This window comes from Pollicipes pollicipes, unplaced genomic scaffold, assembly GCF_011947565.3.
Source record: "Pollicipes pollicipes isolate AB1234 unplaced genomic scaffold, Ppol_2.1 Scaffold_4219;HRSCAF=4965_pilon_pilon_pilon, whole genome shotgun sequence".
NCBI lineage: Eukaryota > Metazoa > Arthropoda > Thecostraca > Pollicipedomorpha > Pollicipedidae > Pollicipes > Pollicipes pollicipes.
In genome coordinates, this window is record NW_023596448.1 from 22,196,560 (window position 1) to 22,339,933 (window position 143,374).

A 143,374-nucleotide genomic window follows, 5' to 3' on the forward strand; every position below is an offset into this window, starting at 1 on the left:
GGGCACTGAACAGGACACTGCACCGTACAATGCGATGGACAGTGACCTGTGTACTAACAGAGACTGACCTGACCACTGACCTGGGCATTGAAACGACCAATGTCATGGACAATGACCTGTACACTAACCGGAAGACCGATCTGGGCACTGACGTGGAGATTGCGCTCTACAATGACATGAACAGCGACCTGTATACTCAACAGGAGACTGCGTTCGACACCGATCTGGACCCTGACCTGGGCACTGAAATGGTCAATGACGTGGGGGGGGGGGGGGGGTGGGCTGTGTACTAACCGGGAGACGGTCCTGGGCGCTGACCTGAAAACTGAACAGAACAATGACATTGACAGCGACCTGCACACTAACTAGGACACTGGCCTGGACACTGACCTGAGCACTGAGCCCCACAATGGCATGGACAGTGGCATGTGCCCTGATTAGGACACTTAGGCCCTGGTGTTGACATTGACTTGGACGCTGAACCACACCCTTACCGGAAGCTCACCTGAACATTTGCAATAACACCGGCCTTAATACTGATCTTGACATGAGCTCCGGCTTGCACGCTGACCCGAGTGACAAACTGAATGGTCACCTGGAAAGTGACCTGAGCACCGACGTGAGCACCGACCTGAACACCGATCTGAATATCGACCCTAAGCACCGCCCTGAGCACCGGCCCTAAGCGCCGACCTGAACGCCGAGCTGAGCACCGGCCCTGAACACTGACCTGAGCACCGGCCTGAGCACCGGCCCTGAACACTGACCTGAGCACCGGCCTGAGCGCCGGCCCTGAGCACCGACCTGAACACCGGGCTGAGCACCGACCTGAACACCGGGCTGAACATCGACCTGAACACCGATCTGAACACCGACCTGAGCACCGGCCCTGAGCAGCGCCTTGGACGCGCTCTCCGCCGCTGCGCTGAGCGCTGGCGCCGCTCCGCGCAGTGCTAGGCAGAGCTCGGTCCTGCCGTCCGCCCCCACGCACGCCCTCCCTCCCGCCAGTGGGCGGCGCTATTGCTCCAATGACTCCGAGAGCGAGGGAGTTAACTGTGGCAGCGGGGGCCGCTGCGTGGTGTAGGCCGCGTGCCGCTGGTGCAGGCCCGTCTCTCCTCACTGTGCAGACCCGAGCGTGACATCACGGGTGGAGGGCCGCAGCCGCGCACCGGGCCAGATGGATGCTGACGCGTGGGATTGCCGGGGAAATCGGGATGCGAAAGATGGCTGGATGTCGTGGCTTAGGGGGCGGAAGAAGTTTTGATTTTGCTCGGGTCTTGTTCCTGCCCACTAATTTTACGTGTTCTCGCATTGGACAAAAGAACAAGCTGCTTTCATGGCTGTCAGTGAAACGCTCCAAATATTGGTACATGAAACAGTGAATATGTTTGTTTCATGAAAACGTCTGCATTAGCCTTTCTCCCGAACAGCAACAAGCACGCTGGATGATTGCAGGAAGAAGAATGGCAAAGTCGTGGGAGGGCGGTACAAACCAGTTTTCACATACACTGTGATTGGTTTCAAATCAGATTTATCCTAAAAGCTTTTAATTTTGCTTTTCCTAGAACGGACAGAACATGCTAATTTCAGATGCAGCCTTTAACCACCGGGTAAGTCCTGAATAAGTGAATATGATCACTTTGTCAAATGCCAGTTCCCATATTGGACCCTCATCAGGACCGCACCAAAGCCAAAACTTTGCAAAATTGTTGCATTACAAGACATGACAGCCGCTGCAAAAATGACCAATGAGTTATGAGAACAGCCCCAACTTCAAACGTAGTTGGCTCCCAAATAGCTCATCATTCGGCCCGCTTCCTTGAAGCACATCTGAATACCATGAAACATAAACGAATAGATTATTTTGACAATCCGTTTTAATTTTAAAGGTGGCTGAACGGCGTGTGCTAAGCCTGGGTACCAGGCGGGATATTCGTCACTGGTGAGGGAGTTTGATGTACTGTGACAAGGTTGCGTGACCATGAATGTTGTCTGTCTGTCGCTATGCATCAGGGGGACAGATAAGGTACTGGTCAGCGAATTTCCTGCATTATGTGATGTATATACATGTATATATATATATATATATATATATATATACATGTACATATGCATACACATATGTACCATATGTACATATATCCCTCTTTGTGTAAACACGTGCCTACATAACATGGAAACATGGTCACATTTCGCAACATCGCGAGTTGATATGGCATATATCGTTTACGGCAAGTAAGTTCATGGTCATGATTCGCAAAACTAAGTATGTGCTCGGTGAGCAACGAGCACAACCAATCTGCGCATAAATAGGTCAACTTAAAAAAACAAGGTCACGCGACCAAAAATCTGCAGCTTATTAGTTCTCAATGAAATACGCTTAAAGGAATATATAAACGTGTATATATATATATATATGTATATATATATATACATATATATATATATATATATATATATATGTATATATATATATATATACAAATACACACATATAACATACATACATATATACATATATGCATATAATATAATGCATGAATGATCCCAGACTAGTTAGAAGCAATACAATGTTTACGGCCAGACAGCAGTCGCTACTGGCTTTAACACGCGCTCGGTTGGGGAGCCAAATTGACCCCTTCCCGAAGGTTTTTTTCAGGATACTTTCCGAACGGTGCGGCGGAGGCGCGCCAAATTTTGCGTAGCTGTACAAAATTAAATAGCACATTGTTTGGTATCTAAAATTTACATGTACCTTGTAAGGTCGCTGATTTATGACAGATCAAAATTAGACCATGGTTTCAGCGAAGTCAGTTTCTAGGGAATCGTTCAATCTGATGCAACAACGGAGTGTTAGACGAAGCCATACATCTCTGAGACGCTTTCTTAGGCAATACAAATATTGAATGAGTAGGTGACATTGACTTAAGGTCAGGTATGAAGGTCAGACCGAGGTCAAAACCAACCTCTTTTATCTCTTTATAGGTTGTCGTGTGGGATAGTTTCTGATGCTCATTTCGAATTTATTGATAGCAGGAACCGCATTTTACATCTTTCATGCATTTCCTAGAGGTCGGAATAGGTCATTTACCTGAAATGACCCAAGACAATAGATATATTTTTTGGAAACATGCTGCCTGGCGTAATTTTTGTCGCTTATTGCAATGCAAAACTCAGAGTGGTCTTGTATGATTTTGGTCACAATTACCTTCAAAAGTTCGAACAAGGTCACTGACCTTCAATGAGCATGTGATCTTTTGCTTAAGGATATCATCTAGGTTCTGAGGGCACTTTAGAGACCAAAATGAGATTTTCCCTTGTTTGGCCTCATTTGACCCGAAGATCATGACTTAATAATCTCAAACTTTGGTCTAAGTGAGTTTACGTACAGAGCAACACATCCTGTAAATTTGGTATCTCTAGCTTTCTTAGTTTTCGAAATCTCAGGGGCATCAAATTGACCCCCCACCCGAGCGAAGGGTTTCTAGCCGGCCACCCGAGCGCGTGTTAACATTGGCTTTTTTCCATATAAGGGCGTTACAGCAGTTATCTTAAGCTTAGGATCTGAAAATCGGTACATATTCGCCTAAAGAAGCTGCCATTGAATATCACGGGGTCTGGATATCCTCTGCATATGATAAATTAACCTTTTTCATACGGAGTCTAAAGGATCTTTCGTCACATAATATTCTATTTTTCAAGCCGTCCTGTTTGCGCGCAGAAATTTGCGTTTCATTTGCGTTACTTTGGACTATTGCTATTTCTAGCGATGTCTGTTAAATACCCTTCATTTTATCACACCTTTGTACCCTTGTGTCCTGATGATGATGCACAAATGCATCGAAGCGTTGACGAATTACATAAATGATAGCGACTGCTGCCTTGGCCATCACGCTTTTACTGCTTATATATATATATATATATATATATATATATATATATATATATATATATATATATAAAGAATATGTTTATATATGCAGATGCAGATATATCTCACTCTTCATCCTTATGCGACTTGTTTACGTGTATGGGTGCATGCTGCTGATAACTGGAGCCGCTAGCTCCCAGCATTTCCCAATTTTATTCGCCGTGGCACCAAGCACGCCTCATCACGCACTGTGTAATTTTTGTCTTGTTATTGTGACCTCGTGCGGCAAAAAATGAGACCTTCCTGGTAGTCTTTAAAAAAGATGAAATATCAGTCTCGTCTGATCTGATCGCAAAACGAGCCTGTTCTGCTCTCTTTATGGCCTAATGTGACCCCCCCACATATATATATATATATATATATGTATATATATATATATATACATATATATATATATATGTATATATATATATATGTATATATATATATATATATGTATATATATATATATATATATATATCAATGCGCATTATATTTGTTATGGTCTCACTTCTACGCGTTCTATGGACCTCAACGGGTGGTAGTCTCAGGGTTGTGCCTAGAAGAATTTAAGCCGTCTTCAAATGAACATTGTTCTAGATGCAGGCTACTTTTATGAAATACCATTCGCATTAGGACTACGCTACACGCAAGCAGACAAGATGTGTGTGGTTTTAATAACGCTTAACATATCACTGAACTCTGCTGGAGCTTGAGTGAAATGTCAACGATAACAGATGATGCATTACCAGCAGATATCACAGGATTTGATTAGCAGAAGATATTTACCCCGAGAAACCCGCGGCATGGGAGTGAGGGGGCTTGCGGTTCAACATCCCAGACTGTTTAATTTAATGACGTATACTGCTATATTTGGCAACAAGCAGTAACGCCCCCCCCCCTCCCGAACAAGAATTCGTGCCCTCGGGAATGGCATGAGCTGTAACCCCCCATTTTCTGCCGATGAGGCTGGTCGGCCGCGCCGGGCGCCGTCTGCAATGTTCGGACTGGGCGAAGAGCGACGGCTTCGTTCGACGACCCTGGAACATTGAACGCACCAGCCGTTCCAAAGAGGACACTCAGTCTGAGCAGCCGGTGCTGAGTTACTGCCGGATCCATAAGTCACAGCGCCGGAGCTGCCGCTCATAGCTGACAATCCATAGCTCATAGCTCACTTCCTGTCAGTGAGGTGGCAGCGGAGCAGGACGCGCCTGAAGTCGGTGGTAGTGGCAAGTAACTAGGCATCTGTTGGTCACAGTTCGCAATCTGCAACGTTATCCATCCCTGCATTTTCATCGACCTTAGATAATGCATGCGTAGTCATAAAAGTTTCGAGGGATGAATATTGCGGACTTAAATTGCCACGTACTTCTGCCCCGCCATTTGTTACAACGGGAGCAGATTGCTTATCAAGAAAATGACCCACTCGTCTCATAGGATTGCTGTGCCAAACAATTCATGCGCGTGCATCAGCAGCACTGTCCGAACAGACATACCGTGGCATGACAATGACCAAACTGTTAGAACAACGGACCGGCACCTGCTATTTCAGGGATCGTCTATGTGAGCTAATGCGGAAACCCCCGGTCACGTTCGCCGAATGCCTCCGAGCCGGCGCCCGGCCGGGCAGAGTTCGGTGTTGTCTTCAACGACCGAAACGGGACTCTGCCTGCCGGATGGGCCGATCTCGGGCGCCTGAGCACTCAGGCGGGGCCTTCGCGGCTCACTTGCATTGGAGATACAAATAGTTACGGTCGACGTGCCTAAATGCGGGCGCAGATCGCGCTACTCGCATTGATCTGCTATGCACATTTTCTGAGATGACGGTAATCAATGCTGGAAATGCGACCAGCCGTAAGAAGTCTGATCGAATCTCGTGCAGTGGCACAGTCTCTATATAATTTATTCTAAACGGCAGGCCTGGACGGCGACACATGCAACATTTGACCATTCTTTGCCCATCACAAGCAGTCAGTGTTCTCGGCATGTTACACGGGTGAGATCGATGCACTGCTGCATAGTTAACCGCGGACCGGCATGCGCCATGAGCAGTCGCTCCCAGTGTCTGGGAGGGCTCCTTCGGAAACGTCCAATATTTGATGAGCTAATTTGCCCGGCTGGCTGTCGAAAATATGTACCTGGGAGCCCAGCGCCATGGGATGACACTGCTGTAGGGGATGCGATTGCCGGAGCCTCACTGCTGTTGCCTTTGAAGGGAGCCCGGGCAGTGGAGGCATTCTGCTATGGAAATTGAGCCAGGATCTTTCCACCATGAGGCCAACGCTTTAAATCGTCTGGTCAGAATGTTCAGGAAAGGCAAACGTCTCTTCCCATGCAGTTAGATTGTACGCGCAGTGCAAAGAAGATTGGACCAACAGCCTAGCCACATCGCTGACTTATAACCCAGGATATTTAGCATGAGAATAACGTTGCGTTGCGCTAAACGTGAGCAGGAACTGTTTTCACCTATTCAGCATGCGAACAATATCTTCCAAAGACACAATAGATGAACAATAGCGAGCAACTGACCTGACAACCCTGCCGGCTTCGGCAGAGGTCAGCAGAGCCCGCGGAAGTCAGCAAAGGTCAGCGGAGGTCAGGTCATGACGCCTGCGGGAATCTGGACCTCCCAACGGAGGCACGTCCGCCGCCGGATTGGGTCGGCTGTCCTCGCTGGAAGGGCTAGGGAGACGAGACGAGCGGCGGGGGTCACCGGCCGGGCCTCCTGCCACCACTGAGCCTCGGGCGACCCCGCGGACTTGACCTCCCCGCGTCTTCCGGTCACTCACACACTCCGCCCCGCCGGCGACCCATCCCCACCCGACCCCGCTCCTCCCTCGCGACGCACCTCTGCCGCACGGCACCGGCGACCCTGGTCAGCTGACGACGGCGCCAGACACACCCCTTCCCTCAGAGCGCTCACGGCCGGCCGGCGAGCCCACACCCCGACCCGGTAGCGGTGGCACGTGCGGCCCGCTGTCGGCCCGCGGCCTGACTGCCCCGGCTGGTGCCAGGTGCACGGGGCGTCGGCGGCGTCGCCGGACCGACGTCGGCCGGCGCACCGCTGTCCCCGTCCAAGTGCGTCGCAGTTGTTTGGTGCGCCTCGCGGTCATTTGTTCGGCTGTGCTAAGCCTCTGTTGAGTGGGCATTCCGACTGGGGTCAGTGCATGCAGTGTTAACGATGCATACGATGGCCGTGTGTCGTTTCAACACTACCGTACATCAGATACAGCTCATAATGGCTTGTACGCACGCTTTGCAAAGTCAACGATGTTATGTTGGCTCCCATTTCCAGCAGAAAACAATAATTAGCGTGAATAAGCTAGTGCTATCACATACAGCCACGTCAAGACAACGATGTGTGAATAGAAGCATGCAGTGTCGAACAAAAAGAGGGACCATGACGCGAGACGCATCATGCTGAACCACGAGCTTCACAACTACAGGCAAGCGCTGACAATATGTTGCTGAATGGGATGGTTTTCGGTCCATTTGAGAGGCTGCACCCTCTGTACCCGACAGCTTTCAACTCGACCGTCCCTGTCAAACCCGGCAGTCCCAGCCCATGTCACAACCCGATCGACTACACCCTCGCCAACCTACCTGCGATGTAACCACACACTGCTGCGCACACTGACTTCGATTTTGCGATCGTTGCATTTTGAAAAAGTTATCGTGAAAACAGCACGCACGCACCTCCTCATTACGTCATTGATTTCTGCCAATGACAAATGACCATTGTTTGCTGGCGAGCTATGGCGTGCGTGGCTTGAGGCTTTGGCCAGTAAACTACTAGGCGATGGAGCGATTACAATCGGTACCTATTCATCAACATCTTGGTAATAAGTCCCTTAAAAAACGTGGTGTTCTTACGTGCTCACGCACAGGGCGAATACAAGCCTCCTTTCTGCATACAAATGTGTGGCATGCGATACTGTCACATGCGTTCATAATGTAACGGAACGGTATTCCAGCGGCACGCGAACAAGATCACTTACGCTGAGAGTACGTACGCACGCTGGGACTTTTCCGAGCCATTGAACATCACCACGCATGCAAATGTATCCATCGACCCTTCTTCCGCGCTGAAGCGGCCCCACAGACAACGACCTCGCTGATGCCCGGTTGAACTCGGCTGCTGTTGCTTGGACGATAACCTTACCGCGACCGAGAACACGACTGACCTCTTCGGGAGCAAGGCCCAAATCTGGGGTGCCGGGAACGGAGAGTATTGAGCTGGTCAGCGGGCGGACTATCCGCTTTAATAAGATAAACGGCCCGACGTCTGGGCACAGGGGGCGGGGGCGGGGCGGGGGCGGGGAGGGGGGGGGGGGAGGCTCAGGAAGGAAGGGCTGTTTGTGGTATTAGTGCTAGGCGCTGGGTGGTGAAAGGGTCGATTGCTATTCGGAGTCTTTCCCCGCGGGATTTTTCTTCGTCACTGTTCAGGAAAACGCGAGTGGCGTAGTATCAGCAACCACCCTGGTATGCCGGAACCAAACTCTATTATTTTCACCGCATTCAGTTATAAGCTGTTAAGAGCGTTTGCAGGGAATATTATGCATGTAGATAGGGCAGTACTAATAGCACTGTTCCTGGTGGAATAGCCAGGAGAATGGGCCAATAGGTGCATTCATATTTGGGCTGCATGCCCTGGTCAACACCAATATCAGAAGTAAATTCAAAATGCCTATCCTATCGATTTTTGTTGTTGTTGTTTGAAAACAGCAAGCCACAGTTTTTACAGGTTACCAGCATTTAGGGCAACCTGTACAAGGAACAATTGATAGCCACTAATACGATACAGGGCATATTGAACAAAGGATTGAAATGCGCGAAAAATACGTGTACACGCAAGTGCGTTCAAGTAAAAAGGCATTACGCATCACACATCAATCATACATGGAAACAATTGGAATGAAACAGGCAACATTAAACATTAAGTACACTCGTGCTTGGGAATGATATGTCTGAGGGGATGTCTAGCATTCAGGGTGAGTGACTTCTTTTATATGTGAGCTCCCAACGTTTTTGGCTCGAGCAAATCAGCTTTAAAAAAAACGAACAGGAAACGCATGTACTTTTTATAGTATGTGAATTTGCGCACACTCCTAATAAGCCATAGGGACAGAGCTTCGATGATCACTGAAGCTTTGAGTTTGAGTTCGGCTGCTTCCCCCGGACCTAAAATCCTCCCCTCCCATCTTTAGGATAGTTTTCACGTCTAGGCCCCTGCGTCGCAGCCGGTGTCCTTGGATACCGTATGCCGATACACCTGTCGGAAATACATGACGCTCGTCATGAACCAGACCGCCGGCCGAAGAATTCATATCTAAATATGGTGACAGTCATGCATGAATGCATGGAAGTCCACGTTTCGCTGGAACGGCGATATTAAGGCGAACGGTACATGCACAGGCCCTCGCAGTGGTAATCGGAAGTCCTCTAATGGGCATGGCACGCAAGCCCGCCGCCACACGATCTGGCACTGACAGCTGATACACGAAGTATTTCACACAATGTGTGCTTAGCGGTCAGAAAACCCCTTCCTCGCCGGCTTCTGGTTGGCTGTCCTTGGAATATCCACCTTGCGTGACAGCTGAGAGGCTCATGAGGGCGCGGCGTGCCGATGATGCAAAGTGCTCCAGAAACTGGGAGAGGCAGTATTCTGCGCGGCTGGGCCAGCTCCAGACATGCGCGACAGGGATGCCGCGTCCTGTCGGCGCCCGGTGGTGTTTGGTCTTCGCAGTGCTGGCCTGCCTCGCAGGCTGCGGTGGCGACCGCTACACGGCCGGCACCCTGCGAAGGTACCTCCAGGAGGTGGTCAACGACGCGCTGGAGTTTCACTGCGGGCATCTGAAGCAGCAGAAGGGTGGACCCAGTGCCTCTCAGTGCAACTGCCCTGAGGGTTTCAAGTGGTGCGCCGGAAACTGTTATAAATGGCAGAATGCGAGCATAACGCACGACCAAGCTGAGGCCAGCTGTGTACAGATCAACTCACACCTGGCGGTGCCACGCAGTCGTGAAGAGAACCTGTGCGTTGCCGTTATGGCCAGGAGACAGAACATCTGGCTGGGTGTCGACGATCGGGGTAACGAAGGTTCATTTGTCGATTGGGAAGGTCGTCCACTGTCGGGAGATCCCTTCACCGCATGGGCCGGTGGCCAGCCCGACAACGCTTTGGATGGAGAAGATTGTGTGGAGATGTGGGGATCGAAATCGAGTGAACATGTCATATACGCCAAGTGGAACGACAGAAAATGCACCGTCAACAATCCTTCAGTGTGCCAACTGGCGTAGGCAAAACATCCAATGCGACCGACTAAAGTCTGAAAAGGTTTGTGCTGTGTTTATTTCCGTGTTCGCTTCCTGGACCGGTCGACTTGACCTATTTACGTACTGTCAGTGAAATACAAGCGGATGTAAAATGGTACGATCTGATCTTCTGTTATGCAACCGAGATTGTCGAAAGAGGAGTTGAGCGTGTGTGGAAACCAAGCAGTTCTTATAAAAACTGCTCAGAATTCGATGAGGGATTACAGGTGAAATGTGTCAAGAAACGGAAAACTTTCTTGTCATTCTCCCAGAATGATTGAGTCGAAATGTTTCTGGGCTCACTACTCGTTTCCCGCACTCGGAGGACCCCGAGTCTGTAATCTCAGCATGGGTATGCAGTCCACGGTGTCGACCGTACACCTCTGACCGCGTCACGTGCCTCTCTAATGAGGCAGCGGAAGATTTTACCGGAAGCTTTTTGTAGCTTATTGTCATTCTTCCAAGCTATGCGTGTGTAAAGTTTATGTTTCTTCATCTTGCATTTGCGATGCAGTGCGAGCCACGATACTTTTTCAGCTACGGCCGCCCAGATCCTTCCCCTGCGCGGTCCGAACCGTCCCAACCTCGCTGCCCGGTCACGTGACCCATCGCCGCCGGCCACGGGCGGACGCCTGCTGACCTAGGGTCACGCGACGGCCGAACGCGGCAGGCCCGTGCGCGCCACATGCTCCTCCAGCCTTACACTCTTTCCTCCGTTACGTTGAAGAACAAGAACGTGGACGTTACATGATATGGACGTTACTCCGTACAAGAATATGGACGTTACGGTCCCGACAATAACCAGTGACTACATAGGTTATTAATCCCGCCGTTAAGCGCGACGTCGCGCCGCACCGACACCGCACATCAACACCGCACATCAACACCGGTGTCGGCACCAACGGTGCCGACACCGCGCATCAACACCGCACGCCGACACCGCGCACCAACACCACTCGCCGGCCGCTGAGAGTCCCAGACTCTGCCGTCAATCCCGCCAACGTAGGGATACCGCCTTCCTTGCGCCAGTCCCTGGGGGACACAAATTAAGCTGCCGTTGCACGCTAGCAAACAAAGATTAGCACGAGAAATAAGCGAAAACAAAATGATGATGTCAGCCTCAGACATTGCCTACAAAACCAACCCATTAGCACCGATCTGCCCACCAAGTCAGAGTCCAAAGATAACGGATGGGTTTTGATCCCCGTCGAACAAGGGTCACAGATAGCAAAGAGCTGTCAGCACCAACGATCCATGCCAATCCCTAGTCGATTTTACCGCAGTAACTCCACGGCAAGCTTTCACAGCAGCGAAGACGGCCATATAACCAGACGTGCAATTGCCAAAACAAACCAGCGCCACTTCTCATAACCAACGTTAATATTAGAGGCATCGATGTCAACAGTACCATCCACCTTAAAACAGATCACAAACAATACAAACCTGACGAAGGCACACAAACTGACAAGCAGAACCTCGCGATCCGAATTAGGTCCCGGTCAACATGACTCAATATCCACAGCGATCAGGCGGGCGCCTGGCGCGCTGTGACACGCACAGCGTCGGAACTGGAGGTTCCGCGCTCGCGGCATCCCCAGCCTGGTCAGCAGAAGAGACAGGTGTCTGCTCGGAGGTCGACTCGGGGTCATAGAAACGGTTGGTGGAACCCACGGCCCTCATCCCATTCGCACCCAGCGGTAAGAAGGCACTCACTGCGGATTTGTCTGAGCGTTTGACAGACTCCTGGTTATGCAGCTCGGGCGCTTTTGGACCGGCGACAGGTTCACGCTGACTCAACTCAGGCGTCACGGCAGCCCGAGGGGCGGGACGGGGTTTAACGCTGTTGTGGTGTACTAACAGCATTTTTCCATTGTTCTCCAGCCGGACCCTGTGGTTGAGCAAGCTTGCTTTGGCCACAACAATAGCGGGCTTCCCTGGCAAGCAGTCTGACTGGATGTGCAATCTGTGTGCAATCTGTTGCAATCAGTGCAATCTGTTGTCCCGGAGAGAGCATCCCGGGAACGTTGCTGTTCGCCTGCTTCCTGACTGATGTTTCCGACCAAATGTAGAGTGAGTGTCTTATGTACGCTGATGATGTGAAATTTATCACCTAATCGACAACGTAGCGAATTGCCTTATACTTCAAGCGGATTTGGATCGCCTCTGTGAATCGTTTAAAAACTGGGGACTAAAATCGAACCCAGCTAAGTGCAATACCATCTCATTCGCCCTCCGCACATCACCCGTTCGCTACCCATACGCACTAGACGGTCACCGTTTGGAAAGCTGCCAGCAGATTCGCGATCTTGGCGTCTTTCTGGACACCAAGCTCACCTTTGCCACTTACGTAGATTCAGCTGTATCAAAAGCAAACAAGATGTTGGGCCTTCTCATGCGAAGTGTGCAAATGCCATCGTGCCCTCGTCAAGTGCGGTTCAATCACAAGACTTTGCTTTGTGCCTTCAACGCTCATGCGAGATCATTGATAGAGCACGGCAGCGTTGTTTGGAGCGGTGCTACAGTTTCCCATCTCGCCCGGTTCGAAAGACTACAAAAACGCTTTCTCATGTTGTTGATTTCGAGTAGCCAGTCCCGATGTCCTCCACTGGATTATGAGCATCTTCTCGCTTTCTTCAAAACAATACTTATCAAGGCACACTTGACATCTTATTTCTATACAACGTATATCATCACAGGCTTGACTGTGCTCACCTGACATCACTGTTCAGTCTGGCTGCACCCGTCCGGCGTGTTCGGCATACTGGCCTTTTCCACAAGCCATTTGCAAGGGTTAACACTGCTGAAAATGGATTTGTCGGGCGACTACCCGCTGTCTGCGATCAATTTTTGCAGCATTCTCCCACAAATGACTTTTTTCATCCAATAAGTTCATTTTGATCTGATTTGTTTAGGTTTGCCGGCACACGTGGAGCATTCTCTTGATGACTTGATGTGCGACTGTGTATAATGCGTAGGTTTGTGTGTGTGTGTGTGTGTGTGTGTGTGTGTGTGTGTGTGTGTGTGTGTGTGTGTGTGTGTGTGTGTGTGTGTGTGTGTGTGTGTGTGTGTGTGTGTGTGTGTGTGTGTTTGGCTAGATTTTTTGTTGGTGCGTGTGTCGTATATTTATTGTTATTAAAACTTGACCACTCCGGTAATTGGGCTTTTGCCTGTGGAATGCTTATGCCCTAAATAAACAAATAAACAAGTGAAATGTTTTGCGCAAACCCGCAACCAGGCGGCCAACACACGTCGCTATTAATTCAGACTTGGGGCGCGAGGTGCATCGAGCTTGATGCCAATCGGCAGACGATACCCACGTCCGAACGTGAGGAAGAAGGGGCTGTAGCCTAGTGATTTGTGCACCTGCGAACGATATCTCATCATCAACAGTGCCAAGTGCTCATCCCACTCGTCATGGCTACCGTCCAGGTATTTGGAGATAATATTCAATATGGTTCTCATCATGCGCTCACATTTTCCATCACCCTGAGGATGACCACTAGGGGCGTTGGTCTCGTTTATTACCATCAATCTGCACACCTCTGACATCGCCTGATCTCGAAAGTTGGCAGCACGGTCAGAATGCAGGTACTTGGGACAGCCAAAGCGGGAAAACAGGCCATCAACGAGCACAGCGGCAACTGTAGTTGTAGAAGTGTTCGGCAGAGCAAAAACGTCGCAATAGCAAGTGAAGTGGTCACTGCACACCAACAGATGCTTGTTGCCCCGAGCTATTGTGGGAAAACTCTTAGAAAGTCGGTGGAGACCATCTCCCGCGGCTCGGACGATCGCAGCTCTCCCACCGAAGCACGAGGCTGCGGGACGGCTGTGTTACGAGAGCTGCAACGTTCACAGCTCTGGTAATAGCCAACGACGTCAGCCGTCACAGTCGGCCACCAAAACCGCAGCTGGGCCAGGGAAAACAGCTTATCGCGGATGAAGTGGCCGCCGGTCGAGCTGGCACGAAGTGACATCAGAACACCGGGCACAAGGCTGGAGGGCGCCACTACCTGCGACCGCTCATTATCATGTGAACGCCTTTTGAAGGCCCGGTACAAGACACCCTTTACAGGACGAAGGCACTGTCGCAGCAATGGACGGGCGCCCTCTGAAGCCCGATGACGCAACGGCCAATGACCTGCGGAGAGATGGCGAGTTGTAACGGCAATGGTCATGTCCCTCCCCTGCTCCTGTTGAATATAACTCAGGGTGCCACAATTGGTGCTAGTGGCGCGGTCACAGCCGACAGCCGGGGCTGCTTCCGTCTGACAACCAGCATCAACAGTCTCTCGCGGTCCCCTGCTCAGAGCGTCAGTCACCACGCTCTCCGAACCAGGATGATACACCATGTTGAAATTGAAGCTACCAAGCACGTCTGACCAGCGAGCCAGCATTCCGGAAGGATTCTTGAGATTCATCAACTACTGCAAACTGCTATGGACCGTTCTAAGCTTCAACTTTCTCCCTTGTAAGTAATGTGAAAAATATTGTATAAACACAACGCAAACCAACAACTCTCTTTAGTGAAAGAATAGTTTTTTTCTGAGTCTTCAAAAAACGTTGACTACCAAATGCAATGATGCGGTCTTCTCCATCCTGCTCCTGCAGTAAAACTGCTCCTATCCGCTCGTCACTTGCGGCACAGTCGAGGGTGAACGTACCAGCCCCTGGACCGAAATGAGGCAGGGCAGCTACTGGAGCTCCTGAAAAAGCCGTTTTCAACCAGTCAAAAACAGCTTGAGCTTGGTCAGACCACTGGAACTTACTATCAGAACTGGCAGGATCAAACAGAGGGGCAGCAGTTTCAGATAAAATCTGAATGTACATCGACCCAGAGTGGCGTTCAATGAGGCCGAAGACGGGCCCGGGGCTTCCCAAACCGACGACTTAGAACCTGATTGGAGGGCGTAAGGGAGACATTGCAGGTGGGTGTCCATGCTGGCTAGAGGCCAACAACACCGAACAATTGGCTCTGTGTCGGTCTGAACTCTAAGATCTCATTTCCAAGCAAGGGCAGGGCCGGGGCCCACGATTTACACTGGTCTGGGTTGCTGAAACAATGATTGGGCCCCTGTGTCGGTCATGGGTCCACGGTGCCTAACATGGGTCCATGTGTCGGCAAATGGTTCCGAGTCCGTCACGAGCTTTATTTGAGGAGGCCCGAAGAATGGCAGGAGGGCCCCTCGGGAACAAAGATCAAGGGTCCGATTGGAAGGCTGAAGAGGCCGAAGAGCCTAAAGGACTCGCCGTAGGTCATGATAAGGACACTCCGCCCGTTGGGCCTTGGCCGCACAGACCAGTCAGAGGGTTTGTGCATCGATTGGGGATTCGTAGGACAGTTCGGGCCTCTTTTTCGGCCGAACACCATCAACACTGAACAGTCGGCTCCAAGTCGTTCCGAGGTCTACTGGTCCATTTTACAAACACGAGCAAGGCCAGGACCACCATTTGCACTCATCGGGGTCCCTGAAATAATGAGGGTGTCTGTTAGGGACCCGCAATGTCAAACAGGGGTTCTTTGCCGACAATGGACCCTAGTTCGGCCAGGGGAACACTTGCTGAACAAGGATACTGACGGGACCCCTACCCTACCTAATACCAGAGGACCTTTTGCGTTAGTGGAGGCAACAACACAGTGTGTCTTCAGCTTCCACTTGGTCTCATTTTGTGCCAGTGCAGCAGGTCTAGATGTCCTTAAAGTTTCACTCAGAGTCACATGTCAGCACTCTGCCAGCTTTTTGCCACGTCTGCCACGAATTGGAGGTACTTTGCTAGCTTAGTTCAAGGCTGCTTATACTAACGTTTGAGCACTTTGCCTCAATCTGTGCCAGCTCAGTTCTAAAATAAAAAGTGTGGCCGGATGAGCCCGCAAAGAAAGGGGGGGGGGGAGTGCTTGTATACGCATCCAGAGAATGTGCCGGGTATTTAACGAATAACAAATATGGCGGGTGGAAAAAGTTGCGCACTGTTCGGTTGCCTAGCAGCCAGGCAACCCGTTCCGAGCGTTTCTCACTGTCGGAGCTTTCGTCATCCTCAGGCCCGAATTCATCATCGGGACGCGAGCAAGCCCGTCGGACTTTCGGCAGATGAAGTCGCATGCCCAGCACCGAACTAACCGTCTGAACTGGTATCGGGGTCATCCTCCCACTGCTCCAGGTGTGCCAGCTACTGTGGAATACTCGGGAGCTGCAGCACGTCCAGACCGATGGCTTCTCCAGCCAGCAGCAACTCAACCATTCAGCTTAGCAACTCAGCCAGCATCGACTGACCGAGGGTCGATGAGACATTGAATGTCGCCAATACTGTCGCACCACACGCTATCAGCCGGAAGATCTATGCATTCGCCCAGTATGTCATGAACACCCCCTGCCTTCAAACAGCACGCTGTCAAGGTGGATGCGTGGCTTCCAAGTCCCAGCTCGATGCTGGCATCATCCATGCGGTACTCCCGGTGCTGAAGTCGGCGGTGGAGATCATGGACCAACTGGATTGCATCTGATCATGCTTTTAAGTTGCGAGATGATATACACAGTCGGCAGTCGTATAACTAATGCCTGATGTCAGGCGAGGAATATCGCTTTCAATTCATCCGCTGCACTCTGCATGAAAAACCAAAAGCTTATGAAGGTGGACTGCGATGCACTCTTAGACTGCATTTGGTTTTAATATGAAGCAAGTCTTGTCCAGTGGGCAAAGTTGGAGCAGACCAGCGGTATCCTTTGCATCATGAAACTAGCCGCCGTCGGGACCCAGCTCTGTTGAATGACTAGGGCCCAGTGTGCATGGACTTGGTTGTTCCCACCAGCCCAGGTCCGGGTCGGCAGCTTGGGGCGCCTTATGAGCCCCATTCGCTGCTATACCCGACCGCTCCCCAAAGATACCTAAGCCAGGGAGATGGGAGATACACCTGCACTTGCTCCGGTACACCGTCATAGGCTACACCAACGCGACCACATTGTCTCATCGGGTGTTTGCCAAACCGGGGCCCAATCCAAATGTCAACTGGCGGCCGGAGGTCCATTGATTGGCCTGGGGTAAGTTCCCCAGAAGGCGGAAGTCGTGATGCTTAGAATAAACTGGTGACCGGGGGGTGCAGTTTTGAGTCCATCTGGTGCTTTCGAAGTCATAAATAGGCCCCTACGTCAAGCCCTCGTGAGGCGTGAAACGCGACGAATTGTTTCCGAATATCGTGTTTCCTGAGTCCTATATTACCGCCTCGGTTCTTGAATTACCTTGAAAATTAAGCTTCAGTGCAAAGTTTTTTCATTCGTTGATAGTTGCTTTGACCTTGCATATCACTCCACCCATGAAGCGTGCTGTAACACGTGATATCTCTCATGCCCCTCACCACGCGTGAGGCCGACACAGCGTTCAGCGTGTGTCCCCGTTTACGTCGCATGGAGTCTTTTCTGGGAAGTTTGTTATCAGGACGGTTCCACCTGATGTATATCGCCTTGCCCGGAATGTTAGTGACCTGTAAAAACTTTGGCTTGCTGTTTCAAATTAAAACAGCTGACAGCTTAAGTAGGGTCAGCAGGCAATTTTGAATTTAGTACTGATATTCGGTCCGATAAAGGTATGTAGCCGAAACATCTGTGCGTCTATCTTCCCATTCGCGTGGGTATTCTGCGAGGAATGTGGCTATTAGTACTGTGCTCTCTCCACACATTCATTGATGAAAATTTAGAAACTGCCATTTTGCATAGAAAAGCTCCGGCAAATGAATGTTTCCCCCTTTAGTTGACAAACACATCCACTCCCTCGCCTCCCTGGCACTGATCGCTCGCAAACCAAGTAGTCATCCACATCAAGGGGCTTATTAAACTTATTCAGAAATGTGTTGTTAGCGTAATAAAAACATATCGTGGTGTCTGATAATTTCGCTTGACTGCACTCGGAAGCCCCAATTGTTGTTCTTACTGGCTGCATAAGACGCATATTTTAGAATTCAGCTATTTCAGTTGTGACTCGTTTCGTTTCCAGTAGGTATGCTTATAACGTGCTGCATTATATGACTTTACGAAATAACTCTTTGTGAAATCTACTCGATCTTGGTTTTATCGCCTCCGCTTTAGTTTGAGACTCTTGCCACCAAATTTATGCAAATTTCGCATTGCCCATTCAGTCGATGACACGCTTACAGACACACACGCATTCGCAAAGCGCAGTGAGTCACATAAATGATGTTACTTATTATGCGAGATGATCATGGCCATGGGCAGCAACACATATTTTCGGTTGTGAATGACAGTGATAGCGTGAACTGTGGATGACCTGGGTCAAAACCCTACCCCGGAACTGCCCAGGTTAATGGGCCCAAACTTTTTGCGTTCATAACTCCCCTAGGTGTGTAATATTAATCTCCTCGCTCATTATTTCATCCGGATATTTATTTTTGCAGGCAGTGTGAAGAGACTGTTGTTTATATTCTGCTGTTGCAGTTTAAAACTCACCCGGGGGTTATTTTGACCTGCGTAGGTTTTATAAAATAAATTCCGAGCGGCGCATGATAGCCGCGCCAGACTTGGCATAGCTGTACAAAATACCATAGCAAATATTTCCATATCATGCATTGCGTGTACCTTGCTGGGTCGTTCATCTGTAGCAGGTCAAAGTCAGGCCGGTGGCTGCCGACTAAGGCAATCAGTACACAAAACAAATGAACTTAGGGTAACAACAAAGTCCATTGACGTAGGGTGCGTATATAAAGGTCCGGCCAAGGTCTAGGCCAACATGCGTTTGCATTCTAGAGCTTTCTGTAAGAGATTGCTCATTTAAAATTTATTGATAGCAGGGACCGAAACAGACATTTGCCGTTGACAACATAGAGACAAGAGTGGGTCCTTGACCTAGATAGAATCACCCATATCAACATTTCGTTTTTAGGAACATGTCGCCCTACGTAATTCTTGACGTTTACCCAAATGTAAAATCAAATTAATCTCGGAGGATTTTGATCACCATGGTCTTCTAAAGGTCAAACAAGTTCGATGACCTTAGATGAGCCTCGGTAAACCTGTTCTTAACAACAGGTATCTGGGTTCCAGGCGGCTGCATGAAGAACACTTTGGACACTCATCTTTAGTTTGGCCTTGTTTGACTTCATCGTCCCGAAGGTATCAATATCCCTATGTACCTTAAATTTGTACAAAGTGAGTTCACATACAGGCCAATCCTTTCCGTGAATTTGGTGTCTCTAGCCCTCTTGATGTTTGAGACCTCTGGGGTCAAACTGGCCACCCAGCCGAGCCCGTCGCATTCAATCGGCAAACCCGTCGCATGTTAACTTTACAGTCTCAGCCTTGTCAGGTACCGAAGAATTTTTGATTATCCGACTCGATTACAGCTCGTATCATTTTCGCGGCCTGCTGACTGAATAGATCCATGCGTAATCAGCCCCCAAATTTGCCCCGTGGTTGGAAATTTTAGGCATTCTGGTGTGAACATCTTTAAACTACCGTGGAGCCTTCAGAGAGGTGCACAAGGAGACGGATCTGTTGTTTTGTTGGCACCATAAGGTCTTATAATTATTGTAATGCTGGTAAACAACACAAAAACGACAAACAATGAATACATGAAATAAAATTGATGAAGCATGCTTACAACTAAACCACCAACATAGCAGTCGTTTCAGGACGAGAGAAGATCGCAATCCTTTGCTATCGCGTATCACGAATCTACTTTGGACCATAGCACGCAACGTTACTAGGGCCCATGAGAGAAGATGGAGGAACACTCTGTCGGCAAACAAAAAACAAGGATAGGTGGACCGTGGAGATGTTGGTAAATTCTCGTCATTGTGTGCGTCTCAGGCTAGAGTTGGGTGCTACAGCGGCGACACCAAGAGCCGCCAAAGAAATCATTGTTTGCACAAAAGCATGCGGAGTTTCTCGACTCAGTGCATTGCAGCCTTCCATTACAAAAGGGGAAATTTGTGGTGGGCTAGGATTCGCCTGGGTTAAGTGATTAAGCTCTTGGTAGTGCACTGCGCCTATATTTCTTGGACCGCTTAATGGCCCCGCACGACCGCACGGCCAAGCAGTGTCTAATCTGCCCGCTTGAGAGGATTCACGTGTAACATGCCCGGTTTATCGTGTTTACCGGCGTTGTACATCTAGTACATCCAGCGTTCTGTGCGAATCTGAGTGCTTTGATTCGCTGCATAAGAACGCGAGTACGACATCAGGCAATTTCGGGTCTCTGAGGTTGTGGGGGAGACGTTTTCCACGTCTCTATGGTTACGCCGCCCCCCCCCCCCTAATAAAGTGCAATTCCTACAAAAACTGACGGATTCTGAAACGAAGATAGCAAAAACTGATGAAGAAAAAAAAGGTTCTGAACACAGCAGCAACACAGTTTTTTCCTAACAACTTACGGAACTAGAATGAAACGTTTGCAACACCCTAACCACACTATTGCCACGCATACCAGTACGTCGTATTGACCCAAACAATCATGCTCGCACAGCATGGCTGAGCGACTCATGTCCACGCCACACCACTAGCCTGTGACCACGCACGCCGTGAACCCCCTCTTCAATGCAGAGATGTTCAAGGTTTCCGACGTATGGACAGATATCCACACTTTGCTGACTTCCATGGCCTCTGGACTACACAGCGCTCAATTAAAGCATGCTTGCCCTTGCCATGTCACCCCAAATCCCAGTCACGGGCAGAGACGGTACTGTCGTTTCTTCTCTCGGTGTGGACCCCCGGCGTTGACGGGCCCGAAACCGTCCCTGACACCGGTGGCGCCACGGTCACTGTGGGTTCGTCAGGCAGGGGCGTAACGTTAGCCGGGGTCGCCTGGCCCCGGTACAGACGTCCCTCCCGTCGTGCCGCTCAGGTGGCCGCCGACCTGTCTTCAGCTACACCTGACCTCTGACCTCGCTGACCTGCTGACCTCGCTGACCTCCTGACCTCTCCCAGAGGAGCCCCACGCTTTCAGTGGGATGGCCGTACTATCCACCAGGCTGGGGAGTTCATCGATCATGGCCATGGCAAACAATGGGAGCTTCCCACACTTTTCTAACGCTCCTTGGAGCCATGTCAGGCGATTTTTGCGTAAACTTTATCTTCAGGCGTCGGTAAACAAAGGAAACCGATGCTATCGTAGACGCTTATATACCGCCTGAAGCGCAGGCGTTAACCACAATCGTCTCTGACATCAAACTTCTGGAAAGCAAAGATTAGACGAACTCGACTACTCGCCTATATTTATATATGAACGAATACAGGCTGATACTAAAACTAGGAGTAGACATCTAAACATATTCTGATAAGGATCATACGATGAGGTTTTAAGGCATGCAACAAATATGTGTCCTCCAGCCCCAACGCGCTATCCTGTCTGAGCCCGTGTACCCCATCACTAACGGATCTTGAGATAGTAAATAATGTTTTGCGAATTACAAATATTCTTAATTCTACCTGTGAATATCATTCTACCAATTGCAAAAAAGCAAGGAAGCTTTAAACTACACACACGCGCTTGCCCCAAGTCTTTGAACCGTGATACCTGCACAATCATGCGAAATGTAGTAAAACACGAAAGCACGACGCGTTTTACCAATGCAGGGTTTGTTAGTAACGTGAAGCAGCAGGTGCCACGCTGCAATGGACCAATTCAACTCCATGGCTTCGAAAATAATGCTGAAAATTGCCTCACTTGCCGATGAAACGTTTAACTTTTGTGGTGAAAGCGACAGTGCTACTCCCTTGATATCGGTTTTGTTTGGCTTGCTCGACATTGTAGGCATTTGGTGCATGCTTACATCTGATAAGTTATTCGATCCCACGAGCATTTTCTCCACTGGAACGTGATAAACTTAGAAACCTGATTTTGAGCATTTTTGTGTCATCGCACAAATGTAAAGATTGCAATATCACAAATGGTAAGCAGAGTATTATACCAGCCTTAGAATTTGCGAACGTGCAGTACATGGCAGCAGCCTTTACCTGTGGTAAAAGGTGAAGTGAAGACGCTGCAGCCCCTGTAATTTGTTCACGTCAGTGTCGGCACAGGGGGAAGAGGGGGAGGGGGTGTTTGAGATGGGGGTAGTTGCTCCTGCTGACGGCAGGCGGGCCAGGAGTTTGCTTTTCGCCTCCAAATTTTGGGACGCTCTTTTCACTAAATGAGGGTTTTATAGGCACACATATGGTAAGGCTAGTTTTCCGGAATCCATTACGATTTAAGTGTGGTGTTCTGCTAAATCGATGCTTCAGCTTTTCCCATGCGACGGCAGTGCCGACTCGTTGCAATTTGCCTGCCCCTAAATTCACGTTGAAGAATATACCGCACGCAACGCAAGTCAACCAATTCTACACTTCCCTCGTCGTACAAGGTGCCCCAAGCACTCAGCCTTGATACACAGCCTTGGCATGTCAACTGACACACAAACCGTTAAGTCTAACTTATTCTTCTCATAATCTGTTATGCTTTCTTCCACAAAAACGCTCACTTCATCCCTTACTTATTCTTCCCTTAATCTGACGCAAAACTTGCGTGAAAACACCCAAGTAAGCTGTCAAAAGTGTTTTTGCTTTACCCGAGTTGTTCTTTTTGCCCTTTTCGGTTTCTTTTTCGCCTTAACCTCAAATCCAGTTTATTCCTGTCCTCCCTCGCAACAAAGCAACGTGCGTCGAACTTGAAAGGCACCTGACAGCCTGAAAAGCGCATCTTCACATGTATTACTAGAAGTCAGATCACCTAGGCCCACATAACTGGGCTGGGCTTACTAATCGGCCTAGTAAGATCTTTTATGTATGAAGAGCCTCGGAATTTATTTGTCTTTAGTAGGCTTTTTTGCTGGCTCTGACCTTCTGGAAACCTCTTTATTGCCTCGGAAGGCGCCATCATGAATTAGGAATCCCCTGTCTTGGATTAGGATGAACCCCCTGTAAAAAGAGGCTGTTCTGGACCAGGATGCCCTGTTTGGGGATGATGTGTTTTTCCGGATAAGAGTCCACCTTTGCCAATCGGGAGGTTTCCGTTCTGGATGACGAGGACCTCTCATTTACATCAGGAAGGCCCTATTATAGAACAGAAGATCCTGTTTCGGATAGGGAGGCCCTTTGATGGGCTGAGAATCTCCTGTATTGATTGCAAGTAGCCCCGTGACCGGCATTTGTTTTTGAATCGTCGACAGTTATTCCCATGTGTATTCCTGCATGTAATGAACATAATTGATTAGGGAATGGCGTAGCCCTTGGTGACCTTCTCCTCCTCTCCCCTCTTGAGTACGACACTATCTAGGAAACCCCCTGTGGGGGAGGGGCCCCAGTTTGTCCGGGGGTCCCTTGGAAAAGTCTGCCCTCACAATAAAAATTCCGTGGCGTCCCTACTGGTTCATGGTGCTGTAAGACGGTTCATGATGGCTCACTCGACGTTGCTGTCTATCGTGAAATTGCACAGCGGCTTGCGGTGGATCTGAGTGTATAATAGATTATTAGGGATAGATTTATGTGCGGGTTGTGACGTCACCGTAGCTCAGTTAGCGTAGCGCCGGACATGCAAAAATTGTGAGCGGAGGGTCGGGTGCGAATCCCAGAAACTGCACGCGTGTGACTCGTCACTGTCAACCATTTGGGAAATTGGCGAACTTTACGCTGGCACTGCGTGGACGTATGATGGCGTTGTATACGCGTGCAAATTTGTTTGGGAAAATTGCCAGCTAAACTTGACATGTCTTACGGGGCGGCTGGATCATGGTTAGTGCGGCAGCCTGTGCTTAATAATTAATTTGACAAGATGAAGAACTAGGTCTGTCGGACATGCAGGTTGTTCGGTGATAGATAAGATAGGATACATGTCTGAAGGTTAGTGACAAAACTAGTCACAAGAAAGACTGCACTTTTAAGATGTCATGGTTCCTCGGGCAGGAAGCATGTCCGACGGGTCCGGCTCGCAAGGAGACCAGGCATATTTCAATGCACCAGGGCCGCGTATGCAGTTCCAACACCATATGGTCGTAGATCTTATTGGTTATTGTGGTTTTGGCACAGGGCTCTTTGTGCTTTGTTCATACATATGCATTTTTGGACTAGCCTGCCTTTGTTCTGCACTGATGTGTTTTATTCAGATCTAATGCAGTGATTTTGGAGTTCGAGAGTCTCCAACTTAACCCAGTCCATTGCAGACCCCGCACTTTGCAGTCTGCGCCGTTTGCACAGCACTTTCGGGAGTGCCGCCGTGTCCTAGCTTAACAATCCAGTCCAGCCAATAGCCTGTTTATCTCTGTTGGTGGGCTTTTCAAGACTTGGTCCGAAACTATTTGGTCAAATGCATGTATGGGATCAGAGTCCACGCTAAGCAGTGCTCGTGCGAGGCCCAACTCCGCTATCTGATCGAGAACTTCCAGGTCAACGGCAGTATTTCGTTGGCGAAGTGAGTGTTACGTGAGGCGATGCCCACACGGCCTGTCCTAGCCTAATGCCCCCCAACACCAGCCGTTGCACCAGGGTCCTGTCCAGCCTACCCCGCCCGATGGCGTCACCCACCAAACCTACCCCACCCGATGGCGTCAACCACCAACCTATCCCACCCGATGGCGTCACCACCAAACCTACCCCACCCGATGGCGTCACCACCAACCTACCCCACCCGATGCGTCACCACCAGCCTACCCCACCCAATGGCGTCACCACAACCTACCCCGCCCGATGGCGTTACCACCAACCTACCCCACCCGATGGCATTACCACCAACCTACCCCACCCGATGGCGTCACCACCAACCTACCCCACCCGATGGCGTCACCACCAACCTACCCCACCCGATGACGTCAACCACCAACCTACCCCACCCGATGGCGTCACCACCAACCTACCCCACCCGATGGCGTCACCACCACCTACCCCACCCGATGGCGTCACCACCAACCTACCCCACCCGATGGCGCCACCTGACTGCTAGCGCGGCCAGTGCCGCTGGTGGCGATCCAACCCAGTCAGGAGCAGATAGCAAGCCCGCAAAGCGACCTGAATTCACATCGCAGCGGCAGGGACAAGCGCTCTAAGCATCGGAACTACCGGAACAGGCAAAATATGGCCTAACTGAGCTACCGGGACAGGTGGTCTTGACCATCCATGGCGACCAGTTAAAATAAATTTACAAAGTCATGTTAAGTCCCTTCAAGCGCGACTTAGTCGGGTGCCAGGACGCGTCACAAATCCCTGATAAATCCAAGATTTCCAAAAATCCTGGCAGTTATCTTGAGCCGCGGCTTAAGACGGCGTTGTATGAAAAGAAACCGGCAACTGTCACGCTCTCCGGACAGCAGATACCAAGTCAGAAGTCACGTGCTGTCACCAAAGTATTGTCTTACTAACGTGACGCAGTCCCTTATCTTTAAACATTCCTGTGACTGTCAATCAAATCATGTCATGCGCTATGCATTAGTTAGCGTGCTAGCAGCTTACCCGAGCAAAAATAAGGCACAGCTTCAAAGTCCAGAGAGCCTGTAAAATGCATACACTCATGTATTTACACGTGCACAAGTGTGATATGTTCAGCAGTTGACGAAGGCGCGCTGGAGAGTTTGCTAGCAGTTTTACATTTAAATTAATCCGCTTAAATGTTGTTTGCGCTCGTTTTCATTCCGGCTAAGCCGAGTGCGGGTCACGATGACTTGTTATCCTCTCGGCGCAGGCAACCAAAGTATGTTCGCATTTTTAATGAGCTATCACTGCGTTGCAGCGTTTTTTGTAAGACTAGTCTCCAAGGGCGTGGGGTAATACGCCATCCGTAGCTCTTCATTCGCCGCCCATACTACCACCCAGGCGCCTCTCGCGGCTGGCACGAGCGGTGACAGTGGACGCGAGAGCTGTCATTTGTCATCCTGCCAACGCCGTCAAGACAATGACTTGTTAACGTCAGTCTCGTTTGGGAATATTGAAAAATAGTATGATTCATGCATTGGGATTACGCCTCCATGAAAGTTCAACAGGAGCGCGTTCACTGACGCTCGTTCGCGCGCACGCTCGCCAACCATACGGCTTGGATACTGACCGGCTGTGAGTATGGCCAGACTCGGTAATTTCAACAGGGAAGTAGATGTGGTGATCGAATCTTCAATAATCTAATCTTTACTTGCTGTAATTTTGTAAGTGCGCTTGCGAGCAATATTGCAAATATCTTGGACATTATTGTTAGCCTTTTTCCTTACCGAATAACCATAAAGGAAAAAGGTACATGCATCAATATTTCGGCTACATGTCTTTGCCAAAAATATTATGAGCGGTAAACTAAAACTGCATTAAGTAAATTTTAAATACGCTGCTCATAATGGTTTTGACGAAGGCACGTAGCAGAAATATCAATACGTCTATCTCTCCTTTCTTCTGGTAGTTCGACAAGAAATAAACCTAACAGTACCATCATTGTTCACTGTGGTCAGCGCGACGAACAGCATCCTAGTGTTTCGGGAAGACATCAGTGACAGCGAACTGACCCATAAGCCTATGTAGTTCTATGGGTTTTCTCCCACTTTTGAGCACAGCATGCCGTATTCGAGACCGGTTCCGAAAACGGAAGCCTTTCACGACCGCCGCACACCATCATAAGCACCTCGCTGCGATCCCCGAGTCTCACCACTCTGACCAGCTGTGCCGAACTGATCCCTGGCCAGGTCTGGGAGCGGTTCAGGTTGGGTGGGTTTGGGGGGGGGGGGGACACGCAGCCTTCACGGCGCCGACTCGGGCCACCGGGGCGCGGGACGGCACCGCGTCCGGGCAGTCAGTGGAGCGAGGGTGGCGGCGCAGGAGTGGGCGTCGCGTCGCCGTTGTCCGACGGTGTCGCCTCCCGTGAGGGCATCCGTGGCGCGAGCTATCGTCCGACGAACTGCCTCTTGTGAGGGTGTCTGTGGCGCGAGCTATCGTCGGAAGAACTGCCTCTTGTGAGGGTGTCTGTGGCGCGAGCTATCGTCCGACGAACTGCCTCGTGTAAGGGCGTCCGTGACGCGAGCTATCGTCCGACGAACTGCCTCTTGTGAGGGCGTCCGTGGCGCGAGCTATCGTCCGACGAACTGCCTCGCGTTGGAGCGTCCGTGGCGCGACAGTAGCGCTTTGAGTGCAAGCTCGGCGAGAATTCACACAGGCATTGTTGTGCTCTTCAGTCGTGAGGGAAGCAAATCGTAAGTAGTCATGACCATCTCTGATAAAATTTGAATGGTGGAGCGTGCAGAATTTGTAAATGAAGTGCATTTGCATAAAGAGTTATCCCCGTCCCCCTTGGAGAAATTTTAATACATTTTTGGAGCAAAAGCTGTTTTTTTTTAAACTGCATAGACAAAAGGAAAACAGTGCATGGTTACGATACAATATATTCTTAAGTTAAGCGTGCGCTCTTCAAAAGTCTAGATTGTTTGAGCTTTTGTAAGTACTATAGTCCTCTTCGAACATGTGCGTTACGGATTCAACCAGCGGAAGCCTGGACAGACACGCTCAGAGGCGTCACTGTATAAAATCGGTTAGCGGCCTAAGCTGATGTAGTTGACTCAAACTAACTTAAAGACCAGATTTATTCCCGGATTTATGCCATTTAAGTTGCGCTCGCATGTGTCAATGGTTTCAATTTTCATTTTCTAGCATTGACCGACTTAAGTTTTTTACGAAAAATTGATATTATATTTCAAGTGGGAAGCCCACGCAGTTTCACATCCCATGTAAACTGCAACTTGGTGTACAGCTTGGAACTGGTTAAATTAGTAGAAAATAGCTTAGTAAGACGGTTCAATATGATCACCGGGAAAACTCATCTTTTACCCTGCATGGAAGGTGGACCGTGCCGCAAAAAAAACAAATGCACGCGAGGTGCCGTGGTCTGACACATACCGACTAGAGAAAGGTGCACATGCTAACTTTCCGTGGACAGGTCACGGAAAATCCATCATGTGTACTGCCAGAAAGTACTTTCATCTAGCAGTAAAGCTGAACTCCTACGACCTCAACAGGCATGTCAATAACTGGAAGGACAGAATAAGAAGGGGCAAGTAACCGAACGGGTTACCAGAATTGCCGCGATAACAAGCACTGTGATCGTCGCTTTGACATGAGTTTGAAGTTAACGTAAACAAGGAAAGTCTTACGCTTATGGCTCTTGACCATTATGAGTTGCGACCTGCGCTCGCGTGGAAGTACTGGTTAAATAACGCCATCAAGCAAGAAACGGTCACAATGAAAACAATTTGACTTTTTACCTAAGTTCGGTGATTTCGCAAAGAATCAATAAACAGCACGCTAATCTTTCTTTGACTTTGTAACACATCATGCAAAATGTATCGGTTCAATTCCTCGACGCCCTCTTTGTGATAAAGTTAGTTTGAAAATATACCACCGATCTTTTTTTAAGTACATGGCAGTAATCGCACTGCATTATAATTCGGCACACTCCCATGATTATTAAAAATCATCTCTCATAGCATATATGGGGAGATTGGTGCGTGCATCGTTTTATCCTCAGTGTATCCGTAGTTGTGTCAATAGAGCAGTTGTGCAAATCCGTTTTTTCCGTGGGAGCGGACACTCAGGACACCGAGTGAAGTCCGCCACATGTGCAGCACGCTGTCCGTTTCCAAACGGGGTGATATACACATAGCAGCCCCCGCCCCTACTAAATATGTAGCGTATACCAATATGCACGCGACTAGATGTTGAAGTTAAAATGCCATTTAGCGACATGAAAATAGCGTTTGCAATAGGCTTAACATAACGTATTTAACTGGCTTAGAAGCGTTGGTAACTGGTTAAAAAAGTGCTCGTGGTTGGTTTAAAACACACGAGATAGACTAGTCAAAATCCCCCCCCCCCCCGCAGAAGTATACACAACAACGCCTCTGCGCCCAGATAATAATAAGTTGGCCCAATTTTTCAGATTATTAGACATTGAGGCTCGAATACTATACGGACTTGCTGGAATGCCTTCGATCACATTCAAAGAAAATAGTTATAATAACTACCTAGGCAGACCAGAATGTTAATGGAAGCCTAGCAAGTGGAGTTATGTTTTGAAACAGCTAAAGCGCACGATTTTTTGCGAGATTAAAATTTTAACCTTGGGTGCTTTTTTGTAGCATTAAATTGTTGTCCTTTTAACGAAGCCCTAACACACACATTCATTAATTTGACACCACCGAACATTCACTGAATCAGGCTGGCTCCCGATGTCCCAAGCAAAGGCCTGCCGTGATGTCCTGAACCATTGAAAAAGCGAAGGTGCGAGATTTGTTGCTGAGTCAAGTGTCTGACACTGACACTGACGCATAGCCTGATAAGTCTCTTCCAACTGAACAGAAACAAAGCCGAACAAAGAATAGATAATAAGTGTCTGATAGTCTGCATTTGCGCGACACATGTTTTCAGCAATTCTCTAGCAAAAAAATTTTCAGCTGAAAACGCGCAGGATTTTAGACAGTAGATTGATACAAACAGCATCGTGTCTTACAAGAACATTCTGTCAGAATTTTCACGCTGGTTTTTCCATGTGATATTTATTAAGGGTGCACCGCGCGTCACCCTGCATCCTTTTGTGAAACACGAATGACAGCAGAGGCCATATTAGCGCTTGGGGGGGGGGGGGGGGCAAGGCGCAACTGGGATTTGAACCAGTGCCCCCCGCAGGATAGTCGAAGACACTGACTACTCAGGAATTATGCTTCCTCTATAGCCAGAATCCTCTAGAACGGCAGGCACACGGATTCTCTTTGCTCATGCAGAGCTCAGTCTCGTCAGTCTCGCATTTCAGTCAGGGGCTGTTTAGACTTCAGGTCCGAGGACACAATGCAACTCGTTACAGCCCCACATGAAGCAGAAGTTTTTTCCATGTTGGAAGGGTGCAACTGTCCTTCAGGCAGGTGCCCACATCATGTTAGCAGGGCTATGTATAATGTTGAGCTGAACAAGTTTTCTTTTGATCACTGGATTTGGAGGACGCCAATCCGTTCCACTATAAACGGAACTGTGTAGTGTCATATAAAGTAAAGTATAGCACAGAACTACGTGCATTATAGTACGCTGTGAATGCAGTGTGGCATATCAGTGTAGTGTATTATTGCGTAGTATGATATGGTATAGAACAACATCATATTCGCACAGAAGCAGTTCTGGTAAGATCTACATTGTTTTCGTTATTGAAGGTCCCTTTGAGAAGTTACAATAGCACCAGACATCAGTCATCTCTATCATAGACTGTCCCTGGAAATAAGGGCGTAGTTGCGTCTGAGGTCAAGGACAGAGCCGTTTTAATTTTGCATTAGCATTCCTGGCTTGCACTCAGCTTGCAGCTTGCAGCCATAATGCCACATTTCGTAAACATTTAAACGAATTGTCGAGCAAATCAGCATTGGACCATTCGACCTCTGTACACACCATTATAGTATCGCCATATGATGCCCTTCAATTACATGGTGCGCACTTAGGTCGTAGGCGAGGGAATGAAACTATGAGGAAGGTGGAAATACAAGCAACAATCATGGCACCATAACGCTTATGATGAAAAACGATGACGAAGGCTCAACGTGAGCAGAATAGCTAACGATGACATCTCGGTGTCGACATTGCCCTTGCCATTGCGAGAACGATGCCACCAGGTGTCAAGGTGGGAACACCGACCAACCTCGCTTCTATGGCGTAAAATGCTGAGATACAAACTAGACATCAACTTGGGTTATATCTATTAGTCCAGTCTAAGTGATCCATCGTTCTATTGTACTGATCTACTTTGATCTCAGGATGTCGCTTGCATATCAGGAAAAAGCACCGATGGTAGGGAAAACTAAGTAGAAGGCGGAGTACACGTGCTAGAGTAAAAATCATATAACAGAGGCATATTAAACCACGTCCTGGCACGATATAGACTATCGAAAACCCCTGACGTGAGCTGGAACGAAGCAGTTGGGGTAATGTCAGGAACTGGTGCTGCAGGGAGTACAGCAAATGGCGCGATGTTAACACAGGTGTTGGCGCAGACTGCGAATAGCGACTTTATTGGGGTCGCGTGCTTCCCTAGGCAACGCCAAGGCTTAAGAACGAGGCCACCATTTTGAGACTCGGACTCGATGTAAATCCATCATGACAGTAGTTCAGAGCAGGACTTATCTCAGGACTTGACTCCGTATCAGATTCAGATTCATCGAACTCCCACTCAGATTCGGAGTCACAGTCCTTACATGCAGTAAAAATGAGTAGAACCTGCTCTGAGAACCGCGTAATATATAAAGGGCGGACGCGTGCTGCAGAAAGACTCAATTTACCGGGAACAAGGAGTCGCTTACGGACTCTTTTTAGAGCGCTCGGAGTTCATGTTTGCTGATCGCCTTTGAACTATTTCCTGCTGAGAAGATGTTTATTCAATAGTATTTGTCGGTGCTTTGGGCCGCACCCTGCCCTTCAGTATGGAAAGCCCTGTATCCGCATTTCTGGCCATGATCAGCTGTCCGAAAACCGCGACGGCGTGCTTAGGCATCACTAGATGTGTCTCTCACCTTCGGCTGAGGATAAATTTACTCTTTGCGGTCCGCTCTGCGGTCTGGTCTGTGGCGCGCTTATCACAGATGGTCAGGTGGGCACATGAGTGTGTGTGTGGGGGGGGGGGATAAGCTGGGTTGAAGGACATCAAATGATCAGGATATCTCTACTGATGCAGGAATACATGCTGATGTGTTTTTAATGAAATGATTGTGATGCTTTGGTTTGTATTGTGACCAGGTAGTTAGCAAACAGATATTTATTTACTTCATCCCGGTGAAGAATAGCATCTTGTGTGAACACCCAAATAAGAGAGCGTTTGACGTCACTGAAACACCACAAGCAGCAATCGGAGTACGCTCAGTGGCATCATCAACGCACAACACCTGGCGGCCAGAGTACAAACTGAGCTCGCGCGCAGTGGTGCTCTGTCACTACACTCATGTGAGCAGGCAGCCGAGACAGTGATGGCACGGTGGCGCACCGTCCCTGCCAGCCCCACCGCGAGACAGTGCTGACACGGTGGCGCACCGTCCCTGCCAGCTACGCCCCGAGACAGTGCTGGCGCGGTGGCGCACCGTCCCTGCCAGCTACACTACGAAGCAGTGCTGGTGTGCAGCAGCCTGCCAGCGTAATAAGCTCCCTGGTGTACCTGCTGACGCGCAGGGAGGGCGCGTCCGGGCGACAGGGGCTGCTGCCGCCTGACAGGCCGCCACTGGCTGACAGAGGCTGCAACAGGCGGATGGAGGCTGCCGCGGGCTGACACCAGCTGCCGCGGCCTGAAAGGCTACCGCGGGCTGACAGAGGCTGCCCCGGTCTGACAGAGGCTGCTGCCGCCTGGCAGATGCTGCCGTGGCCTGACAGAGACTACCGCGGCCTAGCAAAGGCTGACGAGGCTTGACAGAGGCTGCCCCGGTCTGACAGAGGCCGCTGCCGCCTGGCAGAGGCTGCCTCGGTCTGACAGAGACTGCCCCGGCCTGACAAAGGTTACCGCCGCCTGACAGAGACTGCCACCGCCTGACGGAGGCTGCCGCCGCCTGACAGAGGCTGCCGCCGCCTGACAGGGGCTGCCTCGGCCTGACAGGGGCTTGGCCTCGCCCGCATCAGCATGCAGTCCGTGCGCGCGACTTGTCTCGTCTGCATTCGCTGCTGTTGCGGAACGCGCAGCGACGGATTCGTCTGTGACGCCGCACTCAGCACTGGCCAAGGTGCGACACGCGTTATAGGATTATCTTTCGTCATCCCTTCAGCTATGGCAAGGGCCGTATTCCATCCGCGAGCCTCCGGTATGCAGAATGTGCAGTGTCCGTTTGGAAGAAGACTGGGCTTATTGTAAGCGGAGTTGCTGGGGCCTGCATCCCATACATCTTGCATGAAGTACAATTTAAATTTATTCTCTTAACAAGCCGGACATGTTTGGCCAAGAGTTTTGCGAGCGCCATCCGTGCAGGACATTCCGTCAGAGAGGATTGTGTAGATCCACTACCGATGAAATCAGCGGCGTCGAGTCGCCCCCCCGAGGATCACCGTCTCCTCTATGGCGCATGATGATCGCATGATGATCGCATCTGTCCACGGCGACCTTTAACGAGACGAAAAGCCGCCAGGTCCCGTCTGCTGATAACGTCTTGCAGCGATCCATGCGACTAATCAGAGAGGGGGGGGGGGGGGGCTGGCTGGCTTGGGTGCTGGCGCGCATACGTGCTAAACCAGTTTTCTCGACTCGTCGTGGCCCGCCAAACACTTCCCAGGCTCATCTCAGATGAGCGTGCAGAGACGGACGTCTGTTGACCATTTTTCTACCGTCCTGTGCAGCTGACGTAGGTGCCTGACAGTGTTTGTCCGCTTAGCTGAGGTGACCACGAGGATGGGGGGGGGGGGGGGGGGGGGGGCTGCCCGCCCGTCAGTCTGCCACAGAAACATTACAAGCACCTGAGAGATACGCAGTGAGAGCAATGGTGATCGAGCACTCTTAGCTGCAATCCTTTTGCTTACATTCCTCCTACGGTGTACAAGTTTAAAAGACAGCTCTCGCGGTGGCCAATTTGATGAATGACCCGCAGTCTCCCTCGGTAATTAGCGTGGTCTTTGACGGATTCTTTTCACGAATCCTGTCCCGGATATCCGATTAGCATAGGTCAGATTTGTCATTTCACATTTGTATGCAGCGCACATGCGTACTGACTACCTCATGCACACATACAGTGAAGGTCATAATAGGAATGCCATAAATACCTGTGACAATCATGATGGCATGCACGTACATACATACTAGGATGATCATTCATCGAACAGGCTGCTGTAGCGAGAAGGAAGGATATATATATATATATATATATATATATATATACATTTATATATCTATTTACACACATACTTATATTATATATATATATATATATATATATATATATATATATATATATATATATATATATGGTGCCACCCAGATCACCACCGGCGTGGCTCGTTCTCGCGAGGTGCCGCTGCAGGTCACCACCGGCGTGGCTCGTTCTCGCGAGGTGCCGCCGCAGGTCACCACCGGCGTGGCTCGTTCTCGGCTGAGCCCTGTCGTGCTGACCCGTCACTCCCGTGTCGCCGTTGCAGGGTAGTGCCGACATGGCCGGGACCAAGCGGCAGCGCACGGACGTTCTGCTGGACCAGATCGGCGACATCGGCAGGTGGCAGATAGTCAGCTTCATCGTGCTGTCTCTCTTCAGTGAGCACCCAAACACGGGACGTGGGCGAGACTAACGTTGGTGCAGCGTCACCACTGGTCGACGCGTGGCACGCGTTTTCCATGACATCGCATGCATAATCTGACAGCGTTTTGAACACGGGTCCGCTTTGTCACCCCCCAGCACAACATAATGTGTCATGTTGTGTAACAGTGCGCAGAGGTGTAGACGTTCCTGACTCCGACTGTTCCGCATCCCTTCGCCCATCATCCAAACGGCAGGAAGAGGAGCGTGTTTTATTGTGCAGCCTCGGCCGAAATAAATCCTCCCTAGCCTCTCGGAGCTGCATCCTTGATAGTGTGATTTAGCATTCCCCCCCCCCCCAAAAAAAAACAGAAAAAGCTTTAAGATGGCAACTGAAAAAGACACGTGCAGCAGCATACCACGGATCGTTCGTTTGAAATCTCTAAGTGTTTTTTTATGTGGTTACTACAGTTCACATGGCGCTCTGCCTTTGCACGGCTGCGCTGCCTGGCATGCAGCCTCTAGCACGGGGCCCGCCAGAGCTGGCCACCTGGCCGACCGGTTTTTCGTCATCGGGACTGCCCTGGCTGCCCGGCACCCCGACATGGCGGTGATGCAAAAGGATATTAACCCCACGCGCGACGTCACATCGGTCTGTGTGTGTCATGTCATTAGGGCTTCTCAGCTGCTGAGGCTATACGGCGTCGCCTGCCTCTCACCCTGGCAGGAAGGGCGGGCACCGCGGAGAATCGAACCCCGTACCCCTGGTTTCTCAGACGCGCAGTGGTTCACGCATCCGCGTTAACCGCTACACTACCGGCACCCCTCACACCGGTCTGCTGCCGATCCCAGTATGCGTGCGGCCTTGACCCTCACCTCTCGGTGTAGTGCTCCCACGCGGTTCCCCTCACGCAGAGGCGACTTCCCAACCCGATGTTTTACCGCGCCTTTTTGATGCAGGTTGACGATTGACGTTGTTTTGTTGTTGACGATTGACGTTGTCTTGTTGTTGACGACTGACGCCGGCGATGTGGTTTCTAGGTATTCCTGTGGCGTGGCAGACGCTAGTGGTGGTGTTTCACGCGCCGCCTGACGCCGACTTCTGGTGCACACGTCCGGCGGCGTTCGCCAACTGGACGGTGGACCAGTGGCGCCACTACAGCACGCCTCGGTCCGTAGACAAGGTGGGTGTGTGCGCCGAACGTACCTCACGTGTGCCGCACACGTGTGTGCGCCGTACGTGTGCAGCGGCGCACACGTACGTGCGCACCGCACGTGTGCGCACGTATGGGTGTCCACAACACTAACGGTGGGTGCTCCCCGGGCCCTGCCGGATGTTTTTCGCTGCTCTGGTACTTACTGTGCTAAGGAGCTGACATCACGAGTATCAGCCGTTGACATGCTCCGGTGCCACTTCTCAGAATGCGGTCTGTGCTTTTCCGTGTGATTTTTTGAAGAATCATAAGGCGGAGGGCCAAAAATTGGCAGGATCAGCAGAGTGGTTGAATTCGTTTTGTCTCTCATCGCCACCGTGCCGATCCTCGTCCTGGCTTCGCCCGGCCATCTGGCATCGATCGGTGTTTGGCATGCGGACGCATCAGAGCCATGTATAGAGGTTAGCAGCAGGGCGGGTACACACTCACGAGTATCAGCCGTTGGAATATCAGCCCTGGAACTAACATCCCCGGGGACCGGTGCAGTGTCGCCTGGCCCGTTAACACTCTGACTGACCCTCGGAGGGAGTGGTCACTGGACGTGCTCAGTGCCGAGAGGAATCGGTCGAGGGTTTGAAGCAAATCGGACACCTGTCATTAGCATGTTGACTTACATCTTTTAATCACCTCTGGAAACTTCTGTGCAGTTTTCGATAGTAAGTATCACGACACTTTAAACGCAGTTTCACAATGCTTCAGTGCGTTTGCACGCAATAAATTTGACCGTGACCAGCGTTTTTTTTTTTGTCTGAACAAATTTAACTTAAAATAAAACGTGCGTGGAGTACAAGCTTGGTCAAAACGAGTAGGCGAGCCCAGATGCATGTTCTGCACCATCATGCAGCTGTTAACCGTTGTCTTTTTTGTGCAAATCACAACCATTCATGCATATGTGAAATTTTCTACGAAAGGTTTAAACCGCTGTACTATGTTCATAGCATTTTGCACGCAATTACTGACATTACGCATATTTTATGCACATATCATACGCAATATTCATATCGTATGTTTTCGCTTGTGCAAACTTCCGCATACATTTGAACAAGTATATCACTTTGCAGCGAGCATCTTTGTGATCAAACATCTCGGCATAAGGCTTACATGTGATGTGGGGGCTGGGAGGGAGGGCGAAGTGACACCATCGAACGACAGCAGCAAGCTCCATGCGGCAATCTTTAACACCCCCCTATTTTCTGGCATTGGCACCGCTCCTTCGAAGTCGTGACTGCCACTCAGCGGGATGAGATGGGTTGCCACGGAACCTGCGGCGGCAGTCCTGCGCCTCGACCGCAGCATGAGCGCTCGTTGGCAGCTCCGTGTCCGGCGCTCGCACCCTCACTCTCGGACGTCGTCTCTGCACACAGCACGGTGACCCCGTCTGGGACGGGTGTCGGGTGTTCGCCTTGAACTACAGCACGGCGCCGCCCGATCCGGACAGACCGCCGCCGCCCCTCTCCAACGCCACCGTCAAGTGCCCGCACCAGCGGAAGATACCCGACCGCTGGCAGTTCGACCACGCCTTCCACAAGTGGACCATACGCGAGCACGTTAGTCATCGACCTCGCTTTACCGTGAGCAGGCACACGGCGCCTGGTTTCATGGATGGACGCGGGACGGCCGTGCAGTAACATAAGCCGGTGTCTGTGCGGACGGCGAGCATCCGTTTACTGCGCGGCCCTAGTGTCACACCTGCTTTCAAAGCCTGCTTCTCCTCTCAAGTCCAGTCAGCTGCGGTCGGAAGGCGCCTGCGTTCCGGGTCATCGCGTTTGCTTGTTGGTGGTCTCGTGCTTGGTCTGCTCAGCTGTGCTGTTGACCAGCTGACCGAAACGCCGGCCGCTCCCACAGTTTGGCCTCGTCTGTGAATACGACTACCTCATCGGGCCTGTGACGGGCTCCTACTTGGTCGGCACGCTGATCGGCGTGTTCTTCGGCGGCATGGTCTCCGACAGGTACGTGACCCGCAGACTTCAGTCGCTTATTGTCAAAAGTATGTGTCATGTCGAATAATTAGTTCGTCCCGATAGCTCAGTTGGTTAGAGTGCTTGTCCTCTGATTCATCCACCCGTGGCGATATGGGTTCGAATCGCTGTAGGAGTACGCTGTTTGCTCTTCGGTGGGATGCCCTACGGCCGGTAGCAGCGGCCGTGCTAAAAGCCAGGTGATATCAGAGCCCAGAACGGACCGTGCTGAGGATATCGGTCATAACGTGCCGAGGGCATTGAGGCACGTTAAAGTTTTGCCACCAGGTACTGTCCTGCCGTTTACTGAGACTTCCACGAGCGGATAGTAAGGACCAGGGCTCACGCAAAAAAAACACTGCTTAAAGTGAGCTCTGATCCCATAAATCTATTCACACAAAAGGTTATGACTAAATCTTTGAAAACTAGCGTGCCACACTTAATGAATACAAGAGTCAGCGAAGCAGTTCTATGACGGGAGTCGAAGCCCGAACGTTCAGTCACAAAAGAAATGTTTAGACCAGTGAACTCCCGTCAGCTCCAGGCGGCTTCAGTCGTCAGGCGGCTGTAGATCAGAAGCGATCAGGATCTCGGACCACCAGATGATGTCATATGCATGAACATATATATATATATATATATATATATATATATATATATATATATATATATATATATATATATATATATATATATATAAATGCTCTGATGTATATAAAAAATGTATAAATGTATAGATATATTTAAATTTGCATGTATACGCAGGTGTGTACAATGCATCATCTGTTAAATTTTGACGCTCTTTCACACCGTGCGGATTTACATATCTGAAGAACAGAAATGCGCTTGCAACATCCCTTAGCGTAAAACCACGCATTGGGTGACAGGACGTGGGAGCTCATTAAATTGGTTATTTTGATACATTGTCTTCACGCTGTTTTCAGCTTGTGACAATACCTGTGTTTCTTTTTACTTGACGTTGTTTAATCGTGATCATGAGCGCAGCTTTATAACGTCGCTTTTAAAAGTGCCGATTCATGATCAATGTTGTTTACCCAGTACTCCCGGAAAACTGAAGGTAGATTATTGCCACACGAGAACTCCGTACTCAGCCTGCGGAACACGTCATCTCCTGCATCGCAAAAATTCGTTCGGCTCACGCTGCTCAGCCTATCACCTGCACCGCATTTTTAGGGCTTCGACAAAGTTAAGCTCGAACTCTCAGTACGTTGGCAGCAAGATGTGATGCGCAGATGACATGGCGAGCAGTCGTCTTCTTACCTGATGTCGTTAAGATGAGGAGATACGGTTCCCTATACAAAAGTACCCCACTAATTAGACAGCAGACAAGGGATGTAGCAAGCTTGAAGTGCAATGTCCCTCGAAAGAGAAAAGAATCCGACAGATGACTGTATAGTAAACTTATAGCTGCTAGGCAAGGACTCTGAACACTTTTTAAGTGTTCACGATTTCAAGTGCAAATATTTATTAAGCATAGCTAGCCCATCAATCTTTTTTTTAACGTTTGTCATGAGCCCATCCTGAGCGGGCAACTGCTTCTATGCTCAGTTGTCAGTTGCAACACATCGCTCGCACCTGATTGGAAGATGACGTGCCGACGTTCGAGGCTGTCAAAATAGCGTACAATCGATTGGTACCTGACTGTATTTAATGGGTACCCGAGGCAAGTTATCAACTACCAGAACATTGGAAAATCCACCGTCGTTACGGCAAAATGAGGAGCGAAGGCTAATCTAAGAAATGTAAATTCTGATCTCCTACGGCGGACTCATCATGGAAAAGGAATTGCACGTAACACTGGTCCTCATGTAACCAACTGCTAGGGGATATCACTTCATCCTTGGCCTGTGCTTAGATTAACCACTTGCGTATCCCCTCCCCAAAAAGCCTATTGTAACAGTTGGGGTGAGGTGAGCATGTCAAGAGAGAAGAAGCCATGAGTCAGCATATCATGGTCGAGCTCTGCTGCTCGTTAGCACGATCTTTGAAACCACTGAACACAGCTCATGCAGCTTTCAACAGCAGGGGGTACATTCTTGAACTTTGTGCCGCATAAATTTCAAGTCTTTGTTAACAGGCTGCCTGATCATGAGAGCTATTCCTGCAATAACACCATCTCCACCAAATATCGTTCTCAACATCCCATCAACACAGCGGGAGACACGACTGACCTTGAAGCAGTTGCGAATCACACGGAGCGGAGCCAGGCTAGGCTTCCAGCGACAGGGCGTGGGGTGAGCTAGGCGGGTAACAACGTGGAAGTCAACAATCACCAGTCTCACGCTAACTCGAATTTCTCCATGGATTTAAGCCTCTTTCCTATCGAAGTTGGGGGATGGGGGCTGGCGGCAAGGCTGTGGAAGCTGGGCTGGAGCCCTCCAGCGGAATGCGGGACTGCATTCCAGGGTCCGGGTCACACGAGGGTGCAAGAACGTGACGGCCCGTCCGAGGATGTTCTAAATGTTACTGTTAGACCTCGGCGACCAGAAACAGACAAATAAGTGAAACTGAGCAAACACCGTTGGCGAAAGTACAACCTACAAGTCAGTGCGCGATCCCAACACTGTCCAAATCACGGCTGTGCCAGTAGCTGAACTTATGCTAACCTTTTCGAAAGCGGTCACGATAGAGAATGCAGCGACATAAACATATATTGAGAGAGTTTGAAGACTGTCTAGACGTGAAGTCCATTTCACGGTGACCAATAGTCACCCAAGATATTGACGTTTTTCTGCAATGCAAATTTTGCCACTGGAATGTATAGACTATCGCCCTGCGATCGCATCTTTTGTTTTATATACGTAACTGAAACTCATCGATGTCGCCGACTGAAATTACCAGGCCTGGCCGGACTCCAGAACTAAGGCCAGACCCACACACTCAATGTTCGAGCCCAATGTTCGAGCACTGTCTCCGGACGCTAGAACTAGGGCCAGACCCACGCACTCAATGTTCGAGCACTGTCTCAAGCGTCATTTGGTAGACAAACACTAAATCAATTAACCTCCTTAAATCAATCAAGTTCAATTAATAAGCTGCCGACCTGAAAGGCTATACCATTCACATCGCTTTTTACTTTCTACGGTTGCCAGCAAGGCATTAAGCAGGATTATGAGAACTTGCCTTTTGAAACACGTACAACGGAGGAAGCTAGGCCAAATTTGTAACACGTGTTGCTTGAACCGCATTTCGTGCGTGCAGATCCATTCGTGTTTGAATCCGTCGCTGTTTATTAGGTGGGGCGGCGTGCTGTCAATCATGTTTAAAATATCCAACGGAGTTAAGCAAGGTTATGATGTGTCTCCGCGCTCGTCCAATGTATACCTTGATGATTTAAGCTAATCTGTTAATGATATTTAAATCGGCTGTTATCGTGGGGACCGGCTGCTGTATCGTCCGCTGTGCGCAGAAATCTTGGTCTGTTGTTCCCATCTGCTGCTGGTCTTCAGAAGCTATTTAAAGTATGTGAGACGTACATCGATTCTGGTTCTATTTGATATAATCCAGACGTAACCACAACTATGTGAATTATGTCTGACAATCTACAAAATGCTCTGCTACTCAAGTCCCACTTGAATAGAAATTTCACAAAGGAAGTGACATGTCTTAAATATCTTATACTCGGCAATCTAACCGATAATGGACATACATAACATCAGAAGTAGCAGCTGCACGCTCAGAAAAATCACCTCGCACACAAATTTTGCGTGTGGTCAACCGACAAAAACCCCGAACTGTTTCGGGCCCCCTATAATGCCTGTACTCTGGTGGAATATAAGAAATCCAACTTTGGTAGAATATAACAAATATTCTCTCGGATGGAATTGTTATACAGCCTATCGCCGTCGTCTGCTGTGCTGATGCTTCACAATTTTCGGCTTCTCTCCGGCCATCACTAGGTGTTATTCAGTCCCAAGAAAGACATGAGAATGTTTGGCTTCCTCATGATTATAGTAGAAGTTCAGGAATATCGACCCGGGATTGCTCACGACCATGCTAAATGACCACGTTAGGTTTGATTAGGTTAGCTGAAATCACCTTACGAACTTTTCTTAGCAAATTATAAAAGCGGCGAAGCTATTTTGTTACTAATCCATGAACTAATTTACTAATTGTACGTCGAAATGGCTCCGCTCTTCGTCAAGAGAACTACGTGCAGCTCGCGCACCATCCAAACGGCTAGCCATTGGCCCAACATAACAAAAGCGGACCCATTGCGAGGATTACGGGAGAACGCCCGCCGAAGTATGCAGGCTGTCGCCAGCCGCGCGATATTGCACTCCTCGGCGATGCTGGCCGTGACGTTGGCCCACACGCGCACAGCCCTCCCTCCCTCTCGTTCCCTCAAGCGTTGCCGCATGTGCTCTGCGCTGGTCCAGCGCCGACCGGTGGCCGCCTGTGGCCGGCCAGCAGCGCGTAGTTACACTACAGCCAGGCAAATTGCCGATGAGCGGGGAATCGCGGGTCATGCGAGGGCATCCTCTGACCGGGCCCTGTCGCGCGCGCTTTGTATTGACAGCGACGGTGATGACAGGCGATAAAATCCCCACGGCGATGATGGCACGCGCGCTTAGCTGGAGGAGGGCTGTGGCCGACTGGTTAGGGTCACATGCCTCCGCGCTGCGGCTCGCGATAAAATCCAAGAATGTTCCACGATCCCCGGGCGCCCACATGTCTTGCAAGGATTCGCACAGGTTCGGCACTGGTTGCCTTCGTGCTTGGCGTACGTGCCTCTTTTTGTTTCTGTGAAGGCAGTTGCCCAGTGACTTTCAGAGCATCGACAAAAGTTACAAGCGCCACCAAAAACGTCAGTAAAGTGAATTATGCGAACAAATCCAAGGCCCTGAAGATTACGTTTCTGACTTCCGCCCTTCCCGCACTGTTTTTGTGAGGCTTCTATCGTTTGCCGGGCAGGTTTGGTCGTCGCCCAGCCATCCTCTGTCTCCTGGGGCTGACGCTCATCTCGGCAGTGGCCGTCACCTTCTCCAACAGCATCATGCTGTACATCGTGCTGCGCTTCATCCTGGCCCTTGCTGTCCAGGCTGTGTACATCACCAACTTCGTCTTCTGTGAGTGGCCTCCAAATGACCCCGCGCCAGCAACAATCAATATCAGGGTACAAGATTGGGGTCGCCCGGACGCAGAGTACATCCCGGACTGATAGATTTTCGGACTGAGTGGATCGAGCGCTGATCCAGACCGGCCGGCTAGGAGACCAGCTAACATGGACTCGGACGCAGTCTCAAGCCTAAAGGAATGTGAGCGAGACTCGCAACCGATGGTTGTGGAAAATCGGGACCGTGACTTTCTCTCAAACAAACGAAACCAGCATTCGCTTCGGGCTGGACGCGGCTGAGTTACAACTCAGCTCATCAAGATCACATTTTATCAACCGGCGCGACGTAGCCATGGTAAAACTCTTGTGCGGATCGCTGAGTTTGATTTGCATATACGTTTATGCGTTTACATTTTGATACCAAATCATGTACGATGGGGAGAAAGGTATAGAGAGATAGTATCAGGTTAACTTACGATTCCTTGCTATTTTTATCCCCAAACCCTTGATTGTTTTTGCACGCACGAAGAGTCCCATGGAAAGCCAATGGATACGCATCCGGATTCTGGCGCGCGAGACTAGGACTCAGACTCCGGTCTGGGCTCGGTACTGAAAGCCTCGGACTCGTGCGCGGCACCGACACACTGTGCCAGGGTTCGAGACCAGGACTCGCACGCAAGACATCCCGACTCGGTCTGGGACCAGCACCGAATTTTTGAGTGCTGTCATGGCTCATGTCTGATTGTAGCATTCAATGGTAATTATATAAGTGGGATGGCTGTTGCGTGGCCAGGATTTTGCCCGGGCGGGACTAATCAGGTCACTAATCACCTGACCTGACTAATCCTGACCTGACCTGACCTGACCTGACCTGACCTGACCTAAACCTGACGGGACTAATCAGGAGGGGTACCTCGAACCTGGGGTCTCTTCGTCGCTACAAGAGCATTGTTGTTTAAATCGGAGGGCTTTTTAGGCTCGGGTCCCTATTTAATGTTTCAGAATTCGTTTACTTATGATTTAGAAGCCCGAGCAGCGTTTCAAACAGCCAAACACCGCAGGTTCTGTCGGCCCCTCGGTACCTTTACCACTACCATGGGTTTGAGGCGTGGTCACAAAAACGCCCCCTTGGCTACGCCACTGCGTTTTGTCGTTTCCAACTACTACAAATTACTCCTGCGTCAAGCTGTTTCAGTCTGATAATGGCCCAAGTGAATCTTCGGAACTTCAGAAAAGCTCTGGTTACGCACCAGGTTCAGCGACTGAAAGCTGTGGTCGTGTCAGCCCCTATGTGGTGACCTCTGAACGTGATATTCCGGCTTTGTTGGCAGGTATGGAGATCGTGGGAGCCAAGTGGAGGGTCGTCCTGGGCCTGCTGTTTCAGGTGCCTTTCGCCTTCGGCTTCATCAGCTTGGCCGGCATCGCGTACCTCATCACCAACTGGCAGCATCTGCAGCTAGCCATCAGCGTTCCTCTGGTTCTCTTCATCCTCTATTACTGGTCAGTGACAGCGAAGGAGCGTTCTTGTACGGTATTGTTTGACGTGGGGGATATAGTGCCTCTGTACTGGGAAACCTTTTCTGAGCATGGGTATGAACTACAACAGTCAACAACACTCGTTATCTATGCTTTCATATCATAATAGACCGAGGCCAAGTTTGCTGTAAAAAGCCAGGCATTAATCCAACCCAAACCTCGTCCTGGCCTGGCTGCCAAAGCCGGCGGTTTGGGTAAAGACAACTGAGCTTCTCACCTTACGCGCCGGTAACTCATCAGCAGCTACTAAGCTGGCTTTAATACCGGCCCAGCTTAAAAGCCCGGCCGTGCGTCTCCCGACCCAGTCACGTGACCCCGCCAGGCAGAGCGGCGTGTTCCCTGACCTCGTCACGTGACGTCGTGTGGCAGGGCAGTGTCGGAGTCGCCCCGCTGGCTGCTGGCCGCCGGGATGGTTGACAGTGCCGAGGCCATCATCGAGTCAGTCGCTGAAATCAACGACAGGGAGTACGACGAAACGGTGCAGCTGGTGCCACAGGTGAGCCAAGCGACAACCGAAATATATTCCTACATGTCTGTCTGTAGTAACTTGATATCCTCATGAATAAATTTGCTTCAGAATGCAAGGTGGTGTCGGACTCAGTGAGCGATGAGAAACGCGACCGGCTGCTACCTAAGAACGTAACCTTGACTGCACGAGTGCATGCCCATGCCAGCTGGCATGTGCCATATGCTGATGAGTGACGTCCTCACGTGCTGCACGTGCTTATATACCACGTGCTAGAGTACACAATTTTGCGTACATATCATTTGGGAAGCAGCTGGACTGTCGGATGGAGTGAATTATCCCAGTGCTACCTTTCACTCCCAACCAACACTTAGCTGGCGCTCCCAAACGACACCAGGCAGGCGTCAAACGACACCCTGGCCGCCCAACAACCTTCAGACTACACCCTCACCGTTCGGTATGACACCTCTCAACATCCAGCACCCTTCGAACGACACCCTCAACATTCCGCAACATATCCGAGTGAAACCCGTCATTGGTCCATGCTCGTCCCAAACGATGCCCTTCACCATCTGACACCTTCATAACAAAATTGCTCACCATCTGACCCGCTACAAGTAACACTCCTGCTGGCGCTGTACGGACGCTTCGGCTTACCCCTGCCCCGCCCCCCCCCCCCCCCCTCTTCCCTCCCGTAGCACGAGGCACGGACGCACGTGCACGTGAAAGAGCTACTGCGCCACCGCCAGCTGCGCTGGCACACGCTCCGCGTCTGGGCCATCTGGCTGGCCAACGGGCTCGCCTACTACGGCTTGCTCTTCTCCTTCGATGACTTGGACGGCGACGTGTTCCTGAACGCGGTGGCTGGCGGCGCGGTGGAGCTCGCGGGCTACCTGCTCGGCATCGGAGTCTGCCTCTGGCTCGGCAGGCGCTGGGCCATCTTCGCTTTCATGCAGCTGAGCGGCGTGTGCCTACTGGCCACTATCGGCTTCAGCAGAGGTAAGCCGGGCAAAAAGACGCCAGGTAAATCGCTTGGGAATGTGGATTTGTCTTATACTTTGGATGGAAGTGCACAGCCAGATTAAGGCCTGTTTTAAGACTATCACTGGGTGGGTTAGGGAGAATCACTGGGGCGAGGGGGGATTTCGCCAGTCGAATTCTGGGTAAATCTGCGTATTTTGCGGACCTTCCTGTCATGCCGACAGTCGCATACAACTTCCATTTTCCAGTTGTTTTTGGCTAGAACCAAACGAACTTTGTGAGAATCCGATTTAGGCCGCGTACCGCAGAATGAGGTCAGCCACAATATAAAGGCGTGAGGCATTTCTGTATTGACTTTGTGTTCCAACGAGATCACATAATGCGCTATGTACACAAATGTGTGTCTGTCTGTCTTTTTGTCTTCTTTGGCTTGTTGACCTTATGCTTTTCAGTTTTCAATTTTTCAGTTTTCAATTTTTCAGTTTTCACAATTTTCACAGCACGCATGTAAGTGCGTGAGGGGTGCACGTGCGCGCTGACGACTCTGCACGAAAAAAATGCGAAAAGAAATTCCACTCGTTGCGTGAATAACGATGAATCTTGGCGCCCCCATCAGAAAGAAGGCGCCGATTTACGCGAACAACGCCAGTGCAGAAAATGCAGATCACAGATCGAAGACGGTCGCGGGGATTGAATGTTAAGGTTTCTTATTCAGCGATACTTGACGCCATCGCACATATCGCAGAAGTAAGTTCTCGAAAAACTGTGAATTGTGGACCCGTCTGGAACTGAGCGGTATCGAGGCATTACGGCAGTGGTAAGATAGTCAGAAATGCAACGGCTGAGCGAAAAACAACGCGACGGGATCGCCATTCCGGCATGCAATAGAAGGCGCAGTGATAACCAGTCACCCAGCACAAGGCGTGGTTTGAGCTTTACAAGGCTTCATTCGCATGTCGTATTTTAAAAAGTTGGGCTCGTTTTGTTTTCAATGCATCCCAGTATCCCTAGTCCACAATGTATGATTCTGAATGGGCTCCAAAGGTGTTTTGTGGCCATTCAGTACACGACTTGAGCAAGTGATAGCTAACTTGTTCGTTTTTGCCTGGGCGGGCTCGGGAGCGGAGGCATGACTTTTGCCTCATGAACTGCTAGAGGCAAGTATCAGCCACTGTGCGGAGACAGTGGAGTAAGCATATGGAAGCCTCGTGGGGTCGTGCCTCTCTTGACTAAATTTATGGCATTCGTTGATAAATTCATAACCTAATGTTTACAGTTGAAAATTTCAAGTGCGCACGTGAGAATAAAATCGAGAACATGCGATGTCATTTTACAATAAACAAGACATTTTGCATGCCAACGGCGCGCTGAACTCGGTTTCAGTAAACTTGTTTAGTTTTTCTCCTTCCCTTGCTTGTAACGAGTAGAAATAAGCCGTACATTTGGAGCCATCGCAGAAATCAGGATTGCGTGAGAACGTTGGCTTACACTGATGCATACATGTGCAAGGGAACTTAAGGAGTGCATGTGCGTGTTCATTAAGATCCCAAAACCAGCGAATTATCCGTGTTGAATAATGATATGTATGCGGAGACTGGCATGGGTCATGCTCTGCACGGGCCGTGACAACCTACGCGATAAGAAAGGATTACCTACGGGACATTACTACGATTTGGACCACAATGCATCACACGACAGACATGGGGAGTCAGCACGGACAGTGAAAGCAAAAAGGACACATAGCAAGCTGACCTCATTGCCCTCTCCGTCCCTACACTCCCCTGGGAAAACTGCACGGGGAAGTGTCAAGGGAGTGTGGTAAGAGGGGTCATCTACATCCCAGATCCACAAAACCTAACATAAGCATTACGACGCTGCATGAAAGGAACCGAGGGACAAACTGTGTTTGCCTCCAAAACCCCTCAGAGAACTCGTCGTTGCCGTAAGCAGTCTGACCCGAGGTCGACAGACCCCGGGGTAATAGGACAGATCCCACTTGCGAATGGATGCCATTTGCGTGACGTCACGCTGGTCATGTTCCGAATTATACATTTTGCGCTGACCCGCTAGTTGGATTCGCCGCTTTCTTACGCGATCTTTCAATTGCCTGCAGTCGCAGCTGTCCATGAAACTGAAACTACTAGAAAATGATCCAGCATAACTGTCATAAACATGGGTGCCACCTGTTGGTTATATCCTTCCCAAATTTCGGCACACATCTACGTCATTTATTTCCAACTGGCAGACGTGAACGTGTAAAAAAAGATCGAGAACATACGATACTACTTTTCGGTACACAAAACAAAATCGGACCTGTCCGTCCGTTTGACCCGACCAGCCTGAAATGTCTTACGTTTCAAAGCGTTTTCTCGCTCGTGCTTTGGTTTTATTTTCTTATTTAAGGGCAGCCTCCCACCTTAGCATGCTTGGCCCCATACAGAACGCATGCGTCCACCACGACTCCGATCTCCGCCTGAACCTTTCCAAACTTCATGTCGGGCGTGAGCTGCCGGTAGATCAAGGTTTCCACTGGTGGATTTCACGGTTTACTAGGGGCGGGGGGGGGGGGGGGATTTGGCAGTCGCTGGTGGGGATCATCCCCCGGGCAGCATGTCAGACTATGCCCTGGGCCAGGTGCGACAGTGCTCACAGCTGCCACCTTGGCTTTATGCCAGTGGGAAGACTAGCGTTTATTCCTCAGGTTTTGAAATGTGCTCAAGGTTGGTGTGACGGCGACTTCATTTGGACGTGAACACATTTGCGGTAACGATTCAAAGGTGCCGCTCGCATCGATGATCACGGGAGGGATCTTGTGATCCATGACGGACACGTTTGTCATGTCATCCTCACTTCTTCGGTTCGATGTCACATTCTTGCGGACATGTATGCCACCAAAAGGCTTGGAAAGAACAGCACTTGATCGCTTGGAGCGACACAATGCGGCGTATGCTGCTTTCGGCCACGAGTGAAGTGAAGTGAAGTGAAGTGAAGTGAAGTGGATTATTTCCTCTGCATGCTTGCCTGCTTCCAAGGCCTTAGCTGTTAATGCTCTAGCAGCCTGACGCCCAATGATCGGGCATCTCAATCTGCAACGGAGAAGTTTTAAAACCTGTTCTGGAATTATAAAAAAATACCTGCGGTGGAGAACGTCACCAGTAAATCTCCACTCACTGTTGGCTGCGATCGAGTTAACCTTTGCAATGACAAAACGCTACAAGAGACTGCCATTAGGTTAAGAACAACAAAGTTGGATGGCAATGAACGGAGAAAACCTACGCTCGCTGTGGCTTGCGCTCGTTTGTACGGGACTGATGCCGCCGCATTGTTGGATGATACCATTGTTGGATGATACCATTGTTGGAGCTACCGTGAGATGATTGTCACGGACAGTGAGTTCCAGTTGCAGTCGGTTGCAGGGGACAGGGGGCCAACTTAAGAGACCCTTTCCTCCATTGCCAAACTCTAGAGGATCGCGTGTGCTATTTTTGTCTTAAGTCATCGTCTGCTGTTATGGTCTTAAGTCATCGTCTGGCCTCAGCATGCCGTGGATGGGTTCCATACATTGTTTAGTTTACAAGAGCATTGTCTTGTCAGTTACGCGTGACATGCGGCCTCGCAGATGACAGCGGAGACGAGCCTCAGACGGGTTTGACATTTACCACTGGCTGCGGCAGTAAGCGCGTCACGCGCCTCGCTGAGGTACAAGGCCTCGCCGCTCGCTGCTCGCTAAGGGTGGAGCAAAAGTCCGGGGGGGGGGGGGGAGGGTTGTGATCTGCAGCGTGTGGGCGAAACGAAGCGAGCGAGTCTAGGGACGTCTGACCATATTTATGAAGTTCAGACGTGGCTCCGTGTCACGATAACCCTACCCCTGCTCCGCCGGCTGTCTCTTTCAGCAGCGCTCCGACGAGGCTGGGTGGTGCTGCTGGCCCGCGTCCACTCCCGCCCCATCTCCCATTGCAGGCGCACCAACAACGTTCGCTGCCGCTGCCGGCTTCCCTTCCCGTTTGTCTCGGTCATTTCCAGAGAACTCCGGCGGGGCTGGCCGCTGTTGCCGTACACCATGCCGGCCCGCCTCTACCTCTGTCCCATCTCCTTCAGGGGAGTACCAGCGAGACTGGCCGCTGTTGCTGTTCACCATGCTGGCCCGGCTCTGCATCAGCTCCTCATTCGGTCTGGTGTTCGTGTACTCGGCTGAGGTGTTCCCCACGGGCCTGCGCAACACTGCTCTCGGCTCCTGCTCTGCCTGCTCCAAATTCGGCGCCGTGTTCGCGCCGTTTGTGGCGCGATTGGTCAGTATATGGGCGGGAAACGAATGGTGGGATGGACTCAAACCGACATGCGATTGGGCGAGGTTGACGGCTGTAAGGAAGGACTGAAATTGTAATTGAATTTATGGCTTCAATTCAATTTGAATTTGAAGTTATCATTTCGATCCATGTTTGAGTTAAGTTCAATGTTATTACAGATTAAGCTTTGTAACTATTCCATGCAAGATGTAGTAAAAACTTTATGGCAAGGATAGCAGTCGCTACCACTCATGTACTTGTCAACGCTTCGATACATTACGTTTTATTACCAGGACGAGTACAATGGCGCAAAGTTACAACGAAAGATAGGATATTTAGATACTAGATAACTTTGCAGCATTGCGCTCGTCCTGATGATGACATGCAATGTATCGAAACGTTGAAAACTTCTCACTATCAGAGGACATTCCATACATGGGGCTATTCCACGTAAGACACTCTTACATTCCGTTTTAGGCGGAGTGGTCCAGCTTTATTGGTCATTTCAGACAGGGCAACCCAGCTTTCCGTGTTGTTACAGGCGCATCACTACACCCACCTGCCTGAGATCGTGCTGGCCGTGCTGGTGATGGTGTGTGGTGGTCTTCCGCTCTCTCTGCCGGAGACGCGGTACCTCAAGCTACCCGACACGCTCCACGAGGCGGGCACGCTGGGCAGGTGGGTCGTGGTGGCCTCTTGTCATAGGCGACCGAGTTGGGGATACAGGTCACCGAGCTCGGGATACAAGTCACCGAGCTCGGGACACAGGTCGCCGAGCTCGAAAGACAGGCCATCGAGCGCGAAAGACAGGTCACCGGGCTCAGGAAATAGGTCACCAAGCTCGGGGGATAAGTCACCGAGCTGCTCGGGAGACAGGTCACCGAGCTCGGGAGACAAGGTGCGGATCCCCGGACGTGAGGTACGGACCGGCAGGCGTGGGCTTCAGCCAGGTTCAGCGGTGCTGGCCGTTGTGCTGACCTCGGGCCGACGTGTTGGTGTGCCCGTATTACATTTTTCATTTTTAAAGTATCTCGAAAGCCTTCGAACTGCATTTACGTGCTGCTACTGTTGTCGGTGCTGCAGTTTAACCACTTCGTTACTGGTTCTCAATCTTTACATAGTGCAGGTGACATCCATTCGTCGTTGTCTTTGCCTCACCGGAGTTCATGTGGTGAATACTCTCTGCACTGATGGACCGCGATTCGTTCCCACAAAATGATGCACGCTTGTCCAGTTACGCACGTGCCTCGGCCGGCTTTGTCCCGGGGCACTCGCCACCGTGCATGACAGATGGTGCAAAGCGATCTGTATTCACATTTCACTTAACAAACCATTTCACCGACTCACGTGTCAGCCAGGGAAGTAGTCCATAAAAATTTATTGGAAGAGAACTGGGGCATCTCGAGGACAGAATGTCGTGCCTGATGCACGCAAGAAAGTTCGCAGGGAAACAATAAGAAAAATCTTATTCTGATGATATGTGGAAAAGTCCCGAAAGAGGTGATCTTATATTTTTCTGTATACAGCATCATGCTGCTCATCCGATTAGCTTTATGTAATGATCGTTTCCGACCAAGAAAGACGTAAGTTCTCGTTTTAAACGTTATGAGTTCTCGTGCTGAGAAAAACTAGCAAATGTATACAAAGAGGAAATGGTTGAACGAGGATATCAGGCACTTGTTGAGCTAGATAACGTACATACCTGACGCTTCTACTAGCTATCATGGTCACTAGCAGACTCACGGCCATAGTGGCTGCTGGAAATGTGGAGTATATTCATGATATATCCCAATGATTGTTTAGTACATTCGTTTTTGACAAGCAACTTGTGGCAGACGCGAGGTCGGCTAATCCCGGCATACGAAATCACGAGACAGGACGTTATCCCAATCTGAATAACGCTGACTGCATGATAGATAATGCATAGCCAGGAGCATGACGTCACGGAAGAGAGCGCGTACAGAGACTCTCTGACCCTGACACTCCTCCCCGCAGTGACGGCGTTACGGAGCTGCAACTGACACCAGCGGCCAGGGGCGTCCGCCTCTCTGACCCTGACACTCCTCCCCTGCAGTGACGATGTACCGGAGCCTCATTGGCTCGGCGCCGCAGCCGGTACCGGCGGCCAGGGGCGTCCGCCTCTCCGACCCTGACACTCCTCCCCTGCAGTGACGATGTTACGGAGCTGCGACTGGCGCCGGCTACCGGGGGTGTCCGCCTCTCCGACCCTGACACTCCTCCCCTGCAGTGACGATGTTACGGAGCTGCGACTGGCGCCGGCTACCAGGGGTGTCCGCCTCTCCGACCCTGACACTCCTCCCCTGCAGTGACGATGTTACGGAGCTGCGACTGGCGCCGGCTACCGGGGGTGTCCGTCTCTCCGACCCTGACACTCCTCCCCTGCTGTGACGATGTTACGGAGCTGCGACTGGCGCCGGCTACCGGGGGTGTCCGCCTCTCTGACCCTGACACTCCTCCCCTGCAGTGACGATGTTACGGAGCTGCGACTGGCGCCGGCTACCGGGGGTGTCCGCCTCTCTGACCCTGACACTCCTCCCCTGCAGTGACGATGTTACGGAGCTGCGACTGGCGCCGGCTACCGGGGGTGTCCGCCTCTCTGACCCTGACACTCCTCCCCTGCAGTGACGATGTTACGGAGCTGCGATTGGCGCCGGCTACCAGGGGTGTCCGCCTCTCCGACCCTGACACTCCTCTCCTGCAGTGACGATGTTACGGAGCTGCGACTGGCGCCGGCTACCAGGAGTGTCCGCCTCTCCGACCCTGACACCCTCCTGCAGTGACGATGTATCGGCTCGGCGCCGCAGGCGGTGCCGGCGGCCGGGGGCGTCCGTCCCTCTGACCCTGACACTCCTCCCCTGCAGTGACCATGTACCGGAGCCTCATTGGCCCGGCACCGCGGTCGGTACCGACCGTCAGAGAACGCCGAACACCGACACCAACGGGGGCACCGTCAACCACGGCTTCGACGCCATCCAGGAAGACGCCGATGCCGAGCTGTGAATGGGCGCGGGGGGGGGGGGGGGCGCTGACCGCCGCTGTGCAAGGGCTTTACTAAGAGCCGCCACTTGCAGATGTATCGCTGTCGTGCTTCAGACAGAATTGCGGGTCATGTTTTACACATGCTTCCTGGCCGTGTGCTGACATGTTACACGACTACGTGTCAGCAACTGCGCGTTTGGATGCTGGTGGCATCTGACATGCATTTGAAGGCGGGGCGTTATAATCTATATTTGTGCTTAAGCCCTCGGCACTGTCATGGGCGCCTGAGGGCTAGCGTTCAACGATGTTCAGATGTCGTCCGGCAGGAATAAAACCTACTAATTGGTTTCCAGTCGTCAGTCGGGTGCGACCACGTCGCGTAATGATGTACAAGGAGACATATTACGAAAACCAGGGTCTCCGCGATGAGTCGGCCGACAGTGATGGATAACTTGTGGCGAATTCCGTTTTATTGCTGTGCTTCGGTGAATGTGCTTGCTGGAATATCTGGTTGCAGTGATCATCATATCATTCAGTGGCATGACGAATGTGTAAAATACAGAACGGCTTTCCTGTGCTTGCATTTCTGAACCAGTTGGTACGCACACATCGTAGTTAAGGAATACGATGTTGAATAGACCGAAAGCATTTTCATGCATCTGTATGAAAAAATAATGAGTAATCCACAAACACTATGGATAAAAATTATGCAACAAATGCACCAAATGATCCGAATGACCCATACTTCTGCCCTCGCTGATCCGTGAAACGACACGGAACCGAGTCATAGATATTCGGCAGCCATTAATAATCGCAGATATCACACAACAGCCAACGCGACTTGAAACTTCGCCGAAGTAGACTGCGCACGGCCGAGCGATGTACCGGGCGAAACGACATGGCCTCCAACAGGCCGCGGTCCCACCGCCCCTCCCCCCCCCCCCCATGGCCCCATGACGCGTGGGTGACGGCCAGCTGCCCCCTGTGAGTTGGGCAGGCGCGGCACCCTTCAACCCGGGGCGCTCATCATGGGGCACCGGCGATGCTGAACTTGAAGACAGCGAGGGATCGAGAGCGCGCCACCCAGGATGTGGAAACAGAGTCGTGAGTTCACATCCCGCTCCATTATTGGGCATGCCATCACACCCTGCGCCATCGCAGAACGTAAGGTGTGGATAGTGCTGACAGAACGGTTCATACTGAAAGCTGGACAACGATTAGTCATGATGACTCCTCGATGTGCACCCTTTGATTAGAACCCATAAAGATGCACCGAAATGGAAACAGAAGCAGAGAGAAGGGAGCTCGACTGCCATTAGCCGCCCTCTACGCCAGTGATGACGTGCACTGTACGCGTACCACCGATCTGCCGGCATGCTTTCGCCCGATGCGAAACAATGCCTTTGGAATGAATGTGTATTTTGCCTTTGTTGCGTATTGCAGCTCACATACGTCACGCGTGGAAAACAAGTGAAAGGCTCGTGTCTTGAACTCAGCTATTAAGTGAGCACACGCGCGTGCCACACTTCCACGTAAACCAAACAGCATCAACATGTTAGGATCACGGACCATGGCCATTTCGGACATAAAACAAAGAGCATTAACCCCCAAGCAACGTGAATTTAGCGCAAAGCCCAATACGAGCAGACAACACACTGCCAGACAAGCAAGCTGTCATCACACCTTATTCTCTCCAGTATGAGCGCTTTCGGGTAACCTTTACAAAACCTTGAGCAGACAGCACTATCGCAGTGCTCTCCGCTCATTGCCCCTCCCCCCCCCCCCTCCCGCCCCGGCGTTAACTGCAGCAAACCCTTTGTGCATCCCAAGCCCGAGGCGCGGTCCCATCGCCATCCTTTACATGACGCCACCTGCGCCACGGCCGACGAGGTACAGTTTCATCGCCGCTTCTTAGATGGCGCCACCTGCACCACGGCCGGCGCGGCATAAGCGGCCTGGGATAGCCGGTTCATGTAGTACAGGATGGCCAGGGACGAGATGAGACTGAAACAAGGAGACGGGCGTCAGTTGCCGCCGCTGCGGGGAGTGGTGCCGGGAGACGGGCGTCAGCTGACACCGCTGCAGGAAGTGGTGCTGAGAGACAGGCGTCAGTTGCCGCCGCTGCGGAGAGTGGTGCCGGGAGACGGGCGTCAGCTGACGCCGCTGCGGGAAGTGGTGCTGAGAGACAGGCGTCAGCTGCCGCCGCTGCGGAGAGTGGTGCCGGGAGACGGGCGTCAGCTGACACCGCTGCGGGAAGTGGTGCTGAGAGACAGGCGTCAGCTGCCGCCGCTGCGGAGAGTGGTGCCGGGAGACGGGGGTCAGCCAACGCCGCTGCGGGGAGTGGTGCCGGGGTACGGGGGTTAGTCGCCGCCGCTGCAGGGAGTGGTGCCGGGAGACGGGCGTCAGCTGACACCGCTGCGGGAAGCGGTGCCGGGGGACAGGGGTCAGCCGCCGCTGCGGGGAGTGGTGCCGGGGGACAGGGGTCAGCCGCCGCTGCGGGGAGTGGTGCCGGGAGACGGGCGTCAGCTGACGCCGCTGCGGGAAGCGGTGCCGGGGGACAGGGGTCAGCCACCGCCGCTGCGGGGAGTGGTGCCGGGGGACAGGGGTCAGCCGCCGCTACGGGGAGTGGTGCCGGGAGACGGGCGTCAGCTGACGCCGCTGCGGGAAGCGGTGCCGGGGGACAGGGGTCAGCCACCGCCGCTGCGGGGAGTCGTGCCGGGGTACGGGGGTCAGCCGCCGCCGCTGCGGGGAGTCGTGCCGGGGTACGGGGGTCAGCCGCCGCCGCTGCCAGGAGTGGTGCCGGGGGGACGGCAGTCAGCTGACACCGCTGCAGGGGCCAGCACCAACTGGCGTGCGAGCAGTGCCAGGGACGGCTCCTGCCATGCCGTGCGGTGGACACGCCGCGAAAGGTTCCTGAGCAACGGCGAATGCTTCTTAGGCAGAGCCTGTGGTGTTACAAATGGCTAGCAAATGACAGCGAGGACAGTTCTGAGACAAAATCCTCTGATCCTATCCGACTCAGCGATGTAGCTTCTCTTAATTAATGCTCCGTATGATCGTGGATGATGAAGGCAGACACTCACCATAAGAACAGCGTAATCACCGCGCGTGAAGTGAACATCACATGCACCGCCTATATTTTGATGCTGCAGTCCAAGCAAAATTCACTCCTATCGGACCCACACCTTTGAAGGAGGGGACCACTAAAGCCCGTACCATACCACACCCGATAAACGGGATGTCGGCTTACTCGAATTTCCCACTCGATACAGGATATCCAGGTTCGCTTGTATAATCTGTGTGCTGTGTCTAAATGCAGAGTGTGCTGCAACTCTGTCTAAATGCGGAGTTGCAGACCGTTGACTTCCACACAACACATGTGGGAATTAACTATTGTTGTTTGTTGGTGTCTTGGGGCGCATCGACTGCAATGATCATGTTGCGTCCATGTGTTTTCAAGTAAAAACAACACCTGACAACCGTTTTTACCCAGGTTCAAAGGCTGACTGGAACAGCAATGCTTCGAAGCTATCAAAAATGCGGGGCCCTAGGATAATGCGCATAACTTTTTCACGTTTTTCGACTTAGGCCAAAACTATCGATTGGATGAATTTCTAGGATCAATGCCGTCGTTAAACAGTGCTTATTGTGTGAAATTCCAAGCGCGCGACCGAATTTGGCAACGAAAGTTCAACGTGTCAAAATGCTCGGCAAGGCCGTCCTACCCTCAAACGTCACCTGACCTAAGCGTGGCCACTGCCACCGGCCGCAGGCCACCGTGTCCAGGAGCGAACAGGGAGCGCACATAGCGACTCGAACCAAAATAAAGCGACTTGTATCTTATGGTTCATCATCGTCTTCAAAGCATCTCATCCATCATCATGCGTTGACAATGCACTTCTGCCGTTGCACTTGTGTGTTAGTGGGTAAACTTAGTGTGCTAGGTAGGGGGTGGCAAGCAGATTTTGTTGTAATGTTGTATCAATGTATGTGTGAGTGTAGTATCTATGATAAATGTGTAGCGTGTGCCTGTGTGTAGAAGTGTAATTGATGATCGACAATACGTAATCTGTAGAAGTGTACACCCAAGCTCAGATGGGCCTCAGTGCCTTGTACGAGAACATTCCATGAATTACATTCTATTTTATGACCCTACCCGCCACGGTTGGGTGTGCCGGAAGGCAGGCGCACTCACCAACTGAGCTACTGGGACGGCTTGAGATGTACACTGAGGTTAATTCACACTTAGTGCAGTGTGCGTACTACAGAAGCAGAAATCAGGCGTACCACATGATCCGAGCGTGACCGCGCTCCAACGGTTTTCTGCAAACCACTACCAGTTCACCACGATATCCCCCCGCGCACTCCCATTCTGCAGACCAGAGGAGTTGAAGCCCTCCCCCCAACATTCCCGCCCACCTACTCGACCACCTTTCCACGCACCGCCGGCGTCCCTGCCGCGCCGCCGTCCTCACCAGACTGTGGTGCAGACCCTGTGGATCATGCCTGCCGCCGTGCACGCGATGGCCAGGCAGAGCAGCACCTCCAGCAGCTTCGTCTGGAAGCCCTTGCCGAAGAGGGCTGCTTCCAGATTGCCTACGGCCGTCAGCATGAGGAGAAATAGCAGCGAGCTGGCTGCGCCGGCGGCCACTGTCAGCGACGGCGAGGCGGACAGCTGTGGCTTCAGCAGCTGCAGGCCGGCGAACAGGCCCACCGCTAGCAGCAGCGACAGCACCAGCGACGTCTGGCTGTTGACCGCTGTCGGAGGTGGACAGATGGCAGGTATCTTTACGAAAATGTTTCGTTTTTCAGATTTTACTGCAGGCTTTCCCGGCTGAGCCGCAATGCGCTCGTATGATAGCATTACATAAGATTTACAATGGGGCGCTCCATTGGTCTTATTCATTCTTTGATGGCAGTAGCAAAAAGGTGACCATTTGAGACTGTCAAATCGATCCTTCCTCATCCGCGTTACGCGCGTAACCATTGGCTGCTTTGTATCTCCAACCATCATATACCTGGTTTACTGCACAATAAGACAAAAGAGGGGCACAAGTTATTGGCACCCAACTGGAAAAATAACATCCAAGCACACAAAGTATACCAATGATGAATTAATTCAATATAAAGCTCACGGACATAATTCAGGCCGTGCACCCTGTTGTGCACATTAAAAATGCTTATGAGGAACTTGAAACTTGCCCCCAAGCAGTGTGGCAAGCAGCTTAGAACCTATCCTACCCCCAAATTGGATTTCATCAGACTTCAGGCATATTACTTTGCCATCCTATATGTGGCATCAATCTTTCATTGCTCTTTTTAAAGAATAAAATGCAATTTTGTCACAATCATGTCAAAGAAAAGAGGGGAGTGGCACAACTGGTGAACAATTAATGTAATAGGCAGGACAATGGTTAGAGGATACATCATTTACCTATATTTACAATAATCCCACAAACCTATGTGCCCCATAGGGCAGCCTTATGCAATATTTACAGACATGCACCTGAATTCCAAGGGCGGATCCAGGATCCCATTAAGTTCTATGGTTATTGGATCCTGGATCTTTTTCGGGACTGCAGGCAAATGACTGCTTACTACTTGGTCATTTCAACACTCATAGCTTTTCATATGCCTGGCTGCTTGTACTAAGATTTACAACAGCATGAGCGAGCCATACACAGCCCTGTCATGAAATCCACAGAGGTAAGCATTGAAGAGCAAAAGCAGAACGCACAAAGGTTTAGGTTTTGTGCAAAGGACTAAACCACAAGGGAGCATGAAGTGCTACTTTGTGGCAGAGTTCACTGATGGTGTACTTATGTGCCTGGATGAGCATCTGTAAATAATCAACAAGTACACCAGTGTCACAAATCAATAAGCTCCTTTCAATAACAGCCAGTATTAAGCATATCTCTGAGTCTGAGTCTGAGTATGAGTCTGAATCTGAGTCTAAGAGTCTGAACACCCCTAGGTTTGGGTTCAGCATGTAGACTTTTGGGGCCCAGGCTCAAATAGATTGGTCCCTTTCACAGATGAATCTGACCATGCTCAAATTCAAGGTACAAGTCATTTTCTTGGACTCAAACTCAGACTTAAGCCCACATAAGAGCAGATTCAAACTCAGGCTGATAAATTATAAAATGGTAGCAGAACCACAAACTCCTTTGCTCTCCTCTTTGCATTTTCCCTCATAGCCTGGTGGGGCAGACTATGGTTCTATTGCACCTGACACAACTGGCACTATAACCAAAGTGAACCCACAAGGCTGGGGGGGGGGGGGGGGGGGTGGAGGGGTGGGGGATAGGGAGCAATACAGCAACATGTTCAAAAAAGTGGGCCTCCAACAGAAATTTCAGACTTCTATGGCATGCATTGTTACCACACACATGTTGAAACCTGGCATTATTGGTGGATCAGGCCCACAATAACACATCAGCTGGAAGCCTTCTAATGACATCATGTCATGCTGCTTTTTGGAGGGCTGTGGAGCTTTTGTTCATACACACAGCATTTAAGAACTTTCTTACAATGGAGCCAGAACTGATTTCTTTGAAATATGTCTAGTGCAATTAGAGACCAAATAACATCTTGCCCTTCAACTGCTGCATTGCCACCTCTGAACTTGAATGGAAAATGCTGTCCCTGGGTTCCTCCAGGGCCTCTCCTTGCTGTGGCTAGTGCAGTCTCAGGCGAGTCCATTAGGTTAGCCTTTGGACTTACAAAGGAGTCAGAGCTGAGCATTGGGTGCACCTATTCTAAATATCCTGATTTCTTGTGAAACATCAAGTGCTGAAAACAGGGATTTATACCATGGGGATCATGCTTCAAACATTAAAAACCAATGTTGAATCCTGAAAGCCATTTTCTGAATAGATCAAAGCACACTGAAATATGTTTCTTGTTTATATTTTCTTGAAATAAACTACAAATAAACTAGACATGATACCTATATAAGATTACTGCATCCATTTCTGCAACCTATCTTTTGATCTATACAATGAACTCATCACTGCCAGTCCAAATTGCTGTGATAACTGACCTTATTTGACTCCACAAAAGCTCTGCTGCTTTACAGCAGTAAAGCAGCCTTTGACTTGTTCCTTATATTGTTCTGGCATAATGATGCAATAGTTTGGAAAAAAGGGCATGGTATCCTGAAGAAAAAGGATAGAGCAGATCCTTAAAATACAATATATATTATCCTTGCAAATGTCACCTGCAGGTATCTACTTCACTCACAACATGAACTTGCAATGTTCAACACACTTTCAAATGCTGTTAATGTGGCAAAATTAAGTTGTGATGCATAATGACATGTGGAAGACTCAATGCTAAGATAATAAATTTTGAGCAGAGCAGTGCAGGACATAACTAGTATGAGCAAATTAGATTGTCAGGAAAATCCTAGAGCACTCCAGTCAAGAAATCATCAGCCCCTGTCCTAGGCAGAAAAGCTGGCACCCCAATTTGGGGCTGGCTTGGACATGCCCCAAGTGTCTTGTCAACTAGTCTGCTACCTTCTACAAACTGGGCCTTGATAAAATCGTGTCGCAGTCTGACACCTTCAGCAGATGGGTGCGTAGCTCACGCGGGTTTGACTGCCTATCACATTGAAGAGAAACACAAAAAAGCTTACACGAATACAAATTATTATGACATGCCACAAGGCAAACAGAAAATAACCAAGCAGGGCACAAAGAGATACCGGTATCACTTGCAGAGCAAGATTTTGAGCGCATTGCTGTGCATATGCTTCGGGGGACGTTGTAAAATTTCAGCGGTCACAGCTGTGGATGGCCCAAATTGATCTGTACAGGCAATACTACACATTTCAGAAACTTACACATTTCGTCGATTACTCGCACAATAAGAAGAAAATGCCGACGCCGAGCTAGCACACCCCACCCGCCCAGAAACCCAGACTTGCCGTGCCGGCAAGAGAGCGTTTTACTACCCTCAGCAAAAAAAGCGACACATGAATGCACTAAAGTACTGTTTGATTCGATACCACGCTAGTTATGTTTGAATGACGTCATGAAACCATATTTGCAAATACGTTAAACACACTTACCAACCTAGCTTTCTCGTTCTAGGCCTCACGTTAAAATAAAGTGGAAGAATGTGTTTGAATGAAATTATACGCATATATGAAGTAGACTCAGAAATATTTTATATCATTTGGAAAAATCAAAGCCCTGATGGCAATACACCTTCACCATGGCACGCAATCGGTTTGCGATTAGAGAAACTGCCACTGAAAAGTTTTTTTGATAATAAGGTGCCTCATGCGTCTTGATGACTTTAAATCGATGTCAAAGAAGCAGTCTAAACTTATTTTCAAAGAGCTGTTCCAGGCAGGAGCGCCTAATGTGGTATTTGGTAGCGTTGAGTGGATGCCGGCTAGCAGAAGCGCGTCGTATATCGTAATTACTGCGCCATGGAGGTTTGTGTTATGAGCGTCAGTAACCCGTATCGTACGAGGCGCGGCCGGGCCATTACAAACGGGGTCGAAGAGGTGCCTTTGTGTGGGCTGATACATATTGGGGTGTGAGCCTGTGAGTGTTATCCAGCAAGTGAGCGAATCGTCGCTTGTATGGCGCCCTGGATGCCTGAAGCCTTTTGGTTTTTGGTGGTTGTCGGTGTTCAGATGTTGGTACCTGTGGCGTCGATTGTGGTTTGCGAGAAAGTGGCCTGGCAGTGGTCTGTTCGGTTAATTCTGACTTGATCCCACCTTCTGTAAGACTGGTGAGCTGTCACTGTCAGCTGCACTGGAATGTTGTTGAAATCGATAGTTATAAGTGGTGGCCACATCACACAACATAACAGTTCTATTCTTCATTCCCTGCTTATTAGGTAGGCATATCCCACTGATCATGCAATTATATTTGGTGCCAAACTGTTGCATGATGATTACTAGTCAACAGTAATTGCATTCATTGCTGAACTTTTTACACTATTAGCCCCATCTCTTGTGTTCCTTTAACAGCACAGCATCACTTTTCAATATGGGTAATGCTATGAAGACCAATCACGTATATCACATGGTGCTGATTACATGTTTCTCAAGTTCAGTCTTGCAAGTATATTCTTAAGAATTAAGGCCAGTTGCCTGCACCTGTCAGGTTGCCTCAAATTGAGACAGCAGGAAAGGAAAGGATTTGAAAAGCATTTTGAATAAACAATCTTAATAATGTCATCATCATTCATTGTTTATTACAATGTTGTTTAGATCTCTTCTCAGTCCACTGAACATTTAGTGCTGGCCAAGTGTTCATCTAGCCCGCTATTGAAAAATCTATGATAATGCAGCTTTGGCACTAGATGGTGGATTGTTTTTAGAATAGTGGCTTCAAATTGCCTGTGGAATAGCATTTCTTGAGTTGGGCTCTGAAGTGATGGGCTCTTGTTTGTTGCACATGGGGAGTAATCCCAAACCTGTGGTCTCTTAATACTGCACTTAGTTTATAGACCACCCTTTTGCTGTGATGTTTTTAAGGCTGAGGAAGTGAGGAATGAGGCCATCCCTAACTAATCATAACTCAGACTTGCCTTAGTTAAAGAAAAGCATGGCGTGGGATGGCATCAACATAAGTACCATATTTTCTTCCGAGCATTAATGCAGGCATAGTAAGAACCATGAACTGGCTTTTACTGCTAGTTGTCCTTGTATTCTTGTCAGCCACTTTTATTTAACCAGCCCTTCTTGAGCAGGCAGTATCTAATTCAAGTCACAGCCCATCTTTTGCACATATTTTCTCCTTTCTGTATTCAGTATTTGTCATGTCTGGGAGTCAACTCACATATAGATCCTGTAGATCTGGAACTGGATGCCTGCAAGCATGTTCATATTCCATGCTGCTGGTATGCAAAACTGTGTGAGCTAGGAGTTGGAAAATCTCAAAACTCATCAGTTTTAGGCAATTTTTTTGATAGAGCATGAACAGAGAGCTCAAACCATGCAAATATAACTTTACCTTCAACCTTATTGTAGTTCAATGTAGTTTGCCTGGCCAGATGTCTTCCTGATTTTGGGTTATAATTGTGGAAGCCCCCCCCCCCCCCACACACACACTTATAGAACAGTGCAGTGTCAACAGTACATTGTACAATGTCATCAATAAGTTTGGGGTTTAAATGACACCATGTGGAAGCAATCTGTTTTCTTGTTAACTTGTTTCTTGTCTTTCAATGTTCACCCTGCAGTATCCATGTTTGGGTATAATTCTGCTTATATAATATGGCATAATAATATTTGGTATACTTTTTCTGTCTTTGTTTGGGTTTAAGATAACACCTAGATCAGACTTGGTTCATGACTGCTAGGATTCATACCAAGTGGTGAAGGGCTTATGACTTAAGGCTGAAGGCTGTGGACTGATGACTGGGATTCATGCTTTGTGAAGAGCTGTTGTACACTAAAACAGCAGGACTTTGGCTGGGATTAAGGACTAAATATACACTTCAGGCAGGACAGGACACAGTTGGGTACACTTTGTGGGCAGGACGCTGCTTTGTGACTAAGAACTCATGCTACATATACTGGTACCGGACCTGCGATTCATCTGTGAATGACCTCTGTGACCCATTTTAGGTTGCACTGGCTGATTCACACTTGAGCTTGTGGCCCAACATAACTAACTCAAAAATAAAGGTCATAGTTTTATGTTGGTGATATGAAACAGGCAAATATAAAGGTGTTTAACATAGTTTTTAGATGCTGTTCGGACACTGTAGAAATGGGACCTGGTTAGAACAATGGGTGATCAGTTTGAATAACCACTGTAGGCTCATGCCCCGGAAGTGGCCGTATCCGATCCCGTCTTACGGCCAGCGTACTTCGGTGACCGGCGTAGGCTCGTACCCCGGAAGGGAGCGTATCCGGTGCCGTCTCACGGCCAGCGTACTTCGGCGACCCACGTCGGTCCTGTGCCATTGGGAGTGGATCAGAGACTCCTGTTAGCGTGGCCAGACATGTGGGGACGTTTTTCAAGGCGATGGTGGTGGTGGTGGTGGTGGTTTGGGGTTTTGGGGTGCATCGACTGCTGTAGGTCATGCAGCGCCCATACGTCTTTCAAGGCATGCACAGTGTTTGTTTGATAGGTCATGGGCACATATATTCGCGCGGTGCACGGGTGATACAGGTCTCTAGCATGTGTGACTGGGCTCTGCTATCGGCATCGTCATGACATTGCCGATGGTAGCCGCTGAACAATACGCATTGTGTTGTTTGTGGGCGCACGCAACTGCGACAGTCAGGGATGACGAAATGGGCAATGCGTAGCATGCTCTAGAAGTTTTGAAAAAAAACTTTGTAGAAAAACCAAGAGAATGGAGAGGTAGGCGCGTTGATACCTCGGCGACGTGCCTTTATCAAAACGAATATCAGCAGTCCGATACTGCCGATATTTGTTTCGATAAAAGCAGGTTGCTGAAATATCGACGCATCTATATCTCCATTCTCCTTGCTTTTTTCTACGAAGAATAGGCTACTACTACTGGGTCATCCATATGCGTAATGCTCCTCGCGAATGCACTCAAAAACTCATGGAAAGACAAAGTTTTTGACAACAAAGACAATGTTTCAGTGTGCATTTTGAACTTGTTTAACACGCTCTCGGGTGGGGGGCCAAATTGACACCCCACCGAAGGTTTTTCCAGAATGGTTTCTGCACGGCGCGGCGTAGCCGTGCCAAATTTTGCATAGCTGTTCACAATTGGATAGCGGATCGTTTGGCGTAAGACTTTTAGATGCACCTTGTGAGATCACTGACCTATGGCAGGTCAAAGTTAGGCCATGGTTTCAGCAAAGTCAATTTCTAGGGAATCGTTCAGTATGGTGCAACAACGGCTATACAACGAATACGACAAAGCCCTACATCTTTGAGATGCTTTTTAGGCAACACTAACATTAAATGAGCAAATTAAGTTGACCTAAGGTCAGGTATGAAGGTCAGACCAAGGTCAAAACCAACCTGTTTAGGGCGTATTGTATGCGGTATTTTCCGGTGCTCATTTTGAGTTCATTGATAGCAAGAACCGCATCAGCGTTTTCAGTTGGCTTCTTAGAGGTCATATTAGGTCATTGACCTAATATGACCCAGGTCGATTTTTTTTAAAAAAAGAACAGACTGCCAAGTATAATCTTTGTCCCTTATTCAAATGCAAAACTCGGGCAGTCTTGTGTGATTTTGGTCACCATGACCTTAAAAGGGTTAAGCAAGGTCACTGACCTTGAATGAGCTTGTGACCTTTTGCTTAGAAGCAGTTATCTAGGTTCTGGGGACACTTTGGAGACCAACCTGAAATTTGGCCTTGTTTGACCTTATTTGACTCGCAGGTCATGACCTAGTGACCTCAGACTTTGACCTAAGTGAGTTCACGTACAGGTCAGCACACCCTGCAATTTGGGTGTCTCCAGCGTTCTTAATTCCCGAGATCTTTGGGTGGGTTTCTTTTGGGTGGACCCCCCCCCCCCCCCACCCACCCAAGCGACGTGTATCCAGCCGGGCACCCGGGCGCGTCTTAAGGCCGTTCTTTCCATGCATGGCCATAGGCCCAGTGTGAAAAATTTAGAGTCATTGAGACCAGGGCGTCCAATAAATGTCCAAAAATAACATCAGCAACACCACCTTAGGTTCGGCTGGGACACCCCAAACCTACCGATCTTGCCGGTGTTGCCTAGGTCATTGGCTTAGCCAGCCTAACCCCCCCCCCCCCAAAAAAAAAGAACAGCAGGAGGGTGAAAATTATCCGTAGTGAGATATTTTTGGATCTCTTAAGACCCGGCTGGATTTCTCTAGACCTGGAGACAACGTGCTTGTCTACTCGCGCACTTCGTCCCCGCTGTTGCGGTCGCGGCGCTAGCCCCCGGGCCGCGCCTGGCTGACGGCAGTTTCCGTTGCTGGCCGACAGGCGGCGCGCGGCGCCGGCATGGACGAATACACGGTGCCGGAGCTGGCGCAGCTCCTGCACCGGCTGCCGCACGTAGGTGCCGACCTCCGGCCCGTGTCCGCCCAGTTCAACCTCTCCAGCACCAGCTACACAGAGGTACGGCCTTCACGCGCCTTTCACGGGGAGGGGACAGGGGCTGCCCCCGACAGGAGGTCATGAGGTGCCTTTTGCGTTACACTGGTTGGGAATTGTAAAGGGCACGTTCTCCCACCTGCTCGCTCTCACGTACCTTTGTTCAATGTATGCCATGATATGCTTTATCAGCCCAAGCAGATGTAGTTTCGCTGTTTGTGCTTGTCTCACGTATATTGTCAACTGAAAGGAGACCTGTCTATGTTGAGTGGATGTTGCTGAATATTGCAACAGGCTGCTTTGAAATGGGAGAAGACTTCATTGTTTATGTTAGAAAGGGCTGATATATTTCCTTGCCACTACATTGTGCTGTCTTATGCAGGTGGCAGAGTCATGCCAGACAAGCTTGATAGACCAATTTTAAGGTCATTGAAAGACTGATTGCTCTTCGCATGCTTGTCTGCTGTCTGGTTTGCTTGATATTGGTGTTGCTGTACCATTTTCATCCCATTTGTCACTATCAGCTGAGTGTCCATGTTCCCTGCATTCCTTGTCAACAGTCCTCATTAGCTGATTACCCATATATTCCTTGCAGCCCCTGCTATACACCCACTATCAGCTTATTGCCTCTTTTTGTTATAGAGCATTTTATGACAGTCATCTTCAGTCAGTCTAGTCTTTATGTATCTATTGCATCCACCTCAGTGTGAACAGTCCCTGCCGGCTGGTCGGTGTCAGCTTCTGACAGTCGGCGGCAGGCTGCAAGCTGTGCTGGGCGGCGAGCGTTAGCAGCTGACGCCTCCCCCTCGCCTGTGACTACAGTCCCTGCTGGACAGTTGGTAACTGACGTCTCCCCTCATCTGTGACTGCAGTCCCTGCTGGACGGTCTGTAGCTGACGCCTCCTCCCTCGCCTCTGGCTGCAGTCCCTGCCGGGCAGCCAGTAGCTGATGCCTCCTCCCTTGCCTCTGGCTGCAGTCCCTGCTGGGCAGCCAGTAGCTGACGCCTGCTCCCTCGCCTCTGGCTGCAGTCTCTGCTGGTGGTGGGCTCGGTGCCGGCGCTTTGGCTGGTCTTCACGCTGCTGCTGCTGCTCGTCTACTTGCTGACTCGCTGCTGCTGCGGCAAACACAAGCAGCGCCACTCGTTCGTCGGTCTCAAGTGGACGCTCGGCTTCACAGCTGTGCTCACCTGGTGAGTCCTGCCATCTGTATCCGGCCGTTGCAACTAGTAGTGAGCTGATCGTCCGCTGGATGACGCGTATGCCATTTTCCGTGGAGATGGCGGCATGGACGGCATGGCCGAGATCTGCGATCCAAGTAAATGTTCGGCGCTTTCTCTATGCAGCGTCGCTGTGGTGTGCTGTGCTGTGCTATGCTGTGCTGTGCTGTGCTGTGCTGTGCTGTGCTGTGCTGTGCTGTGCTGTGCTGTGCTGTGCTGTATTGTTCCATGACGTGCTGCGCCGTGCCGTGCCGTGCCGTGCCGTGCCGTGCCGTGCCGTGCCGTGCCGTGCCGTGCCGTGCTGATGGTTATGATGTGGCTAGACTGGCGGTCTGACAGCCATCTCATCTGCCATTCATCAGTTATCCATCTTACAGCCATCTTCTGAAGCGCCACTCGCCAGATGCTTTACAGCCAGTGCGGTCGGCGCGAGATTCAGGGTTTCGGTCCGTGAGTCAGCTGTATGTGACTGTGTTTGTGCCCTGTGCTCGCAGTTTGGTGATTGCGGGCGGTTTCTATGGCAACCACACGCTGCACCAGGGCTCCACTCAGTTCGTGTCAGCCACGACGGATATCGCTAATACGTTCGACCAAGTGCGGAACCAGGTAAGAGGCAGTGACACTGCCTACTGCGGCTCCGTGCTCTTCCCTGAATTCTGTAGTTGCGTACGTTGACAGGGAACATGTCTGACTACTCGCTGGCGTCTGTAACGTGACGGTGCGCTGCATTTGGTACCTGTCAGCACTGTTGAGTCACTAGCCCTGTGGCAGTGGTTAAAGTGAAGTTCGTAGTAGTTAATGCCCGCTAGGCGAAGGTCCCCCCCCCCCCCCCCTCCCCCGTCGTCGCCGGGTCGGGTATCTCTTGCGGCCGTCCAGGCGCTTGAAACAGTGCTGTGGGTACGTACTCACGTAATCTGTGCTAATCGCCACGTTGTTGGAAGCATATGACGTGGATTTGTTCCCAGGAGATCGTTGTTGCTCTTTTCAAGTCACCGCATGATGTTTGCAGGCAGCCTGTTTTAAAACCTATGCCACCATTCAGTCCTCAGTGGTGGCATGATCGGGTTCCGTGCTGTGCCGTGTTGCTGTGTCGTTGCTGAATTGGCGGCATTGGAGCAGTCTCATTCCTGGTACACATATCGTTGACTTCCTCCCCCCCCCCCCCCCCCCCCGACTGCGTCCTCATGTGGCTATCCATCTGCTTGCGCTCGCAAGTCAAAGCTTGACGTCTTCCACGTGAGCCGCCATAAGGCTTTTTGTCCGTGCCGGATCTTCAAACTTGTTGCAGTTCGCTTGTAGTCTGACGGAGCCGCGCGTCGCCGGCGGGTCTACTTACCCTCTTATGTAATTTGATCTCCACGTCATCTGTCTGTGTTCCTATGCGTCCGCGCGCGCACCTACCGCGTGTACGCCTACACGCCGTTTGGGTGTATGTCTATATGCCATTTAGGCGTACGCCTACATGCCATTTGGGTGTACGCCTACGCGCCCTTTGGGTTTACGCCTATGCGCCCTTTGGGTGTACGCCTTCACGCCGTTGGGGTGTACACCTACACACCGTTTGGGTGTACGCCTATACGCCGTTTGGACGTACACCTACGCGCCGTTTGTGTGTACGTCTACACGTCGTTCGTGTGTACGCTTACACGCCATTTGGGTGTACGTCTAAACGGCGTTTGGGTGTACGCCTACGCGCCCGTCGGGTGTACGCTTACACGCCCTTTGGGCGTACGCCTGCACGCCGTTGGGGTGTGCGCCAACACGCCGTTTGGGTGTACGCCTATACGCTGTTGGGGTGTACGCCTACACGCCGTTGGGGTGCACATCTACACGCCATTTGGGTGTACGTCTACACGCCATTTGGATGTGCGTCTAAACAGCGTTTGGGTGTACGTACGTCTAAACCGCGTTTGGGTGTACCCCTGCACGCCGTTTGGATGTAGGTTCACACGCCACTAGCCAAACGCCTCCACGCCGTTTGGGTGTACGTTTACACGCCGTTTAGGTGTACGTCCACACGTCGTTTGTGTGTGCGCCTACATGTCATCTGAGTGTTGCTCGCGCAGACGCGACTGGTCGAGTCCAAGCTGCTGCGCGAGGTGAGCGTCAGCTCTCGCCAGCTGCAGCGGCTCTTCCTCTCGGACAGCCAGCCCAGCAACGCCTCCATCGTCGGCTGGCTCGACAGACAGGTGAGGCGGCGACGGCTGCCGCAGGCCGGCCGTGCCCTGGCGTTGCGTGATACGCGTCACCCGCTGCGTTCCTCCGACGATCGGGACAGGAGCGGTGTTAATCGATGCACTGGAAGGACGGAACTTGAGTGGCAGGCTCAAGGAACAAACGTCAAGCTCTGCTGAGAAAACGGCCTGATCACACAGCTGCCCATGCAAAGCATTGGAGATAAGTCGCTGGAACAAGAAAGCACCACCGCTACTGCTCTCGCCGTGTCATCGCGTAATTTACTGTCTTCATCATTTGATTATCCACCTTTTACGCCCTACTTTCTACAACGTAAAACACCCCAAACGTTTCTGTAAACGTTTGCATTACAGATATCTCACCGTGTCCTGTCTGTAAAACGCTTCGTTGCCGTATTTTGGCCTCGGAGCGGGCTTGGGGTAGAGTCAGAGTCGTGCTGTCCGCCAGATGTCGGTGGTGGACGTGAACGTCTCGACCAGCGTATCGGCGGTGCGGGGGCTGGCAGCCCGGCTGGAGAACGTGCAGGAGGACGCGCTGCCCGTCTACGTCCGACTCTCGGAGACCATCAGGTGGGCAGGGGAGGGGAGAGAAGACGGCCACAGCACCGTCAGGTGGGGAGGGGAGGGGAAGCAACTACAGCACCTTCAGTTGGGGCAGGGGAGGGGAGACGGCCACAGCATCGTCAGGTGGGCAGGGGAGGGGAGAGAAGACGGCCACAGCACCGTCAGATGGGGAGGGGGTGCGGAAGCAACTACAGCACCTTCAGTTGGGGCGGGGGAGGGGAGACGGCCACAGCACCATCAGTTGAGGAGGGGAGGGGAGAGAAGACGGCCACAGCATCGTCAGGTGGGCAGGGGAGGGGAGAGAAGACGGCCACAGCACCGTCAGGTGGGGAGGGGAGGGGAAGCAACTACAGCACCTTCAGTTGGGGCGGGGGAGGGGAGACGGCCACAGCATCGTCAGGTGGACAGGGGAGGGGAGAGAAGACGGCCACAGCATCGTCAGGTGGGGAGGGGGTGCGGAAGCAACTACAGCACTATCAGATGGCGAGGGGGTGAAGGAGACGGCCACAACGCCATCAGGTGGGGAGGGGGTGAAGAAGACGGCCACGGATTTAAGGGGACGCACGCGTAGGGCAAGTTAAAAGGACGAATTTATAGCGAGTGTTTCAGTTTTGTATGGTATTTTGAACTGAAATAGCCATCATGAAGACCATCATTGCAGTCCACAGCTTGAATGGCAAGGCTACGTGCTGTGCGACACACGCCCGCAAAAATGTGCATACTTTTTCGGGAAGGCTATTTCAAGGTCACCCAGGCAACCATTACGTCATAATAACGTCATTAAGATCGTGCCATTTTACTAACCACGCGGTGGTCAAGACCAAGAGAAATGTAATCGTCGAGTTGTTTTCATCTGGCGTTCATGAGCACGATTTCCAAATATAGCGGCCGTCAATTGACTCAATCAAGGTTGTGTAAAGTACGATGACGTAATCGAACAGTAACGTATTGAGTATTTCATCACGTTACGTATTTCATCACGTGACGTATTTCATCATGCCTGATGCTTGCTTCACTGTCTTCAAATGTGGAACATTCCCTTTAAGCGCGTTGCCAGGCAACTGTGCCCTTTGTTCGTATGCTGGCCTGTGTACGTCGTCTTTGTCCGGTCTAGCCTACTCACAAAGAGAACCGGAATCAGCCAGAAACACTTCGTGCTATTGCGGTTTGATGTTGCTTTGACGTAACCTGCTGCGAACCGGGTGCTCGCCTCAGCCATCAGATAACAAATGCTGCCTTTGGCCGAGCAATGCAGCATTTTTTTTCTTGATGCCGTGCTTTGTTTGGATTGATTAAAATCCGGACTCAGCTCGGCGGATTTTAGCAGAAGAGACAATGAAATTTGAGTTGACAGTCAAATTACGAGTTAATTGTTAAGTTCAGAGCATACAGTCAACTTGAGATATAAGGCTTAGATAGATCAGTTACCAGGAAGCCTTTGCAGAATTGTGTCTGTAGTAACTTTGTGCCAATCAAATGCGCGAATGTACTCAGTTAACACGATTGACCTGTTTTGCATGGCGACATTGGAAGCGACACGTGCTGACCTGACCTGACGGCCACCAGGTGGCCGGCTACCATGGGACTGCTGAGTTTGTTCGCCCTGGCCTGCCTGGCGCTGCTCATCGGCGTGATCCGCCACTCACGCTGTCTTCTTATCACGTGAGTATTCACCGCCGCAGAGCTGTGTACACAATCCTCACCGTCTGCTCATCTCGTGAGTATTCACCGACACACTACTGTGTACACAACCCTCACTGTCTGTTCATCTCGTGAGTATTCGCCGCCGCACTGCTGTGTACGCAACCCTCACTGTCTGCTCTTCTCGTGAGTATTCACTGCCGCATTGCTGTGTACACAACTCTTGCTGTCCGCTCATCTCGTGAGTATTCATTGCCGCACAGCCCTGTTCAGAACCCTCACTGTCTGCTCATCTCGGGAGTATTCACCGCCGCACTGCTGTGTACACAACCCTCACTGTCTGCTCATCTCGTGAGTATTCACCCCCGCAGAGCTGTGTACACAACCCTCACTGTCTGCTCATCTCGTGAGTATTCACCCCCGCAGAGCTGTGTACACAACCCTCACTATCTGCTCATCTCGTGAGTATTCACTGCCGCACTACTGTATACACGACCATCATGCTGCCTGCTCATCTCGTGAGTATTCACCTCCGCACTACTGTATACACGACCATCATGCTGTTTGCTCATCTCGTGAGTATTCACCGCCGCACTACTGTATACACGACCATCATGCTGTCTGCTCATCTCGTGAGTATTCACCCCCGCACTACTGTATACACGACCATCATGCTGTTTGCTCATCTCGTGAGTATTCACCCCCGCACTACTGTATACACGACCATCATGCTGTCTGCTCATCTCGTGAGTATTCACCGCCGCACTACTGTATACACGACCATCATGCTGTCTGCTCATCTCGTGAGTATTCACCGCCGCACTACTGTATACACGACCATCATGCTGTCTGCTCATCTCGTGAGTATTCACCGCCGCACTACTGTATACACGACCATCATGCTGTCTGCTCATCTCGTGAGTATTCACCGCCGCACTACTGTATACACGACCATCATGCTGTCTGCTCATCTCGTGAGTATTCACCGCCGCACTACTGTATACACGACCATCATGCTGTCTGCTCATCTCGTGAGTATTCACCGCCGCACTACTGTATACACGACCATCATGCTGTCTGCTCATCTCGTGAGTATTCACCCCCGCACTACTGTATGCACGACCATCATGCTGTCTGCTCATCTCGTGAGTATTCACCGCCGCACTACTGTATACACGACCATAATGCTGTCTGCTCATCTCGTGAGTATTCACCACCGCACTACTGTATACACGACCATCATGCTGTTTGCCCATCTCGTGAGTATTCACCCCCGCAGAGCTGTGTACACGACCCTCACTATCTGCTCATCTCGTGAGTATTCACCGCCGCACTACTGTATACACGACCATCATGCTGTCTGCTCATCTCGTGAGTATTCACCGACACACTGCTGTGAACACAACCTTCACTATCTGCTCGTCTTATAAGTGTTCACCGGCATATGCTATTTCACTATTGTGTTCACACGCGACTGTCGGCCGCGAGGTTGCGCTGGCCGCACCCGTCGCTGCGTCTGGAGCGGCTACGGCTTTGCCAGACGCTGAACGTCTTCGGCGTTGCAGGTTCTCGATCGTGTCTCTGCTGGCGGTCATCATCTGCTTCCTGCTGTCGTCGGTCCACGCCGCTGTGACGATGGTGAGTGGGGGCGCCCCGCCGCCGCCTCACCCCGCCCCGCCGCCTGATGATGTCAGCTCCCTGACCCAATCTCGCGAATGCTTGACATCTTGCTCCTAAGAAGGGACGCAATAAGGTTTGCTTTGCGCCTTATGACCGGTGACGCGAAGGCAGCCGGCGCCAATAACCACGCCGTCTCATGCTACGTGTGTCGGTAGCCAATATGTTGTCTTGCATTATCAGGGCAATTCCGCGTAGAGATGTCGATATGCTCCAATAGGGCTTCATTGGCTCGCACAGCTCGTATACAGAAAGATGGAGTGCTGGTGTACGGCGTTTATTGCTCTGCTCAAGAACCTTGAGTCAGGACTGTTATCCGCGTTGCGTACGTTTGACGTCATCTCAGTATCCTTCACTGCTCGAGCCATGACATGGGCGTGTGATTAAGTCTCGACGCCGAGCACGGGGACCATCATGATGGTCCATCAAACGCATTGTGATGTCATCTCGCGACGTGATCGTGACGTCATCTCGTACGTGATGGCGTCATGTCGCGACGTGATCGTGATGTCATCTCGCGATGTCACGGCAATGTCGTCCCGCGACGTGATGTTAAAGTCATCTCGCGACGATGTGGTGACGTCATCCTGCGACAACACGGTGACGTCCACTCGCGACGTGACGGTGGCGTTATGTCATGACGCGACGGTGACGTTATCTCGTGACGTGATGGTGACGTTATCTCGTGACGTGATGGTGACGTCATCTCGCGACGAGGCGGAGCGGTGCTGCCGCCTGTCACGTCCCGCGGGGCGCTGCGTGACCGGCCGGCGCGGACCCACTGAACTCAGCGCGACCCGGTGTCCGGTGTTGTCGCGTCGATGTGGCTGGTCTGATCTCGCGCGGATCTGCCACGTCCGATCCGCGCGGTGTCGACCGGGTTTGTCCCACCGTGTGACCCGCGCGTCCCGCGTGAACCTCTCTCTTCCGCCGAACGCCTCCGACCCGCCCGACCGCTCTGCGGTGTGGTGTTACGTTAATTCTGGATGCGGTGACGTCATGGCGCGACGCGGTTCTGACGTCACGCGCGCTACGTCATCACACTGTGGGTTAGACACTGGGCCCAGTTTGCATCAATATGAATCGGACCTCGCTGACGCCTGCCTACTAAGCGTTGATATTGCTGGCTGTAGCCTCAGTTGGAGCCACCCCTGCTGACCTCTGTTGCTTGACGCTGATTAGCCTCTTCGTGACGTCATGCCTAGACCGGCTGACCTTTGCTGACGGATGTTTGAACTGTTGAAATTGATGGAGCCCCTCGAATTGCAGTTAAAGTCATCGCCATGTTCAACTTTCGCGACTGGAACCCGTGTGACAGATTCACACAACGCACAACACCTTGTGCGTCATGTGTAGCCGCGTACGTGCGGGGTGTTACGTCTGCTATAATGTGACCTGACCCCTGTCCGTGACCCGACAGGCGGTGGGTGACCTGTGCGTGTAGCCGGTCGATGTTAGATCTACTCTAGTATGAGCTGATCCCTGTTCGTGACCCGGCAGGCGGTGGGCGACCTGTGCTTGTGGCCGGTCGGTGACTGACCTGACCCCTGTCCGTGACCCGACAGGCGGTGGGTGAGCTGTGCGTGTGACCGGGCGGTGACGGACCTGACCCCTGTTCGTGACCCGGCAGGCGGTGGGTGACTTCTGCGTGTGGCCGGACGCGGCCGTCCGGGCCGAGTTGCGGGGCCAGTTTCCGCCGGAGGTCACAGAGCTGGCGGTGGCTTACTACCTCAACTGCAGCCGGCCGCGCCACTCGCCGTGGTCGGCCGACCTGGTCGACGGACAGCGGCGCGCCGCCCGCCTCGCCGCCGCCGTCGACCGCGTCTACGGCGTGGCCGTCAAGTACTACCCGTCCCAGCAGGTGAGGCACGCCAGGCGGCCGGCCGGGCAGGGGGACGGGGACGAGGACGAGGACGAGGACGAGGACGAGGACGAGGACGAGGACGGGGACGGGGACGGGGACGGGGACGGGGACGAGGACGGGGACGGGGACGGGGACGGGGACGGGGACGGGAGATGGGGCCGGGACCGGAGCCGGTGGGGGACGAGGGTCAAGGACGGGGACGAGGGACACGGAACGGGGGACAAGGGACGGGAGACGAGGGACGGGGTGCCAGTCGGCTGGTCAGGCCGGGGGCCAGGAGACTGGAGAGACGGCGGACGGCAGGCGGCCAGACCGTCGGGTGTAGGGCGCGATGCGCGTGCTGATAAACCGATGTGGGCTGAAAGCTCCGATCGGTTGATGCTGATTGCCAGTTATCCCGCGAGTCCGAGTAGATTCCCTCGTATGAGACGCTTGTTGGAAAGCTTTCCTCATATAAGCATGTGATTCATTAAGGGGTCGTTTCAGTGTTTTGCTGTCTGAATAGTGTGTTTTGCTCTGTTTATTTTCATCTCAGCTGGCATGCTGTGATTGTGAGCGGCAACATCCGTGCAAGTGCTACAACTACCAAATATGTTTTTACACCATTGCATCATACCAAATACGTTTCCATTCCTATGAAGTTCCAAAAATCGACCGTGTAAGATATGCTTAAAGGAAGTTTACCACCTGAGAAATGTTAATTGGTGCACGAGATCAGTCGTTTGATTGACACTGCAAGGCCCGTTTTCCGAGTTTTAGGTTCAAAATCTAGCGCAATAAATTCACCCTAAATTCCGATCACCTTGATCGTTTGGTCAAGCACCATTCAGTACAATCAATCAGTGGAAGCAATTGCCAAGGACTGCAGGCGTGCATTCTTTATTTCAGCTTTTTTACCAACATGGTTATATCAGGCAAGTCATACTCGCTGAGTTTGATCACAGCCCGATAGTTACGCCGCAACATTTTGGTCTGGGGCTTGGGAAATGAAATGGGTCCGAGCAGAAGCCGATTTTTTGTACGATGCACTGATCTAATTTTTTAATCAGCGGTTTTTGTAATACTTGATAGCGTAGCTTTATCTTTTTCATTGGTTGTATTGTAGGTGTTTGCGCTGGGACCGTAGCCTATTGCATCACGAGATAACTTAGGTAACTTCAGATAAGTTAGCAGCGTGCTGTCGGGAGCTGGAGCACTCACTGGAAATGTGTTACCACTCGGGGAGTTAAATAAGTCACCGCTCGGAGAGTTTAACGAGTTGGGAGTTTGAAGAGGAGGCGAAGCCCGCAGAGCCGCCGTTACAGTTACAGGACAAGTGCTCGGGATGAGTATCTTCACAGAACGTGTATCTACGTGAACTTAGCATGTCGTTGGATTGCGCAATCAGTGCACCACAGTGTAAACAGTTATGGTTTCGCGAATCGCGTCGACTACGCTCCGATGACATGTTCTCTCCCGTTTTCTGCGGCCCTGCCCGGCCTTCGACGCCTTGCTCCGCGATCGTATTTTGCAGACTACGCTAATATAATGACTTGTGCACAGTTTGTTACGTAAAGGTGTCTTGATTTCGCTTTTGAAAGCTTTAATCGTTGCTTGGCATCCTTAGTTTTACTAGGCGCTGCCCCCGTACATAACAACTAAAGCATACCACCATTCCGGTTTTTCTCGGGGATGTCTCAGCTTCCCCGGTTATACTTTGCGTGGAGACGTAGCAAATATGTCGGCTACTCTGGCGACAGGCTTCCATATAATAGTGGCGAGTCAACTTTATGAAAGTCATATAATGCAATCAATCATTTGTGATCATTGTTGCTTTGGTGTATTGTTGACCGGGACTAAAAGCAATAAAGGATGCTATGAGCTTAGTACAGAGGGCTTCCGTGCTTTGTCGGAGAGATGGTCGTGTCCGTTGGAATGGAATGGAACTCAATGGAATTGAATGGAATGGAACCGTTGGAACTCAATAGAAGAGATGCCGATTGGTTTGCGTTAGTTCAATACCAACGTCATAATGCGTGCCTGCAGGACTTCCCGCTGAAATTCCGTACTGATCGTTCCAGACAATGCGCACCTCATATCAGGTCTGACTGGATGTCCCGCGCGATTCATAAGCCACCGTCTTATCTGTGCCCACGTCAGCCGCCTCACCCCCGCTGTTAAACTCACCAGAAGACGTCCTGTTCGCGGTATTTTTGGTCCCGGTATTGCACCACGGCTTCAACCGCTGTCCAAAGCCTCTGAAACGAATGGCTTGTGACTGGCGGCCTACCGCTGGCTGCTGGGATGCCGAGATGGCGCTGGCCTGTCGGCCGGTGACGTCAGCGGTGGCCTCCGCATGCCGACTGCCGATGGCTTCCATTGTACGCGAACATTCCGGCAGCGGCGACAGCACGACTGTGACCACCACGTGAGGTGGCGGTGTGTTCGCGAAGTGAAGCGTTTCTAGCCACGAACAGCCCGCGCCCGGTACTTGACGGGCGGCATTCTGGTAACAGAATGTCGCTAGTCGGGGCGAGCAATCGGACAGCCGGCACGGTTATCCTCGACGTTTGGCCATTGTACGCGTCATTCACACGACGCAGCAGCACGCGGTAGGCGGCTTCAAACATTCCCAATAGGGTGTCGGTGTTGATATGGTCGCATCTTCATATAAATATTGAGTCCAAAAATAGCGCACAAAACACGTATAATTTGGCTGAACCTGAGGACCGCGCAGCAGCGTACCAACGGATGAAACGCGATTAAGCACGTACGCCGAAAAACGCAGCAGATATCACTGCGCAGAAGAGCAGAGCGGGCACTTTACTTCGGACGAGATGCGTCAGGTCTTACCTTTTCAGACCTTATTGGTGATGATTCTCGCATGCTTGGCACCGGACAGCTGTTTTCATTGATGAGAAACGTAGGATTCACAGCCATTTACACACCACGGTGAACACTTAGCTGTTACGGGCGCAAAATGACCCTAGAAGTCGACGCGCTCTTAAACCCCAATCATCATCATCACTGCGCAGAAGAAGAACTTGGTGCTCAGACAGCGGTGCGCGCAAATAACGTGATCCCTATGTTACCGCCCAAGTCGTGCAGTAGCGCGGCTGTTAAGCGGATCGTCTGACGAACTAGAGGTACGGGGTTCGATTCCTTGCTATGCCCGCCCTTCCTGCCAGGGTAGTGGGAAGACGACGCGGTGTACCCTCAGCAGTTGTTGCGTCGTAAAGCCCCAGTCACAATGACCATTCGCGTATAGTTCTCAAAGTGACAGAGATGTGGGCATGTCGTGAGGATTACCATGTCGTTGTTTCCGTGAATTTGAGAATGGCACGCGGCCAACGCGCTAAGTTACGTCCTAACGGACTCGAGCGCATATGGACCCCTCTATGCAAGCGAGGCAACTCAACACGCACGGTACCAAGTCAAAGTTCGCTGCAAGGCATCCAAAGCATTGTAAATTCAAATAAACGTGACGCAGAATGTTGGCCGTGCAAAAGAATGCGCACGAGCAACTGCGTGTCGGTTGAAATGTACATGAAAAAGGGTGTAAACGTGGAAATGCAGTACGAAGAACTTTGTACGCATAGAAGTGTGATATTAACAACTGCGTCTATGAATTAAAGCGGGCGCGAAGAAATAAGTAACGAAGTAAAGCCCACGTAAATAAGTGCTATAAAAAGAATGGCGTATGCGCACGAAGGTTTACATATGCAACTATGGCTTTACGAACATTTGCCATACGCATATTTGCGGACACGAAGGCTTGCCTATAAAGAAGTCTGCGAGGACACATGTTGTCAGGGCTTGAAAACGAGGAATGAAAAACGAAGTTTTGTCCCCGTTTCATTTTCTCTAGTTTTCTGTTTTTTTTGTAATCTGATTATATCTGATCAGCCAGCGAGTTCGTTTCTTCTCAGTGCTGGCATGTTTCCCATCTTAGATGAGATAACGCATTATTCGTGTTGACTCATCACACCACTCGCTTGCGATGCTGTGCCGTGTTTCCCTGCCTCTCTGCTCTCCGCATGTCCCCCGTGCAGAGCCGACGCCCGCCGGTCTCCAGGCGAGGGCTGGAGCGGAAATTAGAGCCGAAGCTGGGGATCACAAGCATATCTTAATCTCCAGTGTCGAACGCTGTTGTCACGTATTTCCAGCAAACCCATTAGTCCCCGTAGCTGATTAATTGTCACAGTTCGCAGAAGGGATGATCAGCGGAGACTTCTGTGAAATGGAAGCAGCTGCGGGACAGTAACGACGACCCGTCGATTCGCTCCAGGGAGCCAGCTGCCGGGATAATCCGCTGATTAAACCATCGCGCACTTTGCTGTCGGGCTTGCGTCGCGTATATGCACACGGTGAACCCCGGTGTATTTGGATAAGTCATCCACGCGAGGCGATTGAGTACCGCGCGGCGGCGGCAGTGCGCTCGCACGTGCCGCCCGCCCCCTCCCTCTGTCACTTGTCGATGCGCAGTGAGGCACGTGTCGGTGCGACCCCCCCCCCCCCCCACCGGGCGGTCTCGCCCCGCATCCACGTGCACGTCGCCGCGAGCTGGGGTCCAGCGGCTGCGAAATTGTAAAAGTTGGCCGCCACGGCGCGCCGTTCTACTGTGACCTGCGACCACCCAGCGCGTGCGGCGTCCGCTCGGCAGCTGGGGTCCAGAGGGGTGGCGGAGGGGATGACGCGCGGCGTCGCCGCCCTCATGATCGGTCAGACTGCCGATCGCCGCCGACGCGGCGGGGGAGCCACCCGGCGCGGGGCTTTGGGGGACGCGGGTGGAGCCGGACGGATCGTGACGCCGGCACGGGCGATCGGATCGCCCCCCGCGCCTGAAGATTTGGTTCAGTTCGGCAGAACAAGTTGGAGCTGCGTGTCCGAAAATGCTGTTGAGTTCTGTGCAAGATATTGGAGCTGGCAGATCATGTTGAACTTGCAAATGGCGCCAGCGGTAAATGTCGTAGTTGGCCCGGTGTTTCTCTTTGCTGTTCGAAATGTGAAATGGTCGTTGTGGTCGTGCTAATACCCTGTCGCAGAAAGCACTCCTCTGGACGAGGCCTCTCGAATCCGGGGGAGGGGGAGGGGGAGGAGGGGAGGGACCTTGAACGAATCGGCGTTGCGGTGAGAGCGAGATTAAACCTGAGCTGTGGTTTCCATGTAACATAGGTACGCTGCCCCCCCCCCCCCCCTCCGCCCACAGGACTGCGTGATTCGGCTGCGTTGTGTGTTACGACCGTCAGATACTTCGTCAACGCTTCGTTGCGTGGGTACTGTGGCATGAGCAGCATGAAGAGGCATCGCAGTCACATAGATTTGCATCGCTTTGAAGCGGCTCTCTGGGCAGGGACACTTTGTCGGGAGGTGTCGGTGGGAGGGACCGTGTCTCTCAGTTTGTCGGGAGGTGTCAGTGGAAGGGACTGCCACTTTGTCGGGAGGTGTCGGTGGGGGGGGGGGGGGGGGGACTGTCCCTCACTTTGTCGGGAGGTGTCGCTGGAAGTGACCGTGCCTCTCACTTTGTCGGGCAGTGTCGGTAGGAGGGACTGGACCTCTTTTTGTCTGGAGGTGTTGGTGGGAGGGACTGTGATTCTCACTTTGTCGGGCGGTGTCGGGGGGGGGGGGGGGGGGGGGGACTGTCCCTCAATTTGTCGGGAGGTGTCGCTGGGAGTGACTTTGCTTCTCGTCGAGCTCGCAGTGTTCGCGTCTGCTACCTGTAACCGTCCGTTTACCAGCGCAACCCGACATTTGGAAATGTCAAGGACATCCGAGGCATTAAGTTCACAGCTGTTGGCTGGCAACAAGCCCACATGGCCCGAGGGGAGGGTTAGATAGTGTTCCCCACGCGCCATTGGGCCCGAATGCCATCAGACAGTAACCGTGAAATTGATCCTCGGCCAGCGGGAAAACCGCGATGGAAAATGCCGCCGGGCATGAGTCGCGATGGAGGCAATATTTCACGCGGTCAGTACACTGACCCCAGGCCACGCTCGCGTCCGCCACTGGCGGCTGTCAGTGCGCCGCATTGCGTTCTGCAGCAGTGCATAGTTTGCCCGTCGTGCTCAGACTTGTGTTCGGCTCGAGCTGAACCGTGAGTTGGCTCACGAGCCACCCGTTTTGGGGTGGGCCGCGAGCTGGGTCGGCTCGTTAGGGAAAGTGCCGCTTCGAGCCGTGAGGTGGATCACGTTCTTCGTAAATTCCGTAAGCGGAATCACGTGCCGATCTTTTCTGGCAATGTCCTGCTAGTGTATTGCCATGGTTCTGTATTATATTCTGTTCTGTATTATGCCTGCCATATACTGTATTGCCATGGTCCACTAACAGGACATCGCCAGAAAAGATCGGCACGTGACCATGACATACGGCTCATCTTCAAATGGTAGCAAAGGTAAACGCAGCACGCCTCATGCAAATTGACACATCATTTCAGAGTGTTAAAATGAACAACATGCAGTATTAGCTTAAAACTTCTCGCTAAATGACAAAGTTTGTTATTGTAATTTCTAAGCCGAAAGCATAGTCTTGTTGATTCTGAACTTAACTTTGCCAGATCTCAGTCAGGAACCAGCAGATATGACGTTGCACAAGCATCTTACATTTCTATATTCTGTGCCAAAACCAATGAGTTTATTTGTTATGTGTAGTCCTGTGGGGACTATACATAACAAAGTGACGTTATATATATATATATATATATATATATATATATATATATATATATATAATCATGAGGCTCACGAGGCATAAGGGAACGAGTCAGGACTGAATCGGATCATTTATTTTGCAAGCCGCGTGAGTCATGAGCCAAATGGTTCAATACAAACAATGAGTCTGAACTAAGCTGAATCAAAAAATTTGGAACAGCTATGAGTCATGAACTGAATCGGATCTCAAAATCTGCGAGCCGGTTCTGAGCTGGCGCCAAAGAAAACTGAGCCGAACACAAGTCCAGTCGTGTAACCGCGGTTGCAATGCGGTTGCTCCAACAGGCGAGCAAATAGCGTACCCCGCGGCATGCCTGCTGCTCCTGCGGACGCTGCCCCGGAACTATGTTGCTTGCCCACTGTTTTTACGGATAGCGGACTCTGTCGCGTGCCCGCTGTTTCGGCAAACAGCGGACTCAGTCGCGTACCCGCTGTTTCCACGGGCAGCGGACTCTGTCGCGTGCCGGCTGTTTCTGCGAACAGCGGACTCCGTCGCGTGCCCGCTATTCATGCGAACTGCGGGCTTCGTCGCCTGCCCTCTGTTCCGGGCCGCTTGCTCACCCAGTGCTGCTTCCTTGTCGTCTTTGTTTCGCCAAATTGGCTGCATTTCATTCTCGGCCACCGAGCATGCCCCGCGAATGGGCCAGTGCTGTCGCCTGATGCGCATGGCTGGGGGAATTGGGCCAGTGCCGTCGCCTGGCTTACATTGCTGGGTGAATTGGGCCAGTGCCGTCGCCTGGCGTACATTGCTGGGTGGATTGGGCCAGTGCTGTGGTCTGGCGTACATTGCTTGGTGAATTGGGCCAGTGCTGTCGTCTGACGTGCGTTGCTGGGCGAATTGGGTCATTGCTGTGGTCTGACATACGTTGTTGGGTAGTCCGAAATGTGCTCCTGACTGCCTCTGGGCCTGCCACGCACTTCAAGCCGGGCGCATTTGCAGGGTAGTCAACTTTGGCGAGGTCCGATCAGCGATTTGGCAGTCTCTGGTACGAAGTCATGTTTAGTTCAGCAGGCAGCAAGCCATCTTCCCGATAGGAAAATATTACCGGCGAAATACATTAACGGAATAAAGTACCAGACAACCTTTCCGGGATGTGTACTTAAAGCGTGCATTGGGTTGAAGTATTGGCACCCGAGGGAAGTGAAATAGTCCGCATGGTGGAAATTTAAGATTTATGGTGCAAAAATTTATGGTGTAAAATTTATGGTGTAAAATTTACCAGTTCTTCATGTGACTACATCGCCGTGGGTTCAGGATGGGGGACTGCTGTTCATTTCCTCGGCCATTCATGATATATCTCCCGTTTCGCGAGGGCTTCCAAGGTTAACTATGTTAGTTTTTTAACATGTTTGGAAAATCCTGCGCGATTTTTTCCATAGCATATAAAATATGCTAGGGATATAAATTTATTCATTTTTAGATATAAGTTTATTTTAATATCATATTTTAATACATAATTTCTAGATGGATAGGTAGGTACAAAGGTCGGATGGATTGTACCCAGTCGTTGAGTGGATGTTCCGCCAATATATCCATCAAGCCAGGACTCCATACACAAACAGATTAGTCACCCACCCAAAAACATCTTAACACAAAGAAGGAAAAGAGCATGCTGGGGCTGTGGAGATCGGCAGCACACTTTTTGCTGCAATTAGCCCTGTTACACAAGGCCGTCCGGAGGCGGCTGAGCTTGTACATCCATGCCTTGGGTTTGTTTACCATGGACTGAACTCTGTGTGCGACAGAAACCTGTAACTTTAGGTTTTCGAGCATTCAGACTGAACTTCAGACATTACGGTCGGTTTGAATTCCGCGAAAAAAGCAAGCCGTATCTTTAACACATCTGCATCGCAATCGATTGTCAAAAATTGCGTAGTCGGTGAAGCGACTCTCAAATAGTGTGTGCCGCTGTGCCGCAGCAAGATCTTGTCCCCTATTTCATTATTTTGATTTCGAAGTGCAAACACATTTGCCACAACGAACGAACGAGCCAATCGACGAGCTAGAAAACCCCTGCTCGATGCGCCACCATTCGGAGGCCGGGCCTGCGGCGAGGCGAGGCGAGGAGAGGCGAGGCGCAAGGCGCAAGGCGCAAGGCGCAAGGCGAGGCGAGGCGAGGCGAGGCGTCGTCGGTCAGCACGCAGGCTGATGTTGTGGGGCACTCGGTCGGGGCTCGGGCGTTTGACGACGACCGCGGGCGAGGCGGCGGCGACGGGCGGGAGGGATCTCCCCAGTGGGATGCCACGGGCACGGCGGCGCGGAGCCCGCCGGGGTGCTGGTGCTGCGGTCCAGTCACGAACGACTTCCTGTTATTGAAAGAAATTCGTCTCACTCAGCGATGTCGGCGTGCGGGGAAACTACAGCCAATCGACCCCCTGCCGGTGAGCCAAGGATCCGCAGAGATCAACTGACATCGCGTTCGCGGAAAATGTATCGCGAGGCGGCTAAAGCAGTGCTGTGTTGCCGGCGACATTCTCTCATAACGCTAGAGCTGAGCGGTTGGCTGAAATTTCAGCTGGCAGGCCTACCCGCAGAGGAATTCAGTCTCCCGAGGCACATCCCGGGTACATAGTAACAACCCGTACAGCTCCCCGGTTGGCCTCGTCGTAACGAGAGCCAAGCAGCAGCAGCAGCAGCAGCAGGAAGCCGCGCGGCTGCGCGTCTTCCGAAGAACCCCATTAATTAATAAGAACCCCTCAACATTTCTCGGGAAAAAAGCTATCGCTTGAGCGCTAATGCCGAAAGACCAGGAGCTGGAGGCCCTTTTTCTGATAACAAGCACTTCAGATGGACACAGCGTCAGCAACTAAGCCCGCGATGAAAACCACGAAAATGCGATGGAGCACCACGGCAAAAGTCATCACATCTTGAAAGGATCTGTCATGGTGTGAAAGACCGGGCTACCATTGATCTCTGCCGGGGCGCGGGTTATCACTCTTGCGATGTTATCACCCTTGCGATGTGTGCCAACGGCTTAACAGCGATGTGTGAGATCTGCCTGGATTCGAATATCGAATTCGGATTCGTCACCTTCGTCTTTTGTCTCGGGGAACTGTTAAAAGCCGATTTAGTTGGTGATTTTTGTGGAAAATGTTTATTAGGTCAGTCTAGTGTAATTTAATGTTGGCAATGCAAGCGTGTATTGTGCATTAATTGAACGTACAGGTACAACGGTCTATAATGTCATGACGTTTGCACCCGGGTCTTCCAGGGTACGTACTTTTTTTTGAGCGGGCTTAGTGTGGATGCTGGGGATTGAATACTTGTATAAGTGTGTGCATAATGCCTTTCATGGAGCGAAGAAAACACATCTGAATTGCATATGCACGTTTGCTCTGCCAGTCAGTCCCAGAACACACAAGCATTTCCGCTTTTACGTTTTTTTGCACTCAACCGCAACCTAGTTAACATCATTACCATACCGAAGGTTCCGTTATCCCGGGCCAAAGGGCGCATGCTAATGTCAAAACGTTGCATAGTTATTGCAGTGTAAAGAGAAACAATGCTGCAGATGGAAAAATACTAGCTGAGAGAGGACAGTGGCCGCAAAATTGTACTCATTTAACTCAAAGGATTTTCGGTTGATCCGACAGCTGTAAACAGTGACCGTGAAGTAAGCAGGCATACAGACCACTGCCAGCTTTGTCATTTTTTTCGCCCAGTCACTCCGATCTCGCCCATAGACTCATCCTTTAGCCGTTGAGTAGACAGGCGACAATAGATCTTCGGCACGTGCAAAGACGACAATAGATCTTCGGCACGCGCAAGGCAAGTGAAATGGCGCGCTTGCCCTCCGATCCACCCACCCGTGGCGGAAAGCTTTCGGTCGCTTTTGGCGCTCACCATTTGGCCTGACGAGAATAGCCTGCGACTGGTGGCAATGACCGCGCTTAAGGTCAGGTGACGCCAGAGGGCAGGACGGACCGTGCCCAGCATGGCAGCGTGTAAACTCGGCGAAATACCGCCGTTGACCTGGAATTTCACGATCGGACGGTGGGATCATGGCTCACGCAGCAAACACTTCAAAGCGTGGGCTGTAAACCCATAACTTCATTAACTCAAAAGGTTCAGACCAAGTGTGAAACATCGAATTAAAAGAGCAGTTTGGAGCGACAACTGAGCCATGTGGAATTATTTTTGTGCAGGTGTTTTGCAGGGATGACTTCTGTGTCAGAGTTATTGCATAGCGTAGTTAACTCGCGGAGAGAAACCGGGCCACACGGCCCCGGCCAGGCTGCTGGACAAACAACTTTGTCTTCAGCATTTTAGCCAATGAGTGCTGGGGGTTCCTTAAGGTGTGGTACGAAGCCATGTCATGGTCGCTTCTTGCCTTGTCCTTTATAATCACCTGCCAATTTATCGTCATAGGCCACGATTAAACTGTTCTACCCATTACTCAGCTTCCAGACACTGAGCTCACTGCCAATCGAGCTGAAGTAACCTAACTTGGTGCGCTCTTGCCGCCTTTAAATTTGCACTGCGTTTAGGGCCTTAAGATGCGTTTGAGCTTCCCGTGTACGCAAAAAAAAACATTTAGAGATTATCTTGTCATTTGCGTATGTGTAGGTGTTTCAAGACATTTTTGTCGATGGTAAGCAACTGACATACAATAACAACACGCATAAACCCACGGATACTCGATCCAAACTTATCAGAGCTTAAGCAGAATTCCAGATTGATATGTGTGAAAGAAAAATGCAGTTAGGTAAAATTAATAGTTCGTTGTGGTTGTATAGCTTCGTGCGATGAGGGTGTTGACATCTTTTCGTCTCTTTTCCTGCAGTTAGGCACCATACATTGCGCTTTTGTACCTCTGCAGTTATTGCTGTATGACATCAGTTCCGCAATATACAACGTATGCGCGATGAACCCGTAGATAGAGCCTGTATGATGGCTTGCGCCGCAGAGACCACGTTGCTTCCGCTAAGCACCGGACGTCCACAGTGGCATTGAGCACGTCTGTTTCGTCTCGCTCGCGCGCTGGTGGCGGTCGCGGATCCGATGGGGGTGGGCGTGGCGCCCTAGGGGCTTATCCGGGAGCCTGCCGCGCTCAACGCATCAAAAGCTTGAGAAGTGTCCACTGTCGTGAGTGATGCGATTTTGCACTGGTCCTCGTTTTTCGAGAAATGCATTAGGGCTGAGAGCGTGAACTGTTTGCGCGGAAGGCGCGCAAGACGTGGTTACATAGCACGTCGTGACTGGGCTAGTGCCCCGTGGACAGATCCCCAGAAATCTCCGAGCCATTCCTGGACACACCAGCCTTATAGAGCGGTTATTTAGTTATCTTTTTGTAAATAAATTTATCCCGAATGGTTTGTATGGGTGACTTCGGATCCAGAGTACCTGCTAAGCATAGCTTGTTGCGTGTACCCCGAACCCACCACCCAAGCGTGCCGTCCAGTTCAACATCTAGTTTTGCCTCCGCCCTTTCGCCAGACAGGAATGCGGAGGGTTTTACGTGCCGCACAATGCTGCGACACGGCCGCATCGGGTCTGGGTTGAACCTCGCTGGCCAGTTGCCAGCTGGCCTCTCCATTTCAGTCGGGTCAAACAATGCGCCCACTCTGGGACTCGTACCCAGTGCGGCTGGATTTCGAGTTCAGCATCTTTTCCCAAGACCACGGAGGCGGCAACCTCATGCCTATCCCCATGCCTAACCTATCTGGGTGTCATGTCTTCCGATTTCATGCAGCGGCGTGCCAGGAGCCAGTTACCAGGCGGGCGGTGCGGTACCAGACAAGAGGGGAGCGTTACCACGTCAATCAGTGAGCTGAGGTCCTATAACTGTTAACATATTGTGTGACGTAGCGGTGCCCCTTATTCGTTTCTGCCCCGCCGGCCCGCGTTAACGTGACGCGCATCTGTCTCAAGACGCACTCATGAAAGGTATAAACCATGAATGCATTATATTCGCGTCTTGGTTTTTTTTACTGGCGGCCACTCATGAAAAAGTATGTTGAAGTGTTCCCTCCCTAGGTGAAGCCGCGATCCTCTGCGACACCGTTAGCAAAAGGGTCAGATAAGGCTAAAAAAGCTAACACGCTGAGTTAATGCCGATTACGAAAACTAACTGTCAATCGCGGCGCTTCTCAATCATAACAAAGTGAAGAAATCAGGCCAAAAAGTGGATCGAATTTCAGATGCCGGGTGAATTATACGGTTTTAAACATTTATAGAAATGCAAGCTGTGCCAGTTTCCGCTGCCATTTGATTTTTTTGCAGAAACCATTTTTAGTACAGAAGAAGTACTTTTGGTGCAGAAGGGGGTTTCAAAAACGTTACGTGCGAATTGAACAATCGCTCGAAGCACCAACAGATAAAGAGAAGTGTCGAATGGATTTCCGCTTCATAGTGCCCCACTCATGATGTCTTCAATAAGAACATTCCAAAGGCTTGCAATGCTATTTGAAGAAATGTGTGACGTTAAAAGGAATGTTCCACATTTGAAGATCTTGAGATAAGCATCAGATGTGACGGGAAGAGCTTACTTGTAACTGTTGATAAGCTTTCAGTGTTCAAAACCGACCCTAAGTAGCAAAAATTCGAAGTTTGTAAAAATGCGCCTCATTACGTCATCGTTTCATGGCGCGATGAAATCGTGTTGTGACGACAGCAATACCTGGCAGCATCTGGCAGCCAGACGTACAGAATGCCTCGAAACGCGCAAAAGCTGACGCCAGCTGGCCGTTCTCGTCGCGGGCGCTGCGTTGGGTGGCGGATAAGTCAATGGCTTGTTTGTGGACTTTTTGTCTTGGTACTGGTTGTAACAAAACTTTGATGGGCTGTTTGACATGTGGAACATAGCGGTCGTCAGCTTTTATGGCGGATTATTGATATCAAAGCACGATATGTTGTGAAAACTGCCGCATAGTGCCATGAATCTCTTACCGAAACCTGCCAAGGACTGTTGAGGATGCCAATATTAAATTGCCGGTCTATCCTTGCCTGCAGTGCTGTAGTCCTAACATTGATAATGATGATGATGATGATGATTTGGGGTTTTAGGGCGTATCGACTGCTGTAGGTCATACAGCGCCCATTCCCAACATTGATATCATGTGATGTGCATAGTAGTTACTCTATTATTTGGAACCGGAAGTGCAGTTGCATGTACAAATAAGTTAATTTGTAGCGTTGCTATGAATTGATTGTCAAAACATTGCTATGGATATGGTACAAATGATAAGATTGAGCTACCACGATTTTTTTACTCAGGATTATTTACGCAGCCTGCAGCCATCAGGCTTCTTCACTCAAAAGTCTTGTTCACACAAGTAATAACACCTATGCAACAAGACGATATTACATGTATTGCAATGACACTGCAGACCTGCTGACCTTGCACAAGGGTGGAAACATGACAGGTGCATGCAGTAATGGTTAGATGGGTGAAATGCAAGGAAGTGATGAAGCTGCTGATGTACACAAGGCTCGTGATAAAAATATTAAATGCTATCCAAGAAACCAACAGCAATACTTTTCCACCTTTCTCAGCACCCAGCATCTACCACAAGTTCCAATGACTATGACATTGATGGCCCACAAGCAATGCTTGCTTGCATACAAAATTTATTAAGACAGTAGCATGTGCATCCATAATATTACAGCGCTACATTTTCAAGATTTTCAAGGGGAAGACAATTTTGCAAAGCTGTGTCATGCCAGCTTATACCAAGCATGTGCATTAAGAAGCCGCGCAGACTTGCCCCTGTTGCCAAAATGAATTGCCAATGTAGTGGCATGCAATGGATTAATTACATGCTGTATTATCTCAATAGGTTCAAAGTGTTGCAAGATCATAACGAAGTAGCAAATTGCCTTTGTACACCCACGCAGCACAGGTGCTAGTGTTCATTTCAGTTGACTGGCATCACTACCTTGTCATATTGGAATGCAAACATAAAGATAGAGGCAGGTATCGATGTATCACATTTTATTTTGGGAGTCAATGGGCTTAAAGAATACCGAAACAATGTTCTCTCTCAGTCTCAAAACAAAAGTACAAACCTTGCACGCACACTCCCCATCACATGAAGATCAATACAAGCCATTGGCACACACCACCATTGATCGCACCCATTTCAAGCGCCTGATTCACAGTCTTATCTCAAATAAGTGCGATCCCTCACTTGCACAGTCCGCAGGACTATCAAATTGCTGGTTTTCTCTCAATCTCCGCAAAGGTTTTCGGTTATAACACCGCATTTCACCGTGAGCCCCCTCCAAAACAGAGTCCCCACGGGGGTTCATGGTAAGTGCAACTCAAGAGGTTGTACCTGTAGGACACGATTTTTTGTTAAAGGGTAAAATTTGTCGTACAACAGGTGTCAAGATGTCATTATATATATATATATATATATATATATATATATGTATATATGTATATATATATATGTATATATAAGAAATTACTGTAATATTTCCCTATTATTATAGTGCCTTGCCAACCCACAAACCCTTGCAAGGTTGTTTGCTCCAGTGCACAATGCGCCAACCGAGCTGTCTGTGAGAAATACGCCAGTAGAAGAAGAAAAGAACACCAGCGAGAGAAAAAGGATAGAGTTGCCGTCCCGTTTTCTTTTTATGACATTCGGGAGAGTGCTGTTTTCTTTTCCGTGCCGCACTTGTTTGCAGACAGTGGCGTTTTTTCTATAACGTTGGCCTATGGCCTAGAAATAAGGAAAAATACGCCGTTGACGACAAGCGCCGCACAACACGAAAGTGCTCACGCCTGCGTGCGCGATTCGCATTCAGCAGCGAAATTCCGCTAGCAGCCAATCATCTTCCGCGCATTGTATCATACGTGCTGCATCATCGCGCTTGCAAATGTGCCACGGCCATGCTGTTTTGACCATCAGCAGAAAACAGCTTGTAATATAATGGTGATCGTAGGACGTTTCTATGGCGACATCAATGCCAAGGTGACTGAAGTAGTCTCCCAGTAAACCTTTTCCCACTTTTGCGGGCATGTAACTCAGGAACCAGAAGGGTTTGGGCCTTAAAAAGGGCATGGCCGTGAACTGCATCAAAAGGTCCTCGAGATGGCTACTTCAGTTCAAAACCCCATATGAAGGTGGAACACTCCCTCTAATGTGAAGACCATGATGAGGCAACCTTGATTACAACGTTGGTTCTGATAAGTAGGTAGAAACCTCGACATCACGCTTGCCATTCGGAGTGCTGCCATCGGTAGAGCGGGAATACGAGACACTGTGATCAGAACAGAATCGCATGGCGAGCCGCCGAACGGCCACGATGTGTTGTTCCTTTTCGTGAAACGTGTCATTGTCGTGCTCGTTTGTGGTGATCGTCACTCTAATGTAAGCAGCAATTCTCGACGCGCTGTGGTTATCGAGGAGCGGCGCTGGTCTGAATTATTCGAATGCAATCGCAGCAGTGCTCACCGATTTTTGACGCAGTCAAGCACCTGAACTTATCCACCACTCGACCGAACGAAGCCCGACCCCTCCGCAATCACTGGCCTGGAGCAATTCCACTAAAGCGCAGCACGCAGAAGCACATGTGTTGCGTTCAGCTGCCTGTGGCGCCGCAATTTTTGCTCCTATTCAGCTCACATCGTTATCAAGCCAAACTTGCGCCCTCTCTGGCAACTTTTGATTAAACGTCCCGCTGTGAATATCCCCCTAATCGGTCTACGCTGAGTTCCGACCAGTCTATCGCACGATCTGATGACGTTGGAAGCCATGTTCCTGCGGCGACATTGGTGTACAAAAAACCGATAGCGCCGATATGGATACCTGGAGCTGGCAATACCACAAACCAATACCTCGATATCAGGCCGGCCGGCCTGCTACCGGGAATGCAACCGCACTTATACGGCCGCATACGCAGCATCTTTCGCCGGGATGCGGATCAGGGGAGACGCGAGCCGCCGTCTGACAGCTCGAGCCCTGCGGCTGGTGCGGCCGGCAGGTCCGCGCGCCGATCTGTCAGTCGAGCCCGTCACCGGGCCTGCCCCGCCGCCCCAGATGCGTCCGCACACGATGCGTCAGCGGGCCGATGGCGCGCAGTTGGCCGTCGGCTGGCCACCGGCGCTGACGCACGAGCTCGGCGCCGCGGGCTGATCCGCCGCCCGGCCGCTGACAAATTACGACGGGCGCAGGAACGGGGCCGCGGCTGGCAGCCGTTACGGTGTGCTGGTCCCGTCGAATGCTGGTGTGGTGCGCGTGCCATTGTACTGGTTACTCGATGATCGGTTAGCCTGTGTTGCAGCGCCGGGGCGCAAAAGACGACGCAGCGGAAACGCCCGCGAACGTCCAAAATAATCTTTGTTGGATTGCTCCCATCGCGCCAACACAGACCCATTTTTGTGATGGATTAAGGACGGACGTGCTCTGTGACTATTTCCACGTACTCCCTTCAGATTCTGCGGGTGCTTCACTTAATCTTAAAAGCCTGTATAGTGTAGGCTGTTGCGTCAGCCAGCAGCGTGTCCGCGCGAGACTGGTGCCGCCGCGTCTGCGACGGACGAAACGCCGATTGGTGATGTTCGGCAAACGCGGAGAGGATCCCCCAGCGCGCCGTCGGGTTGGGATCAGTTTGCCCCCCCCCCCCCGCCCCCAAGGGTTTTTCCGGAATTAGTTTGCTGTGCTCCTTTTGAATTTGTTGATAACGGGAACCGCGTTATACATTTCCGTGGATTTCTTAAAGGTCAGAGTAGGTCACTCACCTTAGATGGCCCAGGTTAACATTTCGTTTTTAGGAACATGCTGCTAGCGTAATCCTTGACGTTATTCACATGCAAAAATCCAAGCAGTCTTGCTTGGTTTTGGTCGCCATGACTTCGAAAAGTCAAACAAGGTCACGGACCTTAAATGAGAACCAGTAACCTTCTGCCCATAACAGCTTTCTAGGTGTGTGGTAGCTGCATGAGAAGGTCTGGGGACATTCTTGACAGCAATCTGGGGTTTGACCTTGTTTGACCTTATTTGACCCGAAGGTCATGACCCAAGAACATATAATTTTGACACAGGTGATTTCACAGAAATGCCAACGCACCGTGTGAGTTTGATGCCTCTGGCTCTCTTAGTTTTTGAGATCTCAGGGGGGGGGGGGGTGGGCAAATCAACCCCACCCGAGCGAAGGGTATTCAACTGGCCACCCGGGCGTGTGCTGCTAGGCTTGTGTGCTTACTGGACATGTTTTCATCGGAGAGCTGCAAAAACCCGCTTGCTTACGGCTGCTGGGTCAGGCTGCAGAAGAACAGCTCATCCGTGCATTCATTATAATGTGCAGACATATGTCCGTGTATTGACGTCAACACATTTACGTACTAAATACAAGCCTAATATCTTTCACGGCACATACTTCGTGCTGTTCATAACACGGCGCGGTATGGTTCAGCCAATAGTTGGCTTCTGCTGATCGTCCAATGCCAGTCTTACCCACGCGGCCAATCATGGGCTGGGAGCATGTGTGCATGCGCGTGTGTTTGGGTGTGTGCGTGACCGTTCCGAGAGCGACGACCCAGACGATAGCAATGCGGCATCAGCGATTGGAGCGCCTCCCTGCGGAATTTCGTGGCGCCGACTCTGTGACTGCAAGTGGGACTTCATGACCGCCAGGGGGGTCCGTGACCGCCATAGAGTCCGTGACCGCCAGTGGGAGTCAATGACCGTCAGGAGGGGTCAGTGACCGCCAGTGGGGGTCCGTGACCGTCAGTGGGGGTCAATGACCGTCAGGAGGGGTCAGTGACCGCCAGTGGGGTCCCTGACTGCCAGTGGGGTCCCTGACCGTCAGTAGGGGTCCCTGACTGTCAGTGGGGTCCCTGACTGTCAGTGGGGTCCCTGACCGTCAGTGGGGTCCCTGACCGTCAGTTCTAGTCCGTGACCGCCAGTGGGGTCCCTGACTGTCAGTGGGGTCCCTGACCGTCAGTGGGGGTCAGTGACCGTCAGTGGGGTCCCTGACCGTCAGTGGGGGTCAATGACCGCCAGTGGGGTCCCTGACCGTCATTGCGTGTCGTTACCGGACGCCACCGGCTACCTTGTTTTTGAAAGTGAACTAACCTGCTTAGGATGTCGCCCAGCGGGGCACCGTGACCACCTCTTCTGGAGGTGAGAGGCGGACGACCCCATGTACGCCTCAGTAGCCGGGTATGGGCGCCATATGACCAGGGCAGTCGGCGCGCCCAAAAGGCGACCCCATGTACGCCTCAGTAGCCGGGTATGGGCGCCATATGGCCGGGGCAGTCGGCGCGCCCAAAAGGCGACCCCATGTACGCCTTAGTAGCCGGGTATGGGCGCCATATGGCCAGGGCAGTCGGCGCGCCCAAAAGCCCAAATCACTATCATCATCTGTAGCCATTTGCGTAGGAAAGCCCCAGTGACAACCCGGTGTGGCGCTGCGTGATCTGTGGCGGCCTGACCTGGCCTGAGCTGGTCTGACCTGGCCTGGCCTGGCCTGCCTGACCTGACCTGACCTGGCCTGACCTGACCTGACCTAACCTGACCCGACCCGACGAGACCTGACCTGAGCCGCTCTTGACGTGACCTGTGCTGACCGCCTGTGACCGGCGGAGCAGTGGGCGGTCGGACCTGACCGGTGTGTGGCCGTTCCAGCTGGAGCCCACCATCCAGTCTCTGAAGGACGACCTGAACGTCACTGGCCAGGCGTACGTCACCATGGAGCGAGCGCTGGACTGTGAGCACGTGCACCGCCAGTACGTGGCCGCCCTCAACGCCCTCTGCCGACCCATGCTGTGAGTACAACTCCGCCCGGCTGCGCCTGACCGGTGGGGAAACGTTGTGGACTGGACTGGACTAAACTCAGGGTCTGTCCTTTAGGTTTGGATCGATTCTTCGTTGTTCGGCTCCCTTGGAAGGCAATTTGCCAATCTTGGCCCCTATCTAAGTGCGGTTAGACCACCAACGTGTCGGTTGTGTGGTTGTGTTATGTGGGTTGATGCACAGTCTCAGCGACGGTCACATTGATTATTGTCGTCATCATCATGACCTGGCTTGGCCGATGGGCCGTTCTGCGGGCCGTCTTCTGAAGCCGTGTATGACCCGCGGCGGCCGCGGCGGGCGGCGCCTACCAGCCACGGGCGTGGCCGCGGCGGGCGGCGATTACCCGGCCGGCGCTTACCAGAGACGGGCGGGGCCGCGGCAGCCGGCGCCTACCAGCCACGGGCGTGGCCGCGTGCTCAACAGCTGGCCGCCCCGAGAGTTCCTGGAACCGCTGTGGCCGCTTAATGGACTGCACCTTATTGGCCGTTATACGGCCTCCAGGGAAATTACTGAGCGCAAGAAGGCCGTTCAGCAGAGTCCAGGAGGCCGCTGGCAGTTCTGCAGACGGCTGCCCGCGTGGCGGGGAGCTGGCGCACTGTGGCGCGCGTCGGCCTCGGGTTCGTCGGCCGAGCAGTGGGGTGGTGGGCTGTGATCTGTCGCACGTCTGCCGGGCTCGCTGGATGTTCACGTGGATGTGAAGAAGAACTAGGCGTATTTGATTGTGTGTCTTGACCAGGAGCAACCAAACCAGGTCACTCTTGTATCATCTCGCAAATGCGGGTAATTTTAGGTACATTTTCCGCTCACATATCGGTATGCTGGTCAACATCACAATCCATTCGGCGGTTTTTGAACATAGTCAACGTCGTAGAAAGTATATCGAGTTTTCCGACAGTGAAATGCACATAGATATACGATAACGGTCACATCACACAGAGTATCGGTCACACAACAGGGGACCGGTCAAGTCATAGAGTACCGGTCACATCACACAGAGTACCGGTCACATTGTCGCACAGGAAACAACTTCCTGTGGCGATCGAGAAAGGTGGCAGTGGGCATCACAAGCCCCCGTGCAGTGCGACACAAGCGTAATCACCTGCACCCCAGGACCCGCGCCGTCAGCCAGCTGATTGCGGCTCCGAGTGGCACTAACCGCTCCGGAGTGGACTAGCACTGCTGCGGTGGCTGTGATATTTCGATGTGAAGCATCGGGGCCGGCATTAATGTTTGATGTGAAACATCGGGGCCGGCATCAATGTGATATCGACCCGGACGGACCGGAACGAATAAGCTTCTAAGGAGGGACAGATTGCGAAGAGCGAGAAACACTCCGCTCTCAGGTTGTGCGGTGTATGTTCTCATCGCCACGGCTCGGTTCGACAACATCACTTCACGGCAGCAAGCATCTGTCTTGTTATGATAGTCAATATGCCATTAGCGGCCAAACAATAGCCATACCAGCAAGCGCTTCTTGGTAGGCATATCATTCATATTAATTCCCACCATAACACAGTGCAATGAAGCTGTGGAGACACTCGCAGTTCCTGCACGACACACATTGTCACAACACAACAATAACGGGGTGCCGGTGGTGTAGTGGTTAACGCGTATGCGGTAACCACTGCGCGTCTGGGAAACCAGAGGTACAGGGTTCGATTCCCCGCGGTGCCCGCCCTTCCTGCCAGGGTGAGAGGCAGGCGACGCCATATAGCCTCAGCAGCTGAGTGCGTCGTAAAGCCCCAAGGACATGACACATGACATCACAACAATAACACGCGTTGGCGCCACCTATTGGTGACCCACATGTCGAGGTGTTGACTTTGTGCCGCTACGACATCACACAGAGTACCGGTCACATCACACAGAGTACCGGCCACGTCATACAGAATACCAGTCATATATCACAGAGTGCTGGCTCAGTATGCAGTGACGGTGTCACGGTTTGGCGGTCACGTCAGTTCCGACCTCATTGACCACTCCGGAAAGTGGCGGTCACATCAGCGCCGACTTCGCCGATCACTCCGGAGTGTGGCGGTCACGTCAGCTCCGACCCCGCTGACCACTCCGGAGTGTGGCGGTCACGTCAGCGCCGACCTCGTTGATCAGTCCGGAGCGTGGCGGTCACGTCAGCGCCGACCTCGCTGATCACTCCGGAGTGTGGCGGTCACGTCAGCGCCAACCCCGCTGATCACTCCGGAGTGTGGCGGTCACGTCAGCGCCGACCCCGCTGATCACTCAGGGGTGTGGCGGTCACGTAAGCTCCGACCTCGCTGGTCAGTCCCGAGTGCGGCGGTCACGTCAGCGCCGACCTCGCTGATCACTCCGGAGTGTGGCGGTCATGTCAGGGCCGACCCCGCTGATCACTCTGGAGTGTGGCGGTCATGTCAGCGCCGACCCCGCTGATCACTCAGGGTGTGGCGGTCACGTAAGCTCCGACCTCGCTGGTCAGTCCCGAGTGCGGCGGTCACGTCAGCGCCGGACCTAGCTGAGCACTGATCACTCCGGAGTGTGGCGGTCACGTCAGCGCCAACCCCGCTGATCACTCCGGAGTGTGGCGGTCATGTCAGCGCCAACCCCGCTGATCACTCCGGAGTGTGGCGGTCATGTCAGGGCCGACCTCGCTGATCACTCCGGAGTGTGGCGGTCACGTCAGCGCCGACCTCGCTGATCACTCCGGAGTGTGGCGGTCACGTCAGCGCCGACCTCGCCGGCGGGCGGCGGTGGCGCTCGATGGGGTCGTAATTGAGCCAGTGTCGCGGCGATTGGAGTGGACATCGATCGCGCTCCGGCGCCGGCGGTCGGGCCGCGAGTAGTGCCGCCGCCGCCGCGCCTGGCGGGGTTGGCAGGCTGGTCGGCGGGCGGCTCTGAGAGCGTCACCAAACATCCGCCGGGGTGTGCCCCAGCTGCTGGGCGGCAGGCCGGCCGTGGCCAGCCAGCGTGTCATGCTGGGTCATGGGCACTGGGTATGGTCCGCGGTGCTGAGGTTTTGCCTCGTGGGTTGGGTTTTTGAGGATTTTTGGTACTGATGATGTACAGTTTGATTGTGGCTGAGCTCACTCAGTTAAAGCATGCGTATCCTAGCGCGGCAACGTTGGCATTCGTTTATTTTAGTGTCGTTCACAGACTTACCGATGTAGGCGAACTGTTCCCCAGCCGTGCCTTTTTCAAATAAAGTCCGAACCAGAACTACCGGAGTAGTTCTTGGTACAGCGACAAGCGTTCCTTGGATGAACGAGGCGTCGAACAAACCATAACTTGTGGCCCATGGAGGTGTCGTCGAGCTGTGTGCGAGGTTAGCAACTCAGGTACATGTAATTGAGTTTCTGTGCGAGTGGAGGAGTTGGTTGCTTGGCAAGTTAATCCAATCGGTGGGCGCCTTTTCAGCTATAGCCTGGCCGAGTCAAAACACGCCTTGATGGCGGTTGTGAACCGTTTCACCGTTCCCCGCCCCACCGTTCCACCGCTCCGACGAACGGCCGCTCGCGGCAGAACGGAGATGAGGACGAGCGAGGGAGGAACGGAGGACGGAGAAGAATAAATGAGGGCTAATAGCGTGTGAGATTAGACATCATGCGTTTGATGCACTGACGCAAGGTATTTATCACACCCGAGCGTCAGCTCTGAGCCTGTCATCTGAGATTGCACCTTCGCCGAGCTAAGCAGTTGGCGTACTGCCCCGCCGCTAAATGCACATTGCATCAACAGGTGTGCAATGGAGGTGTCAGCTAGCTGTGTGCAAGGTTGACAAGGCCTCAAACTGATACACTGATAGTTAAATACGAATGCGTTGACTGAGTGCGCATGTGTTCTAGTCGATTTGCGTGCAGGGTCGTGCGGGGCGCTACCCACTCAGTGGTTGGCTTTCAGGCGTCGGTAGCTTTGTATGACCTGTGATTAAAGCAGGACAGGTACCGATGATAGCTATAGCGTCTGTGCGCTCAGACGTCACCGCACGGACAGGAATATGTTCAGCCTTCAGCGAACGTGCTTGGTTTAATGAAGGCATTGTTTGACGTGGCATCTGGATAATGTTTGTGCCGCCGTTGGTAAAAGCATCGCTTAGCAAGTTGTTGGCGGCTGGATTACGCTAAAATGCTGGTGTAGTGTTGGAACGAGTTCGGTAATGATTACGAAAGGCCCATGCTTTCTCTAGGTAGCCTTACTTTAAGGGAGTGTTCCACCTTTTTGTGCTGTTCACTTATTGTTGCATCAGACGCGTACGATTTGATCAGTAATACCAGTTTTCTCGACATTCTCATGAATAACAGAATTTGATTTGAAGTAGTCGGCCCTGTAGAAGAAATCTCATTTGACTCAGGACTCACCGCGAAGAGTAAAACGTTCGTTTGCCTTGCTTTTTCCAACACGCGTGTTCTGTGCTGCTCACAACGCACTAATGTGTCAAAATGCTTGTTATTAATGCGACCTAAGTCTGAACCACTCTGTTTAGATTAAAAGGCATCCGAATGTGAAGCTTTTATCCCGTGAATTCAACGGAACGTTACACAATGGCTTTGATTTCTCCGCTTTGACATTTACCGCAGTGGCTCCTTTGGAGGCGCACTTTGGCTTTGGGAATGCGAGTATCATATGACCCATGTGACACACCTGGCTCTAGCTCCAACCCATTAACGTTTCGGCAAAAAGCCCTTGCCCGCTGGGTCAATCAAAATTATTTTATTCGCACCAGTAGAGGTGCGCGCGGTGGTTGTCATGGCGACGCTTGGCGCGACTGCAGGAAAGAAGCAAGTGCTGTTGGAAAGCGTCGGCAGGATAGTTTGGACCCGATTTTATTAAAATTGATATCCTTTTTATGTCTTGACGGTGATGCAGCGACACTAGCCGGTGCTATATTACACGTAACTGGTCCTGAGGTTTCACTGGAGCATGTTTTTGAAATACACCTCAAATGTGGAACACATTGTTTAACCTTAAAGTACTTGACCTACGGCTAAGGCAACGAGGCATTGAAACGGATATTACCCATCTCTTTTTTTGCGCTGAGCATTTCTGGAGCTTGGCGTGATCATCAGGAGTGGCCCCGGGACGGCTCGCCCGCGCAAACCGCCGTGGCGCCTGTCACGGCCCGGGAATGCTGAGGATGCGCGAAGATCAGATTATCTGGTGCGACGTCACGTCTTCATCAATTAATTTTTTTCCCGTTTTGTTTTTGCTTTGTTTGGTTTTTGTTTTTTGTTTCCCGGTTTTGTTTTGTTTTTTGTTTTTTTGTTTCCCGATGACGCCGATGTGCCACATACCATGCGAAGTGCCCTGCGCTTCCGTAAACGTTCCGCGATCACATGGAGCCGATGAAAGCTTACGAGACGTTGGAAGATCTCCAGGTCTGTTGTGGCTCCCCGCGCACACCAGTCGGAGCCAAACACGTTTGAAAAGCATGGGCAGCAGCTCTGGTCGTCTGGACTGGTGGCCGTAGTTTTCTGCCGCCACCTCGGTGGCCGTGGGGTCCGTGGCCGTCCGGCAGTGGCGCAGATGGAACAGCACACATGGAGCCGCGTGGAGTCCACAGACACATGGAGCCGCGTGGAGTCCACAGACACATGGAGACGTACGGAGCCCATGGACACATGGAGCCGTGTGGAGCCCGTGAGCACGTGAAGTCATTTGTAGCCTATGCACACATGGAACCGTATGAAGCCCATGGACACATGGAGCCGTATGGAGCCTACGGACGCCTGGAGCCGTATGAAGCCTATGAACGCATGGAGCCGCATGAAGCCTATGGACACATGGAGCCAATGAACGCCGCTGCTCAGCCGAGCCCAGTTGCCAGGGATCGGCATGGTCTGCTCATATCAGGCCGAGGGTGCGATCAGACGTCACCCGCCCTCGTCGGAAATATATTGGCTGCCAAGCGACCGGCGCTGGACGTCAAGAGTACACTGGCAATTCTGCCGCTGCGTGTGCGGCCGTCGACTCCCTGAGTCATGAGTCTGACTCTGCGCCGTGCGGCGCTGGTAGGCGGCCTCTTCTCGCGGCCAGCGGCGAAGACCCGGTGTGTGCTGAGCCAGGCTGTTGTGGTTGTACTTCTGTCGGACGAGACGAGCATTCGACAAAGGCCGGAGAGTGCTGATGCGACGGGAATGAAAAGCATGTGTCTGTCGGGAATCCCAGTCAGCACAGTCACGAAAAGAAGGCAGATTGTACCTCTATAGACGCTTGTTGCTGGGGAGACCACGTGCAGTCATGTTTCGTTTGCTCGTTTGCTCTCACGGCAACTGCGATTTGCGGGTCATCCCGGGGACTGCGACGCAGAGACGCGAAAAACACTGACGTTTTGACGCCCACGTCCGTCCCTCTGGAGGCCTTTGACCTTATCGTGCGGCCTTGACCGTCTCGAATTTTCGTTGACCGTCGCAGAGTCCCCGGGCAATCTTAAGCCCCGTCAGCCGGCGGGCGACTGAGTGACTGATATTGGCCTTCCGGCGTCCCCGGGTAGTGGGCATTTGTGACGCCGGCAAACATTACCGCAGCGTTTCCCTTAATATTATGGGCGACAAGAATGCACGCGGTGATTTAACGTTGATTGCCATCAAGGCAGGGGTGGGCTAGATGAAAATGCAAGTTGAAGTGGGCTGGATGAAGATGCAATTTGAAGTGGGCGGGCGTGTCATATACGTCGTGTCGGCGGTGTCGTGTGATTGACTGACGGGACTTGGCTGTGTGCTAACCGCTGTTGCAGTGTTACCTGTCATTTCTTGACCGTGAGTGGTTGCTGTAGGGTCAGCGAGGTCTGACGTGGCTGTGTGCTGGTGGGCACCAAAGGTGGTTCCGCCGGTGCGCGACAGTGTGCCCGCCGTTCCCTGACGGCGAGCTTATACCATGCCGTTGCCTGACGGCGAGCCGATGACCGTGCCGTTGCCCGACGGCGAGCTGATGACCGTGCCGTTCCCTGACGACGAGCTTATACCGTGCCGTTGCCTGACGGCGAGCTGATGACCGTGCCGTTCCCTGATGGCGAGCTGATGACAGTGCCGTTCCCTGACGGCGAGCTGGTGACCTTACCGTTCCCTGACGGCGAGCTGATGACTGTACCGTTCCCTGACGGTGAGCTGATGACCCTGCCGTTGCCTGACGGTGAGCTGATGACCCTGCCGTTGCCTGACGGCGAGCTGATGACCCTGCCGTTCCCTGACGTCGAGGTGAGGACCGTACCGCTCCCTGACGGCGGGCTGATGGTCGCTGCGGGGTCAGTTTGACGTGCTTGGACCGGCAGTCGGCGACCGTCGCAGCCTGCTCCCTCCCTTACCTGTCATTTTCCCTGTGATCGGTGCGGTGTGTGTCGGGCGGCGTTGCTGCTGGTCCTGACGACGTTACGCGACAGCGCGTCGGCAGCTGCCCCGCGCCGGGGCCGGCATGTGGCCGCCGTGGCGTGACCGTGCACCCGGGACCGTTGCAGGGTGGGGCTGACGGTACTGCTCCTGGCGCTGCTCACCTGCGGCCTGCTCTTCACCGTGCTGGCGTGGTGTGACGCGCACGCCTGGATCCACATACAAAAGCGGTGAGTGCGCGCTGGGCCTGCGCGCTGGTTCGCGCGCGCGCTGGTCCGCCTGCGCGCTGGCCCGCCTGCGCGCTGGTCCGCCCGCGCGCCGGTCCGCCTTGGGCTCGGCGTGGCCCGCGCGTGCCGCCCGGACGTTGGCGTTGGCTGTCTGTCATTTTCGGGCCGGATGAGTCATCTGATATATGCTCGAAATAGAAACATAGTCTTACATTCGGATGCCTGATATATTCGAGACGGGCTCAGATGCGAAATCTGTTCTGATACGACTGTTCGGATGCATTGGTGGGGAGTTGTGTGGTGGGCGTGACAGCTTCGGGAACGACTGTCGTTGAAATTATCGCAAGGTTAAAGTTTTGCGCTGAAGGGTGCACGCCATGACATCTGTGCCACGTCAACTTCAGTCGGCATCCTCCGCTCGTGCCGTGGTGGTGCGGTTGGGGGGGGGGGGGGGATAGCCCGCTCTATGGGTGTCATTACAGCCTACGTTTGATATTGAGACATCAAGACAGCTGCGTATGGTTGTGCAATGTTTTCAGTTTTGGTTTACATGCATATAAGCTGTTAAACAATTTATATATATATATATATATATATATATATATATATATATATAATCTGTGCGCTGCGTACGTGCGCACGCAAAAAAGAACACACAAATTTGACAATTTGAGCAACCAACGGTCTGGTTGATACAACCACAACGCTAGCTCTCAACGCAGGCTAAACAATTGATAACACTTGAACGTAACGGACATTTGGTTGATTCTGAACTCGATTTCGACGCGGTCCCGTGCCAAGCACGAGTCCGGATCTAAGCCGGGGTGCTGGTGTGCTGTGCTCTGACCCCTCGATGTGCTACGAATCATGACCTCAGCAGTCATATGTTTAATGACGGTTAGAAAATTGAAAGCATAAACAATAGTGGACTGCCATGGAAGACAAAGAGGACTACCTTTGAAAACTTCCATGGAAATTTTTATGTATTGCATGTTGAATAAGAAGTTTGAAAACCTCAAACACGTGTTTTGTTCGCATATTCTGGTAACTGTGTTTCGCTCCGCTGTGGTACTTGTACCCAGATATATTGATGCATATAATACCTACCTGAACACGTAGCGCTAGGTGCTGTGCAGTTTCCGCGAAAACGTTTTGATGTTGACGGAATTCATTTTTCCATTCAGTTTTGGGCTTGGTCTTTCGTTGTCGCGTGAAATACGTAATTTCTTTACACTTCCCTTGCATGGATTTTCGAACGCGTTGCGTTTGTGTAAGAAATCCCGATAACCCTGGCCTTGACCCGAAACATTCTGACAATCTCGTATAAAAGCACGGTGCGTTCGATGAGTGCGGGGCGGTAAGGTGAAGTCACGTGACATAAATTCTCGGCGCCGTTCGATTAGCACATGGCCTGCGGCGATATTGTAGGCGGTCGTTGGTTCTGAGAAGTGTATAGTGATTTTCGTTTTCCGAGAACCTCCTAGATTAAATGCGAAGAGGGCGTGACTCGAACTACTTAATCACTGGCTTGCGTGATCCACCTTCGCCGTTTTTCTTGCCGCACCGTCTCCTTCCGTCTGGGGACATTTGGGGAGTGTGCGCCACAGTTGTAGAGCGGTCAGGCACACTCAAAATATGATACGTGTCGTCATTTATGCTGTCCATCTGTCAGCGATTGGCCAAGACGGGTTGGCCTGCATAGTCTTCGTGACGGCCGCGGATTCAGTGCCGTCAGGACTGATTGAGCGCGCGCTTACAATTGGAAAGGTGTCTCATTGGCTGCAGGGTTCGTAACTAGCAGAAATGGTAGTTCGGAAGTGTGAAACGACGGATAGCCACTGGTTAAGACCCAGCCCAGCACCTCCACTGCGTTCTCTTTCGGGCAAAAGTAACCATTGCATGCGACTATATCGTGTGCAGTGTTCCCAGACGCACGCACCGCACCTCTCCTCACCTCGGCCGGTTACGTGCGACAGTGGAGTTCCCACGGACTTAAAGGCGCGGTCAGGTTTTCCCGCGCCCCGCAGGCGTGTAGTGTTGCCCCTTACCGTTATTCCTGTCAGCCGCGCGGCCACGGAGGGCTCGACGGTGCTGTCCGGCTCGGCCCCGGACACACGCCGTAATTGCGGTCGGATTCGGATGATCAAGCAGGCGGTACGGGATGATCAGAGTAGATTACAGATAGGTATTTCTTCTACTACCGCTCGATACCGTGTCGTCACGCACCTTGGCCAGATCCTGGTTTCTGGCGGCGGCATTTTCCAACATTACGTCATTGGTTTCTTGCCGCGATGCAACTCCCGCCATAAAACTAGACCACGTGTTATGATATCCGTGGTGTACCTGTGTATGGTGCCTCACAGATCGATTTCTCTTCAGTTGTTTGGGTTGCCGTGGGTTGTCCGTACTATGGAGCCCATTCGCCGGCGTCAGGAGCCGATTGGATGCTGTTCGTGAAGAGGGCGTTCGGGGCGCGCTGATTGCGGCATGGCAGGCTTAAACAAGGCAATAATGTTGGATCTTGTGAAGTCAGGTCGATTCCAAGACGCGCAGTGGCTTTCATGAACGGTAAAAATGTTGACACCTTAACGGGCAGGCAAATTGGAGATTATCTAATAAATTGAAATGATCTCTTGGGAATTAATGCGAATTTATCGACAGTCAGACCTATCTCCGCGTAGCCAGCTATGGATTAATTTGTCCACTCATGCATACGCGTAATACCCCCACGCGATGCGATGGACGATAGTGAATTGAAATGGATGGTGTACGTGATCGGCCATTGAGTTCGGAACCTTTGGCGCACATACATGCCGTGGGAGATGTTGGGCTGAATTTTCTGTTCGTGCGCGATTGTATCTCAGTTTCTTTTGTATTCGGCCCCGAAACCAAACCCAAAATCTCGGTAAAAATTGCGCGTATTCTGAACTTAACCCAACCGTCGCCCTGAGCACTTTTGCCAGCGGGACCCTGGCCTTACAAAAACCAAGAGTCAGTCTCTAACTTACGCGGCCAGATTCGGCGGTCAGGCTTTTGGCGGCCCAACTCTTAATGAAGCTTTTATATAACTTCAAGTTGTTCCATACAAATAGTTATGTCGTGGGTCATAAAACCTGCATCAAACATAGGTGCTGCGACCTAAACGTGACATATAGTTATCCAACTCCTCACTACCACTTGGTGTTCAATGTAGACAAATACTTTCCCGAAATATTGCGGTATTCCCTCTGCACAAAACATAAGTCTGGGATACAGCTTGTTTTGAAAAAAATACTTTCTTCCGAATAGTTTGCATGGGTGGCTTTGGGCCCATGGCGCGTGCTGAGCATGGCTTATTGCGTGCGCCCTGAGCCCACCACCGCCCGGGTGACGGGTGGTTGTCGCAGGGCAAACTTTGTCATGGCCTGATCATGAATGGCCTTACCTGGATGGCCTTACCTGGCAAAACGCACTGAAAACATCGGGGTGCGACCCAGTGAAATGGATAAGAAGAAAACTCCGGAGAGTCCTCATGGAGTATTTTCTGCGATAAAAAAGCGTTATTCGTTACTTATAAGCAAGCAAAGCGTCGCCGATGTCTCCTCCATAAAAAGGTCATGGCCATGAGACGTTGAGGTCAAAAGATTCCAATTTTCGCAAGGTGTTAAGATGATGTTGACTTCGGCACTCAATATTTCAGCGTTTTCTTTAAACGTTCAGAGGCTATTTCCGGAACACAAACCAAAAGTGACAATTTCACTTTTGTATGTTTATGATATTTTGTGGGTGTTTTTGTATGCATGGGCAATCAAGAATCGCGTTTTCTGATGCATAAGACGGGCATTCGGGCAATGTTACGAGTTATGACGGGTATCAGCCTGGGAATCGAATAACTTAAGAGTAGTGCCGTAACCCAAATAAGAAACATGGTATCAGAGAAGAAAATGCAAGAACACCACGCGAAAGGGCCAAAACATGCGCACAACGATCGTCGGGTACCTCTCACACGCATGAATTAAGCCACCTTGTGACGAGTGGAAGAAGTACATGTGAGCAAGCCCGTCCGCTACGGCGGTAATTCTGACGCGGCCAGTCTGGCAGCGACTATGACGTCATAAAAACGTTCCATGCATTTTCAAACGATGCCGTGTTGTGGAGTATGTTTACACGATAACTTAGCTTTTGGTATCTAGAGCAGTCTTTTGCACTTAAGAAATTAGTGACAAAGAAGGATGTCAGTGGTGGAATACGTGTTAATTTGAACAGCTAAAGGCTGCTGATTATGGGCGCAAAGTGACCATCGCAGTGGACGCGCCCGAAAACACCAGTAAACAACAAAAAGACTGCTAATACTGCTTTCCAAGGGCAAAAAGGCCTAAGTGCTACGCAAACGGATGGCTCTTAGGCCTTTTTGCCATTGGACGGCGGAATAGTTCCTAGTGATCTTTTTCATCATATCTGATGCTTGCCTCAATATCTTTAAATGTGGAACATACCCTTTAAGGTGGCCTCTGGGCCTCCCGCCCCCCCCGCCCCCCACCCCTCGTACAGGGGGATGATGTTCAGCACGCTGTTCTCATTTGTTGAGAGATGGACCAAGACGGGCCATGAGCAAGATTGATCCAGCTATCCATTTGCACCGATTGCCAATGTGTATGACCTCCTTCGCGTATTGTTTGGAGTCGTCCGCGTTCTGTGTGGTGATCCCGCTCATCTCTGCAATCACCCCGCTCGTTCCAGGCCAAGAAGGCCGACTTGGTGGCGCCGCTGCGGCATGATCTGCCGTGTTTATGTGCCGTCCCCGAGTCATGCTGTTCATTGTCGACGCCAGTCACCGTCTCACATGAACCAGTATCCAGTCCTACTGACAAGACCTGACTGACCAGTCCGTTGTTCACAGCACCAATTGAGCGTACCCGTCCAGCTGCCCAATGCTCTGTGCAATGTACGCAGTGCGAACGCATTACATGTAAGCACATGCATGCGCGGCCTGCGCAAGCGCTCCCTCTCCCCATCCCTTACTAACGCGGCCGCTGTCTGCCCGCAGGCGAGACTACCTCCGCGTGGAGACAATAGACCCGTTCCTGCAGGGCTCGCGCCGCCCGCCTCTGGTGGGCGCGGCTGGCGGCGGCAGCGGCGGCGGTGGCGGCGGCGGCGGCGCGGCCGGCGGCGGCGGCTCGCTGCGCTCCGTGCGCACGTCGCCGCACGGCTCGCTGCTGGCCTCGCGCAATCACAGCACGCCGCCCACGCTGCGCACGCGCACGCCGCCCTTCCCGACCGCGCCGCCCTCCTCCGGTCCGCTGCTGGCTTTGTGAGTGAAGCCCCGCGCGGGCGGACGCGGCGCGGCGCCGGCGGTGGCGCCGCCAGCCAGCAGGGCTGGGCACGGTCGCTGACTGGGTCCAGAGCTGGGCGCCAGCCGGTACATGCGGTTGTTGCCACCTGCCGGGCTTCAGGTGTTGCACAGAGTCTTTTGAAACGTGTCCCATTTTTGAGACCCCAGTGTAATCCGTCAGCCATAGCTTTGTGAGAACTGGGTATTCATTCGAGTTGGTTTTCGCGTGGTATTCAGTAAGATACAGGGCATATATGTGTACGGTTATCCACCGTGGCCATCTCATGCCCTGCCTGTCCAAGCCGTGGCCATGCTGTATGACCAGTTTACATGCGACTTCTTCGAGGGGTAAAAGACCTTCATCTCGAAAGAGGCCCCAGTGTCTGGAATGACTTACGACCAGTTCCAAGTAGTCTTCCCGAAATGACTATGTCTATCGAGTGAGCGATTGGATAGTTTTTTATATAAACATTACAGCGCTGGTCAAGTCACGAGGGGATGACGTTTTAGCTACCGTTTGCCTCCACAGACAGCAATTCGGAGCTTCCTTTCTGTTCTGATGCAATGCCCGTAATCCGGCCTTACCGTGCGCCAGTCTGGGTCCACCACGCGACGCGTGGCACACCAGGTGCTCAGCAAAGGTCACGGGGTCCACTGACGATTGGGAATCCGAACGAGTCAGCCCCACTCATATGTCATGGAAAAAGCCGATGAACGTGGCGTGCCCTCCGAACCATTATCTGCTAATTAGGTCAGCATGTCACAGTTGGTCATGCGACGCGCAAGTGAGAGGGGCTCACACAGCGGCTGACCTGACCTGGACCTGACTTTGACGTCGCTCTCAGACCTGTGTAACACAATGCTCACCTATTTCGGGCGCGGGTGCGCACGCTCATTCGCTTGGTGCCGGCGAGGAAGTCGTATGACTGCTGGCGCATGCCAGTGGTCTGGAAGGCGCCGGCAGGTTCGGGAATTTCTGAAGCGTCTTGCGTAACCGGTGACGTCATCAGTCACGTGACTGATTGCGGCTGCTGGTGGTTTGGAAGTCGCCGGCAGATTTCGAGAATTTCTGAAGCATCTTGCGTAACCGGTGACGTCATCAGTCACGTGACTGATTGCGGCTACTGGTGGTCTGGAAGTCGCTGGCAGATTTAAGAATTTCTGAAGCATCTTGTGTAGCCGGTGACGTCAACAGTCACGTGACTGATTGCGGCTGCTGGTGGTCTGGAAGTCGCCGGGAGGTTCGGGAATTTCTGAAGCATCTTGCGTAACCGGTGACGTCATCAGTCACGTGACTGATTGCGGCTGGTGACGGTCTGGAAGTCGCCGGCAGATTTCGAGAATTTCTGAAGCATCTTGCGTAACCGGTGACGTCATCGGCTACGTGGCAAATCAACATACAGCAAGATTTACGTGGGAGGCTGATTGCCTGTGGAATTACTCCTGTGGGACGATGAGATCCTGATATAGCGGGGCACTGTTTGGGCGTAGGTGCGGTGGCGGCTGGCGTTATACCCCGGGCCATGCCGGGATGCGGTGACGGCTGGCGTTATAGTCCAGGCCATGCGGGGATACGGTGACGGCCGGCGAAATAACACAGATGGCTCCGAGCTAAAAGGTTGTCCTCAAGGCCGTGACCCCTTTTGAGTCCATGTCTGCGGAATGACCCCTTTTGAGTCCATGTCTGCGGAATGACCCCTTTTGAGTCCATGTCTGCGGAATGACCCCTTTTGAGTTCATGTATTCGCGGAATGCATACTGATGAAAGCGTGCTGCATGCATAGCCCTCGGATGGTAGTCGGCCGACTCTTTCCGTGACTTGATTCTCATTAATGCTGTGCTGATGCATGTTTCTCGCTCTCACGTAGCGGATTGCGTTGCAGTCGACGCTGGTTGCGCTCTGCCGTATGCGCCGCCCTCACCCCGATCATCTGGGCCGCACTCGTGCTGCGTGTGTTTGTGTTGGGGGATCCGTTGTGCTCTGGGGATCCAATGTGTCAGGGGGTTCAGTGTTCAGTGTTCCGCGATCGGGTTCCCCGTATTACTGATTGAGATCACTGTCGAACTGGGAACTCTCATTTTTCAAACCAATGGATCCCGGTATGAAAAACCGCCTGTGCCTTGGCGTTGAAGCGAAAAACCAGATTTGCTAGAGACGTAATTGCGAGAAAATTGCCAGCCTGTGAACTTTATTGACATGGCGCGATTGTGGCCACTGCCGCCAGTCTGCAGACATCAGCGAGTCGGGCGCAGAACAAACTTCTGGGGGGCTTAAGCTCTAGCAAGCGGTAGCTGATGACCTCTGACTGCAGGGGTGCACCCTGCAATGTAGACTCGCGTGACAGTGGCAGTGCGGTAGGGCTGTCAGTGCGGTAGGGCTGGTGTGGTGTGACATGCGCAGGAACAGAACTAGAGTTGGGTGAAGCGGGGTTGACATCCATGGTGTCCGCGTCCTATTGTATGGCTTGTTGTCGACGTCTGCCTCACCAAAGGACGTACCCAGCCGTGCTTGGCCTCAACGGACCTAGCCCCAGTGGGAACCAAGGGACGAGTTTATTGTGTGATTAAAATGGGCCATCTGTGCGCGGGTTCGGCGTGAACGCCTCTGGCCGATGCAGTGCGGCGTTGTCTGAATAGCCCACTGCTGCGGCGCTGATGGCCTCGTGCCCCCGCGCCCCGCGTTGAATACGTCCGCTCGCTGTTGCCCTTATGCCCACGCCATACGTCCGCGTGGGCGGCGCCATAATAGTCGCCATAACGTAATAGCTGCGCCTGCTATTGCGGGGCTCTGCGATCCATTAGCCTGTGGTGGGCTTAAGGCGGTGGCGACGGCGCTCCCCGGCGGCCCCCGCTCCACTCTCCGGACGTGGAGCGGCCGCGGCCCGGGCTACCGACCCGCGTCGGCGCCGCTCTTCTTTGGCTCGTTACGCTCCTAGTGCCATTGTAATATGAACCGACAGCGAGTGGCGGCGACGGCGCGCGCTGCATCTGTGCTGTCGGCTGTTAAGTGCTGGCGGTTCTGGCTTCTTTCCGTCCGCGTTGTCTGCGCAGTCTGCCGGGCTGGCGACCCGCCACTATTGCGCGTTGGCGCTTCGAGTTGCCATTGGCAGAGATGGAGAGGCCACACGCCGGCGTCTGAACCATTAGCCAGCTGCGAAAAAAGGCTATTTCCGAGGATCGCGGAGAAGTTGGTCGCGTGCTGTACCGGCAGCGGGCCGCTCGACGGCCGCCATCGGCCGCGCCGCCGCTCTGTGCGCTGTCGGCTGGTAATGTCCGAGAGATACGGGCCGTTCCGTACTGTCGGGGCATTGGCCGACGGCGATAACGGCCGCCGACGCGTACCAGTGGTGTTCGCGCCGGCCCTCTGTCTCACTCCCGCCCTCTGCCGGCCCGCTCTGGACGACCCCGCCGGCTCTTAGCGGAGGGCCGTGGACTGCTACCGGCGACCGGTCGCCGGGCTCGGTGAGCGTCGCTTCGCCGCCGGTTCAGTTTACTGCGAGAGGGGCGAGCTTGCCCCGCGCGCGGCGGCCTCGCTCCGTTCTGCCCCCCCCCCCCCCTCCCCCCTCCCGCTCGCGCCTCGCCTCTGGCGCCACCTCTCGCGCGCGCCGGGCCGCTGGTCTCGTCGGGTGACGTTCCTCCGAGGCCGATGGCTGTCTCGCCTGGCCGGGACGGTGCCGGCCCTGCCGCCTGCTTCGACCGGACTGGGCCCGCCGTGCAGCCGCAGCCGGAGCGGCCGGGGAGCGCTCGCCGGAACCGCGGCTGCGCCGCCGGCTGACGGTCCCCGGCGAGGCGCGGGCTGTGGAGGCGAGGCGGGGGCTGGCGTGCCGGGGGGAACGCCGTGACGTCGGTCTCGACGTGACTGGGGCGTGCCGCCCGCTCAGCTTAGCGTCGGCTGGCCGGGCCGGCGCAGTGTCTGCTCCGCCCCGTCTAGATGGGACGGACCGTCTGGCTGCGAGCGGCGGCGCGGCAGCTTCCAACTCAGGAAGCGGTCCGCCGCCCGGCACGGCGGCACGAGGCCACCCACCCGGCCTTGCGCGCTGGGGCGTCTGGCGTGTGCCGACTGGGAATGCGGCGCTTGCGCGGCGCTTTACGGCCCGCCTGTCCCCCCCTCCCGCCTGTGGCAATGGCCGTGGCCGCAGCGACTCCCACGGCTGGCTCCTCTGCCAGTGTCTCGGCGGGTGTCCCGCTGGTCAGCAGGCCGAGACAGGCCGCATCGCTGGCAGTGCTGGCCGCCGGACTCCTGCCGCCGTAACAGCACACGCGTTTTTGTTCCGATCGCTGCAACCCACGCGTCGGTGGGCCCCAAACGTGTGGGCAGACAAATGGGCCATCTGTCCGCCACAAATATCTTGTTGGCTGACGCACTGACCCGTTACTTGTGAGCGGGATTTCATGTTAGGCAGAGAGCCTTCGCTGCACCCGCATTGCAAGTGCCGCAGCTCAGCTGCAGATGATGCTCTGCGGCCTTGCAGGCGGGCGTTGGCAGGCCCGTCGTGCGTGGCACTCCATCACGGCCAGATGCACTGCCGCGCCGGGAGGGAGCCGGCGTGGAATGCTCGGGGTCGCGGCGGCGAACAGCTGGAAGTGGTCGGGGTCAGCGGCCCGCGGCCGCGCGCCAGCCGGGCGGCGGGAGTGCTCCCCAGGCGCGGCGGTCACGAGCCTCCTGAACCCGCTCCCCGCGGCGCGTTTGTCACGCCGGCGGTCGACGAACCGCCCCCCGGCCGGCGGCTGATGGGATGACAGGGGTGCGCTGAGCGGCGGGGTCGCGCGCGGCCGCCCCGGGGCGTCGCGGTCAGGCGACTGACCCCGACACCCCCCCCCCCCCCCCACCGGCGGCTCTCCGGCCGACCGCCGGAGCCCGGCTGTGCCGCGTGCGGCCCGCGATCGCGTGCAGTACGCGCGACGCGCGCTGTGCCACCGGCCCGGCTCGACCTGGCTGGGACGCCCGGCGACGTCACGGACCGCATGCGCGGTCTGCAGGGCTGCCGCTGGCTCCTGTCCGGGTCAGGGGGCGTGACTGGCAACGACGTGCGTCAGCGACCGAACGCCTGACGTCACTGACCGCGACCTTTGCCGCTCTCCGTGCGCCGCAGCTTGCACCGGCGGCTCAGGCCGGCTTCGGGACCGTTTCTTCCCGCGCCGTTCGGGGCTTCGTCGAAGGCCTCGCGTCCCGGGCTCGGGGACGCACCAGCGCGCTCTTAATCGCTGCTGACGCGGAGCCGCGGCTTCCAAATGGGCGCGCCGGGTCGGCGGCGTGCGCCTGTCAGCTGGGGCCGCCCCGCGAATGCTCGCGACATACGCCGCGCGTTTTGTTCTGGGGAGAAGGTGTAGGGGCACTGCTGGGTGATCCGTAGTGCGTCGCTGCGCCGCCAGACGGCTCTGCTCCGGCGCCGCCGGTAGCGTCTGCTGGAGCAGAGCTTCCCAGAACTCGTACGTGGGTCCAGTGTCAGATTTCCTGAACAATGAACATTCAGGGTCGGGCTCATTGAAATGACTCCGAGTGACTGATGATTCCGGTTCACGCCGTAGGCTAAGTGGATTGGAGCGGGGAGGTGGGTTTGCGCTGAGAGATACGGACTCACCCATGGGTATCTGAACCGGGGTGATGTCTACCAGTGCTGACTGGGCTCGGCTGGTGTCTACGAGTGCTGACTGGGCGCGCCTGACGTCTGCCGGCACTGGCTGGGCCCGGCTTGTGTGTATCTGTGCTGACCAGGCCCGGCTGGTGTCTACCGTTGCTGACTGCACTCAGCTGACGTCCCCGCCCCTAGTTCACTGAGGTGATGGGTGTGACCACTGATGGAACTCGGCGAGTGTGTTGCGCCGCTGTTTGTTGGATCAATTGGCGTTCTCGTCGGTTACTTGTAACCACGAGAACAGGAGCACAGGTACGCACGGATGGACGACATCCTACTCGTTAGGCCAAATGAGGCGCCGTCCATCTTGCGAATTTGTCCCCGGATTACCACGATCCTCATTTGCTGGCCTCGTTCCGCAAGTCTTGTTAGCCGGTTTGACGATATATATATATATATACATATATATATATATATATATATATATATATATATATATATATATATATATATATATATATATATATATATATATATTGTTGGGCCGGGTTTGATTGATCACATTCGTTCTGATATTAATCCTTGTTTGGATCCCAACTTCTTGCGTCTCATAGGCGGGGTCCCAAGCGAGGGTCGGGGATGAAATGAGCATAAATAGCTGTGCATCCGGATCCAGCTAACGGTGCGGGCAAGTCTTGCGCAGAGCGCCCGCGCCACGGACTCCAAATCGTCCGTAGCGACGTGATCCGTTTTACTTGTTTGATCTTCGCTTCGTTTGTGTCCTGGGCAGTCGTCCAGAGGAAATGGTGCCCGCCTCCCGGCGGCCATTTTCAGGCTAGTGGACTTTTACAACTCAAAGCGGCGCGTCCCGGTTAGGAACGGAGGCAATGGAGGAACTCGCCCAGTCTGCAAAAGCAGCCCGTTCGGTCTTTCGCCGTGCTTCCGTCCTTTTTTCAGTGATGTAGTTCTCTGTTCAGATGGGAGTGACCCAGCCCCCAATTCGGCCTCCCCTCAACTTTGAGGCATGGGCCAAATCCGGGGAGAAACCGGCTTGTCAGCGTATGTTGTGGTTGGTTTTGTTACTTTCACACTGCTCAGCCCCCTCCAATTTTTTCATGAAACTTCGGCCTACGCTTCGTCATTTTCGTGAATCATCCTCGTGGGTCCGCAGTCGGGTGATTATCATGCCATGCTATTAGGCGCGGTAAGATTCTCGCTGTCTGGGAGTTAGGCTGTGCCGCTAGACACACGCTTCAGCCGGCCGGCCAGAGCGCAGTTAGGCTGTGCCGCTGTACACTGGCTTCAGCCGGCCGGAGTGGGGAGTTAGACTGTGCCGCTGGACACCCTCTTCAGCCAGCCTGAGCTGAGTTAGACTGTGCCGCTGGGCACGGGTGTAAGCCATCCAGCCAGAGCCGAACCGGGCTGTGCCGCTGGACACCCGCTTCAGCCGGCCGGCCGGGACGGCGGCTGAGCCCGGCCAATCGGGCTGTCCAGTGGCCGCGCGCTCAGTCTGTGAGCCTTGCCTTCGAAGCAAGCGGTCGGTCAGATGCCCTCACCACGTCAGGGCTCATGGGGTACAGTAATATGCACATGGTTGTCGGGGCCCGCAGCAAACGCGCTGTAAGTCGGGTGGTCTGCATCTCCTGGATTTCGGACATCCAAGCTGCGAGGGATTAAAATGATGGCCCAGACGGTGAATTGCCTTTGTTGATTCTTGCTGTGATGGCACGTGCTTTATCACCCAGCCCGGATGATTCGGCTATTCCTGCCGCGAACAGCTGATGCGGAAGAAAACTATTGCATCGATTTTATTGACAGATACCACTATTTGTAGCTGAAGTCTACTCTCTCCCTCCGTTCGGGGCCGTGGCAGCAATCTATATGGCTGTGACAGCTTTTCCATCCGCGGCCGAACCACGGCTGTGTCCATGGTGCCCTATGTATAAGTGCGAGGACTCTCGCTCGTGCCATGCCACAGTTGTAACGGCACGCGCATGCCAGCGACGCTTTTTAAACAATCGTGAAACAGCTCCGTTGACCTTTGGAACAGCGAAGATTCCCAGCGTCACAGGCTTTTTTGGATGGAAGCGTGCGCGTTTGACGCCATCCTTCTTAATTAAGGTTTATCCCGAACCCATGATTGGATGGTTTTCCGTAATCACCGCCCACGATAATCAGTGCCTGCTGCGTGAGCCTGGCCCCAACATCCAATCGTGAAATTCCAGATCTACGGCAGAATTCCGTGGCGAAAGGTGAAGGCGTCGCAATGCCCGTCACAGTCTGGTCTGCTGCCCGACGTTACCTTTAGCACGGTCGCTGCCACAGGCTACGGGCTGTCCTATTCAGGGGAAATCGAGATCGCCTTAAACGATTTCAGCGCTGTGTCACGGGTGGGGAATCGAAAGGCAGGCGCTCTATCCAGCTGAACAGTCGGGGATGGAGAAGTCGGCCATATGATCTGTGCGGGGAATCGAACCTCCAACATTTCGCCCACTGATGCGTGGCGGGGAGGCGGCGGAGGAGAGACTTGATAGCGCTCTGGTGGCCTGCAGTAATGCTCGGGTCACGTATCGTTGCAGTGTTTATCCGCGCATGCGCGTGTCCTTGTGAGAGAAACGGCCACCACTTGGGGCTGTTCCGCCACCAATGACGGCCGACCGGGTGGAGGTAAAGCCCTGCTCTGGTGTTTCAGGAATTAACTGTCTGGTCGAAAAATTGAAACGGCGATTGATAGCTACGTTCAATCTCACCCAGAAGTCGTCGAGTTGGCACTTGTTACGTGACTGATGACGTCACATATGGGCCGGAATGTCTAGGATGACAAAAACCCTTACAATGACGTCAAGACCTTTGTAATATTGGAGAGGTGCTTTGTCATCCGCACTAAACGAAAAAGCGCGATATTAGTACGCTGCAAATTGACGCGATGATGTTAAATGCTGAATGATCAAGGTCGAGTCAAGGTCATGGTAAGTCAATAGCAGGTCATCAAATAAAATTACTTACCTGCTCTTCCAGTTGAAGGGAAATGTAAAACCCTCGATTTGTAAATGTCTCACTCATACTGGCATGTCGAGTTTGTCAACAAATCAATTTGGTTAGCCACTTGCTAGTTGACCTCACATGACCTCTGATGGATGGTGGTCTCATTCATACCGACAAATCGTAGCTTCGCAACAAAGCAGTGCGGTTAATATCAATCACTGAGTTTGGTTAGTAACGACTCTCCGGCTCAGGAGTCCCAGATTGGACGTGGACCCTGTGGCGGTGACCACTGACCGTCTGACCAATGACCACTGACCAATGACCACTGACCAATGACCACTGACCGTCTCCGCAGCTCTGCTGCGTTTCAGTGCCGTGTGCGAGCTATAGGGTTGCGCTGTTACAGTAGCGAGACAGCAAATGGCAATGTGCCGCTGTGCTGCAGCGGCACAGCTGGTCTCCGTCTGCCACACCGCCGCGGTGTGCGGCGGCGCCGGCGGCGTCTGCTGAGGCCGGGGCGAGCCGCTGCCGCTCCGGCTGAGCCCCCCCCCCCCCCCCCCCCCGTCGTCTGCCGGACGCGGCGGCCGGCCGCCGCGTCCCGCTCCGCTGACCCGCCACTCCTGTCACTGTTGCAGTAACGGCCGCATGGAGGAGCAGCGCGCCGGCACGCTGCCGCTGCCGCGCCGCTACTCGCCGGCGCCGGTGAGTACGGGCCAGAACGGCTCCCAGTACGCCACGCTGTCGCGCCAGTGCAAGACGCTGGAATCGGCCGACTTTTACTGAGCGGCGCCGGCGGGCGAGGCTGCACCGGCCGCCCGGAGCCGGGCCCGGCTGCGCGCACTACTAACCGGCCTGGGACTCGGCCTGCATGAACTAACCGGCCGCTGGCGGCTCAGCCTGACGCCGCCGGCCGCCGCGACGCGCCGCGCCCGCCCACTAACCGGCCGGCGCTGCGGTGTCGGTACTAACACGCCTGCGAGCCCGGGACCGGTGGACCGCTGACTGCTGGTCGCAGCGATGTGCGTGACTCACTAACGGACGGCGCCGGGCGCCGGTGTGCGGCGGGGCGAACAGGTTGGTGTGAGCCGGGTGAGCGCGCGGGGCTGGAGCTCGGGGTGGGAGCTGGAGCTCGGCGTGAGGGCTGGAGCTGTCGGGGCTCTCGCGGCCGTGCTCAGACGGCCAGCGGCGGCGGCGGTGGGTATCTGAACCGGTGTTCGTCAGCGAGTAACCTGAGCAGGGCCTGCTGCCCGGCCCGGGGTCGGCTGGTGTCGCCACGCGCTCCCGCTCCCCCTCCCCCTCCCCCGCGATCGGCGAGCTGTCGGGCGCGTCTGGCCGTCGGCCTTAGTTTGGGGCCGACGACACGAGTCAGGCCCGAGTGACGTCGCCGGGCGGGGCGGGGCGGGGCGGGGCGGGCGGCGGCTGGCTGATCGCGTCGGTCTGGCCGCCGACACTGTCTCGGACGCCGCGCCCCCGCCACAGCCGTGGATCCGCCGTCTGGCCGGCCTGTGCGGGACCGTTGCCGACCGCGGCCAGTCACGGCCCGGCCCTGTGGGAGCGAGCTAATCTCCTCCCCGGGTGTAGCGAGGCGACGCTCGGAGACGGTGGCGCAGCTGGTGTAGCTGACCGGGTAGGGGGGGGGGGGGGTAATGGGCTTTGCTGGTGCAGCCGGCCGCCTGGCGCGGCGGCGACGGCGGTCCAGACCCCAGAGGAGGGGAGGGGCTGCCGCCCGGGCCCCAGTCTAGTCAGCGGTGTCTCGGCGTGGGCGGAGCTGCAGGATGGCCGGGCTCGCCGTGCAGCCGCGCTGCCGCCGGCTGGCAACAGGCCGAGCTCGGCCCTTCACGTACAAATACCGTGACCTCTGCGGCCCACCTGCCCGCGGCTGGGTGCCACGTACATACACGGCGCGCTCGGAACGTGTTTAGTCGTTTTACAGACAGCGTGTTTGTTGTATTGTGCTTGGCGTCAGGCGCCGCAGTTTTCCGAACTTTTGCAATCCCGCACCGGAATCTCTGCAGTTTTCTGAATTTCAAGTGTTTTATAAGTCGGTGGATGTCGTGCGTGCACGCTGCGGATGATTGAGAATCGACGGACGCCGATTATGTGCAGGATTGTGACTGCGTGCGAGCGACGGATAGGAAGTTGTGCTGAGCTGTGGCCCTTTTGCACGGCGTTTGTACCGTCTTGGCTCCATGACGTCAGCATGGCGTGTGTGTGCGGCGGCCGGTGAGTCACGTGACGCGTGTCGCCGTTGCCGTTGCCGTTGCCGCCGCTGCCGCTGCTGCTGCTGCTGCCGCCGCCGCCGCTGCTACTACTGCTGCTGCTGCTGCTGCTGTTGCTATTGCCGGTTCCGCTGGCAATGATTGTGATCTCTTTTGTAGTGGTAGATGAGCGCGGATGTAGCTCGGCGCGCGTGTGAAGGACACGGGCTGATAGGCTCGCTCACGGTCCGCACCATTTGGCGTAACATACGTTGTTGGCATGGTCCCCGTCTCCGGCCGCGCCGGCGGTCGTGCGGCCGCAGTCGCGCCCGCCGCCGCGGCAGCTCATCTCAGAGTAGCCGGTGTCCCGTCGAGAACCCCCGCCCGTAGTCGTGTCAATCGTGTGGATGAGGCGTGGTTGTTGCGGTCGGTGTTCGCTGGCGACCGCGAGAGCGCCCGCGGTGAGGCGGGGCCGGCCGCGCCGCGCCGCCAGGCGGGCGCGCTCGCGACCGCTGATCTCGACAAACGTCTCGCTTCTACTTAGTCGTCGCTGTCGCTTAGCCCTCTTGTCAATAAAGAGCGTGGAAAACTGGCGTGCTGCCCGGACGTGGGAGTGGGCCAACTTCAGGAAACAATGACGGTGGGAGGGCGCCGTCGAAAGAACTGCGCCGCGCCGGCGAAGGCCGGCCGGGGCCGCCGCCAGCAAAGCTGGCATCGACTGAAGACTGGCCGCGGTCCGCCGCGCCACCGGAACTGGGGCACCCCAGCGGAGCGCCGACGGACCGTCAGAGATCAGCGGAACACGGGCCGGCGCCGGCTGGTAGCGGACCCGACGGCGGAGGATGGCCGGCGGGCTCGTCCGCTCGTGCGCTGCCAGACATGCCACCTGCGGGCAGCGCTGGGTCACGCCCGTCGCTGCGAACAGCTGCCGGCTGTGGACAGCGCCGTGTCGCCGGGTCAGCGCGCCGCCCGTGCGCGACGCACGCCCTCAGCAGAGCCGGCGCTCACGGCCGCTCCGTGCCCGTAGTCACCTGCTGCGCGGTGTGCTCCCCGTCCTGTAACCGCAGCGGAAGTACCGCCGTGCGGCGCGCGTTAGTCGCGCGGCCGGCTCCGCTCCGCCGTGTACGACAACGGGTAAGGGCCCGCCGGCGGCGCGCCAGCTATAAAGGCCCACGACAGGTGAGCGCCGCCGGCACCCCCGCGCCGCCGCGGGGCACGTCGGGGGGTTGCACGCGCTGCTGCTGCTGCTGCTGCTGCACGGGGTGGTGATGCACGTGGTGTGTGGTGAGCACGCTGGTGACCGGAGAGGGCGGGAGGGGCGGAGTTGCATGCATGAACCGAGCCGTGACGTCACGCTCGCGGGCCAATGAGCGGACGCGACGCACTGGCGGCGGGGTTCACGCTTGGATGTCCGCATTTGCAGTGCGTGACGTCTGCCACGTCTCGAGATATTGTGATGGCGTCCGCCCTGCAAGGCCAGCAGACAAATGTCATTGTTGCAAATGTTTGGGAGTCGTGAATTTTCACGAGGCGTCTGTTTGTTTATACTCCTTTGTTTATACTCCTGCGCTGTTTGTTGTGGGGGTGTTTGTGCGGGCACTTCCAGCGCCTCGTATTTGTGTAGTTGTGACGTCCTGATTCCGGAAAAGTAAACGAAAGCGTGCTATTTTCTCCGTCGCGCGGAGATTCGTAACCTTAAATTTGTCACGGTAATCATTTGCACGGTGTCGCTGTCGTGCATCAACATTATGGCGACCCTCCAGGCTACGGTGTTGTGGCGCCATATGCCAAGGAAGAAAAAGGCGGGAAAGTCAAATTGTACTCCCAAAATGAGGGACTCCAGGTAATCGGCCACGGTTTCGAAATTCGAAGCGCAGAGGCGTAGATAATTGCTTAAACATTCGCCGAACGACATCGGTCAGACAGTACGCTTCACTGAAATGTCCAAATCGGCTTCTAAAAATCCTGCAGGGTTTGATCGGTGCATATTCTCCTTAACTGGACACGACTAAAATCAGGTATTTTGTGTGGCATTTAGCGTGAAAACCTTGCGTAAACCAGAATCAAACGCACAGCGCATTGTATATGTACGCCTCTAGGTTCTCTGTTTCGTATAATGGATTAATTTGTGAGATGTCAAAGGCATCCCCTTTGTTCATCCTGTACCCATGTTTCAGGGACGTGTTTGCATGGAGCGAGTATGTCATCTAATCGGTAGTATTGCGACTCGTTGTTTGTCCCCGGGACCAGGGTCAGACTAGTTGTGTTTGAGCGGCAAATTGGAGGCTTTAACACTGCTCGATTAATGACAGCAATGCTGTCTGCGCTGAACAGGAGAGGATGTCCTGGATTGTAATCACAAGTGGAAGCTGAGCTCTCGGACCGACCGCCCCGCAACGATAGCGGAAGAAAAAGATGATGGTTCTGCGAGGAGAACGATGTAATCATGTATTGATACTGGTCGCGAAATATGATTGGACTGGCTTTGTAGTCTGACTATGCCACTTTGGTAGACATACGATGTCTGGAAGAAGCACGCGGGTTATGGTTAATGTTATGAAACCAAGCTTGCAGGGACTTGTGAAAACATAGGCATCAGTTGGCATGCGTAGAAGTTCCCAGCGATCATGCACTTCGAGGTAGCAACAGTCATCATCGGATACTGAAACCATCACATCACGTGTCTATGGGCTGCTACTGAAGACCATGTTGATTCGCGAGCGCTGGTTTATTGAGACAGTCATGCTAATTGCCGGTTGTGATCATCAGCCCGTGCGTTTCCAGCGAGCCGGGCTGTTGCCTTTGTGAGCCGCCAGTGGCCTTGGTCGTTTGCCGTACCCTTTCCCCGTGAGCTCATGGTGATCTACCCTGCAATAATGTAGACTCGCTGTTCTTCTCGCTTCATGAAAGTCACGATGCGTCCCGACCGGGGCAGTTTTGAATCACTTCGCCTTTCGCATACATTTTTAAGTCATAAAAGCGCAACAGACGCCAAATTGGATAATATCCATTGCACTCATGGCGCGCCAGTGACCTTGGTCGTTTGCCCCACCCTTTTCTCGTGAACTCATGATGGTCTATCCTGAAATAGCGTAGACTCTTGTTCTTTTCTCTCCATGAAAGTTACGATGCGTCCCGACCGGGGCAGTTTTGAATCACTTCGCCTTTCGCATACTTTTTTAAGTTATAAAAGCGCAACAGACGCCAAATTGGATAATATCCATTGCACTCATGGCGTATGCGTAGGTTTTGTATAAATGTCCCACGCTGGTCTTAATGCATTGTTTCGGTGGCTTTTTGTTCGCGCTGCTGTTGTCGCTGTCGCCCTAGCTGATATCCACCATATATCGCTGCGTTACTCACCCACTGTGTCTGGCTTTGTGTGTTCAAGATCGTGACACTGTTCCGAAGCTAGAGATAAGGACGAGAAAGATACCCATCCTGGTGTCATTCTAATACCCGCAAAATTGCCCCCACTAAACGTGGGTCAGTACCTGATTAAAAAAAGATGTGCACTCTTCCTTAAACCTCGTAAATGACATGAAAGGTCTAGCTCGGCCAACGATGGATCGATTTTGCTCATGTGTGAAAGGACTCCTCTCAGAGGTGGTCCAAGAGTTGTGTTCGCACTAACTGTTAACGATACTGATTCTGTTAAACAACAATTTTCTTCCGACATCGTTGCGAGACGGCCTGTCAGAACTCAGCAGTCACTTGTGATTGCAAGCCTTTGGTTTGCGATCAAAGCAGCAAATTGTTTTTGCCCATGTTAATCGGCAAAAATGGTTTTGTCTGCATTTAGGCCAATCGTCTTGATTGGATGGATTCGGTACTCTCTATTTTTTCAGGAATTCGTTGCGTTGTTTCCGAGATTGTTTCGCGTTTCTCCGGCGGTGAGCAGAGAGGGGTCTCGATTACCAGGCACCCTACATTTGCCGTCCGCATGCCGTGAGCGGTCTACATATTTCAAGACGGCTACGATATTGAGTCGAAATTTTTACCGCTCAACTCATCTAACTCTGTTTTACGAATGGAAAGGGGATAGTGATGCAGTGCACGGTATGAGCTTCGGGTAAATCGTCGCGATGATTGGATGTCGAGCTGGGAGCTGATCGGAAACGCAGCGGCCCTCAGGGACCAGGGTGAATGGAATGTGACGGCTCCACGAACTCATCCATCATGCAAACAGTTTAGTCCCGGAAAGTTGATTTTAGACGCCATCCATCTCGGCTTTTTATAGCCATGATCTTGTTAGACTGACACAGCGTGGTCTGGGTCACTTAGGAAATATGTTCAGAAAATTCGGTAACGGTCAGGCCGCTGTGATATTGATTTGCGGTCTTATGTGGTGTCTCGGTCTCGGTCATCCGGTGACCACTACACCTCTCGCCACGATTCCCCAAACCTCGCCTCTCGCTGTACGTTTCCCCCATCCGATGTGTCACTCTCCCCTCGCGTAGCTCCCTCCAGCCATGTGCGCGCGCTCCACGCGCCTCGCGTGCCTCCCCTCCCACCTCGCATCCGTCCCTCTGCGTCTTGCCGCGACACGCCCCGTGTCCCCGTGCCGGGAGCCTGCTGGCCTTGCGTGCCTCCCTCTGCGTTTTGCCGTGTCACGCACCGTGTCCCCGTGCCGGGAACCCGCTGCCGGCGCCGCCGGCTCCGCGCGTCTTGCGGCCGGCCCGGACATCAATACCGGTTGAGGCCGCTGCGCTGCACGGCGGCGGCAGGCAAAACAGCTCGGGCCCGGCCAACCCGCCCGTATAACGGCGCCGTCGCCGGCGGCGGACGGAGAGCGAGCGCGGCCCGGCGGCGGGGCCTCGGCAGCCGGGCCGACGGTCGGTACCGCGATCTATAGGACGCTGCGTAGGCTCAGGGGTGGCGTGCAGCGGCCCGGCGGCGGGGCCTCGGCAGCCGGACCGACGGTCGGTACCGCGATCTATAGGACGCTGCGTAGGCTCAGGGGTGGCGTGCAGCGGGGCACCGGCGACGGTGTGAGCGAGCCGACCCTGGCACACAAAGTCGCGGGAGGTGTGGGCAAGTTTTGGAGACGAAAGGGTTTTGGACTTTGCTCGCAGCGCAGAAGGATGGTAGCGGTGGCTGTTTTCGGGATTACCAGGATCAGCTGCCCGCAGTGCCTCCTGGGCCATTTTGTGCCTTTTGCGGGACAATATAGTGAAAGAGAGGTGTATATAAAGAGACGTCCATATCGAACGGAACTAAAAAAAAAACTTAGGTTGATGACAAAAGCAGGCATGTAATCAAACAGATATATCCAATAGTTTCAGGTGTGCTACGACGAACGTGAACACGACAGTGCTAAGTGATTGTTTTTTCATAATTATTTCTGTCCTAGGAGCTTCCACCGCTATGTGGCGCTTTCGTCAAGCGTGTCAGAGTGTAGATAAATGACGCCGACACAGGCCAGCGCGCGCGCGACTGCTGATAATAAATTCTTCGGAGCGGAACGCAGACAGGCTAACGCGAGACAGTCCTTGCGCGCGACGATGAGGCAGAACTTGTGACACGGAAGACAAGCGCTCTTCCGTTGCTTGGCTGAGCAAACACTAGCCGCGCGCTTCGGACACCATCGATCGCACCTGCCTCTTTCCCGGAGGTTATTGCTCAGTCGAGAGGTTATTTGTGTCGTCGTCCCTTATCCCAACCCTCTTCTTCCGCCCCGCCGTCTGTTACCAAGTCATGCTCGACATCCAGCTCCGGGCCGGCGGGTCGCGCCGTCTCCGGCTGCACGGCCGCCTATGCCCGGCTGCGGGCTGATCGCACGCGCAGGCGACACACATCCCCGCGATCGCAGGCCCCGCGACTCATCGTCTGGCCGCCGCAGCGCCGATAAACAGCACGCGAGAGGCCAGGCGAGTGTTTCACGCGCGCGTCGGCGGGCAGGCCCGGTTGGTTTTCAGCGGACGGCACTGGCAGGGTGACCCCTGGCGATCGATGCCGAGCCGTCTGGCAAGTGGCCGTGTGGACTGTTTGCGAGGTGTTTGATGCTCGGATAAACGTGGATGTCGCCGTCGGCGGGCGCCTGTCGAGTGTGGCATCTTCGGAGCGAGGTCACCAATGGAATGGATCCGAGCGCGCGCGCCGAGTCACTTAGAGGGTAGTGCTCTGAACCGGCTGCTGTCGGATTGAGAAAGCGCGTTTTTTTTGTGCTGACGACCGGTCGACAGCTGAAGGCAGCATGCCCCCCTCCCCCCTCTCCCCCCCCCAGTATAATGCAGCTTCTGCTGTCTATCCCTGTTCTCTGGTATGGAATCGAATCCCACCCACTGTACCTTTTTTGTGGACAAGGAATTCCTAAAATTACTTCTAAAGATATGATCAACCGTATTATATTCACGGAAGTGGATGAATCTTTTTAATATTTTTTGTTGTTTGTCTGACTGTTCTGTATTGTGTTGTATTATATTACGTTCATGGAATCATCCACCATAGAGCCTGGCTGTTTCAGGCCCGCGTCAAAAGTGCAGGAGATATAAACATGCAGGCTGAAACATATAACTCACAGACACCCACCCACCGGCTGTCAATAGCATTAGCGCTTTGCGTGCTGGCTTCGCGCACGGAACGCCACTGCGTCAGTTGTGTGTTGTCAGCTGTTGTAGTTCTGCGCAGAGTTTGTACTAAGCACAGCTTGTTTGAAGATCCTGACCGCATCGCCCTATCGAGACTTATTTCTGTTCCACGGGCAGCTTGAACTGGCAGATTTACGCAGCGCGCCTTGCCGTGTCATGGCCCGCCCCGTTTTCAGCCCGGCTTTCGTAGCTAAATGTCATCGCCCCTCCAAAAACGGAATCGCACAGATGCGCTGTCTGGAACGGGAGCTCACGCTGTTATCGAATGATCTGGCAGCTGAGCTGACGGTAATGGTGAGGGTAGCTCCAGCCTTGTCAGACGTCCATGCTCTGCTGCGGTTTCGGATGCGTCTTCGATTCGTTGGTGGTTTTGAAGCGACGCTAGGCGTTAGTTTTGGCAACGAAGCTTCGCGGCTGGGATTTTGTGGCCGAAGGTGTTGTGTATTGTGTGAGATATGTTATTGGGGAATGAGTGCTAATCATATCTGTTTCATCAGCCAACATGGACACTCATTTCAGGAAAGTAATTCGCAGTTCAGCGCAATACTTGCACCTCTTTCTGTCCTGGTCGTGTTGCCCTTAAACATGTTCCTGCCCAGGTCACGTGGTCTTGAAACATGTTCCTGCCCAGGTCGTGTTGTCCTGAAGCATCTTTCAGCCCAGGTCGTGTTGTCCCCAAAAAGAAACCCGTCTCCCGCATTGGCATGATGTGTGCATGCGTCTTGCTCGCGGAGGTCCGTGTGATGCATGACTGTGTGAGCCTTGACGGCACCAAGGCAGGGCGAATGGCTTCGTCATATCTCTGGATTAGTTTGTCGAAAGGCAATTTACTTGCGTGATAACTTAGTCTTTGTTTCGGTATTAATGGTCGGCCATGTCTCGCGCGCTAGGCTCTCATTTCTCAGCAAGCAAGCTCATGAGTTACGTGCTTCATATTCAGACTCTGTTTTCGGGAATGTCCTTGTTCGCGGTTCAGATTCAAGTGGCGGGGAGTCCATACGTCTCTCTCTCTCTCTCTCTCTCTCTCTCTCTCTCTCTCTCTCTCTCTCATCTCTCTCTCTCTCTCTCTCTCTCTCTCTCTCTCTCTCTCTCTCTCTCTCTCTCCTCTCTCTCTCCTCTCTCGTCCTCTCTCTCTCTCTCTCTCTCTCTCCTCTCTCTCTCTCTCTCTCTCTCTCTCTCTCCTCTCTCTCTCTCTCTCTCTCTCTCTCTCTCTCTCTCTCTCTCTCTCTCTCTCTCTCTCTCTCTCTCTCTCTCTCTCTCTCTCTCTCTCTCTCTCTCTCTCTCCTCTCTCTCTCTCTCTCTCTCTCTCTCTCTCTCTCTTCTCTCTCTCTCTCTCTCTCTCTCTCTCTCTCTCTCTCTCTCTCTCTCTCTCTCTCTCTCTCTCTTCTCTCTCTCTCTCTCTCTCTCTCTCTCTCTCTCTCTCTCTCTTCTCTCTCTCTCTCTCTCTCTCTCTCTCTCTCTCTCTCTCCTCTCTCTCTCTCTCTCTCTCTCTCTCTCTCTCTCTCTCTCTCTCTCTCTCTCTCTCTCTCTCTCTCTCTCTCTCTCTCTCTCTCTCTCTCTCTCTCTCTCTCTCTCTCTCTCTCTCTCTCTCTCTCTCTCTCTCTCTCTCTCTCTCCTCTCTCTCTCTCTCTCTCTCTCTCTCTCTCTCTCTCTCTCTCTCTCTCTCTCTCTCTCTCTCTCTCTCTCTCTCTCTCTCTCTCTCTCTCTCTCTCTCTCTCTCTCTCTCTCTCTCTCTCTCTCTCTCTCTCTCTCTCTCTCTCTCTCCTCTCTCTCTCTTCTCTCTCTCTCTCTCTCTCCTCTCTCTCTCTCTCTTCTCTCTCTCTCTCTCTCCTCTCTCTCTCTCTCTCTCTCTCTCTCTCTCTCTCTCTCTCTCTCAGTTGTGCCATCGGGGTATCCCATGCCGTGACCGGCGCGCGGGCCTGCCGCCTGCAGGCTGCAGCTGACGGCAGCACCTTCCGGCAGGTGGTGGCACCGCCGCCCTCCTACACGGCTGCGCTGATGCAGATGACCGATCTCTCCGACTACGACAACTACAGCTAGATTGCGACGGGCGCGCCACGCCGATCGCCGGCGGCGTCAATCACGGCGACAGCGGCTGGCCCTTCCCCACCGCCCCGGTCCCCTGCGGCCGCCCGGCTGTCGAGGAGCGCCCCTCCCCCGGCCCGGGCGGTGGCCGCACGACTGCTAGCAGTGCCGCCTCCTCAGCGCCCGGCCCGGCGGGCCCGCCGGCAGCGCCTCCCCATCGATCCCGCCCGCCGCTCTCCCGCGCTCTTCAGCCGCCGGCGCGCCTTCCGACCGGCTGCGTGTCCGCCGCCCGCGGGGTGCCGCGGCGGGGCCGGACGACGACGTCACCGCGGCACCGATCGGCCGCCAGACCCCGCAGCCGGAGTGTTCGGGGTGGGGTCGCCGGCGGGATGTGCGGAGCGGGCTTCGTGACTCGAAAGTTCGATAGCTCGATAGTGGTTCGATGGTGCCGAGATTACACCGTCTCCGCATGAAGCCGACGGGCGTCATGCGGCTGCACGCTGCACGCTCGTGCTGCAGAGATTGACGAGCGCTGCAGGTTTTAGGCTGATGAGCGCCGTAGCGCGTTTTTATCGGTCTCTGGAGAAACATCAACATGGGGAAGCCGTAAACACTGCCGGCGCCCCGCTCTGGTCAGCCTGGCGCGGCGTCTGGCGATGTGCGCAGGAGGGGGCTGGGCTCGTCGGCGGCGGGCGGCCCGAGCCGGCCCCGCAGAAGCCGGCCGGCGTCGGCATGACGCCGCTCGCGCCGCTCCGACGGGCTGCTCGCAGCACGCCGCCCGATGAGCGCCGTTGGGGGCGGGCCTGTGCATCCGCCGAGGCGGCCCCTGCGGGGCCCGTCGGCTCATGCCGGGCCCGCCGCCGCGTCGCCGCGACGGCGGAGGCCGTGTCACGCCGCCGTCCCGCCGCCGTGTCGTCTTGTCACGCTCCAGCGTCACGTGCCGACGTCACGCGCGGTGTCGTCGCGCTGCCGTGTCGGCAGAAGAAGTCCCGTATTTTTGTAACTATTGAACATAGTGTGGTGCATGCTGTGGTGTAGTCTTTCTTCCCGGCGGTGCTCGTTCGCCTTAGGCTCACCTTCCGTAGCAGGCGGACAGCACGCTGCACCGACCAGTTGCGAGCGTGGCTCGGTATTAACTCGTGAGAATGGCGGCCAGTGAAAAGGCGTAGGTGACCAGACGCTTGTCTGGTGTTGTGTTGTCGCGCCGGGACCGAACGATGCGGTGTTGTGTGGCCGTCTTGGCATGGAATGGAATGGGAATGTGACGTCGAGGTGTGTTGTGTTTGCAGGGTAAAACACTCGGCTGTCGTGAAATAAAGACGTTTTTATCTGTTAGCCGGCCAGGCGACCGTACCCGATCGCGAGCGTGCATGTACTTTATACGCGCTTGGGGACCCATGGTAGGGTTTAATGTAGCTGACACGTGAAATCATATGTTCTGCCTGTGCGTGTGATGGAGTACGAAATAACCAACATTAGCCCGATTGTAACCCGATAGGTGTATAGCGCGCGTGTGTTTTTATTTTGCATGCCAATCCGCACGATCTCGGGGTTCGCATTTGCGACCTGTGTACGTCCACACGGTGTTTTCGCAGTGTCCATGGACTGTTTCGTAACTCTGCCGCTCTGTGCACTGTATCGTTGTTTCTGCGTCCACGGCGCCAGGATTCGTACTCGAGTTTCACCCACGGCCTGTTTTTGGCGTCTTGACGTGCTCCCTGTGTCGTCTACCGCGTTGTTCCTACTTGTTCCTCCGCTGCAACCTCCTCCTGTCTGCGGCGTCGCAGTCTTGCAGCTACGCCAGGAGTTCCTCGCCCCGATAGTGTGTTTCCTGCCCCGCTGTGGCGGCGCCTTCCGTTCCAGCCCGCTTCCTGCCGGGCTCCTCGCACCGTTGACGCCGCTCCGTGCCGCTCCGCTCCGGCCGTGGGGTCGGCCTCTCGCTCCCATCGATGTCCGCACTCGGCCCGGCTTGCCTTCAGTCTCCGACGCAGCCCCGCCGCTCTCCTGCCCTCCTGGCTGGTGCTGTTGGCCTGCGCACCCCAGGGTGCCGTCGGCACGGGCTGCCCTCGGCTGTCGGCAGCTGGCGAGGGCGGGCCGAGCACCGGCTCCCACGGCGCCACTCCCATCTCCGACGCAGCCCCGCCGCTCTCTTGCCCTCCTGGCTGGCGCTGTTGGCCTGCGCACCCCAGGGTGCCGTCGGCACGGGCCGCCCTTGGCTGTCGGCAGCTGGCGAGGGCGGGCCGAGCACCGGCTCCCGCGGCGCCACTCCCATCCTCGTCTTGCCACTCGCTGTGATCTCAGGCGCTGGGTTGAGTCCGCTGTGTATTACGCTATGCAATACAGCCTCCGTGTATCAATAACCGGCGAATTGGATGAGGATGATCGAAACGCGGCAGAGCAGACGCGTGCGACCGCTCGCCCCGGGGGCTCAGCTCGTTAGAGCGCTTCTCGGGACGCACTCACCCGTGACGGAGTGGGCTCGAGTCACCTCAGGCGCCCGTGTGCGCGCCTGCCGGGGATAGCCGGCGGCCGGTGGCGACGGTCGTGTGAGAGGTCGGGCGACGGGAGAGCTGCTGGTGCGGACGCCGGGCGCAGCGTGTTGATCATCACGCCAACTTGAACTCTCGCCGCGGATTCCATTGCCGACCTGGGAACCCCCGATGGGATGGTGGGGTCAGGGTTCACGCGACAAACACTGCTGGCGCTGACGGATCGACCGGGGCCGCGCAATGTCAGCTGTGAGAGTGGGATGAACTTGGGGTCAGTGATCAGTGAACTTGGTGATCATTATCGGTGAGCACGTCTGCAACGCTATCGGGTCTCTCAGGTCAAGCGTGTCGCAGCCGCGTCCTCCTGCAATTCCGTATGGCGTTGCAGGGATGTTTCCTAGAGCAGATTAGTCCACTGGGACGAATGACAGTGCAAGTCTACGTATCAGCAGACTAAAAGCATGGATAAACCTATGATAATTGGTACGGTCATCACGCCTAAATAACTTGGTAGGATAGGACCGGATATTGAAAATACGTGGACTTCTTATTTCCAAAGGGATATTGCGACCTTCTTACACCCGAAAGACTGACTTCCTAACTTCGCTTGAGAAAAGTAACGAAGACGGTATTCGCCATGGAAGGATGTTACCTCAGCACCCCAATACGACGTAAAATAAAAATGCCAGTGTTTCACGACATCGCCCGTAGTCTACTGCGCGGCGGCATTCGGCTTCGGCTTTCCCGGGGTTTCACGCTGGAGGTGGGCGGGGGGGGGGGGGGGGGGCGCTGCACGCATGGCGGCCTCATCGATGTCTGCCGCGCCATTGTGCCGGTAGAGAGGTGCGACAGTGAACCTGCTCGTGCTTCGTGATGCGTTGGAAACGCCCATTTTGTGGGTTCCGTTCCAGAGGCGCACCTTAAGCCTTTTTGAGGTGGTAAAACACGCGCAATGGATGACCCATAGACTACCGGAAATTGGTGTGCGTTTACACATGGTGGAAAGGTATCCTCAGACAATTTTGTGGGGTGGTCGCATCACCCCCTCCCCCGCTCCTCAGACTCCCTATCAGGGCGAACATTGAAATGTATGATAACCGTTACAAGAACTTATAGTTCTCTTCTCAAAATGTCATTGGGATATAAAGGACCACTATAACATAAATATACGCCAATTGGGAGACTTGTCAATTATCTTGGTTCGTTCTTAGGTCACATGATCATTTCGACGCTGTCATTTTCAAAGTCATGATGTCATAGTTACCAACCCATGATTATTATCAATGCATCCGCATAATTTATTTTGACAGATATCGTCCTCAAAGGGATGTCTAGACATACTCTCTGAAATACTTCTGTGATTCATGATGGCGAAGCTCCCTGGTGTCATAAATGCCAAACCGTTGACCCGTCGAGCCTAACTGCCGCGGGCGTGGTCTCGTACTTGAGAACACCTCGTAAGAAATATTGTCTAAAGTCTAAGAGATGATGTACAATCGATCTCCTACTGGCCGATTTGTCCTGAAACGGCCCTGCTTAGCACGCGCTCAAGCCCCGGAAATCCGTCGAGTCAAAAGGTTAAGGCTAAATCTTGAAAAAGTGTGCAGGTGGGCAACGCGAGCCCAGCGCTTGCGTGTGTATGGACGTAACCAACAGGCCGCTGACTACATTTTGTGACTAAGTTCTGGAACCAGACGTGCAGCGTAGGCTAGGTAAAGCATGTTGGATAAAGCATTCCGCGTCATTTCAAGGACCGTGCGATCTTCGCAGCAGCGTTCCTCCAATGCTCTTTCTGGGGCGGCGATCGGAGCGCACGTGGCCAGTGTCGCAGCTCGGCGCCCGGGAGCGATGACCATGTAAATTTCCGGCATGCTGACGTCCAGCTGCGAGATACGCCCGGACAACGGAGTGTGAAATCGATGCGGCCACCCGACTGTGGAATCGATGCGGCATCCACCCGTTGAATTCGTCTGCATGCCTGCGGAGCAATAGAGCTTGGCGTTGGACGGTGGGTAACGGCGAGCGTGAGCGTGCGCACGTGTCAGGTGACCTTTAACGATCGAAGGCCTCATCTATGTCAGGCTCGGGGTGTGGCTGGCGGAAAGGTGCTCTGATAACGACGTAGCCTTCGTAGGCCTGTTCTCCGGCACCTTGATCAACTGACTTAGCAGAGGAGTTTGTGTAATGGATTATTAAAGGCATTTGCACAGCCGACGCCAAGTTCTGTTCCGTTGCGAGCATTGTGAGGTCTCCCATCATATATGATGCAGGATGTAATGCAAAGTAGGTCACAGAATTACATGAGCTGTTCAGTGCGCTTGCGAAGAACATGATGCACGTAGATAAGGCAATAGTAATAGCCTTATTCCTCGGGGGAAAAACCAGGAGATTGGTTAATCTATGCCTCCATCATCCTGTTTATTTTGTATTTATTATGTATATGTATTCCCTCCGAGGAATACGGCTATTACTATTGTCTTACCAAATTAGGTCACTACGAATACAGAAGCCACGGGATGGGGAGTCGAGTGCATATACGTACAATCGCCGAAGCTAGTAACGCATAGTTTGCTTGCGAACTGTTACGTTAGGGACGCGCTGTATGCATTAGGGAACTGAAGAAATCTTAGCTCAAAGCCTATGTGAATGAGAATCTGAGGTGGACATGTTTCAGTTGCATGTATAAGATAGTATTAGTTTTATTCTCCGGAGAAAAACCAGGAGAATGTAGATACAGTTCGGTTGATATTGCGGAAACATGACTATCGAAACAATGGCAGAAGTGAATTCTGCTAGCTGGCCTTATACGAGGAATAACGCTAACACTACTGTCTTAGCTATGTGAATAACGCTCCTCGCTGATGCACCGATCAACGTACGCAATGTTTTAGTTGCAGTTAAGGATGCACCTGCATCCAGCTTCCGTACATTGAAGCCGTGATATGCCTGTCAGCGGCCTGTTGGGCATTCTCCCGAACAGCTTCACGAACTTGCGTGAAACTTCCAGGTATGATCAGCTTGTCTCGGGTTGGGTGCAACCAAAATGCTCCTATTTTTTTACAGGACATACCTGAACCGGACAGGAATGTCAGGTAGGCCAATGAAGCCTGAAATGGAGGAACAAAAACCATGGAATGTGAAAGATTGAGCGATTCACTGGGAATTGCCTTCGCCGACGGCTGTTGATTGAATTTGACCTGCCATGGGTCAGCGACCTCGCGACGTATATTTCAGTTTTAAGCCAAAATATCAAAATATTGTTCACAGCCATACAGAGTTTGGCGTGGCTACGCCACACCGTGTGCAAGCTATGCTAGAAAAAACCTGCAGATGTCTTATCGATCCCGCCGTACCCCAACGCGTGTTAGTAGTGCCTCAGTTTAATGTAAGAAGGGACATTATAGAACGCTTTAAAAAAAAACAACACGAAAATGCGTTATAAAACGCTTGAATTTGATGCTGAACAAATGCATTCCAAATAAACAGCTTCAAAGCTCAGAACAAGTTACACTAACGACCTTAACAACTGATGTGCTGATGCGTAAGTTACGTTAAAACAAAACACAACGGACACTTTTCCGTCCACACTGATATCAACACGATGGTGCCGCCATCGTCAGGCGACGTGGAGCACGTCACTGGCCGCATTGTCATGCCACACCGATGGGTGGAGGCGGCCCGGCTCCGGCCGCACCGCGCCGCCCCCGGGCGGTGACCTTTCGAGCAGGCTCGCGTGGCGATCCACTTGGGCCACAACAGAGCGGTCATGTACTGAAATAGCTCGCGTCCAGCTAGAAAGCGCTGGCTGCTTGTTAGCGTGTCTGCAGATATATGGGTGCGAGCGCTCGTGCTGCCCGACTTCCGCGCTCGCGGCGGCGTGCGACCCCTTTCGTCTGCTGCGCTCACGCTGATGAAACTTACCGAGAACAATGGCGAGCCCCCGGCTGCCGGGAGTTGCGGCACAGCATGCTTGAGTAAGGGGTTTTGTGATCGTTACCCTGCGTTATCGTTACGTTGGCCTGGCCGCCTTGGACACACGCCCTCTTAGATCGGTGTGGGCCTTTGATTTGCTTCCAGCTCAATATTGCCAACAGAAATTAGCGTGAAACTGTTGGACGTTAGAAGGGTTTTGAATGAGGAGGGTCCATACATGGACCGGATGAACTGTATGAGGTGAGACATTCGGTTTCAAAAGGACAAAGCGAACGCGATGTTTGTTATCGCCTCTCAGGTTCAGCTCGCCACCACATCTGGAGTGTTTCTTTCTCTGCCCTCCCATCAGACTGTGAGCCTGGGCTGGGGTCTGTTTCTAGTCCCCCGCGGTGCGTATTTCGGGCCTAATGCAGTAACAGGAATCGACCAAACCAGGAAGCTCTCAGCGGCTATTTTCGGTGCGTCAGTCTAGCATGCAAGCCCAACAAAAGCAACTGTCGGACACAGCTGCGCATGGCTTGACTTCACTAGGCGAGGGGGCCTGCCATGGGCACCGGTGTCAAGCACAGTGTGGCGACGCCAATAACGCTAGCCGGGACGGGAGTCGATAATCACCCTCACCGCCGGTGATATGATTTGACCTGGCATTGACCTCGGGTCAGCTGTGCGAGATAAATGGTAGTGGAACCTAGTTGTTTGGCTGTGCAGTTTTATATCATGTCGTAAGCCTTGTTGCTCATCAGTGTGAGGTGTTTTGGAATGAGAGGGAATGACGTCATTGTAATGAGACACCGCCCGGTTTTAATTTTTGTGATTTCGCGTACTGTCGTAATCGACAGTAATCGACAGTAATTTAATTTTACCAACTATCAAATTGTGCCTTGAAAAGATGTATACCGTGCGATGACCCTTTGGTGGGCTGGAAATACAGCATTCTTTGTTTTTTACATGACTCACCGTTGGTCAGATGTGTACAATGTGACAGCCAGTTTCTTCATGTGTTTATATCACGCCTCAGGGACTTCCGCTATGCACTGATGCAAAAGGAAATCGATGGTCAGCTGTGTGGTTTTCACTGATGCTGTTCGCGCATGATTATGTTTAAAGAACGCCAATATTTGAAAGCACTTGTAGAATTTTTGACATGTGGGTATGAATCCTTTTCCCCAAGAACATGCACCTTTTTCTTTTAGCAGCCTCAAAGAGATCCCTCCAGATGGCAGGGGTGGTCAAATTATAAATTTATAAAATATATAAAAGTATCTAAAAATTACATTCACTTCCCGCTCTGTGTTGGGATAACAAGGAGCACCCGGACGGACTTTTGGGTAATATTTGTTGTTAATGTATTTGCAAGCTCGTCTACTAAATACGAAGCTATACTCACTGCATTAGTATACTTGCACCTTTTAGCATCCTCACTACGTCCGATGTTATTATCAATGTGAAAATAAGGCCCTTTCTTCTGTTGAACGGTATTCTCAAACACCGGTCTAAAATGCGATCCAGATAATATTTGATGTAGCAACGCAGAACATGAATAAAATATATGTTGACTCTGACATGATAGCTACATTTAAATACTGATAACAATGATATATGCATGCCTTACACTGCGAACATAGGAATGTACGTGAATTGCACACGTTTTAAAAATTTGTTTGACTTACGAATGCATCTAGCCGAAATGCTGATTTATGCGCGGGCTTAGTATGGCCGATAGTTACAGTAGTTGACTCCAACAATGCAAGGTAAGCCGGCGAAATCTCGCTCACAGGTGCCGTTTGTGAGTCACCACCAACGACGCCACATCAGGCGTATCGGTGAGACCGGCAGTGGCCTCGATCTCGCCGTAATTAATTATCGTTGATGATTTTGCGGATTCAGCGGAATCTTGCTGTTAACGAAGTCATCCAGCAGCGTTCTCAGACAGAGGATGATGCGCCGAGTGTAGGCAGGAAATGATGTGCAGACTAGGCAGGAGGTTGGATTTGCAGACTGAAGACTTGATGTGAGTGAATACGGTAGACAGGAGATGATGCGCCGACTGTAGACCGGGAATGATGTGCAGACTAGACAGGAGGTGATTTGCAGACTGTAGACTTGATGTGGCGTGAAGACTGTAGACAGGAGATGATGTGCCGACGGAAGACAGGGAATGATGTGCAGACTAGACAGGAGGTGATTTGCAGACTGTAGACTTGATGTGACGTGAGACTAGACAGGAGATGATGTGCCGACTGTAGACAGGGAATGATGTGCAGACTAGACAGGAGGTGATTTGCAGACTGTAGACTTGAGTGACGTGAAGACTGTAGACGGAGGTTGCAGACTGTAGATAGATTGTAGTGAAGACTGTAGACAGGAGGTGATTTGAGGCATTAGACTGATGTGACGTGAAACTGTAGACAGGAGATGATGGCCGACTGTAGACAGGAATGATGTGCAGACTAGACAGGAGGTGATTTGCAGACTGAAGACTGATGTGACGTGAAGACGTAGACAGGAGATGATGTGCCGACAGACAGGGAATGATGTGCAGACTAGACAGGAGTGTGATTTGCAGACTGAGACTGAATGTGACGTGCAGACTGTAGACAGGAGTGGTGTTTGCAGTAGAAGGACTAGATGTGACGTGCAGACTGTAGACAGGAGGTGGTTTGCAGACTGAGACTAGATGTGACGTGAATACTGTAGACAGGAGTTTGCGCAGACTGAAGACTAGATGTGACGTGAAGACTAGACAGGAGGTGATTTGCAGACTGTAGACTTGATGTGACGTGAAGACTGTAGACAGGAGATGCTGCGCCGGCTGCAGACAGGAAATGATGTGCAGACTAGACAGGAGGTGATTTGCAGACTGTAGACTTGGTGTGACGTGAATACTGTAGACAAGAGATGATGCGCCGACTGTAGACAGGGGATGATGTGCAGACTAGACAGGAGGTGATTTGCAGACTGTAGACTTGATGTGACATGAAGACTAGACGGGGGATGATGTGCATACCGTAGACTGGAGGTATTGTGCAGGCTATAGACAGGGGATGATGTGCAGACTGTAGACTGGAAGTATTGTGCAGGCTGTAGACAGGAGACGACGCGCAGACTGTAAGCTGGAGGTGATGTGGAGACTTTGATGACTGGTGACGGATGTGGAGACCTGGACCGATAATCAAGGGTCCGATTGGAAGACCAGAAGAGCTAGAAGCGCCGACCAGAGGGGGCAGTAAGCGACACCGACCCGCAAGGTCGAGCCCCGGACCCTCAAATATCAGCCAGAAGGTCACGGGCGCTGATCAGTGCCTCCTGGGGCAGTGAGGGTCCCATGTCAGAAACCACCAGCACCAAACAGTCCGCTCTGAATCCATATGGGTCCTGGGGACCCATTTGCCAAGCAGGACGAGGCCGGAGCCAACTTGCATTCGTCGGGGCCGCTTTATCAGCCGGGGACCCACAGTGCCTGGCAGGGGTCCTGTGTTGCGAGGGGTACCGAGTTGTCCAGAGCCACATTTGCTAACAGGGACAGGGACGGGAACCGGGCTTTCAGCGGGACTTGCGTTGGGCGGGGCCTTTTGGCAATTAGCTAATATAGTTGAGGACTTACAATGCAGGAGTCCATAATAATGCAGTGAATGAGTCCTGTGTTAGCCAGGGCCTCAAGCAATTGAGCCAAATCCGATGGAGTTATCTTGCTGCGGCTAGGCGTCCTATCGCGTGCATGACTGAGTGCACATTTCACTAAGTATTGATGCATTAGTCCCTCGTAACACCCGCGCTTCACAGCATGCCAGTGTGGACGGCGAGCGCCGGCCGATGCCACACACGGCCGGAGGTCAGAGGTCATCCAGAGACGAGCGGTCAGAGGTCACCCCAGGCTGCGGATGGCGCTGGCCAGCGACTTCTGCGCCCCGGGCATCACGGCACACGTGAGTACAGTGAAGTCATGCGTTACACCGCGCTGTGGACGTCCGGCCGGCGCGGGCAACTGAGGCAGCGTACAAGTATTGAGTTGCCATAATGCACATTGGACGGACAGCAGCCAATAACGGGACCTTGCCACACTTAGCTGCCGTGGGTGTTACGTAACGTTGTCGTCACATGGCAGCGTGATCAAATGGCCATATGAGAACGCGCATACTTGTACACCGTGCAACGGTGCTCACAATGGAGGCGTTGTATTGTCGCTAAAATGTCCAATAGCTATTCACTTCACGCATGCGCACATGAATGGGCGCTTGCAATCGTCCTGCCTTTGATGTGCGCCAATAATGTATCGAACTGTGGACACAATGCCGAACGTGCCCGCGGTGGCGACCATATTGTGTTCGTTCTCGGAAAATATCGGCCGTCCCTGGTGATGTCACGCCCAGCAAACACCGGCGGTCAGCAGTCTACGGGGGCCTCGCGACACGCCACAAGGGTCATTATCGTCAGCCTCATCTCTGGCCTGTCAGCAGAAGACACCCTAGGCCGCGGCACAGACGCCAGCGCCTGCGAAGCATGGCGCCGGGATCAGCAGGGCCAAGCGGCAATAAGTGTGCCGTCGGCCGCTTCCCGGGGGGCTTCGGACTGAAGATGCGAGGTTATATAAGGGCGGTGCGGGAAGCGTATCATGACCATGCTGCCCCCGCTGGACACTGCGGGGACTCTGATTTGCAGTCACTTATAGGCTTACAAAGAATAAGCTCTCAAGACGTCTTCACCCTATCAGACGCGTGAAAGTGTTTCTGAAACTATGAAATTCGGACCTTTTTCAAGCGTGGACTAAATACCTTTAAAGGGGGTGTTCTGTATTTGTGTGGGGTTTTGAACTGAAATGGCCATCTTGAAGACCATGCGGCGCAGTTCACAGTACTGCGCTTCTAAAGACATAAGCCGCTCTGGTTTCTTGGCTACAAGCCCGCAAAGATGAGCGGACTTCATCGGGGAGACTATTTCAAGGTCACCCAGGGATCTATGACGTCATCATAACGCCATTCGGACTCTTCCATTCCATTAGTCATGCGGCGATCAGGGCTAAGATAAATATAAATGCCAAGTCGTTCATATCTGGCATTCGTGAGCAGGATATCCGGATATAGTGGCCATCGATTGGCGCTCAAGCAAGGTTGTGCTAAGTACGATGACTTAGTCAAACAATGACGTATTGAGGAGCGTATTTACTGAACAGAGAAATTGTGTTGTCTGGAAGGGTCTTTCCTACTTAAAGGTGTACCAATAGTTATAAATGAGCTTATTTCATCCTATCTGATGCTTGCTCTATTATCGACATATGTGGAACACACCCTTTAAGTTACTTATCCATATCGTTATGGAACAATGAGCTTTATCAGCCTTGCTTGTTTCGTATCTCAACCTGCGTTGATGACGATGTCGAGGCAAGGTTAATGACCTAATTTAATTTTTTCCGTTAAAGAAAAAGGCAGATGCCATTCCAAAAAGTGGAGTTCGAAACGACGGATGGTAATAAAATTTAACCAGACTCCGTAGCTTCTAATATTTCGTTACAGGCTTCTCGATTACGTTTTTTAATCCTACTGGGTTGCCACACAAGTTGACAGAAGTCAGACAAGCAGCTAAAAAAGTTGTTGCATAAGTAAACATGAGATCGCCGTTGCCATTCATAACTTATATATCCGCACGGAATAATCATGCCGCTACAAGGCCCACAAGTGACGCTCATTTATGTCCCACGAACCTGTTTCTGCAGCCAGGTAGCCAAAAGATCACCATGAGAGGAGTGAACTAGGCGTTCAGTGGAATGCAATCACACGCGTAGCCTTTCCTCGCGTCGTCTAGTCTGTCAATAAGGAGCTCATAGGCAATTTCTCCAACTGGAACTTGTTCACCGGCTCGACGTTGATTGCCTCGCCGGGCACGTCCGACTGTGCAAGCTCGCCACACACCCCATGACAGCTGAACCGAAAGCACGGAGCAGGTATCGGGACAGGTACTATATCTACACACTTGTCCCTCATCGGGAAAGGCATTATACCTACACATCTGTCCCTCATCGGGACAGATAACATATATACAAATGCATATATAGGATGTTCAATGATTCGTCCCTATAAATGCGCACACATACACACGCGCACGCACGCACGCACGCACGCAAAATATGTGAATGTATATATATATATATATATATATATATATATATATATATATATAGTGTGTGTGTGTGGTGGTGTGTGTGTGTGTGTGTGTGTGTGTGTGTGTGTGTGTGTGTGTGTGTGTGGTGTGTGTGTGTGTGTGTGTGTGTGTGTGGTGTGTGCGTGGTGCTTGGTGCGTGGGTGTGGTGTGGTGTGTGTCGTGCGGTGCGTGCGTGCAGTGCGTGCGTGCGTGCGTGTGTGTGTGTGTGTGTGTTGTACGAATAATTGCTCAAATTGCCTTGGGGCCTGATGTGGGTTCAAAGACCTGCAGAGAGTGATGTCTCGGCACCGGGTCAAGTCACGCATTTGGCGCTATCCAAGCTCTTCCAGGGCCGAGGACATGTGGTACGAAAGCAAACCCCCGAGACAGCCATGACTGGTGATGGCAGCGACCTCCGAGACAGCCATGACTGGTGAGGGGGCTCATTGAATCCTAGAAGCATGAAAGCTTGGCCTTAATGTGATTTTTGGTTTGATTTTTCACCCCGATGTCCTGGCTTCCACTTTATTTTATTTACGCAACGCACACCTTGCATCGTCCGCTGTCATCTTGGTGCAAAAAAGGCGTGATCCGACCAATGTCATGTGATTAATGGAGCATAGTGTGTATGGCCACTAAAGCCCATTTTGCCGTGATCATGTCCAGCTGTGATGTCAAGGGGTTCGATGAATTATTTTACATATAGTACATTGTGTAACTTTGGTATCATTCTCAGTCGTTCGAGCCATAACAAAAGCCACATCATGGGGACAAAATCGGATAGGGGATGTTTGGAAGGTTGTTGGTTTATCTCGTGGCGTAGCTAATGGCCTATGACGTGCAGTAGCCTCATCGATAGCAGCAGTGTTCCGCCTGCATCCAAGCCGCTTAAAACTGGCGCCACGTGGCACCGGTCCAGCCCACAGCCGACTTAAAACCGGCCGGCGCCAACGCAACCGAACTCTCGCTACACGTGCCCGCAGGTCACCCGTACCCAGGCTGCCAGTCTGTGCCCTCTGGCAGCGGACCTTGTGCCCTCCTCGGCACCTGTCCGACTCGGAGCGCCCCTGGCGGCCGAGGTGCGAAGCGCAGTCGCCCCGGGACGCGCCATCAGGCCGGCAGCTAAGCGGATTGGCCGGCCACAATTCTGACGAGTGGGCGCGCGCTGGGTATGCTGGCGGACGCGGTGACCCCAGCGCCGAACCGTCGATCCCGGGCACCAGCTGAATAGTTCTGAGCCTGGCTCCGGGCTGAGGCCTGGCACCGGCGGCTCGCCCGTCCAGACGGCTGGGTCACTGGGGTCACCACCGGCTGCCGGGGCGGCCACCTCCCGTGATGGGCGATACACGATATGTGTATATACGTATATATATATATATATATATATATATATATATGGATATAGATATAGATATAGATATAGATAGTTATATATGTATAAATATATATGGATATAGATATAGATGGTTATATATAGATATGGATATAGATATAGATAGTTATATATGTATAAATATATATGGATATAGATATAGATGGTTATATATATATATATATATATATATATATATATAATATATATATATATGCACAATGTCTCTCTCTCTCTCTTCTCTCTCTCTCTCTCTCTCTCTCTCTCTCTCTCTCTCTCTCTATCTCCTCTCTCCTCTTCTCTCTCTATCTCTCTCTCTCTCTCTCTCTCTCTCTCTCTCTCTCTCTCTCTCTCTCTCTCTCTCCCTCTCCCTCTCTGGGTGTTGGTGTGTGTGCGCGTGTTACCACCTGTTGTTGATAATTGAGGGTAGAAAATAGCTCGCCGATGTTTGACATCTTTCAACTGGTCTGACGTTTCGGAATCCCATTCCCATTCTCAAAGAGACATATACAACATCTGAGGACGGCAACATGTTTTCAGAAGATCACTGAGGTACAACTAAATCAAGGTTGATCGTCAACACGAGTCGTCTCGCACGAGTGAAAACGAAGCGGTTGACACGTTTGGAAACGATGGAGAATCAATAGAGATTTTGTGGTGACATATGATATCGCAGACTCCTGAAACAATCAAATCATGTTAGTGTCACTACCGCTACACTTTCAAGGCGGTTGACCTCGTGCTTGGCGGGCAGTGCTCGAAAAGAACATGAACGCCGTCGGAGCATCACCCGAGACGACCTCACCAGGAACGCTACCATCGTACAGAAAATTATCATCAATCATCGTCAAAACACTGTCCAAATTTCAACAAGCAGAGTAATCCCCCATTCACCCTTCACCTCAATGAGGCATGATTGGTGTTATCATCCTAGGTGGCACACCTTATTTTCAGCACGTGTTTCGCCATTTGAGTACTGATGCTCCCAAAAGCGGTAACCACGCCATTTCGACCTCGTGCAAATTAAGGGTGAAGTTCTATTTGGTTAAATCCAAGCATTTTTCTGTATACACATTTTCGCCCTGTATGTTATGTGTGTGTGTTTGAGAGAGAAATATATGATTCTGAAACGTCAGGCCAGTTGATATATGTCAGATATCGGCGAGCTATTGTCTACCTTATGATTAACAGGAAGTGATAAAATGAAAACTTGAATTAGCGGAAACAAGCTCATTAAGTGCGATGTCAAGGGTTTCAGCAACATCAACTGTCAAGGGTTCCAAGAACACACATAGAGTAGACACTTAGCTCAGGCCCTCTTACACACACACACACACCACACACACACACACACACCACACACAACACCACACACACACCACACACACACACACACACACACACACCACACACACACACAAACACACACCACACACACCACACACACACACACACACACACACCACACACACACACACACACAACACACACACACACACACACACACACACACACAACACACACAACACACACACACACACACACACACACACACCACACGCACGCACGCACGCACGCACGCACCGCACGCACGCACGCACGCACGCAACGCACACACGCACGCACGCACGCACGCAGAACGCAACACGCACGCACGCCCGCACGCGCACGAACGACACGCACAATATATATCTATATATATATATATATATATATATATATATATATATATATACATATGTATGCATGTAAATGATGTATGTGTGTGTGCTTATATGTATTCACCTCTGCATAAAAATTCACCGGATTTGTCTTGCTTGCAGCTCTGGCTAACAAAAGTCTCTTACATTGCATTTTGACGGACTCCCTCGTCGTATGTCCTCTGATGTTCCTAAGTTGATAGAGCTGGATATATATTAATATGCATACATGCAGTATATATATATATATATATATTATATAGTGTGTGTGTGTGTGTATACATATACATAAACATGTTCTGTATATTGCATTATACTATATATATATATATATATATATATATATATATATTATATATATATATATATATATATATATTATATATATATATATATATGGGACATATCAAACCTAGGTGGCAGGCCTTCTAGCAAGCATTTCCCTTCGAGCACGATGGCGTCATATGCATTATTTGCCTTTTTTGGTCTTTGCCTTATGCCATGCTTGTTAGGTGTGTCACGATGAATCAGAAAAAAACTTGTCGAAAATTGCCCGTTATATTCTGAGGGCGCTTTCCTAAAAGCACTGACATGAGGTTAAGTTCAGGTTAAATGTGACAATTGTGATATCATGCATCAAAAACTTATTCATGGTGATTGTTCGCAAGTTCGCGGTCACTTGGGCGCTCATCAATTCCTACATTCTATATGCGATACGGTTAGAGAAAATCGCGTAGGTTGACCCTCACGTTTTGGCATATTAAATTCATAAGACCACGACAGGTATAGAACTTGTGCCCATCGCTCCAGCCCGATCGCGGAAGAAGCGCCCCGGGGAGGCCGGGGCTCTCCCGAGCCGCCTGGCGGGACGCTCCACCATCGGCCTCGAGGACTTCCCGAGCTATTTTTAGCGGCTATTGCGGGCATGGATCTCCCGGAAATTGCGATAGTCGACAGACATAACTAGGGGTCCCGCGTGCGGGTTGTGTCCGGGAATAATTTTTGACGCGGCGTAACAAGG

The 143,374-nt window shown here is 52.5% G+C and overlaps 3 protein-coding genes across 3 annotated transcripts; 2 read left to right on the forward strand and 1 right to left on the reverse strand.

The window, feature by feature from the left end:
* Nucleotides 1-27,217: 27,217 nt before the first annotated feature.
* Nucleotides 27,218-52,925, forward strand: LOC119095957 (organic cation transporter protein). Its single transcript, XM_037218819.1, has 12 exons — nt 27,218-27,354; nt 34,292-34,403; nt 35,428-35,570; nt 36,965-37,147; nt 37,446-37,549; nt 42,494-42,648; nt 43,967-44,135; nt 44,541-44,667; nt 45,336-45,636; nt 49,717-49,907; nt 50,446-50,582; nt 52,787-52,925. Exons 2-12 carry the CDS (start codon nt 34,304-34,306, stop codon nt 52,923-52,925), a joined length of 1,749 nt encoding a protein of 582 aa, XP_037074714.1. The 5' UTR covers nt 27,218-27,354; nt 34,292-34,303.
* A 1,772-nt stretch (nt 52,926-54,697) lies between these two features.
* LOC119095809 (protein KRTCAP2 homolog) lies at nt 54,698-60,843 on the reverse strand. Its single transcript, XM_037218663.1, has 3 exons — nt 60,751-60,843; nt 57,380-57,662; nt 54,698-54,908 (listed from the first exon to the last, which is right to left on the reverse strand). Exons 1-3 carry the CDS (start codon nt 60,752-60,754, stop codon nt 54,803-54,805), a joined length of 393 nt encoding a protein of 130 aa, XP_037074558.1. The 5' UTR covers nt 60,755-60,843; the 3' UTR covers nt 54,698-54,802.
* A 643-nt stretch (nt 60,844-61,486) lies between these two features.
* On the forward strand, nt 61,487-112,402 carry LOC119095011 (protein tweety). Its single transcript, XM_037217917.1, has 13 exons — nt 61,487-61,652; nt 65,820-65,954; nt 66,959-67,119; nt 67,641-67,752; nt 69,213-69,335; nt 69,790-69,911; nt 71,472-71,567; nt 73,112-73,184; nt 74,854-75,084; nt 94,353-94,492; nt 101,941-102,042; nt 107,066-107,244; nt 112,245-112,402. Exons 2-13 carry the CDS (start codon nt 65,838-65,840, stop codon nt 112,400-112,402), a joined length of 1,614 nt encoding a protein of 537 aa, XP_037073812.1. The 5' UTR covers nt 61,487-61,652; nt 65,820-65,837.
* The last annotated feature ends 30,972 nt before the right edge of the window (nt 112,403-143,374 follow it).

Excerpts from the sequence above, each read along its gene's own strand:
- LOC119095809 (XM_037218663.1), bottom strand. Across the intron at positions 54,909-57,379 it reads AGGGTCTGCACCACAGTCTG|TCTCATCTCGTCCCTGGCCA; the intron begins GTGAGGACGGCG and ends TCCTTGTTTCAG.
- LOC119095957 (XM_037218819.1), top strand. The coding sequence starts at position 34,304 with ATGGCCGGGACCAAGCGGCAGCGCACGGACGTTCTGCTGGACCAGATC. Across the intron at positions 34,404-35,427 it reads CATCGTGCTGTCTCTCTTCA|GTATTCCTGTGGCGTGGCAG; the intron begins GTGAGCACCCAA and ends TGTGGTTTCTAG. Across the intron at positions 44,668-45,335 it reads CGGTGCAGCTGGTGCCACAG|CACGAGGCACGGACGCACGT; the intron begins GTGAGCCAAGCG and ends TCCCTCCCGTAG.
- LOC119095011 (XM_037217917.1), top strand. The coding sequence starts at position 65,838 with ATGGACGAATACACGGTGCCGGAGCTGGCGCAGCTCCTGCACCGGCTG. Across the intron at positions 75,085-94,352 it reads AGTACTACCCGTCCCAGCAG|CTGGAGCCCACCATCCAGTC; the intron begins GTGAGGCACGCC and ends TGGCCGTTCCAG. Across the intron at positions 102,043-107,065 it reads TGGATCCACATACAAAAGCG|GCGAGACTACCTCCGCGTGG; the intron begins GTGAGTGCGCGC and ends GTCTGCCCGCAG.